The sequence below is a fragment of the Theobroma cacao genome, chromosome 2, assembly GCF_000208745.1.
Source record: "Theobroma cacao cultivar B97-61/B2 chromosome 2, Criollo_cocoa_genome_V2, whole genome shotgun sequence".
NCBI classification, from domain to species: Eukaryota; Viridiplantae; Streptophyta; class Magnoliopsida; order Malvales; family Malvaceae; genus Theobroma; species Theobroma cacao.
The window spans coordinates 3034559-3173230 of record NC_030851.1 but is presented as its reverse complement, the minus strand read 5'-3'; the positions used below and the strand labels follow the sequence as shown (position 1 = coordinate 3173230).

General features: G+C 36.1%; 21 protein-coding genes, 1 non-coding gene and 1 pseudogene across 25 annotated transcripts; 15 read left to right on the top strand and 8 right to left on the bottom strand.

The window, feature by feature from the left end:
• LOC18607579 lies at window positions 2573–5171 on the top strand. The gene has a single exon (XM_018114569.1). The coding sequence runs from the start codon at window positions 3021–3023 to the stop codon at window positions 5013–5015; it is 1995 nt and encodes a 664-aa protein (XP_017970058.1). The 5' UTR covers window positions 2573–3020; the 3' UTR covers window positions 5016–5171.
• LOC18607577 (glycine-rich protein 2) lies at window positions 8317–9325 on the top strand. The gene has a single exon (XM_018116604.1). The coding sequence runs from the start codon at window positions 8404–8406 to the stop codon at window positions 8983–8985; it is 582 nt and encodes a 193-aa protein (XP_017972093.1). The 5' UTR covers window positions 8317–8403; the 3' UTR covers window positions 8986–9325.
• Window positions 13569–17876, bottom strand: LOC18607576 (auxin transporter-like protein 5). Its single transcript, XM_007041827.2, has 8 exons — window positions 17530–17876; window positions 17243–17428; window positions 17021–17133; window positions 16690–16873; window positions 16229–16326; window positions 15325–15532; window positions 14911–15168; window positions 13569–14237 (listed from the first exon to the last, which is right to left on the bottom strand). Exons 1-8 carry the CDS (start codon window positions 17683–17685, stop codon window positions 13962–13964), a joined length of 1479 nt encoding a protein of 492 aa, XP_007041889.2. The 5' UTR covers window positions 17686–17876; the 3' UTR covers window positions 13569–13961.
• LOC18607575 (uncharacterized protein At2g29880) lies at window positions 22062–25142 on the top strand. 2 transcript variants are annotated; one of them, XM_018114729.1, is made up of 4 exons: window positions 22062–22161; window positions 23689–24028; window positions 24094–24166; window positions 24430–25142. In XM_018114729.1, exons 2-4 carry the CDS (start codon window positions 23696–23698, stop codon window positions 24915–24917), a joined length of 894 nt encoding a protein of 297 aa, XP_017970218.1. In that variant the 5' UTR covers window positions 22062–22161; window positions 23689–23695; the 3' UTR covers window positions 24918–25142. The 2 variants fall into 2 exon arrangements, with proteins under 2 accessions (XP_017970218.1, XP_017970219.1); XM_018114730.1 differs by lacking the exon at window positions 22062–22161 and adding an exon at window positions 22180–22260.
• On the top strand, window positions 25620–28936 carry LOC18607574 (thaumatin-like protein 1b). Of its 2 annotated transcripts, XM_018116382.1 has the most exons (4): window positions 25620–26017; window positions 26119–26812; window positions 28418–28521; window positions 28633–28936. In XM_018116382.1, exons 1-4 carry the CDS (start codon window positions 25957–25959, stop codon window positions 28638–28640), a joined length of 867 nt encoding a protein of 288 aa, XP_017971871.1. In that variant the 5' UTR covers window positions 25620–25956; the 3' UTR covers window positions 28641–28936. The 2 variants fall into 2 exon arrangements, with proteins under 2 accessions (XP_017971871.1, XP_007041886.2); XM_007041824.2 differs by having other exon boundaries at window positions 28418–28936.
• Window positions 35253–37825, top strand: LOC18607573 (thaumatin-like protein 1b). The gene is made up of 3 exons (XM_007041823.2): window positions 35253–35737; window positions 35864–36533; window positions 36982–37825. The coding sequence occupies exons 1-3, from the start codon at window positions 35623–35625 to the stop codon at window positions 37325–37327; spliced, it is 1131 nt and encodes a 376-aa protein (XP_007041885.2). The 5' UTR covers window positions 35253–35622; the 3' UTR covers window positions 37328–37825.
• On the bottom strand, window positions 40047–43352 carry LOC18607572 (anti-sigma-I factor RsgI6). The gene is made up of 8 exons (XM_018114642.1): window positions 43095–43352; window positions 42965–42999; window positions 42678–42837; window positions 42058–42230; window positions 41809–41910; window positions 41417–41563; window positions 40659–41297; window positions 40047–40553 (listed from the first exon to the last, which is right to left on the bottom strand). Exons 1-8 carry the CDS (start codon window positions 43195–43197, stop codon window positions 40218–40220), a joined length of 1695 nt encoding a protein of 564 aa, XP_017970131.1. The 5' UTR covers window positions 43198–43352; the 3' UTR covers window positions 40047–40217.
• LOC18607571 (protein NUCLEAR FUSION DEFECTIVE 4) lies at window positions 45218–49365 on the bottom strand. Its single transcript, XM_007041817.2, has 3 exons — window positions 48802–49365; window positions 47573–48435; window positions 45218–46017 (listed from the first exon to the last, which is right to left on the bottom strand). The coding sequence occupies exons 1-3, from the start codon at window positions 49129–49131 to the stop codon at window positions 45540–45542; spliced, it is 1671 nt and encodes a 556-aa protein (XP_007041879.1). The 5' UTR covers window positions 49132–49365; the 3' UTR covers window positions 45218–45539.
• Window positions 56209–58754, top strand: LOC18607570 (peptidyl-prolyl cis-trans isomerase CYP21-1). The gene is made up of 7 exons (XM_007041816.2): window positions 56209–56419; window positions 56927–57008; window positions 57090–57137; window positions 57389–57412; window positions 57520–57702; window positions 57881–57956; window positions 58326–58754. The coding sequence occupies exons 1-7, from the start codon at window positions 56321–56323 to the stop codon at window positions 58486–58488; spliced, it is 675 nt and encodes a 224-aa protein (XP_007041878.2). The 5' UTR covers window positions 56209–56320; the 3' UTR covers window positions 58489–58754.
• Window positions 59094–62169, top strand: LOC18607641 (CTL-like protein DDB_G0288717). The gene is made up of 3 exons (XM_018115444.1): window positions 59094–60378; window positions 61296–61641; window positions 61739–62169. The coding sequence occupies exons 1-3, from the start codon at window positions 59306–59308 to the stop codon at window positions 61997–61999; spliced, it is 1680 nt and encodes a 559-aa protein (XP_017970933.1). The 5' UTR covers window positions 59094–59305; the 3' UTR covers window positions 62000–62169.
• On the top strand, window positions 67762–70318 carry LOC108660938 (annotated as a pseudogene).
• Window positions 70654–73754, top strand: LOC18607569 (CTL-like protein DDB_G0288717). The gene is made up of 3 exons (XM_018115587.1): window positions 70654–71942; window positions 72881–73226; window positions 73324–73754. The coding sequence occupies exons 1-3, from the start codon at window positions 70870–70872 to the stop codon at window positions 73582–73584; spliced, it is 1680 nt and encodes a 559-aa protein (XP_017971076.1). The 5' UTR covers window positions 70654–70869; the 3' UTR covers window positions 73585–73754.
• Window positions 74223–77978, top strand: LOC18607568 (26S proteasome non-ATPase regulatory subunit 4 homolog). Its single transcript, XM_007041812.2, has 10 exons — window positions 74223–74332; window positions 74479–74592; window positions 74714–74819; window positions 75547–75661; window positions 75743–75952; window positions 76120–76417; window positions 76531–76654; window positions 77185–77288; window positions 77381–77449; window positions 77617–77978. Exons 1-10 carry the CDS (start codon window positions 74321–74323, stop codon window positions 77662–77664), a joined length of 1200 nt encoding a protein of 399 aa, XP_007041874.1. The 5' UTR covers window positions 74223–74320; the 3' UTR covers window positions 77665–77978.
• Window positions 80717–82006, top strand: LOC18607566 (actin-depolymerizing factor 5). Its single transcript, XM_007041810.2, has 3 exons — window positions 80717–80822; window positions 80916–81175; window positions 81649–82006. Exons 1-3 carry the CDS (start codon window positions 80802–80804, stop codon window positions 81797–81799), a joined length of 432 nt encoding a protein of 143 aa, XP_007041872.2. The 5' UTR covers window positions 80717–80801; the 3' UTR covers window positions 81800–82006.
• TRNAT-AGU lies at window positions 85389–85462 on the top strand. The gene has a single exon. It is a non-coding gene; the product is annotated as a tRNA-Thr (tRNA).
• Window positions 87615–90376, top strand: LOC18607565 (subtilisin-like protease SBT1.6). The gene has a single exon (XM_007041809.2). The coding sequence runs from the start codon at window positions 87685–87687 to the stop codon at window positions 90007–90009; it is 2325 nt and encodes a 774-aa protein (XP_007041871.2). The 5' UTR covers window positions 87615–87684; the 3' UTR covers window positions 90010–90376.
• On the bottom strand, window positions 97464–99600 carry LOC18607562 (pentatricopeptide repeat-containing protein At1g11290, chloroplastic). The gene has a single exon (XM_018114715.1). It carries the CDS (start codon window positions 99490–99492, stop codon window positions 97543–97545), a length of 1950 nt encoding a protein of 649 aa, XP_017970204.1. The 5' UTR covers window positions 99493–99600; the 3' UTR covers window positions 97464–97542.
• LOC18607561 lies at window positions 100158–103013 on the top strand. Its single transcript, XM_018115577.1, has 4 exons — window positions 100158–101144; window positions 101727–101893; window positions 102303–102387; window positions 102608–103013. The coding sequence occupies exons 1-4, from the start codon at window positions 100252–100254 to the stop codon at window positions 102795–102797; spliced, it is 1335 nt and encodes a 444-aa protein (XP_017971066.1). The 5' UTR covers window positions 100158–100251; the 3' UTR covers window positions 102798–103013.
• On the bottom strand, window positions 103143–105898 carry LOC18607560 (amino acid permease 4). The gene is made up of 8 exons (XM_007041803.2): window positions 105725–105898; window positions 105497–105632; window positions 105168–105401; window positions 104944–105037; window positions 104592–104806; window positions 104217–104374; window positions 103907–104134; window positions 103143–103769 (listed from the first exon to the last, which is right to left on the bottom strand). The coding sequence occupies exons 1-8, from the start codon at window positions 105770–105772 to the stop codon at window positions 103344–103346; spliced, it is 1539 nt and encodes a 512-aa protein (XP_007041865.2). The 5' UTR covers window positions 105773–105898; the 3' UTR covers window positions 103143–103343.
• Window positions 110240–113072, top strand: LOC18607559 (proteasome subunit alpha type-7). The gene is made up of 3 exons (XM_007041802.2): window positions 110240–110660; window positions 110922–111336; window positions 112632–113072. The coding sequence occupies exons 1-3, from the start codon at window positions 110488–110490 to the stop codon at window positions 112791–112793; spliced, it is 750 nt and encodes a 249-aa protein (XP_007041864.1). The 5' UTR covers window positions 110240–110487; the 3' UTR covers window positions 112794–113072.
• On the bottom strand, window positions 121880–123280 carry LOC18607558 (myb-related protein 308). The gene is made up of 2 exons (XM_007041801.2): window positions 122664–123280; window positions 121880–122545 (listed from the first exon to the last, which is right to left on the bottom strand). The coding sequence occupies exons 1-2, from the start codon at window positions 122924–122926 to the stop codon at window positions 122056–122058; spliced, it is 753 nt and encodes a 250-aa protein (XP_007041863.1). The 5' UTR covers window positions 122927–123280; the 3' UTR covers window positions 121880–122055.
• On the bottom strand, window positions 125307–131237 carry LOC18607557 (L-ascorbate peroxidase 3, peroxisomal). The gene is made up of 10 exons (XM_007041800.2): window positions 131170–131237; window positions 130902–131072; window positions 130575–130699; window positions 129327–129376; window positions 128389–128454; window positions 128264–128312; window positions 127080–127162; window positions 126911–126990; window positions 126705–126807; window positions 125307–125845 (listed from the first exon to the last, which is right to left on the bottom strand). The coding sequence occupies exons 2-10, from the start codon at window positions 131012–131014 to the stop codon at window positions 125648–125650; spliced, it is 867 nt and encodes a 288-aa protein (XP_007041862.1). The 5' UTR covers window positions 131015–131072; window positions 131170–131237; the 3' UTR covers window positions 125307–125647.
• Window positions 131691–137786, bottom strand: LOC18607556 (synaptotagmin-1). Of its 2 annotated transcripts, XM_007041797.2 has the most exons (13): window positions 137273–137786; window positions 136350–136448; window positions 136192–136242; window positions 135965–136088; window positions 135278–135396; window positions 135066–135167; window positions 134259–134333; window positions 133945–134021; window positions 133599–133845; window positions 133166–133516; window positions 132548–132679; window positions 132269–132367; window positions 131923–132020 (listed from the first exon to the last, which is right to left on the bottom strand). In XM_007041797.2, exons 1-12 carry the CDS (start codon window positions 137381–137383, stop codon window positions 132296–132298), a joined length of 1560 nt encoding a protein of 519 aa, XP_007041859.1. In that variant the 5' UTR covers window positions 137384–137786; the 3' UTR covers window positions 131923–132020; window positions 132269–132295. The 2 variants fall into 2 exon arrangements, with proteins under 2 accessions (XP_017971016.1, XP_007041859.1); XM_018115527.1 differs by lacking the exon at window positions 132269–132367 and having other exon boundaries at window positions 131691–132020.

Here is a 138672-nt window from a genome sequence, read left to right as displayed (position 1 = left end):
TAAAATTATTTTCAAACCCTACTTCTCCAAAACCTCACAACCACCCCTCTTGTTATCTTTTCTTTTTACCAAATACTATGGAAACAAAATTTTTTTTCTATGACACTGTTTTGCTTGTCAGCATTCTTTGTGCATGATAATTGGTAAGTTTGATTTATTTACTTATTTTATTTTCAATATTTTTAATTTTTAATTTTTTCTTTATTTAATAATTTTTTCTTGGTGATTTTGATTTAGAATTTACCGTCTTAGTAATTTTTTGTTGAAAGTAACAAAACAATGATTTGATTAAGCACCAAATGTCAATTATTACTTATTTATTTAGATATTGTTTGATTGTTTTCCTACAAATTATTTGTGTTTTTTTATTTGCTTAGATTCTTGTAAACAATTAAGTTTTTTATTTGGGATTGCTTCCTCATTGAATTGTTTATTGATATTGTATTTAATTTTTATGATTAATTTTAGGAAATTGCTTCCATTGAATTATTTATTGATAACCCTTGATATTTTTTAATTAATTGCGTTCCATTGTGATTTTTATTATTATACTTGTTAATTTTCTTTTGTTGTTAAATTTATCTGGAAATTGAGATTATTATTATTATTAAAATATTTATAATTATACTAGTTAATTCTTTAAGTAAATTATTAAGATTAATTCCTTAAATGATTGTTAAAATTTATTTGTATAATTTTTACATGAATTTTTTCCATCTAAATTGCTTTATATTGTCTTCGACTCTTCATCTTTCTAAATGCGAAATCCTGACTACGTCACCGTGTTTAGAGACAACAATGTTTACAGTAGAATGGACAAATGCAAGCAGAAACAAAACCTTTGATGAAAAACGTGGTTTGTATTTGAATTATTCCTCTTGCTTTAAGCATATCACATGGTCTGTTTCTGAAAACAAGTTGCTGTAATAAAATTCATACAGATATACCTTCTTGAGTTTGTTGTTTGCCTGCTAAATATTACTGCAATGCAGGCATAGACATGAAAATACTCCGGTTCAAGAAAAACCGAAAGAATTCCATTGCCAGGACAATCCCAAGTCTTTAATTTTTGCTGAGAGCCAAGAATCTTAACAGGCAAGACTACAAGAGAGGTCAAGATCACTTTAACCTTTTTGTTAATTCATTTGATGGACAATTTAGAACCGCAACTAGTACAGGATCAATCGTGCATGTTATGTTCATTGCCTGTAAAACAAACTATTAATTTGGGCATTGTTCGTATGCTTTATCATCACTTGGTTTCTCTTCCATGTAACATCTCTGCTCCATATCATTTATGTAAAATTGGAAGGATTTCACACCCTTTTCATGCCCAATTAGTAAATAGAAAATGAAAATTTAACCACCCTTTTTCTCGTTTAGTGGCCCAGAGCAAAAGAAACTCGGATTCTTCCAACTTTGCAAATGATGGAGATAAGTAACAGACAGAAGAATGGTGATCTGCCCTTCGTCTTTTTTTTAAAAAATTTTTGTGCTCTTTTTTGGTAACCAGAAGCCCTGGTGCCCCGCACGTAGCCCAAACCTGTCAGAAAATCGAAAGCCAGCTACCCAACATTTTACGCTTTTCTTCCTTTTATCTTTACTCGCTCGAAATGGAGAAAGAATAGATAGCTTAAAACACCTGCCTTTTTGGCCTGACAAGCTCTCAAAAATGGAACCTGAATTATGATGTTCCGTATAGTGCAACAAGAGTGAAAAGTATTGTACAAGACTTATTTACTCAGTTTGTCAAGGATCAGGGCCAGCCAAGCTGCAGAAAGAACTGCAACAGTATCCTCATCAAAGATTCTAGTTTATCAACTAGCTAAATTTTTTCGTTCGGGTGAATGATTAATTTGCTGAAGAATGTCGATGAGGTTGATCTTGGGCTTGTGACTTTCGTTTGGTGGTTTCTAAATAAGCAGGACATGAATGCCATTTTATTCCTTATTCTCTCTTCAATTAGATACAATCAAATTCGTGGGGACATTGAACCCCTCTCCATTTCTGTTCCATCCTCGTATGTTTCTCTCTTACCAGTAATGGTTGTGATGGATTTCATGAATCTCCCTGCATTTAACACGTGGATTTATAAGAAGAATTGCCTCACCTCTGCAGACACTTGGCATCTTTTAGTAATTAATTGATGAGACCCTTTGGGCTTTATTCATCCAAAGTTTGTGAAATTCAGGTTGTTGAGCATGGTAGGATTAAGTTTCAGTAGGAGTGGGTTATCCCTAGGGTGAAGCTAGGAATGGGGATCAAACAACATAATTTTGAGTTCAATGAATCATGCGGGAAACTAGTTTGGCAACGTCAATACTTGAATAGCTTGGATTGATATCCACATTCCCCGGAGGAGAGTGTATTGACTTGTAGCAAACGTTTTAGCAATGTCCTCATAATGATCGTCGAGCGTGAGAATCACGGAGAAGAAAAGAACACGCGGTGTGGACTTAAGACTTCAATCATAGCACTAGTATTTTGTAAGAATTTATGGACCAATCAATTCAATTACTATATATAACGCAGGAAGAGCGGTGGTTTTATATTAGAACATGAATTTTGGAGAAAATCTCGTTTGACCATTACAAATCTCTCTCTCTCTCTCTCTTTCCTTCCCTCTCTATTTGCGTTCACCGGCGGCGCCACCACTCCTTACCGGCTCCCGGCCACCGCCGCTGGCCCCACTGCGGAAATCCACGCAATTCTGATTCCACGACCCTTCTCCTTCACAAAAACTCCTTTGATATCTTTTACCCTGTTTCTTCTGGTTTTTACATATTCTTTTTCCAGGTCCAGTACGCAAAAACAATGCAATTTCTCCATATATAGAAACATCTCTGTCTCTCTCTTCATTCGTTAAAGCCTGGCCTTTTTTAAGAGAGCAACACAAAATTCACCGTCTGGGACCAAAACTTATTCTCTTACCTATTCTTTTTCCTCCAAAAAAGATCATTGTCACAGTTTGATTTTATCGTTTGAAAGGTCGCTGCATTGTTTCCGGGTCCGCTTAGGCCATGGCGGACATTGTGAAACAGATCCTGACAAGGCCAATACAAATGGCAGACCAGGTAACCAAGACCGCGGATGAAGCACAATCTTTCAAACAAGACTGCCAAGAGCTTAAAGCCAAGACCGAGAAGCTAGCAGGCCTCCTCCGTCAAGCTGCTCGCGCCAGCAACGACCTTTACGAACGCCCAACACGCAGAATCATTGATTGCACCGAACAAGTCCTGGACAAGGCCCTAGGTCTTGTCATCAAGTGCCGTGCAAATGGTCTCATGAAGCGAGTTTTCACCATCATCCCGGCTGCGGCCTTTAGGAAAACATCAATGCAACTCGAGAATTCTATAGGAGATGTATCCTGGCTCTTACGCGTGTCAGCCTCGGCTGATGATCGTGATGATGAATATCTCGGTCTCCCTCCCATTGCAGCAAACGAACCGATATTGTGTCTTATATGGGAACAGATTGCTATTCTTTATACAGGTTCGTTAGAAGAACGATCAGATGCTTCTGCTTCGTTGGTTTCTTTGGCTCGGGACAATGATCGATATGGTAAGCTGATCATAGAGGAAGGAGGGATCCCTCCATTATTGAAGTTGGCTAAGGAAGGGAAAATAGAGGGTCAGGAAAATGCAGCAAGGGCAATTGGATTGCTGGGACGTGACCCGGAAAGTGTTGAACAGATTGTGAATTCAGGTGTTTGCTCAGTGTTTGCGAAAATCCTCAAAGAAGGTCACATGAAGGTTCAGTCTGTTGTGGCTTGGGCTGTATCAGAATTGGCTGCACATCACCCCAAATGCCAGGATCATTTTTCACAGAATAATATAATTCGGTTTCTTGTCAGTCATCTCGCCTTTGAGACCGTTCAAGAACATAGTAAGTATGCCATTGCCAGTAAGCAAACGATGTCTATTCATTCGGTTTTTATGGCTAGTAATGCTCCAGAGCAAACCAATAGAAAGGAGCATGAAGATGATGATAAGCAAATTAATAGTAATATAGCTCACCCTATGGGCAATCAAATAACTAGCCAGATGCACAATGTAATTACTGACACTATCGCTATGAGAAGGCAGACTCCTGACAGTTCAAGGCCAACTCTACCAAAAAATAATTCTCCGAATCACCATCATGTTAACCATCCCAAAGGCAACCAGCAAAATGCCAAGCCACACCAGCATCATCATCAACACCATGCACATCATGTCTCATTATCTGGAACAAGCATTAAGGGAAGGGAATTCGAAGACCCAACCACCAAAGCACAAATGAAGGCAATGGCAGCAAGAGCTCTCTGGCAGCTTTGCAAGGGAAATCTTGGTATATGTCGTAGCATAACGGAATCAAGAGCTCTTTTGTGCTTTGCAATTTTGTTAGAGAAGGGCGCTGATGATGTACAGTCCTATTCGGCCATGGCATTGATGGAAATAACAGCTGTAGCTGAGCAAAATGCTGACCTGAGACGCTCTGCTTTCAAGCCCACTTCCCCTGCCGCCAGAGCTGTTGTGGAGCAGTTACTCAAAGTCATAGAAAAGGCAGACTCAGACCTCCTTGTGCCTTGCATCAAAGCTATTGGAAACTTGGCCAGGACTTTCCGAGCGACTGAAACAAGGATTATTGCGCCATTGGTGAAACTGCTTGATGAAAGGGAAGCAGATATTTCCATGGAGGCTGCCATTGCACTTAACAAGTTCGCCACAACTGAAAACTACCTCCACGTTAATCATTCAAAAGCCATCATCAGTGCAGGAGGCGCCAAGCATTTAATTCAACTGGTTTACTTTGGTGAACAAATGGTTCAGTTTCCTTCATTGACCCTGCTGTGTTACATTGCCTTGAATGTTCCTGACAGTGAGACACTTGCACAAGAAGAGGTGCTTATAGTACTCGAGTGGGCATCAAAGCAAGCTCATCTCTCTGAAGATCCTGACATTGATTCTCTATTACCAGAAGCCAAAAGTAGATTGGAACTCTATCAATCTAGGGGTTCAAGAGGATTCCATTAACTTTATATCTTTGTGCAGGATTGTCTGACAATATTTTCACTCTTGTAAGTTTTATTTACCCTGATGAAGTGTGTATAAATTAGTATTGATGTCGACACTGCTATGGTAGCCATGTAGGAGACAATTATTGCCTATAGTTCATGCTTCTTACCGTTACTCTTCGTTTTCTCTTTTCTTAGTCTTATACGTTATCTTAATTTGCTGGTATCGCCTGACATCATCTTGGAATTGGCTTTGAAATCTTGCTGTTAACGGTATGTGCTGCTTAGCTTTAGTAGCATTGCCCTTTAAACGGGATTGTTTGGCAAACCCTGTCTAGCTAGGTCATAACTGCGTCAATCTCAGGCCTAATTCTTAACAGCTGAGATTTGTAGAAAATATGGTCTGTAATCTCATTATTGTTACTATTTCATCCTGTTCAATGATTTCTTTGCCAAATTTGATGTTGTCAGTGAATGATTTAGAAACTAGACCATTACTGAGAGCACATTTTACATGATGGTATACTTTAATTGAAACAATTTCAACGCTGCTTTTCCTGCTCCATTTTTTCTTTCTCCTATTATTAACTTCAATCAGTGTTCATGAGCATGAGAAGAGGGCCCTTCCTTTCTATGTTTTTGAAATTGGAAATCTTTTAACAACCCCATACAGGACCTTCAATAATACAATAGGTGGCGGGTCACTGTAGAACCAGTTTTATTCTGCCATAAAAAAAGTTTCCCGTTTTGAGGAACTGCTTCTGGGTCAATGAACAGAGCATGTCAGCCAAATTTGTCAATCACTCTAATGTGGGTCATGCTGAACCAACGCTGCATTAATTATTGGTAGACATTAGTCCCTTGTACATTTTCATGCGAGACGAAAATTCATGATGATTAATGGAAAATGTACATGTGCATGATAAGAAAAGAACTTGGAACTTTTTCAAGTTCCTTATGCATATCCAAATAAAGTACTTGTTTTCTGCTTTTGGATTTTGGTTTTTGATTTAGATAGATGAAGCTGGCTTGAAGCTGGGTTGTTACATTTTGGATTAAGTCTGATTTCATAAAACATTCAAGTATCTCCTTAGGTTCCATTCTGGATTTTTTGTGACTTAACATTCTACATCAGATAGGATCGTATCAGAGCTCGGCTAGATTAGCTTAAAAAACAACACTCGGATTCCCTGGTTCGAATATCTGAAAAGATGTTCATTAAACCGCCTGAAACACGTGAAAAAGGATTGCTCAACAGCTTTGCTCCAAAAAATAAACATGTAGTATTGTTTAGAGCATTGAGCCGCCACCAAGATTCTTCATCGCAAGCTATTCACAAGTAAGAATTTCATACACATGAGGTAAGCTTTTGCCATGTTAGGTCAACCTCTCTTGGGTGCTATCTGGCACATGAAATTTTGGTTCAGCTTTACATTCTGGATGGTTTACCTGAAGGGAAAAAGGCCCAATTTGGACTCGAGTCCTTCAAAAGCCTTGAAGAAAAAAAGTGGGTTTGGGCAAAAGAATGAAACTGTGAGCTAAACCAAGAGCCTGCAAACTTTTTTACAAAATGGTTCTAAAACTTCTGGGCTTTCTGGTCCCAATGTCCATACTTGAGATCTTCGATTATACAAGCTTTCAACATATTCTGGTCACGAATTCCGTTCTATTACGACTTCTTCGTACCGCCAAGGACCTGACTGATTTTGTATGGTCTGGACATTGAAAACTTTGAATTGGCAACTGGACAGGAAAGCAGAAGGGGCCGCCCGCAAGAAACAGAAATGCTTTCTGTCAGTGTGCAGGCTGCGCATGAATGACAGGAGTACGTTTACCTAATCACTAGGTCGATGAAAGGAAGAAAAAGAGGAAGTTAGCAGAGTTGAATCAAACTTACCATCAATCCATGTTAAACACAGAAAATTCTTTTTCCTGCCATTGATAAACCTCTTTGAATACTCGTGAAGTGCTGATGGGTCAGTGCACCTCTCTCCCCCCCGCCCCGCCATTGCCAATTTTGGGAAAACTTTGTTTGCCTTGGTTGCTTATTACCGCTAGGGATAAGTTGGTTCTCTTTTTTCCCAGTTGTGGAAACTGTCATTTACTTGAAAGTATAATTTTTTTTCCTTATTTTCTACTGCTAGTTTCGTGATCTGCTACCAAACTCATTTTCTTTGGCAGATGCCACCAGCTCTGCTTCGGCATTCGAGCCTTGGACGACTCAAAACCCAAGTTTAGTATTAGTCAAAGCAAAGCATATATTAATTATAATTCTCACTTTTTATTTAAACTTTCCTCACATATAGTAATTAAAAAATAAATATTAAAACAATTGCTATACCAATCAATTGTAATCTTACCCCTATAGTTGCAAACGAATGTAACTGAGCCGGGTCGAGTCAATACTGTGTTAGGTTCGAGTTCAGTTCGATTAAGAAACTTGAAACCTGGGTTCAGTTTTATATTTTATGTTTGAGATTCATTAGGTTAGATTTGATATAATTAATTTATACAAAAAATTTCAAATTTAAATTTGAATTTGGGTTCTAAGTGAAATTCAAATATAATTTTAAATTATGTAAATAAAAAATTCTATTTATCTATCTGTAAGTATAATTTTAAAAACTTGATAAAATTCACAAAGTAATGACAAATAATATTAATATATATATATATAATATTTTATTTTATTAAAAAATAAAAAAGTTACAAATTAATCGGATTAATTAATGATGTCGTGAGAGATGCTTAGGAGCAAATTTTGCTTTTCGAGTTGAAAGGACAAATAGTCCATTGAAAAGTCCCATCCTACACATGCCTCTCAGACTGAGAGTCTTCAATCTTGACTTCCAATTTTACCCTTTGACCAGTTCTCTGGCCTTTTTTTTTCTCTCTCTTATCAAAAAATTAATTAACTTAATTAATGATCACAATTTACAAGCTCCGTGCAGTTTGCAGCAGGAGAAAGATAGGATAGTCTTTTCATCAGATTTTTTTCCTTTTCGGCGGGTCCCATCAACCTTGTCCTCTCTGGACTCTGGACTCTTTCGTAATTTGACTCCCTCCGAAAACCATTATATTCCCGAAACACCCCTCCCATCGAAATATCGGACGGTCCATATTCCACTTGACCCAAATCCCCAGCCGTCCGATCACTTCCTCCGAAACAAAGCCTTCGCTTTGATCCCCAAGATGGAAAACAGAGTAACAAACCGCTCCTCATTTTAATTAATTAAATTTTTTATATTATTAATTTCTAACGCTGACGTGGCAGTCACACCATTTGCATTGCTCTGATCTGCAATATAAAGTCCCCACCTCCCCTTCATTTCTACGCCTCTCTGTTTTTTCTGTCCTCCAAGTGTGGTGTGAGGGGTTTTGTTAGGGTTTATAGATCTGAAAAAGAGATGGGTGAGAGTAGGATGACTGGGAAAGTGAAGTGGTTCAGTGACCAAAAGGGGTTTGGGTTCATAACGCCAGATGAGGGCGGCGAGGATTTGTTTGTTCACCAGTCTTCGATCCGTTCCGAGGGTTTCCGTAGCCTCGCTGATGGTGAAGAGGTCGAGTTCGTTATCGAGTCTTCTGATGGTGGTCGTACCAAGGCTGTTGATGTTACTGGCCCCAACGGGAACCCTGTTCGTGGCACCACGAGATCCGGACGCGGTGGCGGTGGCGGCGGCGGCGGAAGTTATGGTGGTGGTGGATATGGAGGCGGTGGGTCTGGTGGTTATGGAGGCGGCGGCTACGGTGGTGGTGGTGGCGGAAGGAGAGGTGGTTATGGCGGTGGCGGTGGCGGTGGTTATGGTGGTGGCGGTGGTGGTTGCTTTAAGTGTGGGGAGATGGGACATTTGGCAAGGGATTGTGGACAAGGTGGCGGTGGTGGCGGAGGGAGATACGGTGGAGGAGGAGGCGGCGGTGGTTCAGGGGCTTGTTATAACTGTGGCGGCTCTGGGCATTTCGCAAGGGAGTGTCCGAACAATGGTCGTTAAGGCGGAGAGGGGTTTACTGTGTCTTTTCACAATTCCTCTGACCCTTCCTTTTTCCCTTCGGTACTATTTCTGTCGGTTTCGTTATTATCAAGTATGGTTGGCTTTTTTATGTCGTTTTGTTTTTTAAGAAGGATTGTTCCTAGTCAGTTTGTGGGCTCTTGCTTCCTATGTTAGGTTTTTTGGTGTTTGGAAAGATGGTTGTAATGGGAACTTTAGGGTCACAGTGGAGTGGATTTAGAATTGCTAAGTGAAAATGGTGAAGAAACAATGATGTTAAAACTCTCACTGTCAAGTGTTTATACACATATAATATAAATACAAGCTGGTTTGGTTCAATATCTTTTTCGTGTTTTCTCTTTATATTACATTTCCTATGGAAAATTTCGTTGGTTTGATTTTTAGAAGGTTGTTTTTTTTCAATAATTTGGATGTTATCTGATCAAATTACTTAGTCAAATACTTGGGACATATGTTAATATCTCTGTTCAAATATTATATTGCCTTTCTTGGAGGCAGTTGTCTGATTATGATTATTTAATTTTCTTTTTGGAGTGTGAGTACAAATTCTGAGTGAATCTTGGGGATTTACTGGCTCTGAGGGAGAAAATGAATTGAGGGGAAAGAGGGGCCATGGACTGGAAGGTGTGTTTATATGGTTGATATATTGTGTTTGTGGGAACAAGTTGATGAAAGTGACGTTTTCAGCATGATGCCCTTCTTTCTTAGGTTTCTTTTGTTTGTTTCTTTTAGATGCGTAGGGACGGACTGCAGAGGGCTCCTGCTCTTTTTCCTTTATATTTGAAAAGCTTGGGACAATGGGACTCATTGGTGAATAAAGCGCATGAATAATGCAAAATAAAGCCACCCAATTATGGGGTGCTTCCTTGCTTTTTTTCTAGTCACTTAGTGGTCCATTCCTTTCTGCTCTGACCCATTTCTGTGTTTTTGAGGGTTCAGTTAATGCTTAATTCAAGTTTAGTACTGTGTTTTACAGTCAATTAATAAAACGGTTCGCTCAGACAGGCTGGTGGTGTTTAATGCGTTCTTGGACTGTAAGAGTGATTGTGGACCTCTTTGCTACTTTTAGGATAAGAACAGGGTTGATCGGCTTTGTTGAGAAAAAGCGAGGGAAACTCAGGAACTTGTATAGCTTTTACTTGTGGGGATGCAAGACTTGGGGTTTAACCATCTTGCTTGTTTTTGACACGTGCAGTGCCAAGTTTCTTAGGTAGTGATAGCCAATGGCAGTGGGTAATGGTTTCTTATTGAGCAAATCTCACAACCCTTTTTCCAAGAGTTTTGCGCTTTGAAGTGGAAACCTCATTGTTTAACTACGGAGATAATGTCTAAGTGAACAAGCAGGTTTGCGTGTGTGCGCGTGACCGGATTGAAGTTAAGATTTTTAACCTTCGGTTTGCTTGGAGGATTGGGTTTTGGGTTGGCTTGGAAACTTATCCCCTAAATCCACCTACAGGTTCGTACTGGCCGATTATAATGACACCAATTGACCTGGAAGGTGATTGATGGTTACAAACTTGGAGTCCAATTCGCCCAAACGGGAATTTGATTTTCAAAGCACTGACAGCGTTGACTGAGCTCAATAACGAAGCGCACCAGTATGGGTGTTGGCAGTCAAGTTGTTCATTTTCGTTTTTTCCATTTCCCTTAAAAAGGCTATTTGTTTGGTGAAGCCTCTGGCCCTGTTTATTCATTTTTAGGATGCATTGCATTTCCTTTCATTTGAGAGTGGCCCATTGGCTGTTGCAACTCAACGATAGCCTTTTGTGTATGAGAATGGTCCACATCACGGATCCAACAATATGGACAAGGAACACTACGTGCGATTGAACACCAAACTTGATATGGACAAGATATTCAATCGCAACTCAAGGACTTCGATTCCTCCCATGGTGGGACACTGCTTCTTCCAAAATTTAGCTTCTCAGAGAAGATTTACAAACTCAAAAATCACCCATCCATCCTTTTAGGCAATTTTTTACCTTATATCTTGTAGTCCAAATTCATACGTCTATATATATAACCGACCATATGCTTATATTTAACATGTGAAGGCAATAAATTTACAAGAAGAAGCTCCAGTTTTGTAGTCATCGAAGATTTCTTTTGTTTCTTTTGAGCTCATCAAGTGCTGGATGCCAGCCTGCCGGTTTGTGACTATATGAACGATGACGTGCTACGTGGAACCATGGTTCCGCCGAAGAGATTTGAGTTTCACTAGCAGATTGGGCTCAGATTTCAGTTTCCCGGTGGTTTTACTCACCGTAGTGGATCATCTCAATAGCGGCAGTGTTTTGGACAAGAGAAAGATCGAGGTGTAGGCATAAAAGCCAAGAAAAAGGAATTCAATTTAAATTGGCTTAATGCATAAATTTTTTTTTGAATTATACATAATTATTTAAATAAGTTTTTAATCTTTTTTATTACATTTAAATAAAACTCTTAAATTTTTATTTTAAATAAAAATATTTCAACTAAAAAATAACAATTAATATTTCTTGCCCACGTGACTTTTGACTGGTACCTAACATGTCGTGATGGCGGATGAAGTTATTAGGTGGCAAATGACATGTCATGGTGGTGAGTCCCATGGTCACCCGACATGGAAATCACAAAATAAAGATTTTTTTTTTTAATTTCTCTCATTCTCGTCTTTCTTTTAAATAGAATAATTTTTTGAAAATATCATTTTCTCTAAATCTAAAGAAAATTGAAAATATAAAAATCTTGTACCTACAAGTTTTTCCTTTAAGATTTGAAAAAAAAAATTATTTTTTTAAATAACTACTTCGTTTGAAAGATAGTTGAGAAAGAGAGGAATCAGAATTTTTTTTTTTTATGATTCCACTACCGACTCATGATTGGCTATGGAAGATTTTACTCACCAGCATGCCACGTCAAAAATTATGTTGATAAAAAGTGACAATTGTTATATGACAATTCGAAAAAAGATTATAGTTTTGTTAATTTTAAAAATATATTTGAATTAAAATAAAATTTTAATTTTTTTAAAAAGTAATAACAAATAAAAATTTTATTTAAATAATATATAGTTCAGTAGCTTTTTTAAAATTTTATTTTTTTTCCAACTTCATTTTTTTTTTGGGTGTAAATATTTTTTATTTTTACAAATAAACCCACTCTTAAATGCATTTATTTATTTATTTTCAACCACATAAAGTATGAAGAACTATTGTAAAAATGAGAATATATTGCTCGGACACTTTTGGTTTAAGCAATACTTTCTCTTTTCCTTTCTTTAATATTTTTGAATTAATCATCATATTAATCCTGGAATGATCTCGAAATTGTTAAAATTTCCTCAAAGAATTCGAAAGCCTTGAAGCATTGTCAGATTGTCATGTCTTGAACAAATGGAGGAGACTGCGAAAAAAAAACAAAAGAAAAAGAAAATTGTGTAGCAGGAGAAGAGCATGTCTCCGAACTTGATACCGTTTGTCCTGTTGTCTAGCGAATAAAGAGAACCACTTTTTAACCGAAAAAGCCTCGAGCCTTTGGTTTTTATCCGGGGTCGCATGCTCTTGCAAAGATCATATGGTCTCTCATAAAAGGGCGCTTTGACAACTTTGTGTGACTGCTGCTACATCTCAGCTTTTCATGGCTGGAAGATTATTAAGATTCCCCACAGTGCCATTGGTGTATCCATGTCTACCAGCTTTATCGCCCAACATTTAAGCAACACCCTATCCCTTACGTCATTTTTACCTTCTTCTTTAATCATTTGGGTATGTTTGGTAAGCCATTTTATGATTTCTCATCACCTCATTTCTCATCATCATGGATAAACATAGATGGAAAAAAAGGGAAGAAAAAGAAGCTTTAGAGGTTTCAACTATACATGCTTCTCCCTATGCTGCATGAAGCTGCTTTATTGCTTGAATTATCACTTTCAAGGTCCAAGCTCCAACGCTCCTAGATATGGGGTGTGAAAGCGGGAAGAGTACTGTGGGATCAAAATCAAGATTTTCACCCTGATAAATTTGATTCCAAGGCCTGCTAATAATCTCCTTCATCAGTTCTACCAGCTGGTTGAAGTATTGTAACTCGTACTAGGTTATCCAATTGCAATTCAGTTTTTCAAATGGCAGCAATTCTGTGAATCGTTTTTGGCTGTTCTGGAACAGCTTACTGGTCCTCAAGCAAGGATACATCATGAACATTCTTATATATGCTTGACACAACAAAAGATTTCAGGTACTTCATAGTATAATCCCAAACGGAAATCTTCTAGGCTTGTATCATTTGTTTCCTATTGAACATACCTTATTTTGGCTAAGCCTTTGAACAGAGAAAAGTACAGAGTGGAGAAGAAGATAAATGAGACAAATCACTGCGAATCTATTTGCAGCAGAATCGAATAGATCCAATCTTTATCAGTAGGTTTTGGACTTCATATTCTGTCATGTTCTAGTAAAGCAGATTCCACTTTCATTTTCTCTGTAATGTTTCATGTATGCTTGTTTCCACTCGATTTGCTAAATGTGTGCCTTGGTCAATTGTCTTCACCACTTTCTAGTTTCTAAAATGAAATAAATCTCCAAATGTAGGAACAAATGTGCAAGGAAATGCTGACATTAATCTTATATCATAAGAGACTGAACCAAAGCTAGAAGTAGAGATCTTCAATTTTTTCATACAAACTTTGTTTCCTTTCTTTTTTTTTTTTTGTTTTTCTCTTGGAAATGCATTACAAACTCTCTAAGCTAAATAAAAAAGACAGAGAAAGACTCAAAAAGGGTGGCATTTGTGTGTACAGGAATTGACTGGACTAGTTAAAGATAATTAATCTGATTCATGAACTTCCATTTAACTCCCAATTTTAATCTTCTCTGTCTACAGGCTGAAGTAACAAAGATGACCAAAGTGTGCAAATGACACGATGACATATTCATGGTTGTAGTTAAGCCACGAGGGGAACCCCTGTAAGTTGAGACGAATCAAGGGCTGCGAGTGTGGTTGAAAGGGTGGTGTAGAGGAGCAGCCGCGGTGGCGTTGAGGCCGTGAGGTGGTGGTGAAGCTGGCATTGCTGGCGGTGGGCATTGGTAACATTTTGTGAAGAGCCCGAATGTGTCAATCTGGTGAATGAAATTTGTCATGCTCGCCCAACCACCGAATCCAAACCCAACAATCAGCACCCAAACCACTACAAAGATGTTGATCACGTACGTCCCCACCCATCTTCCGAAGTACTTCGGTGGTTGCTCCACTGCATTCTGCATCACAGCCGTTCAGGAAATCCCACATGTTAATAATCATAGATGGATCAATGGATCCAACGGTCAATATGAGCCCAAATCTCGTGTTTGCATCTCACTGTTTTCATGGGACTCGCATTAATTAGGGACCTACATCTTTTCCCAGAGTTATTTTTGGTACCAAAAGATGAAGCGTATCAAGAAAAGACAAGCTTTCTGCAGTACCCCCCAGATATGGGGAATCAGGTACGTACGTGAACATATTCTGGTTCACAGTTGCAGCACGAATCTCGTGCCTTTTGCAACAAAAATTAATGCCTTTTTCATGAAATAAGCAAAGGCAGATAATATTACTAACTCACAACTATCAAAATGTTGTCAAAAGATGTTCAGTGTTAAATCTAGAAGATTATCAGCTTAGGAGAAAGACCCGGGTCTGGTCTGCTAGACTGTGACCACACGCTATCACCCTGCATTTCTTATCCTTAACGCTTGGATTTTATTAAATCAACGGTTAATGACATCAATTTTTAATTCTCTCACTTCTTCAGTCAAACGTTTTGAATCTGACATAAAGCAGAACTTCTGAGATGTCTTGACATTGACATTTCTTACTCTGATTAGCTAAGCTTTGAGGTTTGTTTAATTCCTTGTTGATCGTTTTTTAGGATGATGGATGGGAGTGTAATACCTCTCGGGCAGTGGCTGATCTGAAGGTGAAGATGTGCGCCAGTGCAGGAATGATGTAGACAGTGAAGCTAACGAGGAGGGATCCTACGGTAGAGTTGATGGGTCCAAAGAATGGGAAAATGATGGCCAAGAACCAAATGGGAATGACCACTGGCAATCTTGCTGCTGCTCTCTTGCACAGGCTCTTGCACTCATGCATCCCGATTGCTTTCTCCCATACAAAATACAGTGGCGTGCTTGCAAACCCAAATGTTATGAACTGCGCAATGCCCACCAAAATTACCATCAATAAAATGAACAAGTATCAATGTAGGAAATGCATGGATGTACTAAAAATGAACATTTGTTAATATAATAATGAATGTGCACATGTATGTAGGTATGTATGATACAAATAATGAAGTCATAGGCATGCCTGGTGGATAAGCATTAAAATGACAGCCATGTCTCTGAAGGGAGTTCTTGGGAGAAGAGAAAAAGCATTTGAGTGATTGAGAAGCATGTCTCCAAATGCCCAATAAACAGCAGCAGCCGAGGGAAGTGTCAGTGTCAGCACATACAGTGTGGCTAGCAGGTATATAGCCTTGAACTTCTGAGGCTTCCACATTGCGTGCATGATCTCCCTGCAACAAAGTTAATTTCTTCATTAATTAGCAAACTACTTGGTAGTATTAACTATGTACATCATTTCTCTTGTACTACAGTATCAATATCAGGGCCTGGGAGAGGTCTGCTCGAGGCAGATTAATTTTGGGTTTTAAGGCCTCAAGCCACCGCTTTCATCTCCATAACCTTTACGGTCTTTTTCCCTGGTCTGTGGGTTGTGCTGGATTCACTGAACAAAGTGGACCCCACCCTCTTGACCTCTCCTCATGAAAAAAGCGAAAGTAAAGGAAAAAAGATCATTGGCTTTTCCACATTGAAAAGGAATACTAGGGTTTCCAAGAAGGAAGCAGCTTTTTACCTTCCACGCCTACAAAGGGCAATTTGGGGAATGAAAAGCTCCAATAATAGTTATATATATACACTTTATACTAATATGAATGATTGATATTTCAAACTTTAAAGTATTTGAGAGAATTATGTGCTTTTGGACATAAATTGGTCATTAGATCTCCAATGGTCAGATCACGTCTGAAGAAGTGAAGCGCTGGTCATTTTCACAACTGCTTTTATGTATTTATAGTTCTCCACAGCAGATTATGAGTTAAGACCCAAGGCACAAATACATTAACTACACAATTTATCGACTTGAAAAAACATGGGCAGAATTGTAGATAACGTAAAAGACACGGATTCTACATATAAACTTGTCTTACACAGTAACAGCATGTCCCCCAAATGTGTAGAGAATGTTTGTGGCCCCGGTGAAGTATAGCACCAGCTTGGTCGGACCAGAATGCCGGACTCCCTCTACCTACATTGGCAGGTTTAATATCATTGCTTATATATTATACTCATAAGGTTTATTATAATAAAACTTATATCAGTTTGCAATATTCATTCTTGACAGGAAATGGGACAACCAGGTTTTCTCTTTTGACTGATTTCAAACCCAGCACTTGTGGGCCAAGCTGGCCATATATATGTTCAAGATTTTCATGTAAAAAAACGAAGAAAAAATATTCAGGCATCAAATCTATATATCTTGGAAAAGTTGTCCAGTTGACAAGTAAATGTGCTGTCATATTGCTATTAACTTGATTTTGAATTGGCTCAACTCCTTAAAGTAGCTAAAATCTTCACGTGTTTAACTGGTAAGTGAGAGTTTGTCAATTACCTGGCCATGGAGGAGGGAGGCAATGGTGAGATACCATGCAGTGTAGGTGGTCATGACAAGGCCAAGAAAGGACCAGATTCTGTAATTGTGGAATGAAGGAATAAAGACTGTGGTGGCACAACAAGCCCCAAAGATGTAAGTCCAAGTCCGCTTGTCCAGATTATCATTTATGTAATATATGTTGCTGCAACAACAAAACAAAAGATACCCAACAGCAGGGAGATTAGTTTTGTCAGGGTGCAAGGAGATGATTCCTTATTCATTTGGAGCCAACAATTTTAAATTGTGGATACCAATAAAGCAAATATAAGAGTCAGAGATGAGTAGGTACCTTGCACAAGCTATGAGTTGAATGACAGATCCAAAGAGAAGAAAAGTGCAGTTAAATGCCAAACCCACGTTCCTCCAGTGTTTTCCAAGGAGTCCATCAAGAACCTCAAACCACTATACAATTAACAGAGAAAGTTAATATTTTGAGATTAAAAAAAGAAGAGTTGCTTTTCATCAGTTTCTTTCATGAAGTTGTTTGTATAGAGTTCAAAAGTTAATTAACCTGAATGACATGGTTCCTGAAATCAACTTTTTCTCTTTCTTTTCTTGTTCTATATTCTACATAGAGTATGCTAATGAGATAAGCTGTCCAGCTACCCAGCAACCCATAGAACAGCTGAAAGAGAATGCCAGAGAGCATCCCCAGCTGGGAAAATGAGTATGGCAATGTAAGCAACACTTGAGCCACCTGCAGAAACAAAGAAGCAACAAATTATGAATCTCTGTCACATGTGTTAAACCACTGTTTCATAGGTAACAACATAGTGGGAAAAGCAAAAGATGACAAACCTGATTAGATGCACAGCTAAACCAGGCATCATAAACAGAACCACCATGCCAAAAGATCTTAGAAATCCTGCTTTTCATACCCTTAGGCTTCCCTTCAGTTTCCATCTCCACATAATTCCCAACAATCACAGTCTCCACCACCTTATCAGTTGCCATTGATCTCCTTCCTATCCTTAAAAAATTTCCTCCCCTTTTTTCCTCTCACTTCCTCACAGCCTTCAGCTCTCTGTTTTCTGCTTACGAATTCCTTACTGTTTTCCCTCAAAAGGCTAACTGGGTAGTGTCTTTTCAATGGAAGAAGAGGATTGGTAGATAGCTGGAGTGAAGGTGAAGAAAAGAGAAGAGATATGGAGGGTATATATATAGAGAGGGGTTCTCGAATGGTGGGAAAAAGGCTGTGTTTGAAAGGTATTTTAGAGGGAGCGGTAACTTTGGGAAGCGAGTAAAATCCTCTGGTTTTTGAGCCCATTTTTCTTCTGTAATTAAAAATTTTGTTTTTTAGCTAATTATTATATTAGTCTAATCTCACTTTACTAACAAAATAAAATGAATTCATTAGAGAGCGTGAGTGGCTTGTCCGCACGAGCGGGTCTCCCCTCTTCCCGAGCTTATTATGACATTTGTCTCTCTACCTAATCTAACCTTTACTTTTCATCATAACTCTTAACATGCCATTTTCCTCCTCTTAATTTTTGGTAATTAATTAATGTAAGAGACAAAAGGTTTTTCCTAAAGAGTGGGTACTTTATAATGATTTCAATGTATCCAAAAAAAATTACTTAATATGATAATTATAAGAATTACTTTTAAAACACTCGTTAAGTTCATCATTTTTTTAAACACTAAGAGTAATAATTTCCATACATTTTGAATTTCATATTCAAATTTATATTTCAAAAAAATATTGAATAACTTTTCCCAAATTGACCAAAGATGCAAAATTTAATTACTAGTCTTGCATTTGTATTGTTTTCGTTAATTAAGAAGACAGATTATATTTTGGTATTAACTTTTATCACTAAGTATTTGAAAAAATTACTTTATTCCATAAGATTTCATACTAATTCATTTCAAGTTCATTAATATTTAAATTAAATATTTTTTTCAAAATAATATATTTTGTAACATATATAAGTATTTTACCCCCATCGTTTGCTCAAATTTTATAACTTTTTATGATTGAATATGAAAATTTGTGAAGGGTAATTATGGCCAAAAGAAGAAAGCCAAATGTGGAATAAAATTGCAGAAGAAGAAGGCACATAGGGGGGAGACAAAATAATAATAATAATAATAAAAAAAAAGGGAAATGGTATTGGCAAGGGAAGGTGTGACGGGAAATAATAACAAAGTAGACCGCATGATTGCAGCCAAACGGGCGTGGTCGCTTTACAACAAGAAGAAAGCTGCTTTTATCACATGGCCATGGCTTTGTGGACTCGAGAATGCCCCCCACCTCTAAGCCCAAACCCCAAAATTCCTTCTTCACAAATTCACATGGCAGTTATATTACCACTGTATTGTCAAGATATTCTTACCAACAAATTACTATATATTATCTATAGCTTGCACTAAGGACATGTATATATATATATATATATATATATATATATATATATATATATGAGCAATACAACAACTGTCCATCCCAGACTTGTTAGATCATGATTCATGTGCCCTTGGCAATACCATATCTTTCTTTTATTATTTGTTTTTGTTATTTAGTTCTACTTAATACCCTTTAATCTTAATTATTTTAATATAATGTGGAGTAGTTTTTATCTTTTAGCATGCTTATTTATTTATTTTGATAGGTACGGTTAAGAAGATACAAACATTCTCTCTTTTGGATTAAAGTGATTTGGAACTTAATTCCCGTCATCTTCAGCCATATCATCGTAATGTTGATGATAATGGGCATAGGGGATAGTAATGTTGTTGGGATTTTTGCTTTGAAATCATTGATGCTTGGCTTTGAACCAGACTGCTATACAAAAAGGATTGGAAACAGGGGGAAAAGGTCTGGAAGTAAACTGCTAAAAGGAAAAAACTACTGTGTGTATGATGATATTAACATGTATTTTTTGGCTTGCAAGTAATAATAACCAAGTGTGCCAATTGCCATTATACCTACAAAATATCAAACTTCAAGGTGTCAGAAGAAAAAACAAAAGGTCCCCAAGAGCAAGAATATTGAATTTTCCCTTGTGCAATTACTCTTAACAATCAGTCTTTAAACTTTTTCTTGGCCCTCGTTTTCTTCTTGTTGAATTCGAACAACTAACCCAGAGAGATTATGGATTGTCTCTCAACCTATGATGGTAAAACATAATGAGTTTGTCTTTCTATAAATTAGTAATAAAAAGAACAACCCTTCAAAGTTGTGTTGATATCATTAATGAAAACGAGAGTGTCTAGGTCTATAAAGAGGCAAAAAAAAACAAAAAAAAGAAAGCTTTTGTTTTGGTGCAGGTCAACATATTCATGGGGCCTGCTGGGCAGCACAGCTAGTCCCTGATAGATCGTGCTTTACAGCCGCAGGGACCAGAAACATTCCCTGTGGTACCCTGTCTCCTTGACCAGCTATAATGCAGTGCATAGCACCAAATTGCTGCCTGCTGCTTGCTCTTTGTAACATAATCTTTGCCCTTCATCAATTTTCCATCAGGTTTCTTTTATTTATTTATCCATTTGTACTAATAATTAGAAGAATAAAAGGTTTTTCCTTTTCCTTTTTCTTCATCTCTGATTTCAGTGTGAAGTGAACTAGTTGTTGACAAAAGGTTTTAACGAGTGGATCACTGGGTTTGCTGCGAGTATTTCTGAAAGCAAATTTCAGCGGATATTGACAGTCTCTCAGACAGTTTGATTCCTAGCACAAAATTTTGCAGACAACATTAGGGATAGTGCTAATTCATTGAAATGGTACGATAATGTTGATGAGACTCGACAGGGCATGCTAATTGTGCTAGAATTTGTCTTTTGGGTGCTGTACAAAGGTAAAATCATTCAATTCTTTGGTGATAATTCTGATTAACAAAAGGAAGAGAGACCTCCCACAAATGTTCAATTTCATGTCATCCTTGCTGTGAGCACACAGAGACAGAGGCACCATTAATAATGCAGCATGAGAATTAATTCCAGCACGCCAGGCTACAGGCAAGGGAGATCGAAATTGAATGCAACTTTAATAAAAATCATAAGTCAAAACCTATGATGAACAATAATTTCCACAAATTATTGCTGGAATTTAATTGAGGGGTGCATAGAAAAATAAAATCTGTGCTTTCTGTCTTTTACAGCAGAAGAATAACATTAAATCATGATGCTGCTCATCAATGATATGTGTTCATATGTGCCGCTCTTTCAATGATGTGAAGCCAAAATCAAGACAACGCGTCTTGCTTTAATAGAAAACACCATTCAACGTGTCGTTGACAAGACAAAATTTATACCCAAATTTAGTGAAAGATTTGATTAACGGTGTTCTAAACTTTTACTCATGGTTTTTCTTCAGCAATGATTAAGGCTCCCAATGAGTCGAACTTCAGCCATTTCCTTCTCTCCGTATGTCTCTCCCTCTCTCTCTCTCTGGGTCTTTTTGGGTGTTGATCAGAGAAGCATCTTTGCTTTTGGGTACATAAAGGAATAAATTTGGAATTGGGAACACTGCATTGACTTGGTGGTGTTGCAAAATGGATTCAATATGTATGTCAACTCCATTAAGAGAAAACTTGGGTCTGACCCTTTAGTTTTCTAAACAAGTTATAATTGTTGTGACGGCCATTTATCAACAAACAACATCATGTTGGCTTTTCCTTTATGGCCTCCACTTTGGAAACAAATTCTAGGACTAAAAGAATCCTATATACTGAAAGAGAAATTTGTCATTTCCACCTTTTTTGTTCTTGTGTTACACAACCAAAGCTGGCATTTTTGGGGTCATCTCAAAGCACAAGAAAGCATTTCAATATGTTCTTTTTGGTGTTTATTGCCATTTGAATTTGACCCTATCTGCTGCAAGACTAGTACTTAGTAAAGATGTCTCCCTGAATTCTTGTTACTAAATTTTGGGTATCCATTGCTTGGTGAGAAACCTGCAAAAATCCTAGTATTATGATACAAGAAATATGGACTCAGATCTACGACAGAAACATGGGCAAACATAAACATTTATGCAAATACCCAACATTGGCTCATAGCACTAAATTGAAAACCATTTTTATTCAGTTTATCTCAAATTGCTTTATGACAATCTTGAATTCTAGGTGTACAAATTTTGATCAACAAATAAGTGAAGAAATATTCTTTAGCTAAGGCCCAAGGTTTTCCCAGTTCACGTTATGGAGGCCCAAATTTGACAGTAATGACCAAGACCATAAAGTTTCAGAACAAAAGTCTAGCATTTGAACGGCTAAGATCAGCTGATTAACTCAACCGAATAAAACGCATTGTCTGACGTGGCTACAGTTGATTGAGTCAGAAAGCCCCTTACCATTTATAGCCATAGGTACGCGCTACATTTTGTTCAGGAGCAAACTCGGTCCTCCTTTTCTTCTCTTTCAGCAGTTCTGTCTTTAAACTCCTAACATGCGAACTCCAAGTCCCTGTCACTGAGCAGTTTGAACAAAGGTACTTCCAAAAGAAACCAACCTTTGTTCTCTGTTTGTTTGCTGAGAAAATATGCCAAGTAACCAAGAAAAAAGCTGTGCTTTACATCTTCAACTGATGGTGCTTTATTTTTCTTTTTTTGCGTGAAAATATTTCTTAGTTCTTATTTCTGGGTTTTCATAGTTAGCCTTCTGATAGCCAAATGATATACATAAGGCTTTCTGCAAATTTATGAGCAATTTGGATTGTATTGTTTCTGTTATTAAAGTCTAGTTTAGATTATATTGATTGCTGAGCTTATCTTAGAGGATGGGAGCAGACAGCCCCCATAGGATCTTATTTTTGAAGATTTTTTCAATCTTTGAGAAACTGGTGGCTGATTGGAAGATCTTGGAATTTAAGTTACAATATTGGTGGGCATATGAGAAATTAATGTAGGTTGTAATCTGTGATTCATTAACTTCTTCACTGCCTCGTTTCATGAGCTTGAAGTTGGAACTCTGTTTTGAAGTTTGTTGCTATCTTTGTCGACACTAATTTGACATTTTTTGAGTACACACATAGCACAGCTTGTAATATTAAGTTTGGATCACTTGGGAAATATTACCAAATTTTTTTAGATATGAGATCATCTAAGTTTTGGACCCTTAATGTGTATGGTTATTCCCTCAAAAGATGAATCCATTTATTACATTGAACACAGGATTTCTGGAGATAAGTCGTATTTGTCTGTTCATTCTTCCTAACACTTCTTCAAAGTTAATAGTTAGGATGTCAAGTGATTGCATGTGTTGCATATATGTTCCATTTAGTGATTACTCTGGTGCCTCACCATTTCATTACCAACTTGTTTGTTAATGACTTCAAAAAGTAAATTTTCGTGTGTGTTTATGTTGTGTTTGGCATAAAAAACTAGTTCACATTATTAGGGCAGTCAAATGCACCTATGGCAGAACCTTGAATCTACTTGCATGAAGTACATAAGCTGAACCCAACTGTCTAATTAGTATGATGATAAAAGAAAAAAAAACTGTCTAATTAGTATGAATCTGAAAGTAGAACTAGAGTACAAGTGTAAAAGAATTGAAGGTGAGGGATGAAAAATATCAGATGAAAGAAACCTTTAGCCATTGGTGATAATCACAAGTGCGGCAGTTGATGAACTTTCTAGGCAAGATGACCAGTAAAACTTAAATTCCGAGTTTGGAGAAGAAAGCCACACTATTAAAGTAATAACAACTGGGTGCGTAGAGAAATCTCTCCTTACACCATAATTTGGGTAGACATTAATTAGCAATCTAGGACCTGGGATGTGGTTAACAATCAAATGTTGACCTGTGAATTAACTATTGAATTTTTCTTTTGTGAAAATTTGAATAACTTTCTAAACTACTTCCAAAGGAGACTGTTGATTAGAAACATCACTCAGTGTAACAGCTTAATTCTGTGGATCTATCGTTTATGTTAGTATTTCTTCATATGTTTTTTTTTTCAAACATTGGTTAAAGAAATCTTCATTATCTTTACTAACCCCCTGTTACCAAACAGAGTCCAGATGTCTGCCACACAGGAAGGAGTTCTAGGTAGAGCCAAAGCAGAATGGACCCCATCTCGTGATGCTTATCTGGTTGAGATTTTAATTGAGCAGCATAATTGTGGAAGGACAGCGTATAATGAATTTAAGAATGAAGTGATTAGGTCTGTTACACGTGATTTTAACAAGAAGTTTGGCATGAATTTAGAAGAAAACCAAATAAAAAACCGTTACAATGTGATGAAGAAAGATTATGGTGTTGTTAAAACACTGCTTGCCCAGAATGGATTTGGCTGGGATGAAACTCGACAAATGGTAGTAGCTGATGATAAAGTTTGGGAGAACTATATTGCGGTATGTAACATCTTTTGAAAATTATCTTGAATTTGGTATGGGAATCTTATAATACATTGTTTTAGGTAAGAAGTGAAGCAAGACCTTTCCGACGCAAGAGCTTTCCCCTGTATAAACAAATGTCTATTATTTTTGAAGGTAAAATTTCTTTATGAGCTATGGAAAATACTATTTGGTCATAGTTGCTTTCTCATAAATCAATAAAGTATTGTTTGTTTGCTTTTATCATAGTTGAGAGATTGTCCATTTTCGTTAAAAGCATGAAACTAGCTGATACTTTTGTTGTATTTGAATTTTGCAAAGGTGGTGTGCACCAGCCTGCTTACTTTGCAGAAGTGGTGTATGAAAGTGACTATATCCAAAGAACAATATTCTTTTCTCTTTTGTTGTATCTGGTGCAGGTGAAAGAACTACCGGCAAATGCATTCCACATGGTGTTCCAATGATAACCGAAGAGGGAAATAGCAACACAGAGACAGTCCGATCTTCAGAGCCAACTAACCTACCTACACAAGTAGTTGAGGGTACCCTTGATTCTGATTCAATAATTCGTATAAGTGACAAACAAGCAAAGAAAAGAAAGTCTGTTGCTCCTAGACCTTCAGCTCGTAACAAAAGGGTCTGCTATGATGCTGGTGAGATAATAGAGAATGCAATATATGACATGTTTTCAGCAGTCAAGTTCAAAGCTTTGCAAAGAGATGCATCAAATGAGAGAACATTGTATCAGAAGTGTCTGGAGGAGTTGCAGCACTTGGAAGAATTGGACGATGATGAGTTTACAAAGTCTGTTAATGTTCTCAAAGATGATAAAAATGCAATTGCATTTATGACAATTAAGGGGCCTCGGCGTTTGATTTGGTTGAGGTCTCTATGGCAAGAATCATAACCTGAAAAATTGAAATGCATTAGGAACTTAGCTTACTTCCGTAAGCAAGTGTTGTAATTCTTTTGTTGCAGATGCACATTCATGTGCAAGTTCTGTTTCCTTGTGAGTTAAGAGATTAGTTTGCCTTTTCTATTACCACTCATCAGAACTCACAGGTACCTGTTAGGCAATTTTTTTATTTCATATGCTTCATTAGCGTTTGTCGCTTTGGTCTTTTCCGACACAGATATATCTTCCTTGCAAGTTGAACATTTAAAACATTTTAGCTTGTGGATCTGCTTTTGAGCTTTCACTTACAGTAATCTTTAGTGTATACGTATGCGTAAGTTTTAAGTAATTAAAACCAAGATTTTAGGCTTTACGTGCAACTACAGGCAGCAAATGGAGCTCTCTACTCTAGACTCCTTTAGATGCAGTATATTCATGCAATTCAGACAACATCCTTTCCCCAGTCTCTTTCTCTAATCATGTTCATGCCAATTCTGAATAAAATGCACCGCAAAAATTTACCTGGCGATTTCGTTTGGATACAAATCTAGTCAGTTTGAAACTGATAGTCGCGTTACTCGTTCCTAATAATCACTATCTTTGCTTATAATCATCCATGGCAATACCGTATGTTGCGTCCATTCTTTGGGAAAACAGGGCACTAAAATATTACCATCCGATTGTACTTTTCCAGTGAAGAACAAGGTTCGTTAACTACTAAAAGATAAGCGGAAAGGGCACCGTATAAAATATTACAGTTGTATCTCGCGGGGAAAGGAGAGAAAATTCAGGTGCAAATGCCTAAAAAACACACAAAATTAAAGAATTGATTACTTAATAAAATAACCCAAAACCAAAACCAAAACCGAAAGCCAAAAGGACAAAACCCCACAAACACACAGTCCTCAAGTCCCACTCCGACTACTCTCCCCTCTCCTCGCAAGAAAAGTAAAGTTCTTCCGTCTGTTCTATTCTTTTTCTTTTTTATTTTGTTTTTTGCCTACTCTTTAACCTCGAACTCCCACATTTTCTGATCTTTATTTCTTCAATAATGGATCGTCTTCTTCTCTCTGCCTCCTTCCTTTCTCTCCTCTTACTCTCTTTCCTCTCAGGTAAAAAAACTTCGAAGACTCCGTCTTCTCTCTCTCCAGGCCTTTTTCTTTTTCGTTATTTGGAATCTCTGCACTGACCCTTTCCTTGTTTTTCATCGCAGAAGTGAACCCAGCTTCTTTCGAGATCGTCAACAAGTGTCGCCACACTATATGGCCCGGCTTTTTATCCGGCGCCAACAGGGCTCAGCTTCCCACTACCGGCTTCGTTCTTAATACGGGCAAATCCAGAACCGTGACAATACCCATGTCCTGGTCCGGCCGACTATGGGGTCGAACCCTTTGCGGCCTCGACTCCTCCGGTAAATTCGTTTGCCTAAGCGGCGACTGCGGCTCCGGTCAAATTGAGTGTTCCGGAAGTGGCGCCAAGCCGCCTGCTACTCTCGCAGAATTCACATTAAACGGTGACGGAGGATTAGATTTTTACGACATCAGCTTAGTCGACGGCTACAATTTGCCGATGTTGGTCGTGGCAAAGGGAGGAAAAGGTGGGAATTGTAGCGCCACGGGTTGCTTATTGGACCTTAACGGAGCGTGTCCTTCGGAGTTACGTGTGGCGCGTCAGAGTGGTGGAGGGGGCATTGGGTGTAGGAGCGCGTGTGAAGCTTTCGGGGATCCTCAGTATTGTTGCAGCGGGGCGTTCGGAACGCCTGACGTGTGTCGGCCATCGACCTACTCGTTGTTTTTCAAACATGCCTGCCCACGCGCGTATAGCTACGCGTATGACGATGTTACGAGTACATACACGTGTGCTGGTGCTGATTACGTCATCATATTTTGCCCGCCTCCTTATACCAGGTGAAGTTTACCAACGAACTCCGCCACTGTTACATGTTTCTGAAACTTCAGGTTCTGGTTAGCTAACTGTTATGTTTCAGGGTGGTTTTTGTCATTTCATTATTTGCATGATTTGAGTAGCCAGCCACGCTGGCATGTTCCAGAAAATTCGGCGTTTTTTGTGGATGAAGTGCAAGCGTAGATCAATTATGTAAATAAATTGACTTGTGATACTTCCTACTGGTGCCGTAGGGTAATGGGTTGGAATGTATTTTTCTGATCATTAATTTCGATGCATTATTCACCAAAAAGACTCTTTCATGGGTGGGATTGGGAGCTCGACTCGAGTTTATTCCACAAGTCATGGTTTGGATAGGTGCATTGAAAATTATTGATTTAGAATATAATGATAAAAAGTAATCTATACCGTCTTAGTAATACTCATTCTGATTGAATTTAATCACATTAATGTGATTAGTTGCAAAGTTTTGCTTAAATTGTTCTAATAAAGGTGTGGTCAACTTTTCCGAATGTAGATGATTTGAGGGATATGACTTATTAGTGTGTAGGAGACTGCATATTTAGTTAGCTGGAGGAAACATTTTTGCTTCGAGTTGGTAACAAGCTGGTTATCAGGTTCAAGCCAAATGATGCTTTGGTTGAAACTGTAAGCTCTTGGAATGATTGTTGACACACAAAAGAATTAGAACTCCTATTGCTATTTTGGAAAGGAATCTTGGTACAGCTGGATCTTGAAACCTTTCTAGTTGTAGTTCATGTGATGTACGTTGCTGTAGATGTGCTGCAGCCCACAATATTAATGTCTTACGTTTCAGAACCATTTTTGTGAGTGCCTTCCTGCAGAATTGGCTTCTTGATGGCAATATTAGAGCTGTAATAGTTCATTCAAAATTAGAATACCATAATGATGGTGCCTTAAAAATCTGATATTAGCACCGCAGTCCATCCCTAAACGGGAGGTGGTCAGGGTTATTAGAAGTTTTTGCTAATTGTAATACATGAGGTCTGAAGTTCTGCCATTATTTATTTTGGTGGTCATCGCTGATCAAGTAAATAGCAATCTTAGGTATTAGTGGCTGAGCCAGTCTTAACAATCTGATATCATGAACTGTTTGTTTTTTATCCCAATGATTTTTATCGATTTATTTGGAAGACAATAGTAATGTGTCCCTAATCTTGGATCCTTTTTTTCTAAGATCAAAATTATTAGGAAATTTCATAACAAAATAATGATTTACGACACAATATGCTTTGTTAATTCCAAGTCCTTAAAATGCTTAAATAGAAATGAACACTATGCCTTGAGAACATTTGGTTTCTCCTTTTTCATGTCCTTTGTGCCAGCCTTTTTGTCTTTCTTATATGCTGGATATACCCTTCACAATTATCAATCAGTTATCCTTTAGAACTCTCTAATTATGAAAAAACATAAAACAAGAATGTCAGTCATGCAATGTGAAAGCAGGATGGAACGTATTGGCCATATCCAAAGGCCATATCATTGCATCCTTAGTGTAACAGTAACAAGTCTCTAATTTTACATTATTTAGTAGAAATATCTCATGATACTCGTGTATTTATTTGTATTTTATGGATAATTTGCAGCCAAAAAGTGTTTGGGGCAAGGAAAGATGGAGCACTGCTACCACTTGTGAATAAGAGTATGATATACCTATCAAGCCTGAATAGAAATGGAGCTTCATTATCAGGTCTGCTCCAAGTGCAATTTACTGCCCGTGCAGCCCCTACTATTATGGCTCTTTTCCTCATTTGGCAACTTATTTTACCTTTGTGACTAACACTAGCCTGGACACTTCCAGTCAAGTAGTAGCAAGATCTAGCTGAAGAGAGTGCGTGCCGTCCTGTGAGTTGCTGTACCAGTTTCTCTGCCTCGCCCAATGGTTGTCACTGGATTAGGAAGACAGGCAATGTAAAAAGCAGATTGCCTACAGCTATTGGGATTTCACGATTGCCGCAAGAAATATTGTACATAGCTATCTCTCTGTACCTATTTTTTTGATCTACTATACACAAGGGTTTTAAATTTTTACTGAAAGTCTAATACATGTAAGTTCTGGCAAGGTTGAAATTCTGAGTTTAAGAAATCTTTTATTTTTTGTTTCACTTTGACTACAATACTGGGCTGCCGGGCTGTTTTCGGTGAATAGAAATTTTATGCGGTCAGGTGTTTAGTTTTAGAATGCTTGGTGCCCATTCCAAAGGATTCAAGACTTAGTTGCTGCAGAGGCATTGATGGCCCAATTGGCTTAGAAGTTTGGCAGGACCAAGGGATGGGTAAGGGCTGCCCGCTTTCCAGCCTAGAGGATCAGGACCCCCGCAAAGGAGAACCTTTTGTGGAAATTTCCTTTGCGGACAGTAGGTTATTTCCCTTTTCCACCTAATATCTGCTTCGTTTTGTTTGTCCATTTGGGTTGCAGCGGAAAACGATGTTATCTCTAAGCAGAAAATATCTGTTATTCTATGATCATGTGATAGTATATCCATGTATGCTAAATGGGATGCGTAAAGAGTATGGGAGTGGGAAAGAAAATGGATGGGGTGTGGGGACTTGAGTTGCTGATCCTGAATCTGAGTATGAGAATGGGAAGTATCCGACACTCAACTATGTTCGTATTATATACTGGAAAGAGCTTCCAATCAAATCTTTTAAAGGGAGATGTAAAAATGCCATGTCTCCATCAGAAGTAGTTTCAGTGCCCAGTGACTGACTGTGAGGGGAAGAAGCTGGCCTTCACCACACATGGAGTTGGCTCCCCATGCAAATGGCTCATATGCGCTATAAGCAAGCCATGGCAAGACTGGACCAGGCCGAGTCTCGCAACTCTAATCTTCAATACTAACCACAATTGTTCCACGGGTCCACGTTATCCCTGCTTTTCATTTAACAACAAAAATTTCTAATTGTAGACACCCGATTCACCTGTCACGACACTCCATATTTTAAAAACTATTTCGATTTTCCTCTCCGTCACCTCCTGTACATCGTTTGCACTTTCCAATGCTTCCTCTCCCTATCACAAGTACCCCTCTACGCTAATATATCAGAAATTGCTAGCCTTGTTTCATGAGACACCATGCTTCTGAAAACATTATCCATAATCTTCCTCCTTTTTATTGCTAGTACGTAAAAGCAAGTGTGGGCCACACCACCCACCATCACTACCTTTTCTTTTGTTTTTCGTTGGGCGAATATTAATAAGGTTGGGTTTCACAATGGTCCCTAGAAGGGAGCTGTTCCTTTTGGCCCATTAGCCCCAACTCGTCAGTGCAATTAAGCCCCTTTCTCACACAGGAATGACTGTGTGCAAATGCAATTATGCTTAAATTAATGTTTCTCAAGGTAAAAGCAAGTTCCTAGCCCCTAAAAAACAAACTAAAAGGTTGAAGTAGCTCTCTCTCTCCGACCTCTCTGCGCATTAAATGAGTGGAAGTATTGGCATTTTGGAGCCACCAAACTGCAAAGGCACAAGGATAAAGAATTAATGAAAGACAGGAAACAATGCAATATTAAAAAGAATGCATCCATTTGGATTCAGTCACAAGTCTGCTTTAAGCATTGAATGGAAGGAAAGGAAAGAACTTGACAAATATAAACTAGAAAAAATGGAAATTATTGCAGCAAATGTTTTATATTAGTATATTATCTTAAGACACTCAGCCGTTCGCTTTAGACAAAGAAAGAGATCAAAGAGCGGCTTGTCTCATTAAACATAAAGTGGAACCTTATCTACATTTCACTTTTGACATCAGAAAATAATGGTTTCAAACTTCTCATACCAGATAAGAAGAACAAACCATCGATTTGTCTCTTTTCTCAGCTGATGAAGTGCTTTTTAGTATAATATAGAAACAAAACAAATGCCCCATTAGTTTACTCACTTATGGAACATAACAAAGGAGCTAGCAATCCTATTATTCTAAGGATATTTACACAGTAATCATGACTTTGTAATCCTGCGCACAAGCTTAGGTCAAGCATCACTGTACTTTTACTTTTGTGAAAGGAAATTTTGGTTGCCTGCAACAAATCTGTCTTTTATAAAAACCTGGGCACAGTCTTCATAGCAAATCATGAATAATTTGTTCCTGGGAATAGTAGTAGTATTCAGTTAGCGCTCAGCTGGAGAGTATCCTTTGAAGATTTTCGATTGACTATGAGAGATCTAAGTAATTACGTGTTATGCTTATGGCTTAACCAATGATGTTCTAATTTGTAGTCATCCGTTTCTGGCAAGACGAACATGCTTGACTGACGCAAAAGTACTTCAGTAATCTCCATGGGTCCATGGAGAAACGTTAAACACATTGCCTGGCACTCACAAGGGTAACAGAAGGCTAAATGACTCGAGATTGAAGTTATATATGTATTATCAAAGGAAAGATTTGTCTTTAAATAAAAAAGTCGTACACCAATTACTGAACCAAGGGTTGGAATACTTCTTTTTTTGGATAATTGAGTGCCAATATTACAGAATAGTAGGAACTCTCTCATAGAAAGGGAAGAAACAGTTGTGAACGAATACAACTGAACAAAATAAGTACAACAGTTTAGTCTAGTTAGTGTACTAGGAGGAAGGGATTGAAGTTACAATCATTCTAAATATATAATTTTAAATTTTAAAGCAATACCTCTAGGAGGAAGGGATTGAAGTTACAATCATTCTAAATATATAATTTTAAATTTTAAAGCAATACCTCAACGACCTTGTTCTTAGATTGATGCTAGAATAACTTAATTAAGAAATGAACGAGATGGAAATACATAGGATCCGTCTTTGGTTTAGAGATCAAATCTCAAAACCCTGGCTAATGTATATCCAGAATATATGTATAGCTTACAAATTCTAAACGATGGTTCCATTATCATGTGGTTTTGATCTAGTCATTATTTCTCTTCAATACGAGATTCAAATCCTCCCTTTTCTTGTCATGCGTGCTTACACCAAAAAGGAGGTTAAAGTATTCAAGCTTTAGATTTGAATATTGTTTACTCAATTTGCTTCCAAGATCTCTGAGCTCGACCGTGCAGGCATGCAGCACGATGATTGTGTTTCTGTATTTATTTAAACATAAAAAGTGAAAAGAAAAATTATAGTTCTTCAAAATCTTGTTTGCATTGTAAGAAGAATAGGAGAAAGAAATTTGTTACAAAGATTTCATGCATCGTGGAACACAACTTTTTGTTGAAATGAATTCTCTGGCCACCAAATGCCATCCGATCAATTCAAGCATAATTTTTTCAACTATAGAGTCACATGGGAGCCAGGACTGATCGACCCCATCTGTCAAGGGGAACAGCTATGATAATGCAAATTTTTACCTGGGTTCTTATTCTCTGAAAAGGTTCACTTTGTCAAAAGCAAACACGAGGGCAGCTTTACTTTTTACGAAAATCACACACAGGAAATTCAACACACTACTACCAGTTTTTCTTTTGGGGTTTAGGGTAATGTTTCTAAATCCAATTAGTTTTAGGGATTAACAACTTCCCTAACTTTCTGTAAGAAAGGCGGGTTACATTGCCTATGTAATCCTGTGTTCGTGGACCTACTTACTGCTTGAGAGGAAGTAATTAACTACATCTGATTATGTAGTAAAAGAGGACATCTCCCGGGTCAATGTCTTTGAGGAAACACCGGGCACCCAGAAGACAAAGATCCTTGTTTCCATATCAATGCCAATAATTATAGATAAAAGTGGTTTTCCATGGGAAAGTGCTTTTTTTTCTTCTGAATTTGTAGTAGTAATGTACCCTTCCTCTTCGAAAGTGGAGGGAATCAAGTTTTAAGAGTGTGAAACGTCTGTTTGGAACCTGGAAATAGATGTTTGGTTCTTAAAGTCTCTCGAAAGACAAAGGAAACTTTTGCCAATTTATTTCCCTCCTATTTCAGAAACCAGAAAGAGAAACATGCCAACTTGCCACTTACCCTTTAACAGGTTGGAATTACCTTGGCCCTGTTTCCAGCACCATCATATTTCCTCTGCATATTTACCCTTTAACGGTAAAGGAGCCTGCTGGCTAGTACAATTTTTCTCAAAGCAAAGGGTAACTCAAATATTTTTGGCACTTTTTTTATTAGTATTTCCTACTAAAGAATTTAGACAAAAATTACTATTCATTCTTTACATTGTTAAACCAAGTAATTAAGGTTCAGTCCATGTAAGAGGAAATAGAGCTTAGCAGATATCTCTTGTAACTCTTGCAAGTTACATTCAAAAATTTTTTCATTCAATCCGTGACGTTTTTGTTGCCGATCAAGTCACTCTGTCTATTCCATTCATCGAAATACTTAATATAAGATCAAAATCGAATTAATTCTGATATCACTTTATTATAAAATTAATATTTTATTTATAAAAATATACCATACCCACATTTATAAAGTTACAACTAGTCTCTTACTTACATGGATTCCGCAACGCTGGTATTTTTTAAGCGGCAAAGGGCAAAATCACAAGTGGATTAATTAAAACTTTATTTAATTTAGGGTAACGTTCTTTCCTAATCTAATTGTCTGACATTATTTTCAACATTTAAGTCAAAAATTTCCTGCTTTTCAATGAATATGTAGTGGCAATACATGAAAAGACGAGAGCATCGAATCCAATGCGTTTCCCATAATTGCGCTTGCGTATCCGACGTGGCATCCAATTCAACGGTCAGCTTAACGTGATGTGGCATGGAGCAAGCCATTAGAAAGGTGACACGTGGTTCAAATCTCGTCCATCTCAGCCATGCTTAAAACGACGACCTTTTTTTTTTGTAAACAACGTGGGTGATGACAGTACACACAAAGTGACAAGTGTCACATCAAAGGAAAGAGGTGTTGGAGGTGGGACCTATTATTTCCCAAAGCTTCATCTCTTTTTTTGACTTCCTTGTACGTATGAGGAAATCACGCTGTGTCCTACAGTTTTGTCGTGGGGATTATCGTACCAGAACATACCACTTTGTTGGAGTATAACGATTTACTTTATTATATATTCAACTCGAATGAAAATGGAATTTTTATCAACTTTATAAATTTCTATAAACGATAAAAATATATAAAATATTTATACTTTTTAAATTTTAATTTTCTCAAATGATAATACATATTTTTTTCTTAATTAGCATTTTATGATTTTTTTAATTACAACTTTGTGAAAAATTTTTGTTCTCACAATATAATAGACTGTTAATATTATTCAGCAAAATTATTAAAATATTTTTAATTCAAAATTAGCAAATTTGTTTACATTTAAGAGTGTTTTTGTAATTTAATAAAAAATTAACGGTGTAATTTTTTACAGGAACAAGAATTATCTATAAGATACTAATTAAAAATAAATTAGTTTTACTATGTGCGAATTTAAAAAAAAAGAATATCATGTGAGAAACTTATAACAAAAATGTAATAACTTTCTTTTTGATCTCATCCATATCTAAGACTAGATCACGAAACTATATGATTCTACCCTTCTTAAGATGATCATATCGAAGGTTATGGTTCAATTTTGGCAAAGTTATGAAAACATAATGCAATTATAGATTTGCATTTATCTTTCATTTTTCTGATCAATGAATAAATAAAGTGACGGTAAAACTCTGGCTCCCCAAAGGTGACATAAATTTAGTATCTTGGAAAGCATGGCCTCTTTGCCCTAAACGATGGAAACTCATTATTCTAATCCTATTGAATCCATTATTGTTGCTCGGGCAATATGAAATTCCTCGAACTTAGGTTAATCAATACCAGCACAACTGATGAAAGTACGTGCTTGACTATGCACTAACCTAGGTTATCGGATACTCCTCGTTCCTATTGTTTTCCTATAAATTCACCTCTACTCTGCACTCTAGCTCGCACAGCTAAGCCACCACCACCCTGCCGAAACAGAACACGGAGGATCTCTTGCACTCAGAACAGAGCCAATACAAACTCTTCCAAACCTTTCTTGAATTGAATTCATATCGCCAATAAGCATTGAGAGAATTTCTAGTTCATGTAAGCGTATTTATGAGGAACAAATATCCATAGACTTGGGACTTGGGTTGGATTTGGGCTAGGCTTACAAATACATACCAAATTTACTAACGAAAGTTTTTATCTGAACTCGGCTCGCAAGACTAGGCTTGAGGTTGAGCTTGGAATTCCAAACCCAAGCTTGCCCTCCCATAAGCACAAACAGTACTATATTTGGCCCTTTTTTTACAACAAAAAAGGCAGGAAGTCAAACAAGGTAGGACAAAGATATTTGTTTGGCTAATTAAAGGTTTAGTAAAACATAAATTAGTAATTAGTAATAACACTATTTTCAATCAAAGTGGAAAAATTTACGGAAAAAGGTGTTTACTTTGACAACTATCAGGAGAAGAGGACATGCATTTATGAGAGCTGTGAGACAAATGAAATACTTAAAAAATCAAGGAAAAATGCAAAAAATATGAAAGCTATGAAGTGAAACAGACAAACGCGGGGAGATTAAACAAAGCAAGATAGGAAGGAAGTGGGAACAAGTGTTATATTACAGTAGCAGCCAACACTGATCAGTCTCCTGCTCACTGACCTCTCCCTATCTCTTCTGTCATTCTTCACCAATATACTGCTTCATTTCTTACCGCTGCCACTTCTCTAAGGGGCAAAGTAAAGCCCCTACTCCCTGCATTGTCCTGTGTTCTCCCATTATTGCACCATTTGCTCATTTTCTGAAACCATAAAGCTAATACTCTCTGTTAACAAGCCATTCTGCAGTGGAAATCCTGTAGCTACCTAACTTAAAGCAAGTTGAGAGAAGGCTAGGAAGAAATGAAAGAAATTGGAAAGAGAAAAACTAGAAGAAGCAGAATCCTCATGGATCTTTCCTCCGTTAGCTCCTTAGCTCTCGTTCTCAACCTCATTGTCTTACTTGTAACCTCAAAAGGTTTAACCGAGCTCCCTCTTTTCTGGGTTTCTCTCACATTCACATTTTTAGCACGGAATTTATGTTTTTCAACATGTCAAAGTTTTAATCTTTAAACTAATTGAACCCGTCATGTTTTTTTATCAGGTGTATCAGGTGCTTCTTTCACATTTGTCAACCGATGTGCCTACACTGTCTGGCCTGGGATTTTAGCAAATGCAGGCAGTCCTAGACTGGACAGCACCGGATTCGAGCTCCCAAAAGACTCATCTCGTTCATTTCAAGCCCCAACGGGGTGGTCGGGTCGTTTCTGGGGCCGAACGGGCTGCACATTCGACGGATCCGGCTCTGGAGCTTGCCTAACAGGCGACTGCGGGGCGGGTCAGATGGAATGCAACGGACTCGGAGCTGCTCCGCCTGTAACTCTGGCTGAGTTCACCCTTGGAACAGGAGGGCAAGATTTTTATGACGTCAGCCTCGTTGATGGCTACAATCTTCCCATGATCGTTGAAGGAAGTGGCGGGTCGGGTCTTTGTGCTTCGACCGGGTGTACAAGTGACTTAAACCGGCAATGCCCCTCGGAACTCCGGGTTGGGGACGGTGATGCTTGCAAGAGCGCGTGTGAGGCGTTTGGGAGCCCCGAATATTGTTGTAGTGGCGCGTATAGCACACCCGCGACGTGTAAACCGTCGGTTTATTCGGAGATGTTCAAGGCCGCGTGTCCGAGATCTTACAGCTACGCGTACGATGATGCTACAAGCACATTCACGTGTACCGGAGCAGATTATACGGTGACATTTTGTCCCTCTTCTCCCAGGTAATTTTTCACTGCCAATTTTGCTGTTTAAACTCTTAAAATGAAATGAAAAATGTTGACACTTTAGTGTTTGTTTCCCCTTAATTTTTCTGAGCTGTTTTTGTCAGTAAGATTTTTAGTCCAAATTTCTCTATTTTATGAACTTCAGTTGGGGGTTAGTTAAGGATCTACATGGGTGGTTTTGGTAGTTCATAACAATAAAAAGTTATTCCTGCTTTTCTTTTCTTTTCTTTTCCTACCATTTTGCTTTTTGTCCCCATGTCTTGGGAAATTGATGTGGCTTAAGTGCAAATAAGATTGAGGGTGGAGTAGCGTGTTTTAATGAGGTAGGCTGCTTGAAATGTAATTTGATTTGTTTGCCGAGGATTTCATTCCATAGATGAATCTGTCTAAAATTGTATGTTTACTGGAAGCTAGTTAATGGTTTCTTCCTAATACCTTGTTGCAGTCAAAAATCTTCCAGAGATACTACACCAGTTACAGAAGCTACCCCAGTGACAGGCTCAACATCACAAGGTTCAGGGTCAGAATCTGGGGTATCATATTCGGGTAATGGTTATGGATATTCTGGTTCAGGGTATTCAAGTTCTGGTTATGGATACTCTGGAACCGGGTACTCTGGTTCAGGTTCAAGCTCTGAATCAGGATCTGGACAAACCATGTTGACAGATGGGTCATGGTTAGCTGGTTTGGCCATGGGGGATTCACCAAGAACAGCTTCTCCCTCTATTCCACAATCTGTTCTCATGGCATTAACTGCTGTCTCTCTCTTGTTTTCATTTCTTTACTTGTAGCCCTTCTCTATCTTTGTATCATGGCTTTTGTTATTTTTGTTAAATGTGAATTCTTTGCAGATTTGCAGCCTTGATGGGTAATGGGGTATGGCCTTTGTTTGAAAAGCGGACAGATTCTTGGTCCAGTTTGTAAACCATCAGCTTCAAGATTCCCCCCTTAGAAATTTCAGTGTGATATATAACATTAAAAGGTGTTTGTTTATCTAAAATTTTGGGATTTGTTGGCTCTTTTTCTTCTTTTTCACTTGAAAGGGTTTTGTGAAGTTAAAGCCAGCCCATCAGAATCTAGGGGGAATTTCTTGATTCGGTCTAGCAATTTTTGGTTCTGTCTTCTGCTAATCTTTGCTTTTCCAGTTTTGCTCCTTTGTTTCTTTTGGCTAATTGGGTTTGTAAAGAGAGCGAGAGATCTTCCTTAAAAGCTTGCTTGTAATGTGAAAATGTGAGCAGGATTTTGGCTGTTGTATGTGAAGGATGCCCAACTCGCACGTTTTCAACTCAGCTTTCGCCTTTGTCTGCCATGGATTTGGAGCATCACTATGTTCGGTGGAAGTGGAATCAATAGTAGCAAATAACACTATCAGAACGTTGGTTGAGTAATCAAGAGAATATGAGTAAATATCCAAGTGGGACCCTCCAAAAGCGAGAACAAAGTCTAAGTAGTTGGGATTGATTGTCCTTGATGCGATTATTTCCCCTTGAAAATTTTACCAAATGAAAAACCATTTGTCCAGTTGGGATGAGCCACAACTTCTACGAGGTGGTTGCAAAATTTGTTCGACGTCAATTTGGTTTTTGACCCTCTTAGCTAAAAATGATTAGCTAATGTCATCTGATGTAAGTCGGTTTGGCATATTCAAATTAACCTCTAAACGTCTTGTTTTTAAGAAATTGAACTCCTGCAACCTCAGTTACCATCTACGACAAAGGCTTATTGTTTAATGCCTGCAAGCATAAAGAAGAGGGCACTTCCAAGGCATATGGTAATGAAACCTTAATCCTCACCTCATAAAACGACCAAAACGAGGTTTGCTTAGACCTAATAATTTTGAACAAAACACGAGAAGATACGGATTAAATAAATTTTGAATTTAGTCTTAACGAGTTTCGTGTCTAATCGTGTCTTAACGTGTTTGACATGACAAACACGTTTAAATATATTTACTTAATCGTGTTATCGTGTTTAATCATGTTATCGTGTTTAAACGTGTTATCGTGACACATTTATTAACCTATTAAAAATTAATAGTTAAAAACTATTTTAATCTTATATAAATAATTTTAAATAATTATTTTAATATTTTTTTTTCATTTTATAAATGGTATAATGTAATTATACATGCTCAATCCTAATTTTTAACTTTTGGTGATTATTTGATGTTATTATTATTTTAGTTTTATTATAATATTTTTATAATTATAGATTTTAAATTTAAATAATAAAATTATATTTAATTGTAAATATTTTTATTTAATCGTGTTAAACGTGTTATTGATTGTGTTGTGTTACACGTGTATTAAACGTATATGTGTTTTAAATTTAAGATATAAATATTAAACGTGTCGTGTTCATGTTTAGCTTTAACGTGTTTAATGTTTAATCATATCTGACACATTTACGACACGTTAACACGAATTGTCAGGTCTAAACCTGCTAAAAACAAGATTTCACTTGACCAAGAATATTGTGTTCATAATTTCTTAATAATGGAGAAGCCTAGTCATCAAAGATTTCGTTGCTTCTTTATATGATGGTTTCAATCAGAGAGGAAACTTGGAGGCATTGTATCTTTAAAGCATAGACTTTGTTTCCGGCAGAGATTTGAACAAGGTAAGAAAGTTTAACCATGAATTATACTCTTGGTTTTCCTTTAACTTCATAGCAGAAACGATGAAGTATGGAATAGAACAGAACGGTTGAAAATTCACCTGGCATTGCGACATGTTCCACTTCAAGTTTGCTCCAGAGTAACGGAAGCTGATAGACTTATTTTTTCTTTCTGGTTTTGTTTGTTAAGGGAGGCAAAATCATAAACAACGCTGTCAGAATCCAGCATAAGTTAAGGAAATGGACCAAATGAACATAAATCTCGACATAATGTCACAAACGCTTCATTATTTCTATGGCGGGTCCCACGCACCCCACTTCTTCATCATGCCCCATAATTGAACTGACTACATTATCCTGTCAAGTCTCTTCCTGATTTGTTATGATATTGTTGTTGTAGCGGCCATTCACGAATCATACCAGAAAGACGGTTTTAAAAAAGAAGGCAGCTTATCAATGGGGACATATCCATGAGAATCTTATCTAATTGATTGGAGTTGCAGTTAATTGAAGAAGTGGAAGGGTTAATGGAGTTCAGAAAGAAGAAACACTAAAGATAACGTGATAAGGTTCCTTAAATACCATAGGGTGAATCTTCTTTAAATGTAAACCACAAGGGAAACAGGAGAGAGTAGAGTGATTTTGAAGAGTAACAAATGTATGATGGAAGCTGCCTGCTCAAGGCATGTTTGGAGAACATATTCTGTTGCAGTGGCTTGCTGATTGAACTCATTGAATGGACATAATCCAACCATTTGCTTGACGGAAAACAAAGAAAAAGGAGGTAGAATTCTGGCTTGCAGGATCCTAGGGCTCGAGCCCAATATCAACGGGATTGGGCTATCAGAAACTCCTCTCCCAAAAGGTAATAGACCACTGAGACACAGCCTGAGGTGACCTTAGTAAACTCGTTTATATTTGCAAAAGAGTTAGTACTCCCAAATGGACGTATTCTAGACGTGTTTAGTCAATTGTCTAGTTTAAATCGTGCAAGCAAAGATGTGTTTATATATTAAAATCTAATTTAGTTTTCCCTTGTATAAAGTGAGACTAGAATCATGGGTGTTACAACTGAATGCTGAAGTGTTTAGTTTCATCACTACGGCAGAGTGAGAAAGTAGAATTTGCTGATCTGTTGCCGCTGCTGACGTTTACTTTGTATTCACCTAAGAAACCATAAAAGCTGTATGAACCGTGTTCATCTGTTTGCCCATTAATCTCCCCGGTTTGCCATTCTTTCAAGAGGTTGTCAACCACTTCACCAGCTGGGAGGTTTTTAAAATTTTTATCAGTTAGGCACATTTCGTAGCACCCTTTAGGATGGAGAGCGGTCCAAAGCATTATCCCATTCACTGAAGGATGTGAAAAGCCTTCTCTTAGTACCTGTTCTAGGTAGATAGCCTGTTAAGGAAACAAAAGAAAGATAACATCAAAAGTTTGCCCTTGAAGTAATGCCTAAAATGTGAAATCTTTCCTCTGGTAATGTTGAGAATTCTATTTGTTCACCTGTAATTCTTCACCAACCGAGCTGCTAATATCTACTTCCGTAAGCCATATGGGTAGTCCAAGTGTAGCCAATTTGTCTAGCACAGCTCTCATTAGAGCAGGGTTTGGTACTGTAAAATGACTCTCCAAGCCAATTCCATCCATGTACATGCCGCCTTGTTTAAGATCTCTTATCCTTTCAATGTAGGTGTCAACCGTTGATTTCACATCACTGCAGGTTTCCACAACATTAAATTCATTCATGAAAAGGGTTGCTAATGGGTCTGATTGATGTGCAGTCTCATAGAAATGCAAGGTTGCATCAGGTCCAAGTCGTTGTTCATAGAAATCAAAATGGAGCATCTCATTGCTAACATCCCAGTGTATGAATTCTTCTTTGTATTTGCTCATTACGCTTTGTATCCTGGAGTTGACTGCTGATTGTAGCTCAGGACCTGCAAGGTTCCGAACCCATGCGGGCGTGTATTTAGGGTCTTCCCAGAATATGTTGTGACCTCTGGCTATTATTTGGTGGGCTCGAACAAATTCCAACATTTGGTCTGCTATGGTGTAGTTGGTCTTCCCTTGATCAGGTTCTGTTGCATACCATTTGAGTTCATTTTCAAACACTGCCGCATTGAATCGCTCAACAAACCAACTCTGGAAGATAGAATGAAAACACAATCAATTAACTAGCATTATAGTAGTTGGTGAAGTTGTGCTTAATAATACATCATATGATGGCAAAAGATACTGAGAAGTTCACAAGCTGCACATACCTGATAGGGCAAATTTCCAAGAATAGTGCTTGCTATTGCAGAACCAAATGGAAAATCTTTTGAGACTTGATCCACAGTTATTTCCGCTCCTTGCAATCTATTTCCTTGTTGGTCAGACACATGTATTGTTGCAGCGCGCTTCCTTTGCTGGAAAAAGTTCAAACAGTTCCTCCGTTAAATGTTATAAACGCAATAGCAAAGTGCAAACCTGCTTTAATGTAAGCCTTTTGAAAGATTTTGCAGTTCTGTCTTAACAAGGTTGTTAAGATTGGATGTTTCCGTTGTTGTCAAATCATTTCGCAGAGTCCGACTCTCACACTCAATTGGCAAGAGAAGCTTAAAAGCATTGAGAATCAAATATGAAATGAGAGAAAAGTGTGACCAGTAATTACAGTGTTAATTATGTATTGCTGGTTGATCCTCCATTCCTGATCAGTAAATGGCTGTAATGAGGAGCTAGCAATTGTTATATCGATATCCTTATCATCTGAATTCTGCATATCCAAAACACAAGAAACAGTTCTTAGAAGAAGCATTTGTGGGATTCAATTCATGAGTTGAAGCTCAATTTTCCACCTGCAAAAGCCTAAATAGAAACATTATACCTAAAGGAAAATGGTATTTGGAATATACATATTCACCTGAAATAGTAGTAAAGCTAAATTTGAAGGTGAATCAAGAATGAATCCACCCTTGAGAAATGACCAGCATCCACTCTTAGCTGAAACAGTCCCTATACAATCATATGTTCTGTTTTCAGTCTTCAAGCTTGCCCTAATGAGAGCTGAATTGGCGCCTTGGATCCTGACCCAAGCTGTTAAGCACCAAGATAATAAACGAACGCATAATATAATCGATTCTGTATCTCCTATAAATGTTTTAAATGAAACGTCTGAAGTTTCAGAGTACAATTCATAGTATGTTCACATGACAGGAAGTTTTCAATTTTTTTTGTCAATGCCAAAATTCAGTTGCCTCTACAATAGGGATGGTCCTTCAGCTGGGGTCAGAGCAATGTATCAAGATTCCTTTTCAAGTATGGACAACACATTGCCTTTGATTGTTGTAATGTTGAATGACCTGTCGGCTGTCACTTATGTTTCAAAAATCCAAGCCTTTAACAATGTCACTTTTTGGGGGCACGGGTGATACTGTGACAGAAAACTAAGCCACTAACAATGATACGTTGAGAGTTGAGGGCATAGTGTACTAAAAAGCATTACAAAGAAACAGAAGTGAAAGAGAAGTGGAGAAACCTAACTGGAGAAACAGTAAACGCTGCCCTGCGTGAGATTCTTCAATACAAAAGCTGGCGTGTAAAAACCAGTTGCAGTCTCGCTAATAATGCTCCGTTTCATAACTGGCTGCTGATCTTTCAGTATCCCTCCCTGGTAAAGTGGCTCCTCCGGCTGTGCTTTACACTGCAAACCAATAACATGAAGAGTCATTGACATGGTGTGAATCAAATAATTTGAGACCGATCATTTCACAATAGTCAATAGATGATGATTTCTTCAACAAACAATTTTTTCACATATCAAAATTTACCTCTGTATAAGCAGTAAAATCATATACTGGCCCATCTGCAACAACAAACAAAAACCATAAAATTAAGTTTTCTGCAAAATCCCATTAGAATTGAACAGTCATACCAATGAGAGAGAGAGAGAGAGAGAACCATAGGAAGCAGCCAAGGAAATGCTTAGAAGAAAGAAGAAAGCCAAGTAACCACCAAAAATCGGAGAATGTTTCATGTTTCCGCATTGGAGTGTGTAAAACATACTGCTAGCGGAAAAGCATTACTGTAATCGATGAACAAAATGATGAAGCTTATATAGATAGGAAGGTTATATAGAATAATGAAGATTGCAGAAGAGGGAGGGAAAGAGCTAGGGAGAGTACTTAAGGCTTGTGGTGGGGATCACAAGGAAACAGTGCGGGCCTGTGAACACCCCGTGCGCTGCTCACATGTTATACTTATAAGAAAGAGGTTCATGTGATGTGAACGTAAATTGTCAAACAGCTACTTTTGTGGTGATTAATAACTTGTCTTTGCTGCTAAATTGTACAGGCTTAGACTCAACGTTGTAATCCGTCCAGGGGAAAATTTATTCTGCAATTTGGCTTTATCGACCCTTGCTTCATCTTTAGTCTCTCTTGCTTTAATGGAGATTTGGATTGTTGCTAGGAGCTAAATGATGAGTCTAAGTTACGTATTCTTGATCTAAGATTTGGGTTTGGGTGGAAACAACTTTGCAAACACTGGTTTTTGTCGGCAAATTGATAACCCTGAACATGCACCATGCAACTCTGTTGGACGATATTCCTTTCGTTTAACCAAAATTATGGATATTACCAAAATGGAGCTCGCAAGATTAGGTCCAGTCTAGCCACATAGGGGCTTTGAACTACTTTAACAGGCAGTACCATTAATTCAGAGAGATTCCAGATCAGTTGTCCAAATAGTCTTGGCGTGGCTGTTTGCCGTTTAGTTTTAGGCTATGCCTTAATTTTTGTTTGATTATGGAGACCGCAATTTCTACAAGGATTGAAGCTAGCCAATTGATGGAGAGTGACTTGGAAATAGGTAAGGGCAGTGACATTTAAGAAGAGGAGTGATCAATGCTCAGCCTGCTTTAGTTTTAAGTCTAGTCCTCCATTGTCAGGCAAGTGATTCCAGAAGGCTTCATGGCTAGAACTTGCACGCGCGCGTGATACGGCGACCATGCATTTACATGCTCCAAAGTCAATTTAAATTGATTGCCCCTCCCCCTCCCACAACCCGAAAGGTTAATTGGATGAACAAATAAAAGAACGAAACCGATTTCACACCCGGAGAGCCTCCCAAAAGGGAAATGAAAGTTGAAAAAGACAAGGACAGGGATAATGAAGTGGAAATGTTGATTGTTGAAGTTCTCTTTTCACCAACCAGAACCTTCTACTTCAGGTTTAGGTTTAAAAACGTTGTACCATGTGATGTCATTGAAGATACCAACAGTGTGGTCATAATAGCCTGTAAATTTTCTTTTGTAATGACATCAAATTTGTTTGCAAAAGTAGGAAATGCAATGAAGAAACATTGTGTCAAATGTTTTCTACTAGTGTATAGGCAGTATATTTTTCCTTTTAAAAAGTGGCAAAGGGCTAAAAATTTATAGTCCTTTGTTCCATTGGGGTTTTAATGCGCATGAACAAATTATGGCCTCTAAAATCTTCCATTTTCAGACTGGGCCTTTACCACATGAAGACCATTTCTGTAGTCCACTGGCTTTAATCCGTCAATGCCTAAACATGAACACAAACTTGGGTCATGTGTATCAAACCAAACAGGGCCAGACAAGCCGATGACAGACTCTGTGTCTGCAAGAAAGGCATTTCCAGGTAGGACCCTTTTGTTTGGACTTTCACCTCCTCTTTATTAATATCTGATTTGGCTAGATATTGGGATTGATTTGGATGGGGGAGCAGCCACTGAATTTCAGCCTAAGCAGCAAAAGCATCATTCTCGCTTTTATCAGGTAATAAGTGGTTAAGTAACTTGTCTATTTGACAATAATTGAATTTTGTGGAACTTGCACTTAATAAAAACATCTATTAGCCAGGAGGGATGAAGTTGATTGAAAATGAAATGCACTCTCCAGAATCCTGTGGGCGATCAGTAGCTGCAAGTTTGTTTATTATAATGTTTCGTAATCGTCTTCCTCATTCTGTCGCCTAATAATCTGCCAGAGCAGATGGCCGCTAAGGCAGAGCTTGTAAGTTCTATTCTCTGAAACCTTGATAATTGACTCTAGCGGAATATCAGTGCTACCAATAAATGAGATTCCATCCGACAGATCAAACAGGGCAAGTTGGTGTTGTCCACTGAGAAAAGATTTAAACAAAATTCTGATAACATCTCATGGAACATTTTCTTTAAACCAAAAAAAAAAAAAATCCTCACATCAGACTAGTAATATAGACGTGGAAATTATATCAGACCACATAGCCTACTAATGGTTTTCTAGAATCACTGATCATCTTATAAAATGACTGAACCAGCAAATGCTATACCTAGGATATCACTGAGCAAAAAGCCCATCAATCCTCAATTCCAGCCTTGTGTTTGCTGCAGAATTGTCTATCATTGGCCACTGGATGCCGTCAAGGATTTCTTCGATTTTCGACTGGTGAATATCTTGGTATAAACGTTCTTGGTTCTAATTGCCAGCAAAACATCCAAACCAAATCCAATAACTGAGGCTATAGCCATTATGATAAACACAAGCCTATAACAATGGGCTCCCACACAGGTATTCCCACCTCCTGGTGTTGGGGTAGCCTGTGCATCATATAGATAGCCAGCAAGCAGGCCAGAGAAGAGGAAGGAACCAATGGGAAGGTTGAGGACTAAAATGTTGTAGAGCAGACCATAATATTTGAGACCAAATAGTTCTGACGCAACAGGGACTGTAACTGCTAGACGGACTCCATAGCAGATGCCAACAACAATTGAACCGATGTACAGGGAACCAGGCATAGCCAGTGCCATGAGAAGGAACCCAACTGCCATCAGGATCTGAGATGCTGCATTCCAAAGAGGCCTAGGTGTTCCAGCTTTCCTGCAGGAAGTTCATAGTGAGTGTTAGTTGAAAAACTCATTCAATTAAATATACGACACATCAATGCCCATGGAATACAGTTATTATGAAAGAAAGTCATCTATCTTACAACTAAATATATAGCAAATCAATCCACATGGATACAGTCATGAAAGAAAGTCATCTCTCTTAACAACTATGTAAGCTTGCCCAATTAATCTATCAACATTAACAACGACTGAAAGCAGTCGCTCAACCTTCAAGCTCCAATAAATGCATTCAACAAAGAGCATAGAAAAATGATTTAGAGGACGGCAAATATCAATACTGATGCGGATTACAATGCATATAGGCATCATCATCTGTGAAGTAAAGGCTCAATCCAATAACCCAATAATCCTATGAAGCTATCCAAAATGGCCAACTGAGAAAGATGGCAATGGCTTAAGATGCCTGCCAAGAGCTATGCTGTGAGCTCATCAGATGACACCCATCGTGGGCATAGTTTTAACAAGGTTATCTCTCTCTTCCATCATCCACATCGTCCATTTCTCACATTAATTCACCTACTTTGCAACCAATACAACTTTTAGTTTCAACGATTCCAAAACAAGAATCAAAAAAATTCGTGGACAAGTAAAATTGTTGTAATTAGTGAAAGAGACAGCCAATCACAATCAAGTCCACCAATTGATATTTTGTGCCAAAATTGTCAGCATCAAGGCATTAATATGGTGTAAGTGGCATGACATTGCATAGGAAAAAAGGGGCAAAATCAAGGGATTTTTCATCAATTTCATTGTCAAAAAAAATACGTTGTGGTCCTTTGTGTGTGCACTTTAGCAAAAAAATAGCAAAACAATATGCCTTGTGCTTATGGCACGGCTCTGCAAACTGAGCTCCATTTAAGCAACAAAAAACTTTGCCTGTCCCACATTAATTGACCATACAACATCCTTTGCTTCTAAAAAGCTAGAAATTTGATTAAATAATGTAAATCACAAGAAAGAGCAACAGAATTTCGGGTAAATTTCATGTTGAAATCCACCCGTACCCGGATTGAGATCAGATTTTCTTAGTTACAAAGAAACCATTATCTACACAAGATTTCCAACAAAAATACAAAATACACCATAAAAGGGAGAGAGAAAGAAACCTAGCCTGGCTCTTAAAAGCATATTATTAGGTAAGTAGTCCCTTTCTTTCTTTGAGAAATTATCTAGAATCTTTTCCCATCAAAAATTTTTTTAGTAATCCAACAAAATAAGAGAAAGGATTTGACCACACTAAAAATAGAGAATTCCTTTGACAGATCAAAAGACAATGAACAGGGCTGCATCAAAAGATATATTTTTTGTTCATTTCATGAAGGCAACAATGGATTTGGAAAATGTTAGAAAAAGCCTAAAAGGTAGTATCAAGTTGCATAGTATTATAATGGGACGACTTAGACCTAGTCTCTCCACTGCGATAAATAAAAGAATAAAAGCAATTTGAATCCAACGGAAAAGATCCTAACGGAACGAAATGTCAAAATCAAGAAAGAAAATTGAGTTTGGGCAAAGGAAAAGCTTACTTGAGAAAATACTCAGAAACTGAACCCGAAATGATCCGGCCAAAAAAGCCCCAAATGCTTGTCAGCGAGACGAACATGGAAACATCGGCGTGTCCAAGGGCCAACCCAATCTGCGCCATGTTATTCATCACCGCCATACCTGTTCCCACCCCACACAGAAACGAAACAAACAAAATCCAAAAGTCCCAGGTCGTCATCGCCTCGAACATCGTGTGGTCCTCTCCTAACTCCGGCCTACTCTTTTCCACCACTGCCACTTCTTCCTCCGCCGCCACAGCAGCAGCCTCCACTTCCTCCTCCTCCTCTGTAACAATCTCCGCTTTCCTTGCCTCCGTAGCTTCCTCTTTCAGCAACGGTTCCTGTCGCTCCATGTCAGCTTCGAACCCGACCAAACGCCAACTCTTTACAAAAGAATAAACCGGAACTGCCAACGGACTAGCTAATAAAATAAGGAGAATAACCGCAAAAACGAGCGAAAAAACTTGATTGGTCGAACCGATGAAATCGTAAGCTAAAAGATAAACAGCGACTACGACGGCTACTATGTTAAATATTGCGAAATAGCGGGTTTCTTCCTTCTCTGCCGCAACGGAGGCGGTTTGGGGGATTTCACGGAGGAAGAAGATGGCCGTGAGGCAAACGGCGAAGGGGATGACCGCGAGCATGATGAGGAATTTGGCGGGGTCGTTGGAGAAGAGTGCGGAGCAGAGGTCGGTGAAGATGGCGGTGCTGAGACCGACATAGCCTTTCAAGATGCCGGATACTGGGCCACGGTTGCGGCGGAAGTTGCGGATGCAAGTTACTAACACCGCCGTGTTCATCCATGTTGTGCTGTTGCCTCCCATGCACAGGAATATGCACATCTGTAAGTAGTAAAATCGAAAAATTAGAAATTTTTGTTGAAATTGTAGAGATTTTCAACAGTGAAAATACTCATTGTCTTGGGAATGACATGAATTTTTACTAGAAATTTTTGAAAATTCTACTACTATTGAAAGCATCTAGTCATACAGAACAATAAACAAGCTAGTCCAAAAATGGAACTTTTGAGTAAGCAGTACTTTTTTTAATTAAGTATATATAACAGTAATGTTAAAAAACCAATTCAAAGCAAGATAAATTGAACAAAGATAAAACCTGTTTTTCGTGAGTGTAATTAGCACTCTTTAGCTCAAATGCTTAAAAGGATAGTTTTCCACACTAATGCATAATTGCATTTGCTTGCATACCTGCCAGTAAGGAAGTGGTTGAATCTTATGACTGACGACGAGCCATTGAGCACCATAACCAATCAACCCTTCAATGGAACCAATAAGGAGAATAACCGGGGTGGGCAAACGATCAGAGGCAAGGCCAGCCAGGAGACCAAAAGCCTTACCAACATCTTTAGCCACAGACAAATTGTTAAGCTCGAGCTGGGTAAGGTTCATGAGCGTCTTGATAGCATCAGAGTAGTTCGAAAAAGTGTAGTTATTGCCTGAAATGGTCTGAACCCATACGGCAGACACGAAGCCTAGCCATTTCCAGGCACTGAACGTGTAAGTTTCTCGAAACCTCATCACCCTAGAAGCTGTCTAAACAAAGGCAAACCCAACAAAAACAATAAAGGTGGTTGGGGAGTGCTTGGAGTTTGAGGTTTTGGGATATGGAGCGGGTTGCCAGGCTTGGGTATTTAAAGTTTAAGATTTTTGTGAATAAAGCAAGGGGCTTGGTTGAGAACCGTAGCCACGACGTCGACGCGTACGGTGCGGCTTTTGTTTTACTTGCAGGTATAATCTACGGTATGGTGGTGGCGGTGTTGATATTTTATTTTATATTTAATCATTTTTTACGGTAATTATTTTTTGTTGACTGGACTTGGACTGGGTAAAGTTCCTCGATATACGGTTCGTTAGATTTCCATGGCTTCGTCGGAGGATCGCTGGAATTCTAGACGCGTGGCTGCAGTTGTTGACTTGTTGGGTTCCTGATTTTTTCTATGGTGGGGACAACTTCAACTTGATTCACTCACATCACATCCGTAAAAGAATGTTTTCCATCCTTTTAAGTATAATTGGTTTCCTTACCAATACATGTCTGATCACCAAAGTTACCCAAAGCTTTGTATTTAATTTTATGACATGATAATTGTAATTATATGAATTTTAAGACCAAATTTCATGCTAATAGTATACCAAATGCTCATAAGAAAAAGAAAAACATTTTGTCTTTGTAGATCAAGAAGGAAAGAAATTCGTGGGACCAAAAGGACTTTTGCAAAAAAATAAAAAAAGGCATCTTTTCCAAAGAGAGTGAGGCAAACTTGTCATGAAAATTGAATGAATGTGTCCATTCCATCTACATCATTGATATTCAATATTGACACTGAGAGGCAGGATAGAGCCCTTAATTTATGTTGAATTACACCATGCTCACGTATAATAAGATGACTATGAGTGAAAGAAATACATCCAAAGAAAAAATCCAACAAGAATTTTTTAAAAAGGGTGAAAAAGTGTGAAGGGATTTCTTTTTTGTTTTTTTGTTTTAAAGAAAAAGTTATGGGCTTAAAGTCATGGCTCATCTACCTTTCAAACTTGGAAAGAAATGGAAAGGTAAGGCCTCGGCATGTGCGGGGTGAGCGCCAGGGCATGTCGCGTGGATTAGCACCCAAGCAACAGTGTGTTGATATTCCTGGGAGTCTTTGGCAGCACACTGTATTGCGTTTTAGTCAAACGTACAAGGAAACGTTTGGTTTATCCATGGCTCTGTATTAACGCAGATTATGATTCTGTCTTGCCTTTTTCTTCAAGAAGAAAAACATAATGCGAATTGGGTGGTAGCTTAATTTCATTGTTTTGACCCGACCGATTAAAATATTATACCTGTAGATCATAAAAATACCAGTACTTAGTTTTCTTCTTTTCTAAGCATGCCATGTCCTACGGGGCATCAAAATCTTTATTTTTGGGTAATTTTTAATTATAAAATAAAGAATATGCATACCAAATTTGACAAAGAATATTAACGAATTAAACAGGAAAAAAAGAATTAAATAGGGAAGAATATGAATCAGAATATTCGCCCCTAGGTACCTAGGTATGGCTGAGTCGATATTCCTGAAAAACATAGTTGCACATTACTTTCAAAAGAGGACGAAAGAAACACTTTGGGTCAATAACCCCACAAAAGAAGATGAAGCAATTATGAAAAAATCATACTGCTTTAGTTAAAAAAAATGGTTAATAAATTTATTCTTGGATTGATCTGCAACTGTTGGGCTTTGGGTGGTGACAGAGAAGATAAGGATCCCCAGAAATCTATCATGATACGATATGTGCTTTATACAAGTGGGACTCTTATAAGCTCGTGTCCTTATTGCCTTACATAAGACAGCCACTGCTGGTTCCGTGACCATGCTTCCGACTTGATGGATTATTGTCAAGAACATTACCGTACAACAAAATTTATACACGAAACCAAATTGTTTATACCTGATTTTATTCATGATCCTGTGTGTTATTCTACTTAATTTTTTTCAAATTTCTTCTTAATTTTATTTTGTTTTTTATTTATTCTTTACATTTTATTTATTATCATCTATCACAACATATCTTATTCACTTATATATATTATTATCTCTTTTTATCATAATAATTCTAACACAAAATCATATGATGATTAAAAAATTCATTAATAGTTGTGGGTAAGTTTATTTTCAATTTTTTATGATTTTAAGCAAATATTAATCATTAAAATAACAAGATAATAATATTAAATTTAAGCTTAATATTTGATTATTTGTAGCAAGTAAGTTATTTTTTGCATGAGGTAATTGTAGATTTTAACAGTTCATTTTATGTATTTAACTTTTGTTACGTAAATAAATTTTCTCAACATCTGTATAGAACGAAAGCCAAAGGGGACAAGTGTTTCAAAATTTGGTTGTAAGTAACAATCAAAGCCATTGGGAATTCTTAACGGAGATGGAGAAAGATTGTAGGTGCAAAAATTGACTTGTAAATCTTATCTTCCGTGAACGGTGCGTATTAAATTTGGACTGCGTTGTGTGATCAGATGGGATTTGGTTGTCCGGAGCTGTTGCATTCACGAAACAGTAAACGAATCTAATTCAAAGTATTTATGGACCCGACCATGGACGGTGTCGATTCCCAGGCCAAGTTGCTTATCAGGGTCATTATTGATAAGGAGGCACCATTATGTAGGTACGGTCCGTCGTACAGCTTGCTGTCGACTGTCGTATTATTAAATTATGTAATGCCAAAGTCGTCTTTATCAAAGTTGAAAAAGAACAAACATGTGGCGTAAGTAGGCTATATATAAATAAATAAATATATATATATATATTTTTTGTTTCAATCAATCACGATTTTTTACTCTCATCTTTAACTTTTCAAAAGTGTTTCTGATCTAGCCCTGAAACGTTTACGACAACATGGGAGATCTTGAACTATTTTATTACACACTGGTGACAACTAATGGAAAGAAAAAAAAATGAAATCTATGAATGCGTTCATTCATTTTATATTATTTTTTAAAAATTTTAAAAATTTAAATTATTTAATAAATTTTTATTTTTATTATATTTAATAAAAATTTTATATTTTTATTTTAAATTAAATAAATTTTTATAATTAATGATTAATTGATTATGTTAATTAAAATATTATTTATTATTTAATATTAAGTGTCAAATCGATGATATAAAATGATTATAATATTTTGATTATCAATAATTAATTATAAAAAATTATTTAATTTAAAATAAAAAATATAAAAAATTTATTTGAATAGAATAAAATTTTTAACTTATTTTAATTTTTTAAACAATTTAGATATTTTTAAAATATTATTTTTTTTTATAATTTTATATCATATTTAATTTATGTTATAGTCAAAAAGGGTAACTCTTAATATGAATAAAATACCTGTGCTGCAAAATTATTAATAAAAAAACAAACAACCATCAAAGGGAAATCGAGATCTATTGGAAAGTTATCCTTACCATCCGAACATTTTGGTGCGTGAATCGTAGGATAATGTATCTGAACACATTGTTTTTAATTTGAGTCAGATTGGAGCATGTTCCATGCCTACTTTTCTCTACCAAGTTGATTAAAGAATTTTGTTTCGACGGTCGAGAGTGGGCTTGCTTGTTTCCGGCGCCTTGCTTACGAAGAACTTTTGATTTGATTGAGGGAATCCTCAACGGAAAAAAAGGCAAAGGGCTGAAATATTAATTCTTTTTTGTTTTCATTTAAAGATAAACGTATCGAAAAGAAAAGGAAAGTGCTGAGCCAGCTGGCTTGTTTTGGCACCATGTGCCCATGTTGTTAGCTAATTGTCCCTTGTGGGTCACCATTAATGGACATCGGTCCAGCGGCCATAACTAGCAGCCAAAGGTCATTTCCAAACAAAGCAAACCTGAGACGTTGTTTTCGTTTTTTATGCGTGAATATCTTCAACTATTTGTTCATAAAGAACAAAAAGATCCAAAAACACAAGTAGAATAGCCGTGTCGACACGGCCACAAGTTGTTTTCAATGAGGGGAAGGCAAGATCAGTTGATAATTAATTAGGGCAACCTGCTGCTGCTACCGTGCTACGATCTCTTAGGTCCAAGGATATTTTTCCTCCATTCTGAGTTTAAGCCGTCTTCATTTTGCTTTCAGCAACTGTATATGGAAACCACCATGCAAAAGAGAACCATCACTTTAATATGAAATGATATTGCATTTTGTGTAGTAATTCTCTTTCTTTGGAAATTATGTCTCTTGTTGTTGAATTGATGAGCACTACACGTTTCCTTATCGATGAAGATCTATATATTTCCCAATGAAGCGAATCTTTTACACGTCTTCCTTGTCGTTGAGATTTTTCTTGGTGTTAGAAGCAAAGACCACCTGCCCCAAAACGAAGGTCAAGCTAGCTGCAGTTATGCATGCGTAGGTTTTATTATAAAAAATCATAAGCAACCCCACCATTAAAACCGTGTTGCATCAATATTCAAGCATGTGAGGAAAATGCAGAACACGTACAAATCATGTGGCGTAAAACAAGAAGTACAGTTAGATTTTTTTTATATTTGTATTTTCAAAATTTAAAAAGATATTCGAGTATTTGATTTATTGATTGGTACATAATTTTTTATTAAAAAATAAAATTCAAAATTCCCTTCTCTCAATTCTAAAAAAATAAAATTTAAAAGACGGTCATAAGATCGCATTTACCACAAAAAGTATCATACACTTTGTAACTTTGTACTAGCATTTATTTATAAATAATTTTGAGAATAATCAAGTCGTAATAATGTTTCCGTTTTTGTGAAATAAATAAAAAATAAAAAAAATTCAATCAAACCGAACTAAACTAAATAAAAAAATGCAAGTTGCTATGGTCCTATAACATATGCTTAAAAAAATAAAATTAAACTAATGTTTCATCATGAATCATGCGTGTGTAATGACATTAAAGGATGAGTGGGTTGCCGTCATGCAAATCAACTAATTTCTTTTTACGTCATTAATTCAATTAATCTTTTTTTTTCTATAAAATAATTATAGCTAGAGGACTTGGCCTCTTTTGAATTTATAATTAAGCATGTGAGTGAGTTTTTCTTAATGACGATAGAGAACATCAGTTTTAGTTTCAAATCATGGGTGAACTGATGCTTTCAAGCCGAATTCTTTTTCAATGGACTTTGGACGTTTTTTATATGTTATTTCTATATAAACTCTTTTATTTAAAAAAAAAAAAACCACTAGTACAGCCAGACAGGAACATGTTGATCTGCAAAAATTAGGAAAAACAACTACTTGTTTTCATTTGGAAAATATAATACCAACAAGTTTATTAATCGAATCCATTTTTTTTTAATACCAACAAGTAAGTTGTACAATGCTTCTGTTTATAAACTTTTCAATATCTCTTACTTATTGGATATGGAATTAAAGTATGGACTCACTTCCTTTAATATGTTTAATGTAACATATATATATATATGTTTATCTGTGTATAAATACCTAAAATAAAATAATACATTAAATTCATAAATAGTTTTTTTTCTAAAAAAAAAACTCATAGATAAAGTCAACTTTTTTTTTCTTTTAATTATAGACAAATCAAACTTTTATCTTTATCCCTTATTTAGTCTTGGAAGTTTCCTTTATCCTACTTCAAACCAACAAACTGGTTACCTCTTTACGAATCAACTTTTATGTTATAGCTTATTTAGTCTAATCCTATTTCAAATCCACAAACTGGTGATTCGTGACTTACACTTCTGATCATACAAATACTAGATTAGTAATGATTGTTTTAGGCAAAATGACTGTCGGTACCAGTTAGCTCAGATTGCGAGCCTCAACATGTTCAGTATAAAAGACTTTGAGATGAATGTGATTCGAGGCTTCTTATATTCTAGAGAATTACAAGTTGCTGATGCAAATGAGAATTCAGATTGGCTTCGACACGGATGAAGAAAGTCACTTGTTCCAAAAAGCTATTAAGATTTGTTTCTGTAAATTTAGGCCACTATAGTTTTCTTTCTAGCATGCTATTTTTAACATTAAAATTATTCGTATTTAAAATGGAAAACGTAGGTTTGTATACGTATTACATGTAAATATAGACATCCAATTAATCATCCTGAAAAAAAAAATAAAGGCAAACCAACAAATTTAGCAAATTTAGGCAAAGAAGAAACATAGCACAACATTTTTTACTTGGATAGTTTCCATTAAAATATCATTTATTATTATTGTCCTTTCGTATCAATTGTATCCAATATGAGCAGTTGGGCTTAGTGTAGAAGCTCATTTAGCCCATTGGGTCTAATCGTAATAATATATGAATCTCAGCCCAGGCCTATCTATAAATGAGACTGGGCTCATTTCGATTCTCCTTCTCCTCTTTACACGTGCCACACGTGCTTGGCTCCGATGAAAAATGGTGATGGTCCCAACTCCTGATGGATTACGGAAGATCGTTTTACAATAATACAACCGGGAATAGTCTAAAATTTCTCATTAACTCATTTCTCAATCTCAATATTACTCTCGTAATGGCAGTAAAATTAAATAGTAACTAAATCTTGCTTTAAACACTAAAGTTTTTTTAAATTATTTAAAAAAATTAAATATTTTTTATTATTTTATTATTATTTCAATTAAATTCATATATTTTATTTTATATCAAATCAACTAATTATTGTTAATTAAAACATATTTAAATTAATAATTAATCAAAACCATAATTAAGTTATCATGAATTTCACTATTTATTATAATCTATTAACAATATAACTTGATATAAAATAATAGTAATATTTTGATTGAAGATAAATATTAAATATTAATCATAAAAATGATTTAAATNATTAATATTTTTATTTATAATTTAATATTAAATATTTTAAAATATAATTTAAAAATAAAATTAAATTTTAATGGAATTTTTTTTTTTTTTTTTTTTTTTTTTTTTTTATATATATATATATAAATTTATTTATTTATTTTCTTTGTGTATTAGTTATACAATAGTTTTCATTATTTTTTCTTAAATATATCACATGAAAATTAAAATATATATATTACAGTATGTTAAAAATCTTAATTCTTTCATTAGTTTTGTTATTTGAAAAAAAAAAAGAAAAATTGGGATTTCTTTGTTCTGTGTTTGTAATTCAAATGGAAAGTAATTTAAGGTGTTATTGTTAATCATTAGGGTAAAAGATTAACAAACAAAAAGATGCGTCGGGAGATCTCGATTTTGGTACAACCTCGATGCCTTCTGCTCTTCATCGTCCTCTCAATTTTCGTCATTTTCTCTTTATCCGGTACTAAACGGGTACGCTTCTTCTTTTCTAAATACCCAATACCTGGACATGTGTAGATATGTAGTCTTTGGATCTGAATTTGGATTATTTTATTCATTAGTAGCACTTTTTACGGTAAAACAGATTTGGGTTTTCAATATACTCTAATGGGATTGATGGGTTCCGTTTCATTTTGGTTTTTTGTTCTGTTTATTTTGTTGGATAAGATTCAAATTCAGTGATTTTCTGGATATATTTCTGAATTGGGTGGTTATGGTAAAAGCTTGTTTCTGAGATATGCTATTCATGAAAGATGCAATGAAGATATTTTGAAGTGTCCTTTTACAACCTGAGCATTTACTTTTTTTTTTAGTTTCTAGTAAAAGGATTTTATTTGGGGTTCTGAATGTGCTTTGTTGAGACAAGCATGAGATTGCAGTTTCCTTGATGTTGTTTATCTGATTTTGCCTCATTCTGTTAATTTGGATAGGTTAAGTCAACAATTTTTGGTAGTAATTGACTCTTTAATTGTTGCTCAGGAGGAAGAGAAGACTGTAGAAGAGGAGCATGAGATCACCCACAGAGTCTACTTGGATGTTGATATTGATGGCCAGCGCGTAGGTACAACTTCTTTTTCCCACATGCTCAGTGATGAGACTTGTTTCTTTTTAGCTTAAAAGTGCTACAATTTGTGCTCTGCAGGTAGAATCATCATTGGATTGTATGGCGAAGTTGTGCCAAAAACTGTTGGTATGTTTTGATTGTCTGTCTCAGTAGATTTAGTTGCTTAGAAACTTATTAGTTTCTTGAAACCATTGGCACATTAGCCATGCACAAGCTACTTTAAGCCTTGTCATATGTCATGTGTGGGAAAAGCTTACCTTTTAAGCTGATTTAGATTTATTAGTTTCTTTCTCAAATTATTTCCAATTTTTACTGTATTCTAACTTGTTCCATTAATTGTTGAATGGCTGGCTAATGCTATCAGTTGTTGTTTGCAGAAAATTTCAGGGCTTTGTGTACAGGTACTTCAGTCTTAGCTTTTTGTTAGTTTTGTACCTACCAGTACTATTGATAGCCAGTTTAAAATTTCATGGTAAAATATGCTTAAGTTTTTGCTTCCCATCTGCAGGAGAGAAAGGCAAGGGTGCCAGTGGGAAAGCCCTTCGTTATAAGGGAATACCATTCCATCGTATAATATCCGGATTTGTGATTCAAGGTGGTGATATAGTTCATGGTGATGGAAGGGGAAGTGAGTCTATATATGGTGGCACCTTTCCTGATGAGAACTTTAAGATAAAAAATTCACATGCAGGTGTTCTTATATGTATTATTTAGCTGTCTGTCTTGTTTTAATTAGATATGATCTATAGACACAAATGCTTTCTGAACTTAAAAGCTTTAATGTTTTTGCTCTTGTCTAGTTTCTTCCTTTTTATTGTCAATTTTTCTTCAAATATTCAGTTGTTTCTCTCTTTAATATTTTATTGCAGGTGTAGTTTCCATGGCTAATACAGGACCTGATTCTAATGGCTCCCAGTTTTTTATCACCACTGTCAAAGCCAGCTGGTAAGCTATATGGTAATGGCGTGTTGAAACTTAGGTGGAGGGATGAAGAATCTTTCTGTAAAACAAAAAAAAAAATGTTGGGTTTTGGAGACCTAATTCATGGACCGTTTTCAACCTCCTGGATGTCATGCTTTTTCTATGTTTTTAATCATCTGACAAAGCTGGCTTTCTCGATGCTAATGTAAATATGTTTTTTCAGCTATGCCCATCATCTGGACGATTAATGTGAAATACGTTGCCTGTAAAAGATTAGTCACCATGTTTCCGTGTCTGTTTATCCAGTGATAATGGGAGATAGAACATCTCAAATTCCTCATTATGAAAATAAGTTGTTGATCAAACTTTTAATCATTTTACGTTCTTTTTCAGGTTGGATGGAGAGCATGTTGTTTTCGGTAAGGTTATTCAAGGCATGGACATTGTGTATATGATCGAAGGTGGAGCTGGAACTTACAGCGGGAAACCTAGAAAGAAGGTCATAATTGCTGACTCTGGAGAGATACCAAAGAGCAAATGGGATGAGGAAAATTGAAGCTCCTGGTTTCTATTAACAACAGAAAGTTTTGTGTTTTGACTCTGCTGATTTTGTTCTCTATATAATTGATTTATACTTTGCTCCACTTGTATCATTGCCACCATAAATTACTGGCACGAATTAGATCAATGAGTCACAGGCTTCACTTTGAAAATATTGTAGCTTGCCCTTTTCTTGCCCTTCCTTCAGCTATCATATCTGGCTACTGTTATTAACGCTAACAATTTTTTAAGTAATCGCAAGGAATGTATTCCTTTCTATTATGCTTGTCTTTCTTGGGTTTTATTTACTTGATGTTTTGGTTATTTATTATTTATTTTCAACTATAATTTTCATGCTTGTTAATGTGCTACAAAATCATTTTCCAAACTCATCATCATTCATTAATATTGCCAAATCAATCTCAATACAATGAAAAGGGCCTTTAAATTCAGAATTTGGAATGATAAATGAGCATTTGCGTAATATCAAATTCCTCTGTCATCGAACTTATCCTAATCTCCGAAAACAGAGAAGAAGAACAACTGTTTCACCGGCTTTTTTTTTTATTTGAGAAATTTAAATAATTCCCACGTGGCATTCCTATCTTCCCACCCATCTTCTTCTCCAGCTCTCTCAATTTGGTTTAACTGAACAAACAGTCAACAAAGCAAAAACACACCCAAACAAAAATAACAAAAAATTATATCAAAAAAAGTAAAACAAACAAAAGCAAAAGTCCCGAAAGTCCCTCTATCAAATCAGAATTCTCGGTCTACAGACGTTTCTTTGATTCTTTCTCCATAGCTCTTTCTCTCTTTGAGTTGTTGCTGCAATGGGCAGCACAGAAGAAGAAACCAACACCTCCAAACCCGTATCTCTTTATGACGCCGCTTTACCAACCACTCCTCTCCTCTCCAAGCCCACGACCAGCTCCACCTACTTATCTCCTCCAATCGAAGAACCAGCTCAACCCGACCCTTCTGAGCCCGACCCCACCCAATTCCTCCAGATCTCTTTCAATTACGGACCCAGACCTTTCAAAGACCTTCCTTTTCTCATCCTCTTCGTTCTCTTAGTCGTCTGCACGTTCGCTTTTGGTATTTTCTCAATCTTCCATCGGAACACCAATTACTCCAACGTTTCGAGTTTCACCTACGATTCTAATTCCACTTCTTGCGTTCAAGACTCTTCCTTTTTATCAAATTCTGATTGGGTTTTTGAAATTTCACTTGTTTCGTTGTCAAGTTCGAGTCTTTGGACTTATTTAGTATGGACCCTTGTTATAACTTTGATTTTAAGTGTACCAATTTGGTTTCTTTTGCTTTTTTTACTCAAACATTACACAAAGCAGATCGTTTATGCCTTGATTCCTTTCTTTATAATCATGCCAATTTTCTTCGATGTTTATTGGTTCGTTGCTTGTACTTTGACTTCTTCTTGTAGTGATGCTTTCCCTTTGGTTTATAGAATTTTGGTGCTTGTTTTTGTTCTTTTAGTAGTTGGGATTATTGTTTGGATCATTGTGTCTAATTGGCAGCGAATCGAGTTGACTGTGAGGATTATTGCGGTTGCTTCTGATGCGCTTTCGAGGAATTTAGGATTGTTTTTGGTGATACCGTTGTTGACAGTTGGATTGGTGATCTATTATGCGCCAATTGTTGTGTTCTTGGTGTTTGCTAGATTTAATGGGAAAATTGTGGCTAAAGAATCGAATGGGGGGTATACTTGTGTTTGGAAACAAGATAGCTGGGTGCCTGCTTATTACACATTGGCGATTTTGACAATGTTGTGGTCTTTGACTGCAATGGTGGAAGCTCAGGTTTATGTGATCAGTGGCACTATTGCACAGTGGTACTTCTCCAAGGATGATTCCAAACCTAAGCGGAGTATAAGAAGTTCTTTGAGGTAACTTCCTACTGTTTTCAGTTTTTCTTCATAACAATCTATGCATTTTAGTGTACTAATATATACAGTTTTCTACTTTTGGGTGATGGTAGCTGAAACTAAGTTTGAGTTGGATTTTATTTGTGATTTTGATTGGCTGTTTTGGATACATGCTTAACGTATGAACACTAGATTGTATTGATTCATTATCAAAGATTATGATCTTGGTGATCAGCTTAGTGTGATAGTAATGGTACATAGTTGATAACATAGATTTAGATATGGTTTTTAGATGCATTGATGTATTCTAGTCAAGTATTTGTACTTGAGTATTGAAGATGACAGCCCTGGCAATTTACTGTGGTTTAGATTATCAATTTAACTCAACATGGTTTTTGTATTTACTAGCATGGACAGAAGAGTGTCTAACAATATGTAGGAGAGCATGCTCCTCCACCAGTGTTTCTTTTTTGTGTTTTATGCTGACCAACTTTCCTTGGTATATTATAACCGTTTAGTTCCTTTGTGCATCCCTTTGTTGTGTTAGATTGGCATGAAAAAAGGGCAACTTCTCCAGTTTTTGCGCCGAACTTGCCGTGTCAGAAGGCAGCATGTTAAGTTCTTTTATAGAATATTTAAATTGCTGTCTATTAGGTTTTTTTTGGTTGAGATTAGGAAACATATTAGCTTCTTGTCTACTAGACAGCATGTTAACTTCTTGAATCATATCCTCACCTGCTTTAACAAGTATTATATATTGTTAAGATGTTTTCCGAAGGATAATTTGATGAAATGTCTGCGATAGTGAAAGCCAAACTAGACATCCTTCTAAGGCATCACTAATGTATGTTGGTTTTTAAATAGTTAGCTTTCTGACTAGAAAATTAATGGTTATAACATGTTAATCCTTTTAATCTTTGGATTCTAAACACTTGCAGAAATGCATTTGGTCCTTCTTCTGGCACTGTCTGTCTATCTGGACTACTTATTTGTGCTGTTCGACTGGTGCGTGCTGCTGTTGATAGTGCTAGAGAAGAAGATGTTCCTGGGATAGTCAACCTTGTCCTGCGGTGTTGTGTTAATGCCCTACTGTCAGCAATAGACTTTCTTAACAAGTTCACCATCAACTTTGCAGCAATAACTGGTGAAGCTTACTGCACATCTGCAAGGATGACGTATGAGCTTCTAAAGCGAAACCTACTCTCTGCTGTTTTTGTGGAGACTGTATCAACTCGTTTGTTAGCAGGAGTAATTTTTGTCCTCTCAGCAGTTTATGCCATTGTGGTGAGTCTCTCATCACTAAATAGAATAATTTGCTGGGCTTGTTATTGTTTTCTTTCTTCTTATATTTATATTACCTGTATTGAATACGTATATGCAGGTATGTGCTATCTTACATGGCGTTAGCGATCTAGGGGTTAATGCATACATCGTTGCTGTTCTTGCATGGGTGCTACTAATCATAGTGCTGGGTTTCTTTGTCCATGTGTTGGACAATGTAATCGACACTGTTTACATCTGCTATGCAATTGATAGAGATAGAGGAGAAGTCTACAAGCAGGAGGTTCATGAGGTCTATGTTCATTTACCAATCAGTAGGAACAGTAGATCATCCTTCCCTACTAGAACTTTTGGTGTATAGAGACATCCCTGTAACTCAAAAATAATGTCGTTGTTGTTGATTTGTCATTTGATATCTGTACGAGGTTGTTACTACTGCCTATTGGCAAATTGTGCATACCATCAGATTCGATCGTTGCATTGTACAGTATTTGAGGCTTGTTCAATAAAGAGCTCAATTGTTTTCAGTAATGGGAAAAACCCCTTTTATTATTTACTTATATTTTCACTCCTTTTAACTTACTAGGTAAGGATCCTATACTCAAGAGGTCGAATTTGCCTTTGTTAGCAAATGATGCACGCAAGAGTTGGCTTGTACTTAAATTCACACCAATGGTTCTTATCCAAAAGTTATAATTGTGCGTAACAAAGCCAAAAGGGCACTTTACCCTGCTAATATTTGATATTTTTGGGGTAGGTCCATATATATATATATATCCGTCAAATCTCATTTCTGACTTACTTTCATGGCCATGTACCTAGTTACAAAGAACAAATTATGAAGCTGCTTTTATTATTTCTCACCAACTCTATTGCACGTTTAGACGCGGATTCCCACTTTGAGGGGTCACTGCTGCACTTGGAGAATTAAAGGAGGAGAGACCAAGTTGGATTCAGTGAAAGTGCTCTTTGCGGATCATCATATTCTGGTCCTACTATGTGAAATTGGAAATCGTGACACATTCATGGCGTTTCTTCAACGTATATCAGAAGCCATAGTAAAACTCAAAACTTTAAATGCTAATTAATTTCTTTTTCTTGAATCCCTTGCTTAAAAGTGGAATGTCGACAGGAATTAATTATTTGGTATATAGAATCTTTCACGCAGCAGAAGTTTATATAACGAGTGGATAATGCCTTTAAAATATTAATTTAAAATCCTACTCTTTTCCACCACTGCCACCTCTACCTCGGCCGCCACAGCAGCAGCCGCCACTTCCTCCTCCTCCTCTGCAACAATCTCCGCTTTCCTTGCCTCCGTAGCTTCCTCTTTCAGCAACGGTTCCTGTCGCTCCTTGTCAGCTTCGAACCCGACCAAACGCCAACTCTTTACAAAAGAATAAACCGAAACTGCCAACGGACTAGCTAATAAAATAAGGAGAATAACCGCAAAAACGAACGAAAAAACTTGATTGGTCTAACCGATGAAATCGTAAGCCAAAAGATAAACAGCGACTACGACTGCTACTATGTTAAATATTGCGAAATAGCGGGTTTCTTCCTTCTCTGCCGCAACGGAGGCGGTTTGGGGGATTTCACGGAGGAAGAAGATGGCCGTGAGGCAAACGGCGAAGGGGATGACCGCGAGCATGATGAGGTCGTTGGAGAAGAGTGCGGAGCAGAGGTCGGTGAAGATGGCGGTGCTGAGACCGACATAGCCTTTCAAGATGCCGGATACTGGGCCACGGTTGCGGCGGAAGTTGCGGATGCAAGTTACTAACACCGCCGTGTTCATCCATGTTGTGCTGTTGCCTCCCATGCACAGGAATATGCACATCTGTAAGTAGTAAAATCGAAAAATTAGAAATTTTTGTTGAAATTGTAGAGATTTTCAACAGTGAAAATACTCATTGTCTTGGGAATGACATGAATTTTTACTAGAAATTTTTGAAAATTCTACTACTATTGAAAGCATCTAGTCATACAGAACAATAAACAAGCTAGTCCAAAAATGGAACTTTTGAGTAAGCAGTACTTTTTTTAATTAAGTATATATAACAGTAATGTTAAAAAACCAATTCAAAGCAAGATAAATTGAACAAAGATAAAACCTGTTTTTCGTGAGTGTAATTAGCACTCTTTAGCTCAAATGCTTAAAAGGATAGTTTTCCACACTAATGCATAATTGCATTTGCGTGCAGCAACAAACCAGAGAAGGAATTTTAAAGAAGAACAGAAATTGTTCTGATGAAGGCACACTTTATTTATACTAAACACCCCTATTTATACATAAAAAAGATAGTTACATACATAACACTTGTCAAGACGTGGATTCAAGTATTAAGGCATGGATTACAAGTGTTAAAAGGAAGTTTAAAAACAATTTACTACAAGTAACTGCATGTCTAAATCCAAATAACCAGCAACTGCATGTCTTTATCCAAGTAATCAGCAACTGCACATACACGGACACCAAGCCATGCAAGTATTATTCTTAACACCCTTCCTTAATGCTTGCATTCTTTACCATAAGTATTTCTTGATTATGTTCAAACTTAACCTTAGAAAGAGGCTTAGTCATAATATCAGCAGCTTGATCATCAGATGAGCAATATTGTACAAGAATTTCACTTTTCTTTTGTGCATCCCTCAAGGCATGATATTTTACATGAATGTGTTTAGTTCTCCCATGGAAAACTGGATTTTGAGCTATTGATATTGCAGATTTGTTGTCAACAAACACCTTGGTAGGATTCATCAACGGCATTCCAAGATCAAGTAGAATTTTTCTCAACCATATCCCTTGATTTGCGGCTGCAGCAGCTGCTACGTACTCTGCTTCTGCTGAGGATTGTGCCACTGATTCTTGCTTGTGTGAATTCCATGAAAACACTCCATTCCCAAGAGTAAATACATATCCAGAGGTACTTTTGACATCATCAATGCTACCTCCCCAATTACTATCAGAAAATCCTACAAGTTCAATGGTTTTAGCTTGTATGAATGCAACACCATAGCTTGCTGTACCTTTTAGATACCTCAAAATCCTTTTGGTTGTTGTAAGATGTGATTGACATGGTTGTTGCATGAATCTTGACAAGTGACTGACAGCAAACATTAGTTCTGATCGAGTTGAACATATATAGAGAAGGCAACCAATTAAACTTCTATATTCACTGGAATTGTAGAGCTTGTTACTTGAGTCAATTGACAATTTCTCTTTTGCATTCAAAGGAGTTTCAGTTGTCTTGCAATTGTTCATGTTGAATCGTTTCAACACCTTTGTTATGTAGTTTTATTGAGTCAGGTGAATACCACTCCTTGTTTGTGACACTTCAATATATGAAATATGAAACTTTCCCAATGAAGCGAATCTTTTACACGTCTTCCTCGTCGTTGAGATTTTTCTTGGTGTTAGAAGCAAAAACCACCTGCCCCAAAACAAAGGTCAAGCTAGCTGCAGTTATGCATTTGTAGGCTTTATTATAAAAAATCATAAGCAACCCCACCATTAAAACTGTGTTGCATCAATATTCAAGCATGTGAGGAAAATGCAGAACAAGTACAAATCGTGTGGCCTAAAACAAGAAGTACAGTTGGATTTTTTTTATTATATTTTCGAAGTTCAAAAATACATTTGAATATTTAATTTATTGATTGATACATAATTTTTTTATTAAAAAGTAAGATTCAAAATCTCTTTTTTCCAAATTAAAAAAAACAAAATTTAAAAGACGTAATAAGATTGCATTAACCACAAAAAGTATCATACACTTTGTACTAGCATTTATTTATAAATAATTTTGAGAATAATTAAGTCTTAATAATGTTTCCGTTTTTGTGAAATAAATAAAAAATTCAATTAAACCGAACTTAACTAAATAAAAAAATGCAAGTTGCTATGGTCCTTGAATTTTTGAATCCCTTTTTGCTATAATATATGCTTAAAAAAATAAAATTAAACTAATGTTTCATCATGAATCATGTTGATTTGCAAAAATTAGGAAAAACATCTACTCGTTTTCATTTGGAAAACATTACACCAACAAGTTTATAAATCGAATCCATTTTTTTTAATACCAACAAGTAAGTTGTACAAGGCTTCCGTTTATAAACTTTTCAAGATCTCTTACTTATTGGATATGGAATGAAAATATGGACTCACTTTCTTTAATGTGTTTAATGTAACATATATGTATATATGTTTATCTGTGTATAAATACTTAAAATAAAATAATACATTAAATTCATAAAAAAAAACTATAGATAAAGTCAACTTTTTTTTTTCTTTTAACTATAGACAAATCAAACTTTTATCTTTTATCACTTATTTAGTCTTGGAAGTTTCCTTTATCCTACTTCAAACCAACAAACTGGTTACCTCTTTATGAATAAACTTTTATGTTATAGCTTATTCAGTCTAATCCTATTTCAAATCAACAAACTGGTGATCGGTGACTTACACTTCTGATCATACAAGTACTAGATTAGTAATGATTCTTTTAGGCAAAATAACTGTCGGTACCAGTTAGCTCAAATTGCGAGCCTCAACATGTTCATTATAAAAGACTTTGAGATGAATGTGATTCGAGGCTTCTTATATTATAGAGAATTACAAGTTGCTGATGCAAATGAGAATTCAGATTGGCCTCGACATGGATGAAGAAAGTCACTTGTTCCAAAAAGCTATTAAGATTTGTTTATGTAAATTTAGGCCACTATAGTTTTCTTTCTAGCATGCAATTTTTAACATTAAAATTATTTGTATTTAAAATGGAAAATATAGGTTTGTATATGTATTATATGTAAATATAGACATCCAATTAATCATCCTGAAAAAAAAATAAAGGCAAACCAACAAATTTAGCAAATTTAGGCAAAGAAGAAACATAGCACAACATTTTTTACTTGGATAGTTTCCATTAAAATATCATTTGTTATTATTATCCTTTCGAATCAATTGTATCCAATACGAGCAGTTGGGCTTACTGTAGAAGCTCATTTAGCCCATTGGGTCTAATCGTAATAATATATGAATCTCAGCCCAGGCCTATCTATAAATGAGACTGGGCTCATTTAGATTCTCCTTCTCTTCTTTACAAGTGCCACACGTGCTTGGCTCCGATGAAAAATGGTGATGGTCCCAACTCCTGATGGATTGCGGAAGATCGTTTTACAATAATACAACCGGGAATAGTCTAAAATTTCTCATTAACTCATTTCTCAATCTCAATATTACTCTAGTAATGGCAGTAAAATTAAATAGTAAATAAATCTTGGTTTAAACAGTAAAGTTTTTTTTAATTATTTAAAAAAATTTAAATATATTTTTATTATTTTATTATTACTCCAATTAAATTCATATAATTTATTTTATATCAAATCAATTAATTATTATTAATTAAAACATAATTAAACTAATAATTAATCAAAACATAATAAAGTTATCATGAATTTCACTATTTATTATAATATATTAACAATATAACTTGATATAAAATTANTTGGCTCCGATGAAAAATGGTGATGGTCCCAACTCCTGATGGATTGCGGAAGATCGTTTTACAATAATACAACCGGGAATAGTCTAAAATTTCTCATTAACTCATTTCTCAATCTCAATATTACTCTAGTAATGGCAGTAAAATTAAATAGTAAATAAATCTTGGTTTAAACAGTAAAGTTTTTTTTAATTATTTAAAAAAATTTAAATATATTTTTATTATTTTATTATTACTCCAATTAAATTCATATAATTTATTTTATATCAAATCAATTAATTATTATTAATTAAAACATAATTAAACTAATAATTAATCAAAACATAATAAAGTTATCATGAATTTTATTATTTATTATAATATATTAACAATATAACTTGATATAAAATTAGTAATATTTTGATTGAAGATAAATATTAAATATTAATCATAAAAATGATTAAATTAAAATAAATATAAAAATTTTAATGATTTTTTTTTTTCTTAATAGTTGAACGTTTATTTAGTTATTATGTGGTAAATAAAGTGTTTTCCTTTGATTAATAAAATAAGGCCCGGTGCGCAAACTCTCCAGGCTTCTACCCTTCTTGCTAGGTAACTGAGAGTGATTATATTTGAAAAAAAAAAAGAAAAATTGGGATTTCTTTGTTCTGTGTTTGTAATTCAAATGGAAAGTAATTTAAGGTGTTATTGTTAATCATTAGGGTAAAAGATTAACAAACAAAAAGATGCGTCGGGAGATCTCGATTTTGGTACAACCTCGATGCCTTCTGCTCTTCATCGTCCTCTCAATTTTCGTCATTTTCTCTTTATCCGGTACTAAACGGGTACGCTTCTTCTTTTCTAAATACCCCATACCTGGACATGTGTAGATATGTAGTCTTTGGATCTGAATTTGGATTATTTTATTCATTAGTAGCACTTTTTACGGTAAAACAGATTTGGGTTTTCAATATACTCTAATGGGATTGATGGGTTCCGTTTCATTTTGGTTTTTTGTTCTGTTTATTTTGTTGGATATGATTCAAATTCAGTGATTTTTCTGGATATATTTCTGAATTGGGTGGTTATGGTAAAAGCTTGTTTCTGAGATATGCTATTCATGAAAGATGCAATGAAGATATTTTGAAGTGTCCTCTTACAACCTGAGCATTTACTCTTTTTTTTAGTTTCTAGTAAAAGGGTTTTATTTGGGGTTCTGAATGTGCTTTGTTGAGACAAGCATGAGATTGCAGTTTCCTTGATGTTGTTTATCTGATTTTGCCTCATTCTGTTAATTTGGATAGGTTAAGTCAACAATTTTTAGTAGTAATTGACCCTTTAATTGTTTCTCAGGAGGAAGAGGCGACTGTAGAAGAGGAGCATGAAATCACCCACAGAGTCTACTTGGATGTTGATATTGATGGCCAGCGCGTTGGTACAACTTCTTTTTCCCACATGATCAGTGATGAGACTTGTTTCTTTTTAGCTTAAAAGTGCTACAATTTGTGCTCTGCAGGTAGAATCATCATTGGATTGTATGGCGAAGTTGTGCCAAAAACTGTTGGTATGTTTTGATCGTCTGTCTCAATAGATTTAGTTGCTTAGAAACTTATTAGTTTTTTGAAACCATTGGCACATTAGCCATGCACAAGCTACTTTAAGCCTTGTCATATGTCATGTGTGAGAAAAGCTCACCTTTTAAGCTGATTTAGATTTATTAGTTTCTTTCTCCAATTATTTCCAATTTTTACTATATTCTAACTTGTTCCATTAATTGTTGAATGGCTGGCTAATGCTATCAGTTGTTGTTTGCAGAAAATTTCAGGGCTTTGTGTACAGGTACTTCAGTCTTAGCTTTTTGTTAGTTTTGTACCTACCAGTACTATTGATAGCCAGTTTAAAATTTTATGGTAAAATATGCTTAAGTTTTTGCTTCCCATCTGCAGGAGAGAAAGGCAAGGGTGCCAGTGGGAAAGCCCTTCGTTATAAGGGAATACCATTCCATCGTATAATATCTGGATTTGTGATTCAAGGTGGTGATATATTTCATGGTGATGGAAGGGGAAGTGAGTCTATATATGGTGGCACCTTTCCTGATGAGAACTTTTAAGATAAAAAATTCACATGCAGGTATTCTTATATGTATTATTTAGCTGTCTGTCTTGTTTTAATTAGATATGATCTATGGACACAAATGCTTTCTGAGCTTAAAAGCTTTAATGTTTTCTCTGTTGTCTAGTTTCTTCCTTTTTATTGTCAATTTTTCTTCAAACATTCAGTTGTTTCTCTCTTTAATATTTTATTGCAGGTGTAGTTTCCATGGCTAATACAGGACCTGATTCTAATGGCTCCCAGTTTTTTATCACCACTGTCAAAGCCAGCTGGTAAGCTATATGGTAATGGCATGTTCAAATTTAGGTGGAGGGATGAAGAATCTTTCTGTAAAACAAAAAAAAAAAAAAAAAAAAAAAAATGTTTTGGGTTTAGAGACCTAATTCATAGACCGTTTTCAACCTCCTGGATGTCATGCTTTTTCTATGTTTTTAATCATCCGGCAAAGCTGGCTTTCTCGATACTAATGTAAATATGTTTTTGTAGCTATGCCCATCATCTGGACAATTAATGTGAAATACATTGCCTGTAAAAGATTAGTCACCATGTTTCCGTGTCTGTTTATCCAGTGATAATGGGAGATAGAACATCTCAAATTCCTCATTATGAAAATAAGTTGTTGATCAAACTTTTAATCATTTTGCGTTCTTTTTCAGGTTGGATGGAGAGCATGTTGTTTTCGGTAAGGTTATTCAAGGCATGGACATTGTGTATATGATCGAAGGTGGAGCTGGAACTTACAGCGGGAAACCTAGAAAGAAGGTCATAATTGCTGACTCTGGAGAGATGCCAAAGAGCAAATGGGATGAGGAAAATTGAAGGTCCTGGTTTATATTAACAACAGAAAGTTTTGCGTTTTGACTCTGCTGATTTTGTTCTCTATATAATTGATTTATACTTTGCTCCCCTTGTATCATTGCCACCATAAATTTCTGGCACGAATTAGATCAATGAGTCACAGGCTTCAGTTTGAAAATATTGTAGCTTGCCCTTTTCTTGCCCTTCCTTCAGCTATCATATCTGGCTACTGTTATTAACGCTAACAATTTTTTAAGTAATCGCAAGGAATGTATTCCTTTCTATTATGCTTGTCTTTCTTGGGTTTTATTTACTTGATGTTTTGGTTATTTATTATTTATTTTCAACTATAATTTTCATGCTTGTTAATGTGCTACAAAATCATTTTCCAAACTCATCATCATTCATTAATATTGCCAAATCAATCTCAATACAATGAAAAGGGCCTTTAAATTCAGAATTTGGAATGATAAATGAGCATTTGCGTAATATCAAATTCCTCTGTCATCGAACTTATCCTAATCTCCGAAAACAGAGAAGAAGAACAACTGTTTCACCGGCTTTTTTTTTTATTTGAGAAATTTAAATAATTCCCACGTGGCATTCCTATCTTCCCACCCATCTTCTTCTCCAGCTCTCTCAATTTGGTTTAACTGAACAAACAGTCAACAAAGCAAAAACACACCCAAACAAAAATAACAAAAAATTATATCAAAAAAAGTAAAACAAACAAAAGCAAAAGTCCCGAAAGTCCCTCTATCAAATCAGAATTCTCGGTCTACAGACGTTTCTTTGATTCTTTCTCCATAGCTCTTTCTCTCTTTGAGTTGTTGCTGCAATGGGCAGCACAGAAGAAGAAACCAACACCTCCAAACCCGTATCTCTTTATGACGCCGCTTTACCAACCACTCCTCTCCTCTCCAAGCCCACGACCAGCTCCACCTACTCATCTCCTCCAATCGAAGAACTAGCTCAACCCGACCCTTCTGAACCCGACCCCACCCAATTCCTCCAGATCTCTTTCAATTACGGACCCAGACCTTTCAAAGACCTTCCTTTTCTCATCCTCTTCGTTCTCTTAGTCGTCTGCACGTTCGCTTTTGGTATTTTCTCAATCTTCCATCGGAACACCAATTACTCCAACGTTTCGAGTTTCACCTACGATTCTAATTCCACTTCTTGCGTTCAAGACTCTTCCTTTTTATCAAATTCTGATTGGGTTTTTGAAATTTCACTTGTTTCGTTGTCAAGTTCGAGTCTTTGGACTTATTTAGTATGGACCCTTGTTATAACTTTGATTTTAAGTGTACCAATTTGGTTTCTTTTGCTTTTTTTACTCAAACATTACACAAAGCAGATCGTTTATGCCTTGCTTCCTTTCTTTATAATCATGCCAATTTTCTTCGATGTTTATTGGTTCGTTGCTTGTACTTTGACTTCTTCTTGTAGTGATGCTTTCCCTTTGGTTTATAGAATTTTGGTGCTTGTTTTTGTTCTTTTAGTAGTTGGGATTATTGTTTGGATCATTGTGTCTAATTGGCAGCGAATCGAGTTGACTGTGAGGATTATTGCGGTTGCTTCTGATGCGCTTTCGAGGAATTTAGGATTGTTTTTGGTGATACCGTTGTTGACAGTTGGATTGGCGATCTATTATGCGCCAATTGTTGTGTTCTTGGTGTTTGCTAGATTTAATGGGAAAATTGTGGCTAAAGAATCGAATGGGGAGTATACTTGTGTTTGGAAACAAGATAGCTGGGTGCCTGCTTATTACACATTGGCGATTTTGACAATGTTGTGGTCTTTGACTGCAATGGTGGAAGCTCAGGTTTATGTGATCAGTGGCACTATTGCACAGTGGTACTTCTCCAAGGATGATTCGAAACCTAAGCGGAGCATAAGAAGTTCTTTGAGGTTACTTCCTACTGTTTTCAGTTTTTCTTCATAACAATCTATGCATTTTAGTGTACATGCTTAACGTTTGGGTGTGCATGCATATACAGTTTTCTACTTTTGGGTGATGGTAGCTGAAACTAAGTTTGAGTTGGATTTTATCTGTGATTTTGATTGGCTGTTTTGGATACATGCTTAACGTATGAACACTAGATTGTATTGATTCATTATCAAAGATTATGATCTTGGTGATCAGCTTAGTGTGATAGTAATGGTACATAGTTGATAACATAGATTTAGATATGGTTTTTAGATGCATTGATGTATTCTAGTCAAGTATTTGTACTTGAGTGTTGAAGATGACAGCCCTGGCAATTTGCTGTGGTTTGGATTATCAATTTAACTCAACATGGTTTTTGTATTTACTAGCATGGACAGAAGAGTGTCTAACAAAATGTAGGAGAGCATGCTCCTCCACCAGTGTTTCTTTTTTGTGTTTTATGCTGACCAACTTTCCTTGGTATATTATAATCGTTTAGTTCCTTTGTGCATTCCTTTATTGTGTTAGATTGGCATGAAAAAAGGGCAACTTCTCCAGTTTTTGCGCCGAACTTGCCGTGTCAGAAGGCAGCATGTTAACTTCTTTTATAGAATATTTAAATTGCTGTCTATTAGGTTTTTTTTGGTTGAGATTAGGAAACATATTAGCTTCTTGTCTACTAGACAGCATGTTAACTTCTTGAATCATATCCTCACCTGCTTTAACAAGTATTATATATTGTTAAGATGTTTTCTGAAGGATAATTTGATGAAATGTCTGCGATAGTGAAAGCCAAACTAGACATCCTTCTAAGGCATCACTAATGTATGTTGGTTTTTAAATAGTTAGCTTTCTGACTAGAAAATTAATGGTTATAACATGTTAATCCTTTTAATCTTTGGATTCTAAACACTTGCAGAAATGCATTTGGTCCTTCTTCTGGCACTGTCTGTCTATCTGGACTACTTATTTGTGCTGTTCGACTGGTGCGTGCTGCTGTTGATAGTGCAAGAGAAGAAGATGTTCCTAGGATAGTCAAGCTTGTCCTGCGGTGTTGTGTTAATACCCTACTGTCAGCAATAGACTTTCTTAACAAGTTCACCATCAACTTTGCAGCAATAACTGGTGAGGCTTACTGCACATCTGCAAGGATGACGTATGAGCTTCTAAAGCGAAACCTACTCTCTGCTGTTTTTGTGGAGACTGTATCAACTCGTTTGTTAGCAGGAGTAATTTTTGTCCTCTCAGCAGTTTATGCCATTGTGGTGAGTCTCTCATCACTAAATAGAATGATTTGCTGGGCTTGTTATTGTTTTCTTTCTTCTTATATTTATATTACCTGTATTGAATACGTATATGCAGGTATGTGCTATCTTACATGGCGTTAGCAATCTAGGGGTTAATGCATACATAGTTGCTGTTCTTGCATGGGTGCTGCTAATCATAGTGCTGGGTTTCTTTGTCCATGTGTTGGACAATGTAATCGACACTGTTGACATCTGCTATGCAATTGATAGAGATAGAGGAGAAGTCTACAAGCAGGAGGTTCATGAGGTCTATGTGCATTTACCAATCAGTAGGAACAGTAGATCATCCTTCCCTACTAGAACTCTTGGTGTATAGAGACATCCCTGTAACTCAAAAATAATGTCGTTGTTGTTGATTTGTCATTTGATATCTGTACGAGGTTGTTACTACTGCCTATTGGCAAATTGTGCATACCATCAGATTCGATCGTTGCATTGTACAGTATTTGAGGCTTGTTCAATAAAGAGCTCAATTGTTTTCAGTAATGGGGAAAACCCCTTTTATTATTTACTTATATTTTCACTCCTTTTAACTTACTAGGTAAGGATCCTATACTCAAGAGGTCGAATTGGCCTTTATTAGCAAATGATGCACGCAAGAGTTGGCTTGTACTTAAATTCGCTGCTAAGGACCTGAAATAAAGATAAATTTAAATTTAAGAGATGATTTATCGTGGTATGTTATATAATTGTATGATATTTTTTAATTTTTATGTTAATATTATATGAATATAAAAAAAATAAATAATATTTTATTAATGATAATTAAATAAATATTAATTATAATCATTTATTTGATTTAAAATAAAAGTATAAAAATTTAATTAAAAATAATGAAAAATATTTACTAAAATTTTTAAATAATTCGAAAATTTGGCAATTGAAAATAAGAAGTGAAGGAGGGGCATATTGGTAAAAGCGAAAAGTTAAACGCCCGATATTTAAATTTCCCTGGGTGAACAGCAAAAACCGACAAGGCAAAGCAAACATTTGATTTCTACTAGATTTCTTTTCTTCGCTTCCAAGCCTACTCTCTCTTAGCATTTGCAACCATGGTTCTCGAGGTAAGCAATGCGAAAGATTCCTCCTTAATCTCCTTCTTTAATCATCATTTACTTTTCTCTTTTTCTTCATTTTGTTTTCCAAATTAGGGTTTATTGGATTTAAATTTTAATCAAATCCTTTTTTTTTGTTTGAATCAAACAATCAGGCGACTATGATATGCATTGATAACTCGGAATGGATGCGAAACGGCGATTATTCGCCCTCTCGATTTCAAGCTCAATCTGACGCCGTTAGTCTTATCTGTGGAGCTAAAACCCAGGTCATTACTGCTTTACCTTTCGCTCTTCGGTTCATCTTGTTTATTTATGAATTTAGTTACGCTAGGTTTTCTTTCTTAAAGAGACATGGGAAATTGAATTTTTTTTTAATAAATTATGCAGTCTAATCCGGAGAACACGGTCGGGATTTTGACGATGGCGGGCAAAGGAGTGCGTGTAGTGGCTACTCCTACCAGTGATCTCGGCAAAATCTTGTCTTGCATGCACGGTAATTTACCTATTTTCTTTCTCTTTTAGATTCATTTATTTTGAGTCTTATTTAGAGATTAAGTTTATTTAAGCTAGGATTTCATAAATAAATATGGGTTCTTGAACTATATGTGCCAACAGACATACCATGGTGAATGAAATCCGTGTGTTTGTGTTTTGATTTACTGTTATATGGGAAGATAAAGGTTATTCAAGTTGGATCTTGATTTGGTTTATTTTTACTGTGTTGTTAGCAAAATAAACTAAAATTTCAGTGTACACTTTTATGTGTAGTCTTGGTTGATGTAAAGCTTGACATTTAGTTGGGTGTGACAGTTTGTTGGAAATGAACAGGAAAAACATTAGATATGTTGAACAAAAAACCAGCATTAATTGTTTTGTGGCTTTCTAATTGGATCATATAAGTACATAAGCTTAGCAATTTGAAATTATGATCTATGTAAGCATGCAGTTCAGCATGAGAGACATGCATGCTGACCTCTAGAAGTTGAGAGCATCTTTTTCACTTACCTTACAAATGGAGAACTTGTCTTTGCTGATGGATCTCAGCAGTTACATTTAGTATAGTTTGTCATTGCAAAAGCAGCATATGAGTAATGATTAATCTCTAATTTTATAGTAAGTATTTCTGAATTGAAGGTCATCTTCCGTCCCCCTCTATTATTCTTTTCCCATCATCATCACCTTGCTCTTCATCTTTATGTATTTTTTAATGTTTTACACAGGTCTTGAAATGGGGGGAGAGATGAACCTAGCAGCTGGAATTCAGATTGCTCAGCTGGCTCTAAAGCATCGCCAAAACAAAAATCAGCAGCAAAGGATTATAGTTTTTGCTGGAAGGTAAACATGTTGGCCTTTCAATTTGCGTGTTCACCTTAATTCAGATATATAACTTTTTGTCCTTATGCTTTATCCTGTCAGTCCTGTTAAGTACGAAAAAAAGTCACTGGAGATGATAGGAAAGAAGCTGAAAAAGAATAGCGTAGCTCTTGATATTGTCGATTTTGGTGAGGATGAAGATGGAAAGCCAGAAAAGTTGGAGGCTCTTCTTGCAGCTGTTAATAATAATGACAGTAGTCACATTGTTCATGTTCCTCCTGGTCAAAATGCACTTTCTGATGTGCTTATCAGGTTTTACTTATCTCCTCCTTCTGATTCTTTGTTTTCCTTAAAGTATTGGGTTTCTTGTGAAAAAATGTACATTTGAGTAAGATGCTGTTGGCTCATGTCTTTTTAGATTATATTGCTTATTTACTAGTGATTGTGCAAATGGTATAATTTTTTGATTCCTATGCCAGCACACCTGTGTTCACTGGGGATGGGGAAGGAGGAAGTGGCTTTGCTGCTGCAGCAGCAGCAGCAGCTGCTGTAGCTGGTGGTGTTTCTGACTTTGATTTTGGCGTGGATCCAAATATCGATCCAGAGCTGGCTCTTGCTTTAAGGGTTTCCATGGAAGAGGAGAGAGCAAGGCAAGAAGCTGCTGCCAAGAGGGCTGCTGAGGAAGCCACTAGACAAGAAAAAGGAGAGGAAGCGCAACCACAGTCCGATTCACAGAATGCAACTACAACTGCAACTGAAAAAGTTACTGATCCAATGGTTGGTATTACTTTGAAGTCATTATATTTACCATTCCAGTAATTACCATCTGTTAACACTGGATAGTACAACTTAAGTTTCAAATTGGCTTTGGCTAACTGATGTTGTGGCAGGATGAGGATGATGCTTTGCTGAAGCAGGCCCTTGCATTGTCAATGAATATCCCAGGATCTGATTCTTCTGCGGGTGATGCTGAGATGTCTGAGGCAACTAATGATGATAAGGAATTGGCCTTGGGTATGTTCTGTTGTTTTGTTTCTTATCTTAACATATCAGGGTGTATGCTGTATCAAGCTACTTGACTGCCTTTTCTTTTCTAAGGAGAAAATATTATACTAATTCCTTTACTTCTGGAGGATTACAAAATGCTTCCATAGATTCTGATTAACATAGATGGTCCAAATGAGTGCAACATCCATACTGGTGTCCAGCTAGTCCACAATCTATATATCTTTTGCTAAACACTACCAATCAAATCTCACCAAAGGACTAAATCATACTAGGTTTCCTTCATATGCTAAGCGCAATCTTTTAGCTTTATTATAAGGGTGATAATGATGTATGCCTTTCAGTTTGCAGCCATCTTAATGTATATACAATTTAGTGTGTCAGGATTTTGCTTTATATTGGTGTGCATTGGATGTTTTACTGGTTTAAGATGCTTGACTCCAAAGTCCAACTTGTAGATATATAAATGTAGCCAAATGCATGCATCAATATCATCCACATCTAAACTAATGCAAAATGGTCTCGTTTCTTGCATGCAGCACTTCAGATGTCAATGCAAGAAAGTTCAAAAGATTCATCAGCGCAGTCAGATGTCAGCAAGGTGTTGGGAGATCAGTCTTTTATGTCATCCATCCTTTCATCAGTAAGTCTAGTAGAATCTTGCCTTTTCTAAACCCATATGTAACCAGTTTCTGCTTATGTTGCCTGCATTCTGATGTGTTATGGCTTTTACAGCTTCCAGGAGTTGACCCAAATGATCCAAATGTGAAAGATTTGCTAGCATCTTTGCCAGGCCAATCTGAGGTATGTTCATTGAGCTTATCATAACCTGATATGAACTACAAACTCAATTTTCTGTTCACGGTGGCATGGCTTCTACCACACGTCCATTGAATGCTGACCAATTAGACATTTTAGGCTGCTACACAAGTGGGGACTGATCTGTTTTTGTAATTTTTACTTGCTCCTAGTCACAAGAAAAGAAGAATGAAGATGAGCAGCCAAAAGATGACAACTGAAGATCCATTGAACTGGCGCTGAAGGCAAAGACTTAACATTGCGGAATCCTATTGTACCTTCCTATAGTGGTTGAAGTGTCGGCTCATTTCTAACTGAGTAAAAGATTTCTGTTTCTCCTGACACAAATGAGACACTAGAGGAGTTTGTCAAAACTGTACTGTGGACTTAGTTGAACATTTTCTATTTTTCTGTTCTAAAGCGCCCGAAGATCTATCATATTTATATGTTAGAATGGGATTAAAGTGTCAACATTCAGTTCTCAATTTTTATTTGATTCAAAGGGAAAAGCAGGATTTGTTGGTGTTTGATGACAGATTAATTCCAATTTGCCCCTTCTCACCTGCCTTTAGCTAAATTTATTCATATCTGTGGGGAGCAAACTAGCAAATCAGAACCCCGAATGATATTACCAACTGCTCTGACCTATTAGATGTGTAGCTTTTTAAAAAAAAAACAAAAAACGAGCTTAGGCCAAGAGGCAAGCCCAACAAGTTTGTTCTTGACGCAAAAATAAGAAAAGCCCAACAGTTTGTTCGGAACTTCCCTTTGTAGCTCCAGGCGAAATTTGTGAAGTTTTAAGCTTGTCGGCCGAGGTGCCAGGTGCTGATGAGACAGGAACTCCATGGGATAAATGCAAGAAGAGCCGACACCTATCAGAAATTGCTTCGTAGTAATTACTGAAGAATCGTTTTAGAAGACATGAGAGCAATCTTTCTGGTCCTCAGTTTTAGTTACAAAAATGTTACGGTAGATCAGGTCCAAACTCTCCAAAGATTTTCTAGACAAAGATGGGTGCCTATTGCTAACTGCATAGTCATCTGTGACTATCCTCAGACGTAGTCCAGTCCACCAGGGCTGGGCCAGCATTTTCTTTTCAAGAGTGGGTACAAATCACTCAGCCAGACAAGCACTTCCCTGACTAGTCTGAGGTAGATTAGGCTGCACCATCCAAACCGAGTACTTCCATTAAGAAGAAGCTGGTCACATAACCAGCGAGATTCGTGGGGTCGAACCCTCCCAAAAACAAGCCACTCCACAAACCATTCCATGCACGTTTAATCAGACGTTGATTCGCGTTATTAAAAATGAAAATAAAGGTAGCCGGACCCCTCTGGTGGGCCTAACAGAGAATACCTCTCTGTTTTCAACAGTGGAGACCCACCCACATGGTGGTTATGTCTCCCCATCCACGTCCATTTCTTCCCCAGAGAAAAATTCTTCTGGGTGGTAGCGTTTGTACTGCATCCAACTTCGTATCAATCATCTCTTTATCTCTTATCAAACTGTTTTATGGAAAATGATTGTTGGGCTGTTGCCCCAGCGGCCTACACATCCTTAGACAAGTTTGTGGAAGAACTCGAGCCTAGGGATGTGAAATCTTGGATTGGTAGGCGCCAAAAATCTGTTTAATGAATATAAAAACAACGTTATGATAACCAAGTTGTGCGGGTAAGGGGGTAGAGAACCAGCACGGATTAGCGGTGATTGGGAGGTACATGCATGGCAATCGCAATGGCCAGAGGATGATGGATTATTCATTTATACCAAGGAAAAAAAAAAAGCTTTAGTTTTCTTTCACCATTTTTAACTTTGTCTTAATCCATTCTTCACTGTGGGTTTTCACGTAAGGTGATGGACTTTCCTTTACTTTCACGCAAAGAACCCTTTTGAGGAACACAGAGATAGAGAAGATGGGGATGTGGGTGTGCGATCCGAGATGGGACCACCGTATTTTTCTACCTAGGTTTTGTTTCATTCCTAGACTTTTCTCGGTTAGCAGAACATGCTTTTTCTTTTCAATATAAACCAAAGCAACTTTTGCAATTAACCTTCTGTTCATACGTTGAACTGGTACTTATACACCCCCTTTTTACAGTTTGATGATTGATAAATGTTGCATCAACTTGCTCTTTTGCAGCCCACAGATTTGTTTTATGTATGTTACTCGTGCCATTGTCAGATATGTATATTTGTTCATAGATTATGGTAAACTTAACTAATTGCACACTCCATTGAAACTTGGAGAGGTATTTTTAATCTATTTTTGTCTTTGGGGTTTTAGTTCCCAACAATTCAATAGCGGTGATTAATTTACATGGGTCAACAGTGAGCTTGTTTTTGCCATATGGCAGTGGTTAATTAATGTAGGAACAGGACATGGGGTAAATTTGAACCAAAGGTACAGTTTTGTTTCCAAGTTTTGGAAGAAGCTGAAATGACAAAAAACTGGTCATGTTGTTTGGAAAGCAAGGAAAAATCATTACAATGGAATAAGCCTAAATGAGACTTATTGGATGGTTTAAGTTATTAATTACACATTAATCATGTGAGAAACAAAAATTTAAGGTACACCTTAATCACTCTCATCTTATCTTGTCGTCTTTATTATGAAAGTAAAACTAAAAATATATATAGATAAGATATTCGATGTTATTGAAATATTAGTTAAGTAGGGCCATAACCCTCTTTATTCATTGATGAAGAAAGATGGTTCAAAATTTATGGCTGATGAGTTTAATGGGTTGGGATGTTCTATATATATACTTTCTTGATGGACCTCACACCTCATTAGCTAAATAATTCCATCTCCTGTTTTGATAATCATTGAATTTTCTTTTCAATATTTTAGTACTGTCTCCATGAACTCTTTTCTTGTCTAACCAAATTATTGACCTTTTTCATTTGATTAAATAATTACTTACGGCATTTATATAATACTAAATTGCTAAGTATTATTATCGAGTTCGTATTTTTAATTTTTATTTTTACGTTTGAATTTATATAAATATAAATATCGAATTTTCGTTCGAATTTAAATTTTTTAATAATTTAACCGTATTTATTTATATATGTCGTTATTATATAATAAGATGAATTATTACATATCTTAATTGGATAATATTAATAAGTTACAGTAAAAAAACCAGAAGGGCAATTTGGCCATCCAAAACAAAGATGTTTGCAATACAGAGCATATCTAGTACACATTGAGTTGTAATTATTAATGAACTTTAATGGCATTTCCAAACTTATTTCTTTATATAAAGCCCATTGCCACACTCAATTTTCATCACCTTCAGTTTCAAGTTTCAGCAACCCAAAAAAGAACTGGGCTCACCCCAGCAATTCAACAACAATGGCAATGGCTTTCAAGATGGTACATCCCAATTTTATTTTTTATTTTAATTTCTTTTTTTTTTAATCTTTGATTATACATAATTCAGTGTGTATTTGGGTGTACGAACAACAGGCTACGACCGGGATGTGGGTCACCGATGAGTGCAAGAACTCATTCATGGAGATGAAATGGAAGAAAGTGCACAGATACATAGTGTTCAAAATCGATGAGAAATCAAGGCTGGTGACCGTTGATAAGGTCGGCGGGCCCGGCGAAAGCTACGATGATCTGGCTGCATCGTTGCCTACCGACGATTGTCGATATGCAGTGTTCGATTTCGATTTCGTCACCGTTGATAATTGCCGGAAAAGCAAGATCTTCTTCATTGCATGGTCCGTCTTCTTTTATACTTCGCTCAGTACCACTTTACTATTCTTAAAAATGATGTCTACTACATTAATTGACCATTTCGTCCTTTTCTAAGATGGGAACTTCATTTATATATATAAGATATATATATTTATAATAATAATAATTAGTGTATAATTTCCTCTACTGGGTTAATAATAGGCAAATAATTGAGATTAATTATATATTTTTTTGGGGTGGGGAGGGCAGGGATCAATAATTGTACATTTCATGAATTGGAATCTAAGCATCTCTATGCTTTAGGAATATATTTTATGTCTAATATTAATATAGTGATTTGGTAGCTTAGTCTATATGCAAGTGAGGTTGATCACCAAACTTTTGCTAATCCAAGAACAAATTTGCATGACAGCCACTGGATTGGATTGGATTGAATTGAATCAGATGTTCCAGAGATAATAAAATTCATGGTTGATGTTGCATTTTTTGGTTTTAGGTCCCCAACAGCATCAAGAATTAGAGCCAAAATGCTGTACGCAACATCCAAAGATGGGCTGCGGAGAGTGCTAGATGGCATCCACTATGAAGTTCAAGCAACAGACCCAACTGAGATGGGGATTGATGTGATTAAGGACAAAGCCAACTAGCAAAGTGCTTAGGGTTTTTCAGATTAAAAAAAATCATGTCTATGAGCATCTTACTTTTTATTTAATAACTCCAACAAGATGTGCTTTCTTTTCTTCTTGTTTTTACTTCTTTTGCTAGATTTTTAGCACTAATGTAAGTTAATCTTCTAATTTGTAATAATATTTTGATGTTCCATGTGTGCTAATTTGAGGACAAAGCACCTATCAGTTCCACCTTTTTTTTTTTTATCATAAAAAGGTAAAAAAAAAAATGATGGGTTTTCTTCCCCTTTTCACTTTCACTAATGGGAATACTAAGCTAGGCTGTAAGAATCGCTTGTTGGGCAATCAAGTCCTAGGTTGGGCTGATCCCCTTTAGCAAAATTTGTTCATTTATGGGGGTAATCATCCTTTTGTGAACTCTGTGTCATCTTACTTTTCCATCTTTGACCTTTTCTTTTCAATTATAAAATGCAATGCTTCCCTGCAAGATTTGCTAAATATTAGAAAATGGGATTCCAGAAATGTAAGAAACATCAACTTTTGTGCTGATAGGTAACCCTCAGTGCAGTAATTGTGAGCATGCTATTCCGTCCAAAAGGGGGAAAAAAAAAAAGGCGATTAAAGCAGTCTGGTGCTAAAAGAAAGATGGCAGTGACATGAGAAAATGAAATGATTTTAGGTACCATTGTGAGTTTTTATCTTCCTTTTTTTTTCTCTGGTTTTTAGTAGACCCCAAATTGCCCTGCTCATGACACCCAAACCATAATGGAATGAATTGGTGACTGGTCCTTATCTGAATATGATTTCAAGTCTCCCCTGACTAGGAAACTAAAGAATTTAACTCAGATTGGCAAAATATCCAAAGTAGAATAAGTTGTTTATAGTAGCAGCTTTCACTGGACTTGAATCTATCTATAATAAGTAATGCCGGATAACTGTATTTTTTTATTCTTAAACATGAAGAGTCAATCCACACAAGAGCAGTGAATTAATCGTTAGAAATCAAGTCATATGTTCTTCATTCACAATTGGAGAGTTCCCAGTTAAAAGAAGCATGAAGAATCCATTGTTGATGGGCAGTAGGTTTGCTGAAATAGCCCAATCCAAAAACCAAAAATGGGAAAACAAGAACATAAACATGACTTCAACCCTCCTTAGAATCAAATCAGCGTTTAGTCCATTTGATTTCTGAGCTTGCAGCAACAGTCCAAAGAACTAGATGCTATAAATAGAACAGTGACTGAGAAGATGGCAGAACAGAAAACATCCTGCATCTTACAAACAAAGAGATAGGTTAAGAAATCTGTGAGGAAGGAAATCGAAGCCATGGGCCACAATTAGCACACGAAATCATGGTTGGGCACCTAACTCCTAGAGAACATTGTTCATACCTGGTGTTTTCATTCTGATCTCCTGTTCGTTTTACCTTTTTGTCTTATCAAACTCATGAGCTAGCAGTTAGGTAACCCTTGATTTTTGGCAACTAATCATGGATAAAGTTTGTGAATTCAATGATAAGAGCGTCTTTTGCCCCTTGCTTTTATCTCAATTGTACTAATCATTCTCTTCTTTCATTGAGGAGCAGATGCTTGTCATCGATATTGCTTTAAATGAGAGAACGATTTTTAGGGGTGATTCTTTTGTTACCCTATGCTCTTTTTTAAGCTTATGTTGCCACAATTATACTTAATTATTATAGCGATAATGATTCTGAGAATTTATAGGTGAGGGCTTCTAAGAGTGTTGACATTTTAAAAAATGAAAATGATGACTAAGACGTGATGCAGATGATAAACATGTTCAACTTCATTGGAAACCAATGCTGGCAGTGAAGCTAATTCTATTCACATCGTGGAGCAAGATGGATGCATTTTCCTTTTTGCCACGAATCAGCTGAGAAACTGCCATTGCTCTCTCAGAAAACAAAGCTTAATTGTCGTTCCAGGCTAGAACCAGGCCCAGTAACAAACCAAACCAAATTGGAAGCTATGCAACATATTGGGCCTTAAGGACCGGACCAGCTAGCTAAACTTGCCTGTGGATACTATCCAGAATCCAGGGACTTTAATCTCAAGTATAGCTAGAAAATATGAATTATGCTGAATAGCAAATTAAAATCATGAAATTGGCACCATTATTGATATCAACATAAGTTACCAACTTGTGAAGGGAAAACCCTTTTCTTTTCCTGGCTTGTAACAGGCAAAACTTGAATTGCCACCCGACAAAAGCGTTTACTGTTGCTATCATAATTATTCAGACTTTACAGTAATATGGTACTGAATCGATCTTTTCAACACATGATTTACTCAACATCAACATGAAAATATAAACAAGACAAATCCATCTAAGTTGCTCAGCCGATAAGGTGGACTGATGTTGTATGGATCTTTTTCAGAACTGTGACTTGCTCAAGCTGCATTAACTAGAAACCTTAGCTTCCAACTATACAACTAGAAAACCCTTTTTACTATAGAGATATATAACTGCCAAAAAAGAATTACTGGCAACATGAAAAAGAGCAATGTCTTCCTTTTTTTCTTTATGTGTGTGTCTGGCATCCACAACTCCAAATCCAATTATTTATGACTTTGAGCAATTGAGCATGTGAAGCAGTGAAGTGTAATCCATTGAAACAGTGTGTCTCAAGGGGCCCAAAGAGGGTGTAACATGGAGCTTCAACCTTAGCCCAGTTTTCAGGTCTCCCATCTCTGGTACTTCTGCTCGCATGTGATCTGCCACAGCCTGAACGGACATCCCAACAAACAAATGCCCACTTTTCAGCATCAGCAGACAACACCTTTAGCTTATGTATCTCCCATTTTCCTTTTTTGGGCTAAATATTTCGATAAAGTTTCTGTTGAAGTAAATTTTGATAAAGTTTGTACTAAGGAAATAAGGTGTTATCTTTGGGTTTTTATGTGGGAAGATAAAGAATTGAAGTTATCCTTGATATTGTGTTTGGACAGGTAAAAATAAATAAAAATTTTCCTTGATTTTTGTTGGAAAACAAAACTTAAAAAATTTACACACCAAACTCACAAAAACACCAAAACTTGTTGAGAAACAAAAAAAAAAAATAGAAAAGACCAGAAATTTTCCATTCCTCCCTTTTCTTTTCTTTCTACTAATATAAGTGTTGACAATGTCAATGTTAAGCCTTTTGGTAATTATAATGAGCTATAGTCACGGGGTTTTGTTCCAATAAATCGTGCAACTTTAGCCACGTCTGCCTGCAGCCCCCTTGGTGACTAAGTTAGCCTCGATCCTCCCGTGTATAGGAAACGGATCACGCTAGTGCAACAAAAGTGCATACTCATAATCAGTATAAAAAGATAAAAATAACTGAGAAAAGGGAACTAAAGACAGCAAAGAGAGAGTTTATTAAGTTAGTATTCAGAGAAAGAGAGAGTTTATTAAGTGAATTCATGTGAAAGGTCAGAGTTGTGTGCCTCTGACTCATCAACAATGACCATGCGGGCCTGGATAACTAGTGTACGCTGCGTCCCACTCCGTGCGCCACTTTGCCTACGTTGTGACACTCCTGTGCTCTAGCTCGCGCTTTTTTACACGTCGTGACATGAAACAAGATGGGCATGACAGGCAAGCTCTCGTAGCTCAGTTGGTTAGAGCACCCGTTTAGTAAGCGGGAGGTCTTGAGTTCGACTCTCAACGAGAGCAATTGTTGAGATATTTTCTTTTGAAATTTTTTCCATCTTAAACCTACTTAGTCAGATGCTGAGTCAGCAACCCAGTGGCCAACAACAAACACTTCATACAGCTCAAAAGGTCAGATTATGTCCGCTCAAAGCCGGAGCTGAAGGGACCCACTTCATTGATGATCAAAATGATCACATGTCCGCCACGCGACAAACTTTCACGCACTGTGTATCCAATCTATGCCGTCCATTTCGACGAATCGGGTGGGTCAGTCAAATGATGGCTTTGCATCCTTTATGTTCGATATCAGCCGTTGGATATTTGCCAATATTGCCAATCCATCTACCTACATTGCCTAAAACAGAAGCTCTCATTTGATCTTGTCTGTGGCCTTCCTGTCATGTATGTTCCCCTACTTTTGGTTTAAAAACGTAAGTCACGTACATTTAATTCGATGCTTTTTCTTCTTTTGCTCTCTTTGAAAAGAAATTAGATGCCCTCCACGCGCGCCCACCGCCCACGAACCCAACAATTGGTCATCAAGATTCTTTTTCCAGCTAAATAGTAGTCAATAGCTTTAAATACCCTTTGGAAATATGTATTTAGAGCTTTAAAAAGCAAATAGGCATTGTAATTCTTAAGTATGGACTTCGGTATTAAATATGCTAGTAATTATATGCACCTTTAATTAAAGAGTTAAGTTTAAGTAATTTCAATCCTATTTGCTTTTGACATAAAAAAGATAAAAATTTTATTTATGTATCAATGTCGATAATGAATTTGAGTAATTACACAATTAATTAATTTTAATAGAATTATACTTTTAGTTTTTGTACTTTATAAAAAATGTGAATTTAGTTATTATATAATAATTTGTTTAAATTGAATCATTTTATTTTTTAAATTTGTCAACATCAATCTAACTTTTAATATTGTCAAAATTTCACTATTAAATGCATTGACATGACATTTGATCAAATTAATATATTATTTAATTATATTAATGTGATGTTGATTATAAATTAACATGACATTGACGATATTGATATGATATTAATTGAACTAATAACATATTTATTCTTGATGTAATGTTATACTCGTACCTCTTATATCTTATATCATCAATGTTAGTGTAAAATTTTCATTAATTTCTTTTTTTTTTACAAAGTTTTGTTAAGTACCCAATCAAAATTAATTTCTTCTTTAAAATCCAATACATTTAGTTGAATATTACTCGAAAATTTCTATATCATCTTTTACATGTGCTATTGATCAAATAACATGAAAAAGAGAAAAAAAATGAAATGCAACATCCTTTTTTAGCCATACCCCTAGTTCGATTCTTGAAACTGTATTCATTCCCGAAGTGACACTTAATTCCACGTTAGCCATGTAAGTTAAAGAGTTGATATTTTGCATGAAAGTTCTTCTTCCAACAGTCCAAATCAGTTTGGTATGCCTCTCATAAAATGTGTATAAACAAAAATGCAGTGATCAAACGGAAGGATCTGCCTCATCCAACTTACGTGACTCTCCGACACTTCCATGTCCTAAAACCAAAATGGTGACACCTGTCCCCAACATTATCACTTAAACCCATATATTACCGAGAAAATCACGGGACCAAAAGATTTTTTTCTCGATGTTTACAGTTTAACTACCAGTTTAGTTCGTTACTGTTGTTAAACACATTAAGAAGGTTTGTTAAAGGCGCGTGGGTCTATATCTTTGACGTTTGTTTTTCGGGTAGGGAATGAAAAGCCTGTTTCTTTTGCACTTTTTTTAATTTGCAGGCAGTTGGGGAATTATTAGATTCTTATGCTAATATTATCCATCAGATCAGAATACCTCGTGCAGGGTCTGCTTATCATCTGAGAAGTCATGACCCCCCACTAATCCAACGGCTATCATTAAACACCATGTGCCATAATCGGCGAAGAGTTATTTTGTTAGATTATGATACCACAATCCCTGACCTAACCCCATTCCTTCCCTAGATGTCATAGACGGGGACTCGCACCATTCCCACAACCATCGCTTTTAGTTGCTTAAACTTTAAAATCTCACTGATTTTAAAATGGTCAAAACGGAGTCGTTTCTGGTTGATTTATTGGACTCGAGGATTAATTAATGTTCTGAGATTAGAGAAAATAAAGACAATAATAATCAATAACCTCTTATATCATCTCTGTCGGTAAGCGAACACTCACTCACTTCACTCTTTCACTGCGCTCTTGCTTCCAATGGCTAATTTTCTCTCCAGTTTTCTTCCTTTACTGTTCCTTCTTTTCATTTCCTCTGATTTTCCGAAATCATTTTCCTCTTATCAAACTGTTAAAACCTTCATCTTCCGTGTAGACTCTGAATCGAAGCCGTCCATTTTCCCCACTCATTATCACTGGTACACTTCCGAGTTCGCGGAACCAACGCGAATCCTTCATGTGTACGACACCGTTTTCCACGGCTTCTCAGCCGTTGTAACTGAAACCCACGCCGCTTCACTCAGTAACCACCCTTCAGTCCTTGCTGTTTTTGAAGACCGCCGCCGGGAGCTTCACACGACTCGCTCCCCTCAGTTCCTCGGGCTAAGAAACCAACACGGACTTTGGTCCGACTCAGACTACGGATCCGATGTCATAATAGGAGTATTCGACACCGGAATCTGGCCCGAACGACGTAGCTTCTCAGACACGAATCTTGGACCGATTCCGGCTCGGTGGAAAGGAGTTTGCCAAACCGGAGCCAAATTCGTTGCTAAAAACTGCAACCGTAAATTAATTGGAGCGAGATTCTTCTCTAAAGGTCATGAAGCGGCTGCGGGACTGGGTGGTCCGATCGCAGGAATCAACGAAACGATCGAATTCATGTCGCCGAGAGATGCTGATGGTCACGGGACTCACACGGCCTCAACCGCCGCCGGAAGACACTCATTCCGCGCCAGCATGGAAGGTTACGCTGCCGGGATCGCGAAAGGCGTGGCGCCGAAAGCCAGACTGGCGGTTTACAAGGTTTGTTGGAAGAATTCAGGTTGTTTCGATTCCGACATTTTAGCCGCTTTCGATGGAGCCGTTAATGATGGCGTCGATGTTATTTCGATTTCGATCGGGGGCGGAGACGGAATCTCTTCTCCTTACTATCTCGACCCGATAGCAATCGGAGCATACGGTGCGGTCTCGCGAGGGGTATTTGTGTCATCTTCGGCTGGAAACGATGGGCCTAATCTAATGTCGGTTACCAACCTTGCTCCTTGGTTGGTTACTGTTGGAGCGGGAACAATCGACCGGAACTTCCCTGCTGACGTCATCCTTGGTGATGGGAGGAGGTTAAACGGCGTCTCGTTGTACTCCGGTGAGCAGTTGAAAGGCAAGATGTATCCGTTGGTTTATCCTGGTAAATCAGGGGTACTCTCGGCTTCTCTATGTATGGAGAATTCGCTTGATCCTAGCGTTGTTAAGGGAAAGATCGTAATTTGTGATCGTGGGAGTAGTCCGAGGGTGGCCAAAGGTTTGGTTGTGCAGAAAGCTGGAGGAGTCGGCATGATTCTTGCTAATGGGGTTTCAAATGGTGAAGGATTGGTGGGCGATGCTCATATTTTGCCCGCTTGTGCTCTTGGGTCAGATGAAGGGGATGCGGTCAAATCATATGTTTCATCATCAGCAAATCCGACGGCTACCATTGATTTTAAGGGCACTGTCATTGGTATCAAGCCCGCGCCTGTTGTGGCTTCGTTTACCGGGAGAGGACCCAATGGGTTGAACCCTGAAATTCTCAAGCCGGATTTGATTGCTCCGGGGGTTAACATTTTGGCTGCTTGGACTGATGCTGTTGGACCAACAGGGTTAGACTCTGATCAACGGAAAACAGAGTTTAATATTCTATCAGGAACCTCGATGGCTTGTCCTCATGTTAGTGGTGCAGCGGCTTTGCTTAAGTCTGCACACCCTGATTGGAGCCCAGCGGCAATTCGATCCGCTATGATGACTACTGCGAGTATAACTGATAACAAGAATCAGCCTATGATTGATGAGGCAACTGGGAAGCAGTCGACTCCTTATGATTTTGGTGCTGGGCATCTTAATCTTGATCGCGCAATGGATCCAGGACTTATTTATGATATTACTAACAATGATTATGAAAACTTCTTGTGTGCTATTGGTTATAATCCGAAGTTAGTACAAGTAGTTACGCGATCGCCGGCGGTTTGTCCAATGAAGAAGCCGTTGCCTGAGAATCTTAACTACCCTTCGATCGCTGCATTATTTTCAACCACATCAAGGGGTCCAACAAGTAAGACTTTTATTAGGACGGTGACCAATGTGGGTCAGGCAAATGCGGTTTATGTAGCGAAGATAGAGGCACCGAAAGGGGTGAGAGTGACCGTGAAGCCGGTGGAGTTGGTGTTCACGCCAGCGGTGAAGAAGAGGAGCTTTTTCGTGACCATAACGGCGGATAGCAAGCATCTGGTGGTGGATGATTCAGGAGCTGTGTTTGGATCACTGTCTTGGACAGATGGGAATAAGCATGTGGTGAGGAGCCCAATCGTGGTCACACAACTCGATCCCTTGTAAAAACTACTGGTAACTTTGGGATTCGATCAATGTAGGTTTTGATCGATGAAAAGAGTTTGGTAGACTTTGGTAGGTGGGACTTACGATATTTAATCAGGGGAGAAATCAGTATAAGGTAGCATGAGTGTAGAACTTGCTACGCATAGTGAAGCACTCTTGTGCCTTTTTGTGTGTTTCGTTTCTTCTTCGGCGGGGTAGAAATTAGGGAGGCCTTTCAAACTCCGGATTTGAGGGTGGCTAAGTGTGACTTCTTTCCCTTGTTTTCTCTTTCTTAATCTTGTGTATTTATAAACTTGAGAAGTTTATCTATATACAGAATAGTGCTAAGAAATTATCAGACAATGAAATCTCCATCTTTGCCGGGCAATGATAGACCTTAACCTTCCTGTCTAATATGCTAATAATAATATTACTGTTCATTGTCCCATCAAAATGAGGTTAACTGGACTGATTAATCTTGCTTTGTCGACGAGACAATCTGCCGGATCAATAAAGCCACTCCATCGCCTATGCCGCTGGTAAGAAAGTCAAGAAATGCGATTGCCTTAAATTTCAAGCAGTACCCCCCACAATTTGAGCTTTCAGTGAACTGCATGATCGTCATCCTCGCAGTAAAACATGGCAGTGTCACTATTTCTTTTCCAAGGTGTTGGCCCTTGGTTGGTGATTTCACCCGATAACTAACAATTGCTGTTTGAATTTTGTAAGCCCTGCTGACTTTTCTTCTTTTTCGCCCATGGCTAGGAGTCATGCTCAGTGAAAATCTAGCTGTAAGTTGTTTCATTCACTCCGCTGATTGGGGAGGCAAGATTGTCCCATTTCACTACACAATAATTTCTCCTGATAAATTATCTATCTGAGGAACATAATCTGATAAGAGAACAAACATTACTGATATAGAAAGAACATTACTAGATTATATTTTTATTGGTATCTCTAACGGATAGTGTAATAATATAAGTTTTGGTATTAGAGTATTCATGGGCTTGAATCTAAATATTCCCATTGGTATAAATGTTTTACATTTTTCAGTCGTGAATTACTATTACTAAAGAATTGCATGTGCTTTTGCCTCTAAAAGTTCCCATTAACATAAAGAAGATAAACTAGCCGTTCGGAATCTTGATTTTGTCTCGATTGAAGCAGCACCCTGCTTTTTTTCTTTTACCAATAAAAAACAAATATTGTCTTCCACTAACGGCAAACGGCATTCTTCCTTCGAAACTCAACAAATTGTCACCGTTTCTTTCCTGGAGTTTCTTGAGTAAGCATCGGACACTTTTGGTCAATGTGAACCAACCGGCAACCGCCCCTTAATTTCTATTCAAACAAGAAAAAGAAAAAAAGATGAATGAAAGCCTAAAGAGATAAAGGAAATTAAAGATGAAAACAAGTAACCCTTTTCCTCTTTTGCGAGAACACAGTTTCTATCATTGAGTTTCTTTTGGCGTTGTGCTTGGGGCACCCGGCAGGGCCATTTGGGCCTCCTTGATTCACATGGAATAGAATTACACCCCATCACATTTCCATGATCTTTGCTTTCAATCTAATTTTCTGTCAGCTAGCCGCATATGTACCCCAACTTTATCCTTAAAATTGATAGAGGAGAGGGTCCAATATGAGCAACTTTTAATTTCTTTGTATGATCAGGCAGAGGATGGTGGGCTATAATCTTCATGGTGGAAGGCGACATTTCGAGTGCACTAAAAAGAAACAAAGATGGTGGGTCGAGCACATTAAATTTGCACTCACCAAGTCACTATTCTGCCATGTTTGTGACCTCTTGGGTCGGCCTATACCATGAAATAATGTCTATGGAGTACTTGATTTATGCGGGGCAAAATTGCAGGTGCTGTATACTCGCTCCAATTAATTGCCGGGGACATCTTTTTCCTTTTTCTTTTCCTATTGCTGGGATAGCAAGGCAGAAAAGCCATGGATTGGGGCAACTTCCAAACTCTTGTTTGGCAAGGGGAAGAGAGACCCTACACAAATTTGGACTGAAGTTCCATGCTAAAAACAAAGAATTTGTGAGCAAGGGATTTGCTTGCAAGTCACTTTTTAAGTATTCGATTTAGTAATCACATTGAGAAGGGTGAATTTCAGCTGATTGAGGCACAATAATTCAAAATCTTCTTTAACAATTAACTTGAGTCTATACTTTATAGAATTAACTGGCCGAAATTAAAACCAAAACAAAAAGGAACAAAGATTTTCGTGTAGTATTATTGAAGATCAAAGAGATTGGAAGCCCATGAAAAGTAGGATTCTTACTTTTGACATGATCTTACCTACTACAACCTGCTAAAAAGTGTGGTTGTGAGGAGGTTATTTTATTGTATCCTCAAGTTTTTAAAACCCTTGCAAATCCTTGGCTATACAGCATTTTTGGACTTACTCGAATTTCAACATATTCGGATTGAGCCTGCATTGGAAGTGGATGCCACTCACATAGAAGTGATCGCATTATTCTTTCAACTAAAACAAAAATGATTCCCTACCCTTTGTTCCTTCAAACATAATAATTTTATAGCCTGTGTATCAAGTTCATTAGAAACAATTTGGCAACTCAAAAAATTGTGCCAACATATGCCTCCTTTGCAGGGTTTTGGGCTAACAGGACCTGAGTTGGAATGAAGAATAGCTGCTATATGTCGACGAGAAGCAGAGCTGATAGAAGGGTGATGGAAAAAGTAGTAGACAGAATAGAAAGAGTAATGGTAGCGTAACTCCCTCGTATGTAAAAAACTCGACCGAGCTCTAGGAACTTGAAGAACAAGATACTAGCGGCCCAGACGTAGTTCTAATTGGCTGCAAGAGAATCTGATATCCTCATGCTTGAAATCCTTGCCAAAAATATAAGTAGCAATGTCAGCAGAAAAGGAGATGGTTTACCCCATTATATATAAGACATGTAGCATTAATGAGAAGATTCAACAAGTTACGAGGGAGAAGTTGGAAAAGCTCTGGAACACTCCAGAACTCCAGACATGGGAGATTCGTATGGATGAGGTTGCTGGGTGTTTAAGATTTTGGTGTCAAGTGCGCCTGGCATTTGAGGGGAATGTGAAGGCATGTGAAACTAAGGCATCTTCACAATTTAATAAACATAAAAGAGATTTAACAAGGAATAAAAATCCTCTACCAAATAATGAAAATTTTCTTTATATTTGAAAGTAATTAATACACATTTAAAATAAATTTATGGTTTTGCAGCAGCTGGTAAAGTGCCATATTTCTAATTCTTCTCGACTTTGGTTTTTACCACATCCATGATTATGTTAAAGATAATCTGTAGTTTTATAGTTTTTTAATTTTGTTGTTAAGATTAGTAGTTTTGTAATCTTTTAATCTTATATATAGGTGGGTCACTCGATCTTATATAGTCTTTTGATCTGATAATAATAATAATAACTAGCACATCAATTCTGTGAAAAACCTAAAATTTCCTCACAAAAATATAAAATGACAATCGCACGTGTCACGATTTAAGTAGACTTTGTCTGCTAGAATCATATAATGTAAGATAATAAACTCTATATACCATGATAAAAATGCTAAAGAGGATGATTCTTATTAAGAAAAAGGGTCAATTAAAATGTATATATACATAAGTATGTGGCTAATGAAGTAATAAGAGAGAAAATATTACTTAATTAAGGAACTAATAATGAACTAACTAACATTCAAAAACAGAAAAGTAAAATGTAAAACATTTAAACCAGGTAGTAAGTACAAGTGAAACGGTGCACTCCATCGCTTCTTTATTTTTCTTGTTTCATGAAATGGAGCGTACTGCACTTTCAAGCTTCTTAAACTAAATTTAGTTAATATGCACCTTCAACTATTTGTACTATATGCTATATCTATATTAACTAATAATTATTATTTAAGATAGATAAAAAAACATTATAACTTTATGTTCAATATATAATTATTATTTATATATACAAAGGATATTAAATCAAATAATTACTAGTTGTCTAAGATTTTGGTTTTAGGGGATCGACATTTGACTTTAAATGAAAATTTAAATGCACGTAAAATCAACGTATCTCCGCAATTTAATAACCATATGTACAATAGAGATTTAACTAAGGGTAAAAATCCTTTAAAATGTAATGAAAATTTATTTGAACTTGTATTAATAATTCTAGAATTCTTACCCATTATGATTTATATGTTTTTCTTTTTTAAATTTAATGAAAACAGTGCATTAAATGTAATATGCCTCATTTATTATCGATAATTACATTTTTATTATGCTGATATTAAAATATTCTAAAAGATAGTAATGAAAAATTTACTTAATTTCCTTTATAGTCTTAATATCTCAAATAATTATTATGGACACTTGGCAAATTAGCTCTTCAGTTGATTGCAAAGTATCCTTGATTTAGGATAATTTGAGGTCTTATTTAGTAGATTAAAGAAATTTGAGAAATTAAATAAGTGGATTATGTTTCACTTTAGGGTGTTGAGTTTAAATATTAGTTATTTGGTTTAAGGGTAAAAGTTTGGGTTGAAGAGAAAAAATCAATAGATTTTGGTTTAAACATTGTTTGGTAGTTTGGTTATTTTAATTTTATTATATATTATATATATTAATATTTATCTAAAATATTTATAAATATTAATAGAAGTTTTGATTTGATAAAAATAAAATATTTTTATTTATTATTCTTTAAATTGTTATTTTCAATATATTTTTAATAAATATTAATAAAATTTATAAAATTAAATTTTAGACTCATCTAATAAGTTAGAAATATATACAACTATGGTTAGGTTTAAAGAATAAAAAGAATTGTTAAGATTTGAAATTGTGATATGCCCATCGATTTAGCAAAAATTTGTTTTATAGCAACTACCTACATTATAAAAAAATATTTTTTAAACATGAAATTAAAGAGTTATTGTTTTTGTAACTTTGATAGGTGAATTAAATGTAGGTTAAAGACTATCACATCGCATGATGTCAATGAATGTAATTAATAGTTTATTTTTATAATATTATTAAAGCAAACTTTTCTTATTTGACCTACTAGATTTAAGAGTTCGTAACTAAATTTATTTTAAATTAAAGGCTAAAGTTGAAATTATTTACTTGTCATACTAAGAGAATGTGATTTTATAAATAATTAGTATAAATATATAATTATAGATATATAATAATCTATTTATATAAATAATTAGTATAATTATTTATGTTTATATGCATAAATTATGCACGAAACACGTAGAAATTATGTACGAATTTAAAACTTTTATTAATATATTTTAACTTTAAAAAGAATTTTAATTTAGTAAGTTATAATTTAAAGAGATTTTATACAAATTACAAAGAAGTTAATGGTTATACTGGGGACTATTGGGGTTATAGCTTTTTTTGAAGAAAATAGAAGGTATAATGGCTATGATATCTTAGTAGTGGCAAGCTTAAATTTGATTGTTTAAATTGTGATTAACTTAAACTGCTATTGCATGCATGACTCAACTAAGGATTTGTAGTTTTTTTATTTTTTCACGTATCTTTATGAGTAGGTCTTTTAATTTTATTGTTGTATTGTTAACTAATGATGTGATTATTATAATCCTATATATGAATGTCTTTTTATTTATTTATTTAGTTTAAGAAAGTTATGAAAAAGTATTTAAAATTATGTATTTCACTCTGAATTAATGATTATATGTTTTCAGTTTTTGTTTCCTTATTTGACCTACTAGATTTAAGAGTTCGCGACTAAATTTATTTTAAATTAAAGTATAAAGTTGAAGATTATTTACTTGTCATATTAAGAGGATGTGATTTTATAAATATTTAGTATAAATAAATAATTATAGCTATATAATAATTTATTTATATAAATAATTAGTATAATTATTTATATTTACATGCATAAATTATGCACGAAAGTTAGAATTTGAAGATATTTTGTACAAATAACAAAGGAGTTAATGGTGATACTAGGGACTATTGGGGTTATAGCTTTTTTTAAAAAAAATAGAAGGTATAATGGCTATAGTATTTTAGCAGTTTTAGGCTTAAATTTGATTGTTTAGATTGTGGTTAACTTCGACTGTTATCGCAAGCATGACTCAAATAAGGATTTGTAGTTATTTTATTTTTTCATGTATCTTTGTGAGTATGTCTTTTTATTTTATTGATGTATTATTAACTAATGGTGTGATTATTATTATCTTATATACAAATATCTTTTTATTTATTTATTTAGTTTAAAATTCTGTATTTCACTCTAAATTAATGATCATATTCTTTTAGTTTTTGTTTCTTTATTTGACCTACTAGATTTAAGATTTTGCGATCAAATTTATTTTAAATTAAAGTTTAAAGTTGAAGATTATTTACTTGTCATATTAAGAGGATGTGATTTTATAAATAATTAGTATAAATAAATAATTATAGATATATAATAATTTATTTATATAAATAATTAGTATAATTATTTATATTTACATGCATAAATTATGCATGAAACACGTACAAATTTTGCACGAATTTAGAACTTCTACTAATATATTTTAACTTTAAAAAGAATTTTAATTTAGTAAGTTAGAATTTAAAGAGATTTTGTATAAATTACAAAGGAGTTAATGGTGATAGTAGGGAATATTGGAGTTATAGCTCTTTTTAAAAAAAATTGAAGGTATAATGGATATGGTATTTTAGCAATGGGAAGCTTAAATTTGATTGTTCAGATTGTGGTTAACTTCCACTGTTATCACATGAATGACTCAACTAAGGATTTGTAGTTTTTTTATTTCTTCACGTATCTTTGTGCGTAGGTCTTTTTATTTTATTGTTCTAGTGTTAACTAATGGTGTGACCATCATTATCCTATATATGAATGTCTTTTTTTTTTATTTATTTAGTGAAGGATAGGTGTGAAAAAGTATTTAAAATTCTATATTTCATTTTGAATTAATGATCATATGCTTTCAATTTTTGTTTCCTTATTTAACCTACTAGATTTAAGAGTTCGTGACTAAATTTATTTTAAATTAAAGTATAAAATTGAAGATTATTTACTTGTCATATTAAGAGAATGTGATTTTATAAATAATTAATATAAATATATAATTATAACTATATAATAATCTATTTATATAAATAATTAGTATAATTATTTATGTTTATATGAATAAATTATGCACGAAATACGTACAAATTATGCACGAATTTAAAACTTCTATTAATATATTTTAACTTTAAAAAGAATTTTAATTTAAAATTCTACGTAAAATAGTATAGAAGTTGTTGCTTGTAGCAACTCCTTAACAAACCACTTACTGCAAGAATCTGCAAAGCCATCAAATTCCACCTGTGCCAGTATCAGGACTCTTCTCCCCAACATTCATAATTAGACATGGGTGATCTAACCAGAATTTGAAAATTTTCTGTTATGATAAGCTAAAAAATTTAATAATAGTCAGACTCAAAGTTATACTTTTTGCACATTGACAAATACCAAGTACAGTTATTTTTCTCTATCCTTTGGAAATTAAGGATCTTCAGCCTCCGTCATATGGAATCCTACAGAGCAAGCTAACTCCCGGATTTTTAATCAACGCCTTCTTCTGCATGTCTAATCTCAATGCTTCCGCATCCTGAAACCTGCCGACTGATGCATAAACATTAGAAAGGAGCACAACTTCATCTGATTCCCTTGGCTCCAGTTTAAGAACCTTCCTTGCTGCAAATTCAGCTACCTCCACATTACCATGAAGCATGCAGCCACTAAGCAAAGCCCTCCAAGCATTAGGACCAATCCCTATTTGACTAACAATCCCGCTTGCATCAGATAAGCAGCCTGCTCGTGCAAGCAAGTCAATGATACAGCCATAATGTTCTTGGCTAGGCCTTATTTTATGATCTTCCACCATCTTATTGAAAATCATCAGGCCATCATTTATCAGTCCTGCATGACTACATGCATTTAATATGGACAAATAAGTAGCACTATCAGCATCTTCCATGCCTTCCCTCATTTCATGGTATAGAGCAAGGGCAGTTTCTCCTTGGCCATTGATACCATACCCATTTATAATTGCATTCCAAGAGACTACATCTTTAAGATAGCCCATCTCCTTGAGGACAAGGTAAGCAAGTTTCATGTTGCCGCATTTTGAATATGCTGATATCAGAGTATTTTGAACTGATCTATAAGAGAAGAATCCAGCTTCAAAAGCACAACAATGAAGCTGCTGGCAGAGCTCAAAATCAGCCATATCAGAGGAAGCTGTTAATGCACCCATCAGCATTACTGAATCTGGGAGATAGTATTCTTCCAGTCTAAATTTAATAAAGAGATTCAGAGCCTCTCTTGAGAAACCATTTTGTACATATCCTGAAACTATTGCTGCCCATGAAACTAAACTCTTCTGAGTTGATTGATCAAACAAAATTCTTGAAGAATCTACATCACCACATTTAGAATACATTGCCATAATTGAGTTCACAAGCGGAAGCTCTGATACAAATCCACAAACAACAGCTTGAGCATGGGTTTGTTTTCCTTTCCTCAAATCTCCTAAGATTGCACAAGCAGAAACAAGATTCATAAAAACTATAGCATCATAACTGACCCCACTATCCTTCATTTTGCAGAAAAGCTCTAGAGCAGCAGTTGCATACTCAAGATTTACCAATAAACCAATCATTGTTGTCCAACTGATGACATCTTTGAGTTCCATCCCATCAAAAATTGTTGTAGCAGCATCCAAATCCATCAAACAAGAGTACATGTCAAGTACGGAATTATTAACTCTTATATCTGAGCCAAGACCAAACTTAACTATCAAACCATGGATCAATTTGCATATATTTCTCAAGCCTAAACCAACACCACCCTGAATGATAGATAATGCAGTCGCCACATTAGGAACCAAACCACACTTCCTTAGCTTCTTAAACAGCAAAACAGCCTCTTCAAACAGCTCGTTGTTTACAAAGCCTGCAATCATAGCATTGCAAGAAACCAAACCCGGGTTCTGCAGTCCCTCAAATAATTTATATGAATCGGTTATATTTCCACATTTCGCATAAGCATTAAGCATTGCGGTGCAGACAACTAAGTCAAAATCTAATCCACATTTCAAAATTAGTCCATGAATCGATTGCCCCAATTGCAAGTCTTGAATGCCAACAAGAAGACCAACAACGGTGAAAGAATTTGGAAATAAACGCGAGTTTCGCATATGTAAATAGGATTCCATGGATTTCATGTGATGCCCATTTATTGAATACCCGTGAATCACAACGGACCATAAAACTACGTTTCTTTGGGGAATTTGACCGAACAATTTCTCTGCTTCTTGCATTCTCCCAGCTTTAAAGTGCTTGCTCAAGAGTTTGGAGGCATTATATGAATTAACGCATGGAGAAGAAGGTTTGAAAGAAGTGGAGAAGCTATTGAAATGAAGAAAAGCAGATGGGTTTCGCCGGATTTTGCTTAAAATCATGGAAATCCTAGGCGTTGAATTTGAAGATTTGGACTACAGTAGTGAAACCCGTTTAAAAACTTATTTATCAAAGTATTTTACTGCTATTACTTTCCTTTAAGAAGGCTTAAGTCTTTTATAGCTATCCATTTATATTTATCATTATCTATTTTATCTATAATATTTAAAACATTATACGTTTATCAGATATTCATATAATATCTATGGATATAACGTGGCCACTATCTGGACCTGTTGGGCCTTTGACTAGTATTGCTTTCGTTTTAACCAAGCCTTAAGTCTCAACTATCGGTAACCCGAGACAATTGTTTTTCGCTTTGCACTTTCGAAGATAGTTGAATAATGTACAAGTCTGTGGAGCCCGACCCGAGTGACCATGGACCCTTCTATCTGTCTCTGGTAAGCTTTAAATGTGGACGCAGATAGACAAGTCAAAGTAACCGAAACACTGCCGCTTGTCCGTTTGTCAATAAATAAAATCCCTCTTCCTTACAAATGACACCTAACTAGAAACTGGGGACAGTTAAGCTGCCACGGTGGTGACGCGGCTTCTCCTAGTAACGCCACGTGCTGCAAGTCTATCCAGGACCAGGACCAAACGTACACGTCTTTGTGTAGTTTTTGTTTTTACTTCATTCTTAAGGCTGTCCCACCTTAAATTCTCTCCATTTGCAAAGCCAAATCCAAGAAACTGAATATACGAAACAGAACTCAGAAATCCCAAACTTATCAAAGTCAAGTAACCAAAGAAAGAGATCTATGTCTTCTTCTTCTTCTCCAACACCTTCTCAAAACCCTTCCTCTCTTTACCCACAAGTCGATCTGTCGAACCCAGATGCCACTTCATTCTCCACTTCTCCTTCTTCTACCTCTTTATACCCTTCCATTGACGTGAAAGATTTAGCAGAAAACCTCTTTCCGGAAGACGACACTGTTTTACACACCCACCAAGATTCTCAAGAACAACTCCTCCTCAAAATCCCCGGCGCCATAGTTCACCTTATTGAACGAGAAACGAGCGTAGAGCTCGCATGCGGTGAGTTCTGTCTTGTTAGTCTCCTTCAAGGTGATAACGTTGTTGCTGTTTTTGCTCGTGTTGGTGATGATATTCAATGGCCTTTGGCTAAAGATGAGCCTGTAGTTAAGCTCGATACGTCCCACTATTTCTTTACCCTTCGAGTACCGTCAAATGGATCGTTTGAAGATGGTAAAGATTTTAAAGAAAGCGAGGAGGTTTTGAACTATGGCTTGACAATAGCTGCAAAAGGGCAAGAGGGGTTGTTGAAGGAACTGGATAGAGTCTTGGAAACTTACAGCTGTTTTTCGGTTCAAGAAGTGAAAGGTATAGGGAATTGGAATGTTGTGGATACGAGAAATGTGGCGCCCGAGGAGTTGGACAGAGAGGACAAGAGGGAGTTGATAGTTGGGAGTTCAATGGCGTATTGGACTACTTTGGCGCCTAATGTTGAAGATTATAGCGGATCTATAGCGAGGGCGATTGCGTCAGGGTCAGGGTACGTTGTAAAGGGGATTTTGTGGTGCGGTGATGTTACTGTGGATAGGTTGAAGTGGAGCAATGAGTTCTTGAAAATTAGAATGAAGCCAGGTTCAACATCAGAGATTAGTCCTGGGGCCTTGAGACGGATGAAAAGGTTTGTTTCTTGGTCATATCACTATAAGGCTTTTTTTGGTTTTAGCCTTCCTGGTAGACACTCTGTCCATTTCTGTCATTCTTTGTCTAGCTGGTAGTGATGATTTGGGTAACTGCTTGAGCTGATTAATTTTTTTTTTATCTTTTTTAGAAAGGTTAGGAGCTCCTGAAACAGAATTATAGTTTGGCTAAATTAATGATTAATAATGAACTGCATAACCATCTGTAATGTTCTCAAGTATCTCTGGGAGCATTGAAGAAAGTTTGCAACAAGGGTGTGGTATGATCACTGCCGTTGCAAGAAATTAAAGGACTAACTATAATTAAGTATCATGGGAGTTTTATGTAATTGTCTGATGCCATACCAATTCTGGCATGTCTTTAATTGTTGAGTTAAATTTTAGAGGGATATCTTATTCTGTCTGTGGAGGACAAATGTCAGTACATTCCTCTGTAATTCTTTGACTGAATGAGTTTAAGTGATGAGGGATAGGATTCTGCTATATATCTTGATAATGTTGTTGTCGACTCTATAGTTCTTTGTGGCCTATGCAGCATCTAATGGATATTGTGAACATTTCAGGGTTAAGAAATTAACAAAGATGTCTGAGAAAGTGGCCACTGGAATTCTTTCTGGAGTGGTTAAGGTGTCTGGATTCTTCACAAGTTCAATTATCAACTCCAAAGTTGGCAAGAAATTTTTCAACCTGCTACCTGGAGAAATTGTTCTTGCTTCCTTGGATGGATTTAGTAAGTTCTTTCTTCCCAAAAACTTTATCTTATTTGTTATGACTCTGATGATGCTTTTCTCTGCTAGGATGCCAATTCCATGCCTGCTATTTCTCTGCATCTCAATGGGGATAGCAATTATATTTTATAACTTAGTAACTATAACTACATGTCTGACCTTTCTCTAATTGCAATATGCTTGTCGTTTATTGGTATTTCTCTGTTATGTTTATTCCATATAAAATTGCAACATGGTATCTGCTTATAATAGTATTCTTACTATCTTCTCCTTGTATGTCCATTTAGATAAGGTTTGTGATACTGTTTTCGTTTATTGGTATTTCTCTGTTATGTTTATTCATATAAAATTGCAACATGGTATCTGCTTATAATAGTATTCTTACCATCTTCTCCTTGTATGTCCATTTAGATAAGGTTTGTGATGCTGTTGAAGTAGCTGGAAGGAATGTCATGTCTACCACATCGGTTGTGACAACTGGACTTGTTTCACAGAGGTATGTTCCTAAAAATAAAAGTTGATGATTTGAATTCCACTTGTCATCATTATGATCATCATGTTTATGCCACGGATAAGGTTATTCATCCAAAGTTGAGTGCAAGACAGAAGGGCTTAGATATGGACGTAGATTGGCTAATATGTAGTATCTAATCCAAATACGTATCCCACATAACTTGGAGAAACAAGACATGTTGATTGTGGTTTTGTTGTTGTAGGTATGGAGAAAAGGCAGGACAGGTGACAAATGAAGGGCTTGATGCCGCAGGACATGCTATTGGAACTGCTTGGGCCGTCTTCAAGATAAGAAAGGCTCTTAACCCGAAGAGTGTTCTCAAACCCACAGCCCTTGCAAAAGCTGCTGCACAAGCAAATGCTGCTGAATTGAAGGCCAAAAATAAGGAGTAAAACTCTGTAATATAGGAGACAGTTAGGAATTTATGGAGAGATGTTTTTAGCACTGCAGTTTCTTAATGGTTGAGCTTTTCTTGAAATTCAAAAAGGCGATTGTATTTAAATATTGTTTGTTTCTTTATTCTTTGCTGTAAATGTTATGAGTTCGTCAATGTTAAGAGGCAAGCTCCTTTGCCCTGATTTAAATTCTCACGATTGTTATTCTGTGCTTGACTTCATACAGTTATTGAAGGGTTATATACCAAAGGATAAATGTCAATGTGATATAAAGCAATAATATAGCTCAAATAAAGAATTCTTAGAATCTGGCAATTTAGCCTAAGCCTATAGCAGCAGAGGTGATGAAGAAACTTCTTTGTTCTTGATAATTGATATCTGCAGGGAACTATTCCTTGCAGAATTTGTTTTTGATTACATTTGGCACCTCACAGGGTTATTAATTTGTTGTTCTTGCTCACAAGTCACAAAACATGGATTGAGTACATACTATATCTATATTCCTACTATACTGACTTATAATTTCTTGGACCATCATGACTCTTAGTAACTAGTTTTAAATGGCTTGTAAGTCTTGAGATCCAGAACAACTCCAGCCACAGATCCAACTGCAGCAGCCACTGTTACAAAGAAACAAGCTACACTAATTATTTGAAGGGCAAGCCACCTGGTTGTTCCTCGCCCAATCTTCTTCTGAGATATATACATCTCAACGGGGAAATAAACAGTTAATGGCCAGAATCCCATTGCCCCAAGGAATCCAACGACATCATTAAAAAATGGCATGAGCATGGCTATAACAGTTGTCATCACAACAAATATTGTCCTCCATGCTAGGCGGAAGAGGTTGAGCTGGTACACACCGCCAAAAGGAATAGGTATGTCATATTCTGCTGTCACCAAGTCACTCTTTGGCCACTTTTGAGCACACCATTTTTCTACAAATGCAAACAAGGGCTGGCAAAAGACCTACATTTCATGTTTATAGAACTCAGTTCTGATGAAAAGCTAAAACAGAAATTCCAGGAGGTCATATTAGCTAATCAAAGCTAAATTTATTGGTGAACTTGGTAACTCTCTTTAGTATGTGTTTTGACAGAGCATACCTGATATGCGCCAACAAGGTGGACAACAATCGCTAGATTAGCAATGTCTAGCAACCAGTAAGGGTTGTAAAATCCAAACCCAGTCAAAAGATTTCCAGGGGCGAGATCACCAATGGCTGCATATCCCATGCAACCACAGAATAAGTAAAACACTGTTGTTACAGTGATGCTGAATAAAGTAGCCTTCTTCATTGTCTTGTACTCCGCTGGAGGAGATTTTACTGTATCCTGAAGATGCGCAGGCCATATTATAACGATCGGCAACATTTCTATGTTATACACTACTTAATATTATCCTCCACATATATACCTGAATTTCAATAAGGATTATAGAATAGGAGTATGCAAAAGCAATAGCTCCCAGAGCTTGCAAAGTCCTCCATATCTTCTGCATGCCAGTAACTGTGCCAGCATGTGTTACCGTACCTATGCTTATTCCCAGCAGGCTTCCATCAATTTTCCCGTGTTCTGCAGAAAAGAATTTGAAACTCGTTTCTATTCATATAAATGAATGCTAGATGCATGATGACAACGAAAAGCTTTTCATGTACTTTGTTTTCAATTCTGGTTATTAATGAAGGAAAAATAAAGTAAACCATTTTCCGAACTTTTTCAACTCTTCAAAAGTGGGGTTAACAGCTGCTGTTGCAGTCAAGGGAGCATAAATTATTATCCATGTTTGTACCTGCAACTTTTCCAATGCCAAGAGCAAGACCAACGGCAGAATATGTAAATGACATAATAGCTGCAACTATGGATAGCCACCATACATGACTAAAGTCCGGTATCTGAGAAAAAATTACTTCCGCAATTCCAAATGATATCATATACCCGTTACTTGACATATGACATGGATCTGTCCCGCCACTCTTGTGCAAACAGTTTGCTCTCTTGATCGCCCTAAACAAGCACAGTTACATACACTCGATTTTAGTTCATAGTATGTAACCATCTAAATAGGATTATATACAAGCATTTCAAACTAGTGAAACTCCCAAAGCAGAAAAGAGTTGATGATGTTAGTCAAGATAACTCACATCATACTGACTGATGCAGCAATTGTATACCCAACTGCGACACCAAACAAATTCAGGTATTGGATCCATCCACATAACTTGACCTTCCATCCTCCTGCAATATCAAAATATATCAATAATATTGGCATGATAACTTTTATAATGTCATGATTTTATCATGATAACAATGCTGTGAAAACTATTAGTTGCCTGATAATGATATACAGTAGCATTAATTCTGTTACCTAAGTGTGCCTTGACAGCCTCCATGTAGGTATAGTTTCTTTGTCCCGTGATAGGGTCACCAGACCTATAACACTCTGTTAGGAGGTTGGAAGTATAGAGATTGACGAAGGCGAAAAGTACCAGGACAGTTGGCCCTGCAACCCAACCAAGTTGCGCTATGGCCCATGCCAATGATAGAACTCCCGATCCTATAACAGCAGTTATAATATGGGATGTTGCAGTCCAAAAAGTACCTGCATCCGCGTAATTTTTATTGTTTCAAGGACTTGAAAGAAACATAAGGTAATAAGCATACTAGAGCTCCATATCAAGTATGTGATAATGTTACCCGTTCTCTTCAAGCGGCCATCATCATCAAAACACTTGGCATGGTTGGCTTGAGGGTCCATTGCTTCACTCTCATTCTGAGCTTTAGGCTGAACTTCCACTTGCAAGTAGTGCCTGATATCATGCCTTTCTTCGATCTAAAAGAGAACATAATGTTAGAAGAGGTGAAGAACAACAAAATGAAAAAGTAAGTGTTTTCGATGAAGAAGGAAATGGGGCAGCATCTTACAACGCCATGGTTGATCCTGCTAGGCATAGTCCGACTCCTCGGCAACATGGTTGTGCAGATTAATGGGAAGATAAAAATATTGCACGGTGAGAGAGGGAAGGAGAGGGGTAGCTAGGGAAACCTAAGAAGAAGCAGAAGATGGTGGATGTTTCATCGGATTTGTATAAAGGGCCCTTTATAGGAGAGAAGATAGCGAATACAGTCAGCTGTTACTATAGGTCCAAAGGTATCGATGAACAATCGTGCATGTAACACGTTTTCCCCTCTCTGTCCATATCTTAAAATCTCATCAGTTTTAAACCAAAGTACTTAAACAAATTAGTTAACTCAGGAAGTTATCATTACGCATTCAAGTCACAATTCTTACCTTTCTACCATTAAAATTAAAGTTTCAGCAGTCTTAATTAGTGGTCTAAATTGTCTCTTTGATATTGTTGTCTTTTAAGAGATTAGTACGACTCTGCTGTTAAATATATTGACTTATGGAATCATAAGGCTGAACATTAGTGCATGATATCTTTAATTAGCCCCAACAAAAAATAAGTGCATGATATACTGGCAAAAAATGGCCAAAATCTATAGAAAATATCTATGAACATCTATACAAAAAGTTTAATCATAAGCCTGGTTTGTCTTGGTGACACCACCTGTTTCTAGGACAAGTGTTAACAGGAAAGAATTTTCCTTTATTTAAGTTTTGGGACAATCTGTTGTATTTTCCTTTTCTTCTCTCCAGCCTTTAGATCATTGTCAGGAATATGCGGGGCAGAAGGTGCAAGACTGTTTAATAATCAATGAAGCAGATAACCGACGGGGACAACTTAGCTTGAGAAACTGGAAATAATCAATGAACTACATAGGAGAGGTTGACAATCGAACCAATGGGACAACTCTTCTCTTAGCACGGCTTTCTAGTTTCTAGGAAAGATTAGTGTTGTCCTGACTGCTCCAAGACTGTTGCTTTACACTAAATGTACTTTATTTCTAACTACGTAATGTGAGTTTTCTTATTTGATCCAGTTGGTGAGCTGTTGCAATGGCTTTGGATGCTAATAACTTCCCAAATCAATTCTTTATGGTATCCAAAAATTACAGATCACCTCTTTTTCATTGTCTCTCTTTCTTTCTTTCTTTCATTATTGTCGCTGACTCATCGATGTTTATTGCTCTCCCATGTTGTACAACTCCAAGAAGTTAATGTGAGTGTCAGGACACATGATCACCAGCATGCCACGATTGGATTCTGCTCCACAGGAAAGTTGCTGGCCTTGGCTCAGGCCATTGCATCTCTTTTCTCGATCCGTTTGTTTTTGGCAGGTTATTGCTTTCAGTTTTCCAAAGTCTAAGAATAATATTCCTAAGTTCAATCTTTTCTACTTTGTCGGTCTTAAACAATACTTCATTCTCTTTTGTCACAAATTGAAGAATCTGAGTGGCTGTCGAAAGAACATTTTAGCCAAGGATTTGATTCAGCAAGATCTCTTTGTTAATTAGCTGTTACATCCAGAGAATTCCAGTTGACTCATGATTATTCAGGCTTAAGCCTAACTCAGTTATTTTTAGGCACATGAATCTCCATTTTGGTTAAATGCTTGTGGGAACAATATTCCTCCTTGTATCTGGCTATACCTACCCCTAGCTCATTCTCCATTGTTATGGTATCTGTTTCTTTCCCCTAGTGGATGGTGGTTAGGGTTCATTTTCATTTGATCTGATTGAAGTGGTAGGATGTCAACTTTCCACTATGGGGAAATGACTAGCATAAAAGCATACTAATCCTTTAGCCACCCCTTTGTCTTTTCTTGTTTTCCATTACAGGGAGATTGGTATTTAGATATTAGATAACTTGAACTGAATTAAACCTTTCGAAGACTTGGTTCGAATGGAACGTGGAGTGCCTTTCGTTTTGGGCAGTCCCCCTTCCTTTATCAAAGACTAATCATGTAAAAAAGAATCTTCTCCTTCCCAAAAATGCTTGCTGACACCCCCACCACAAGCTACAGCTCCCACAACCTGATCATTCCTAATTTCTCTTGCATCCTGGCATGTCGCTCCTTAATACCCTTCTCTTTTCTTGCTGGGATATTTAAATATTTATGCAAAGTTGGATTGATATTTAATTCTGATAACAGAGCTCCCACATTTTGTTTCTGATTATCAAGGCGAGATCAATTATTACATATAAAAGAAGAGCTTTCTTTTAACCATTTGGTAATCATCTTAGCTACTTAATGTGTGCATTTAACATTAATCTTCCTATGGATTGACATTTGACTCCTTCACAAGAACCGCCATGGCCTGATGATGACATAGCTTCTCAACTTGCAGGTCAACTTAAAGAAGTCAGAACTCAGAACAGAGTGAGAGCACTTCTCAATTTACTCGGCCTCTTGACTTAGACCACTCAATCCACGGCTTCACATACATAATTAACGTTTGATGAAATGAAACCAATTTAAGTAAAAACTTTTTGACATATACAATTTCCTGCTTACTCATCTATTTAAAACAAAACTACAAGAATTGAGCAGTGCTTTTCAGAATGTCTGTTGCAGAAGTAAGAAATAAAGCATATATACAGGCAAAACATCAACTCAAGATTAGTGGGTGTTGAGAGTCTCGATGCCGCCCAAGGGGAATCAGCGGTGGAGGAGGATTCATGGTAGGCACTAGGCATCATTTTGTTTTGGGCCATTGAAACTTGAAATGAATCAACTAGAACTGGTCTGGGTATTGGTTCCAAACGTGATTTCTCTATCGCACTAAACTTTGAAAGAGAGCTGACCCAAGTCCACGCTCCCACCGTACTATCCCCGACCGGTATTTCGTGCGAAAATTGATGTACCCTTCATCTCCAAGTGTTTTTCTTATTCTTTTGTTGATCATTGTCGTTAAGATTTTTAAGTGCTATCCACTTTATTTTTTTTTTCAACCAAAAGTGGTTTTTAATTTATTAAAACCACTAAAATACAGTGAAAAATGAGCCAAATGATCATCCATTTTAATAACAGACGCCTATAAAAGTCTGGTGGAAAATCAGAAAAACAAAAAATACTGCATCGTAGTCCATCAATGAAGTCAAATAGTGCCCATGACTATACATTAGACAGGATTAGAGATAAAACATAAATGGGTGCTATCATCATGCATCTAGACCCGTGCAGCACTGCTAAAGATGTTGTGCTCCTGGAGATTGTCAAAGGGACTATCCACAAGGCATTGGTTAATTTGAAGACCATTGTTAACATGTTAAAAAAAGATTAAAGCAATCACTTCTTCTAGGATTGGATACTGTGACATGTGATCGGCTTGCAGCTCTCGCCTGCCTCCAACAGAAGCGAAGTACCACAATCATGTACACCACAGTATAACACAGCTCCTCATCTGGCATCCCCAATCACAAGAAACATTAACATACAAAATCAGACAAGCAATTTACAAAACAAGTATCGAGTACCGAAATGCCCAGCACAAAGTGATATAAAGCATAGTACCAATTGTGAAGATCACTAACAAAGGTAGAGCATATCCACTTCATCTTGCATTTTGTTTTTTAGCTAACGACAGGTAATGCTGCTATAGGAATAGTTGATCAAATTATTTTCCCATTCTATTCAATATAACATTTTTCCACCACAAAATAACAAATTTTACAATTATGAATAATGGTTCTTTAACTTCTTATAACAAAAAAAAAACCATATATATATATATTTAAATTTTTTCCTTTTAATTTCGGTCAACTTCAATGATTTTTTTTTTCATAAACAATATTTTTAAATAAGAGTATTATTTTATACATTTACAATAAAAAAACGTTATTACTTCTTAATAATGATTTCTTTTACACGCATAAGGAAATAATATTTAATTGATATATGCGTGGATCAGTGACAATTTTTTCACCCAATTATATAATGTTTTCATTGCACTAATTTTTTTACTCACAAAAAAAAAATTCACCATAATTCAAATTATCTCGATCTTATATATTTTTTATATGTGGGATTCATGACATTTTTTCTTATTCAATTGCTCAAGATTCTACATTACTAAAGAATTGTATAAACTCTCATACCACTTATCACAAATCCAACTTCAATTCAAAAGATATATCTATTAAGTGAAAAAAATCTTTATTTATAAACCAAAATCCATTCCATTTCTTTTTAATTGTAAGATTTGTGACATATAAATATATATATATATATATATATATATATATGTGCATTTATATTTGACGTTTAAAATATATATTTGTTTGAAAGAAATACATATATATTGTAAGTATCTAAAATCTAATCTTTTTATACCAAAATGATATTAACTCAAATTTCAAAATTTTTTAAAATTAATATCTTAAACCACTAAACTAAATGAGTTTGTGTTCGTAATGTATCTTATTTCATTCATTTTGCAATAAATTGAAATATTGAAACGTAAATTTCTTTTATATTTTTAATACCCATGCAATTATGGGTATTAAAAATTTATTGTATGAAATTAAAAAAAAACGCAAACTGAGAAAACGACGACGCTTCAAGGATTACACAGCGCAGTGTGTTCTTGGGCTCTTGGCTTGTCCCCCAAGTTCTTTCACTCAAAAACACTGCGTCTTACTCTTGGAATTCAGATCGCAAAGCAAAAGCAAAGGCAGATCCTTCGACGCAGTATTTTTTCCTTTTGGTAAGAAAAGAGAACAAACAAGAGAGAAGAAAAATAAAGAAACAAGGCGTGATTATATAGAAAAAGCGTAGACAAAAATGGCGAGATATGATCGAGCAATTACAGTTTTCTCCCCCGACGGGCATTTATTCCAGGTGGAGTACGCTCTCGAAGCCGTCCGCAAAGGTAACGCCGCCGTCGGAGTTCGCGGAGCCGACATCGTCGTCCTCGGCGTCGAGAAAAAGTCCACGGCCAAGCTCCAAGACTCCAGGTACGAATTTCCATTTACACCGATCATATTTTCTCTTATTTTTCAAGGTCATTTAGGACTTAAAATTTATGTTAATTTGTTGAAATGTTGTCCTTTTGTTCATTTTGTGGTTTTTTTCCCTAATTAGATTAATTATGGAATCCTCTAATTATCGTAGCTTCGAAGGAAAATCACCGTTTTTTTAATTTTGAATGCTTGTAAAAATAGGATTTTCTAACTTATATATGCTCACTATAATTTGTTTATTACTTTTACTTGCAGAACTGTTAGAAAGATTGTGTCTTTGGATGATCATATTGCTCTGGCTTGCGCGGGTTTAAAAGCAGACGCTCGCGTCTTGATTAATAGGGCTCGAATTGAATGTCAGAGTCATAGGCTCACAGTTGAGGATCCTGTAACTGTCGAATATATAACACGGTACATTGCTGGTCTTCAACAGAAATATACGCAAAGCGGTGGTGTGAGACCCTTTGGTCTTTCTACCTTGATTGTTGGTTTTGATCCGTACACCGGTGTTCCTTCTCTTTACCAGACTGATCCATCGGGAACATTTTCTGCTTGGAAGGCTAATGCAACTGGGAGAAACTCTAACTCAATGAGGGAGTTTCTGGAGAAAAATTATAAGGAGACTTCTGGGCAAGAAACAGTAAAGTTAGCCATTCGTGCTTTGCTTGAAGTAAGTTTTGCTTTTCACATGTGCATGAATACCTTGGACTTAGTCATTTTATTTAATGTTCCAAATGTGACTGCTTGAACTATTTTCTAAGTTGGATTTACCTATCTAGAATGGATGGCATGTTCTATTTGCTTCAGTTTTTTATGTTGGTAATTTGTAGATATGAGATGCTCTTTTAGGCAAGGCTGCGTGCAGGGTGTTTAATAAGCATTCTTTAGTTATACTTATGATTAAAAAATGCATGTGAAACCATTTCTTTTTATCAAATACATTGTTTTATGTTAGAAATTATTACACTAACTGCGAGATTCTCAGATTGAGTTGTCTCCTAATTTCTCAGCTTAAGGCCAAATACTTTGTTCAAATTACCAATATTTGGCCAAATTATCTCTGCTAATTAGTTTGTCTTAAGTGATACACTTATTTGCCTATTGAATAAGGTTTTGTGGACTTAGGGACATACACACTTGATGTTTAGATTATTATCTGGTTATGCCTAAGTAAAAGGGTTTTGTGGCATTTTAGGTTGTTTGCATGTAACTGCAATATATAGTGTTATAACTGTTTGTTCTTTTAATGGGATAACATTCTAGCTTGGCTACACATGACATGTGGCTTGAGTAGTTGAGTTGACCCTTAAATTCTAATTGGTTCTTTTGGAACCATCTACTTGATGTAGGATGGAGTCACCAGTAGTTCTAATTTGAGGTTTAACTACTATAATGATTTACAGAGGATTTCAGGATTTCTTTTTATGAGTTGTTGAATAAGTGTTGCAAGGAAATTCCATGGACCTAAAGAAAGAGAGGATGATCATTTTCTTTCGGGAGTCCATGGGATTACAGTAATGGATATAACTTGATGTAGAGACATGCATAAGAAAGCTCGAAAGCTACCAGAGAACATAATCTTGTACTAAGATACAATTTAGTGCCTAGATTGCAATCATGATTCATCTAGAGATGCAGTTAGATTTCACATAAAATACTGCCCATTGAGTTGGTTACTGATGTATAATTGCTCCGCATGCACCTGTTGTGCAGTCTGTAAAACAAATTGGTTCAGCCCCAATGGTGAATTGTCTGCTAATGGTTGATGATCATGTTTGCAAGAATCTTGGGGCAAAATAAATTGCCAGGCATAATCTCATTAATGCATTAATTCTTCTGTTTTGATATGTCTTTAATGGTAGCATGGTGTGAGAACATTTGTATTTCTAGTTTACCTGTATTAACCTGTGATTTATGCTTTTGGTTTCCTTTCTCTTTCTTCCTTTATTTGTTTTTTACAATTAGGTTGTTGAGAGTGGGGGAAAGAACATAGAAGTTGCCATGATGACAAAAGAACATGGACTGCGGCAACTAGAAGAAGCTGAAATCGATGCCATTGTTGCTGAGATCGAAGCAGAGAAAGCAGCTGCAGAGGCTGCAAAGAAGGCCCCACCTAAAGAACCCTAGTTCAATTAGAATCCTCATAAATCCTTGGCCACGCCTCAGTTTGACCTTCATAAGGTCTCCCTTGAAACGTTATTCAGTTATGTCGATTGGTTGGACATGTTGAATGTTGATACGTGCAAAACCTTACATGTATTTTGAGCATCATGCTTTTGCTGATGGTACTTGATTGTGTCACAAATAGAGTAATATCCAACTCTTTCTACGTTTTCCTTTTTCGTTGCACCCAAGAAAGACAAAATGACATTTCTTATCAATTAAAAACCTACTCTTTTTGAGTTTTGGGTGCTATCTATGACTAGTTTTAGAATCCAAGCAACATACGGACCTAAGGCTGGCGTATTCGCCTGTCCTATTCCAAACTTGGAGGCTTCTAGCAAAACTTCATATTTGGTTCTAGAAGTCAGATAAATCATGCGCGTCTCCTGAAGGTTCTCTTGGAAAGACGTCCTTTTCCTAAATCTCAACTACCATCACTTGCTAGTCCGGTCTTGGTCCCTCAATTTCAAAGTGTAGTTTCTCTCATTGCCATAACCTTTTTCATGTATTCTCTTGAAAACATTGACTAAAATAAATTGCCAACTGTTCCAGGTTAACGTTTCTGTCGTGCCAACATTAGGAAAGGCATATAAAACGTTGGTGGCATGGAGCTTCCCCGCTGGCTTCTTGAGTCTTTTGTATGTTCATTTTGCAGCTCTTCCTCACTTTTGTCTATATTGGAATGATGGCTGGCCCATAAAGATACATAGGTGCTATGTTTCAGGCCCAATGATGGAAAATGGAGGAAGGAGTAGCTGCCAAAGTACTTTTCGGCTTTACTGGTCTAAAAAATGCAAGATATTTTTCAGGCTCAGAGAAGATGGTATTCTAAGTTGTCAAGATTCAAAAGAAAAATCATCATTGTGACCCAAATTAATAGGTAAGGTGGGCAATAAATCGGCATCCACTGCTTCAAAATTTAGACACAGCAGTAGTTCTGGTTTCCACTCACAAGACCGCCAACATCAGTTAAACATGACAACAATAATTTTCCGTGGAAAAGGAATTTATCCTTTGCAGGGCTCAAAAAGGCGTTTGGGCATTTTCCCGTGCAAATTCAAACCTTAGTGGATGAGAATCTGGGTGCAAGATCTTGTCAGTTTGGCCTTGTTACATTAAAGTATGCAACAGGAACCCTAAGATTTGGCAATCATGTTATCACTTTAATCCCAGTTGGCACATAGCTCATATTTAGCTGTGCAAAGTCTAATGCACCATAATAACAAACGTGATATTCATCAAGAAAAGCAAAAAATTAATGAGATGAAATTTGAAACAAATTTGATTGACTTAATTTAACCAGTTGAATACGTTGGAAGAGCAAACGTAATTAAATAAAAATCATGAATAAATCAAGGATGGTCCTTCTTTGGTAAGGTTGCGGGATTTGTTGCCTTTTTCCATAGACTTGGAGCTTGGCCTACGGGCTACATCAAAAGTAGGAGGATTAGCCTTTTTCTCTTCGTCTACTAACCTTATTTATTAGTGGGGGATGCCCATGTACGAAATGGGCGGGTGTTGTAGGAAGTTGGAGGGGGCTTTGAATGTTAATGTCTAGTCGCAGTGGGTCAATTAAAAGCTTTGCCTTAGTACTGAAAAGACCTCATATCAAGCCAGTGATGGTCCCCTGGCGAGCAAACTTCAGTTTGTGCCGAAAATGACCAAATTTAGCATGAATCCCAATCCATCTTTAGGGTGGAAATGTGGGAAGCTTTACCTACGAATCCAAAGGTCCCCTTCTAGGAACCTGTTAGTTGTGAGAAGCCCTACCATATTTAATTCCTCTGCTAGAAAAAGGTTGTAGAAAAGCATATCAGATTCATTAACCAAAACTTATAAAGGGACTCTTAATAAATTAATCTTCATCTTATGGTAGACACATTGCAATGTCTAAGGTTCTAGTTAGTGCTTTTTTTGTAGTCAAACCATGCAATGAGGAGTGATTTGGTGGATGATGTGCCTGACTGGGTTACAGGTCCCTCTTCTCTCTTTGCATAAATTTAGGAAGATAATGTTGCAAGATGTTGGGCAGGTAGGGAGATTTATGTGGACAACAAAGTGGAAGATATAACATAGATATGATTCGAACGAGAGGAGGGCCCAAGACATTTAATGCCAAAACCCAAAAAAAAAATGAAAAATATATACATATGAGAAGGTAGAGCTAAGTTCAGTGAAGAGGACAGATAGTTGACCCATACATTGTTGTAAGGAGGAGTCTTTCGCCTTTGGGATCCATCACCCTCAGACAAAGGGGGACTTCCACCTAACCAATTTGAACTCTATATATCTCAGCCACACACTGTCACGTCTTTAATCTCTCCCCCTCCCTTCCTCTCTCTCTCTCTCTNCCCTCCCTCCTCCTCTCTCTCTCTCTCTCTCTCTCTCTCTCTCTTGCTTATCCTCTCTGATCAGTATTTGGGGCATCTCACCAAACTCTGTTAACTTTTCCCACCAGCTAGGGTTTTGCTATCTTAAGCCTGTGTGTAACATGCGCATCCTCCTCTTTTCTTTCTTTCTTTTTATTTTCTCTTACATTACTATCATCAACTACAACTAGGATGGTTTTAGTATTACGTATCTTTATAATACAACGGGAAATCCCTCTCTTATGGCACCTTACCATACTAATAAGCACGTCCAAATTAATATTTATGTGTCTTGATATTCAAACATTCAATATATCAAATAAAATTCGTAAAAGACGAGAAATATATTGACTTTATTAAGTTTATAATAATATGAGAAAATGAAAAGTTAATTATCAAAATTTTATTAAGTTATGGACTTGTATGATTCCATTGCCAATTGGCATTGCCGTGAGGCTTTTGGTGTTTATTGTTCAATTACGAATGTTCCAATGAAATCTTAAGTCTTAACCATATGGAATGTCTAAAAATACTTGTAAGCATTAGTTTATTTTTTAACTTGGAATATAATATTTGCGGTGTAATTGACCAAATATAAAAAAAAAAAAATTAACGTTCACATATACAATTAATTCTATGTATGAATCCATGTTAAAAGGACCCATTCTTGGGTTGAAAATCAGTTCATAAATTTGACCTTAACAACAAACAATGTGGATGTATAACTTTAAATAAACCCAATGCTAGCTGATTTTATGGTTTTAATTAAAAGTTTATTATAAGATATTTCAACGAATTTAGAATTTAATAAATTCTTACAAATTCAGAATTTTGACATGTTTTTTCTATGGATGATAAAAGTGAATACCGTAATTATGTCTAATTACTTATTCAAATGGATTAAGTACAATGAACGTGGAATTAGTTTGAACAAATGAAAATTGTTAATTATAGCCCTAATTGACTGGATCAACAATTAAATAACTAAATAAATATATCAAAGTCATATACTTTTGCGAAATGGCCAAATGGAACAAATTAAAGTTAAAACTGATTGTATAAAACTTAAGCCACAAATTATCTATGTTAACATTTTAATGGAAAGAATTCTAGCTTGATTTCTTCAAACAAAATAAACAATTAAGTTAGTGAAGGTACAATACATAAGTATTTGACTCATTGATTAGTACATGATCTTTTTATTTAAAAAATAGAGTTCGATTATCCTTTTCTCAATAATAAAAAAAAAAAGTACAAAAATAAATTACTCCAAAGACTACCAATGAAAAAATTTGAGTTTAATTTGAGATTAAAACACCCAATCATAACAAATTGTTAAAGTACAAATTGAATCTTCTTACCCTTTTTCAACAAAATTGGAACATTTTTTTTATACTAACACTATTACAAGAAGAAAAGAAATTTTATATTTTGAAATTATGTGTATATTATTAAAATGAGTGATATATATATATATATAATTAATTTTATTCATAATTTAATATTAATTAATAAAGAGTCAATTAACTATATCATTAATACGTCATCTTTCAAGACACGTTTTACTTGTCAACTGGAACAATACAATAAATAAATTAAAAAGGGAGGTTTATGAGTCTCATCAAAAGTTTTTAAAATTTGATTGAAGTCCCATCAATATTTTTAGCATTAGATTTTTTATTTTGACTAATTAATTGTAATATGATAATAATAATAATAAAAGCAGAGAAAAGGACGAAAAGGGCCAGGGAAAAAGGGGAGAAAAGGATATGAGGGGGGTGGGGCAGCTGAGCTGGAGATAAGAAAGAGGAGGAGGGTGTTGGATTGGGGCCCACAAGTGGTGTGCGAGTGGGTCCCAACGCCGCAACCGCGCACATGAGCCTACGTCGGACGGCTTCCAACCACCGCCCAAAAAGAGAGGAGTTGGTACCGTGTGGGATACAGACGTTTTCCATCCTTTTACCATTTTCCCCCTTCTTTTCGCCCTAACCACAACTCTGCCATCCCATTTTCCCAAATTTTTCTACTTATATAACAATAATTATTATAAATCACGTAATCAATTTTCTTTATATTTTATTACTTTTTTCCCCCCTTGAGATACATGCATATATTATCATAGCACAATAAATAACATATTTATTATAATTAGCATAATAATTGAATATAGATGAAGTTACAATATGATTCAATTATGCAATTACAGTTCTTTTGATAAAACTTTCAAAATTTAAAATTTAATTATTTTCATCTCCTTTTTTTACCTATAGTTTAAAAAAAAGGAAAAAAAGAAATTGCGTACCATATCAGTCAACTAGATAACACCTTCTTCAATTTTATAGTAATTTAAAAAGTTTTTGAATATGTTATATTTGATATATGAGATTATGAAACCAAAAGTTAGATCAAATTCATAACTTGGATTGAATGAGCATAAATTGCTTTCAAAAGCAAAAGGTAGTTCTTAAGAAAGGAAGCCAAACCTACCTTTTAGAAGTGGTACCATCTTTATGGAGCACAATCTTCTGTTGCTTCCATTCATCAGTCCACCATGTACTTTTAACTAATCTCATAATGTCCACCCATAGGGGAAAAAATAAAGAAAAATAAATTTTAATTATAGTCTTATGATTGTTGAATTTGTGTTTAATTAGCCTAAAATGATCATGATCATTTTGAAATATATATATATATATATAAAATAATTTTTTTGCATCTTTCTTCATCAAATTCCTCCATTAGAATGTTGCAAAAAAGAAAAGAGGATGAAATGATTTGAATTTAAATTATAGAAGCTAACTAACCCAATCTAGGATTTATCACCTAACTTTAGTATTGAGCATTGGAATGATATAGATAAATGCATTTATTCTCATGAACTAACTATTTACAGTTTTAATGATTAGTAATAAGAATATAGATATAATAATATTTTAGTAGGTTCTTTAAGTAAGGATTTTAACGAGTAGAGTAACTATTTTTTCAAAATACTTTAATTCCAAATTTATTATTTAATAGGTACCAAACCCTATAAATATTTGATTAAACTTTTGAATTGTTATCCAAACTCGTACTCGAATATCTTAGACACTACCTGTTAAATACTTGTACACATTAAATACCGGATTAACATAAATTTAAAAACAATTTTTATGCATATTATTAATAAAAATTAAATTTAGTTTATAAAAAATAATTTAAAATTTAAAATCATATTTAGAACAAATAATGAGTTTTAGTAAGAATTACATTAATTATAAAAAAAATTATAAATAAAAAACAATATATAAAAAACTAAAATTTAATATTAAAAATCATTATTTATAATCAAAATTGGGACACTGCATATTCTTAAAATACTATTCAAATCTGATTAAAAATACCATAATCTTATTTATTCGGATAATGCAGAATATTCAATTATAAATTCCATTAACACTTCTAGTTTTAAGTATAAAAACAATTGAAACAAATACGATAGCAAGATTCTCAATATAATTTAGTTTCCATCAAATTTAATATTTCAAATTCAAAACTTTAGAAAAAAAAAGATAGTACAACAATATTCATAAAACAAAAAGTATGTTTTAAATTAAAATTAAAATATAATAAAAAAAAGACCCATTACGGAGCCTGGTATTTATAATTGGAAGTATATGTATGAAGAATAAGGCGTTCTTGTAATTAACTTGATAAATTAAAGATAGAAGGGGTGAAATGGGTAAGACAAGAAAAATCCAAAGGTCCCACCCCAAGGGTCATGCATGTGATGTTGGTGGGAGTTGAAGTATTAAAAATGAAGATGGAACAATTATTACCCTATTGATAGAGAGAGCAGCTATAATTATTAATAACTGGAGACTTGTTAAATAATTTTCTTTCAGAGCAAGTGAGGAAAAGGGGGGGATGAGAAAAAATATCCCATGGAAGCTTCCAATGTCTCTACCTAACACCTTTGAAAAAGGCCAAAACCCAAAAGAAAAAAAAGAGAAAAAGAAAGAAAGAGAGAGAGAGAGAGAGAGAGGAAGTGGTGAATTGTGGAAAAGTGACCCCCTTTTCTGTTTGTGAAGGGCCACTGTTTTTTGGATTTTGTTCCAAACAAGCTAACACCCATGTGTCTTTTTCTTGCTCTTTGCTTGATCTTTTGTCTTTGCCCTTGCTTTGCAGGCTATGGGGCTTCTTCCATCTTCATCCCTCTCTCTCTCTCTCTCTCTCTTTTTTCATTCTTATAATAATGTTCATTTCTCTTCTCTTTTTTCATTTTGGGGACATTTATTTATCATATTCTCTCTTCATTATTTATAGATGATTCTAATGAAATGTGATTTAATAATTGGTTGGTACAACATCCATAATAGATAGAATGATTGCTATTCTTATATTTGTTATGTTATCCGGTTGTTCGTGAAGCTAGCCATCCTATTTATACTGATGAAAGGCCAAGTTTAACGACCTTAGTGACTCGACCATGTATTGATTCTTGCAGCTTTGCCAATTTTCAATTTTGGGTCTTTGATAAATTATCACCTTGACCTCTTAACTTAATCAAGTTATATTAGGGTTAATAAAGCACTGAAAAATTCGAGTATCAAACAAGTGTATTTCTAATCAAGTTTGGGTACCAAATAAAATAAGTCCGTGAAGTAGTTAATTACGTTACCTCGGGCATAATCACAATTCATTAACTGCTAAATATACAAATATATAAACCCTAGACATGTCATCCAAAAGGATTATACAATTGGTTAAAAAAACTGTAACCAAACTCCTAAAGTCGATTGCTATTGGCCCACTACAATGACATGGGTACAATTTAGGTATTGTATTCATGTATATTTTTATATATGCATATAAAACTTAAAAAACTAAGAATAACAAATAAATGTACGATTGTTTGTGATATCCGTTTTATTTGAAAATAATTGTAAAAAAAAAAATTTTAACATGCACTCGAACATTTGACTCTCTGGTTAAAAAGTAGAGTTCGAATATACTTTCTTCAAATTATAAAAAAAAAATTAAAATCCTAATTTTAAATCGAAAATACATGAATTTATCATTAAATTAAACATTTAAATATAATTATTTGTAATTGACGGTCAAAAGAAAATGGCAATAAGCATTAAATAATAATTTTTTGGTGTAGCTTAATTTGTCTTTAATAGTTGGATTGAAAGTTGAAACGTGGAAGATTCAAAGCTAAATCTCCTTTTAGAGAAGTAGGATGTCGATACCTTAATACATAGTCCAACATATAATATAGTCATAGCCACGATAATTTGACTTGATTCGAGGAACTTAATCACACTCTGGAGTCCCTCACCTAACATTGTTTCTAGAACAACTGAAGTAGTTAACTGATTTTATTTATTTTTAGTTTTAAATTATCACATTAAGCTTTACATAAAGTCAACATTCGAACCTCCTGGCTTCACCAACGGGCCATGTTCTCCCTACCAACTTCATCAGTTTCACTTTCCCATATCCACATTTTTCTATTCCCTACTTTCCATGTCAGGTTTGACACTCTTCACTGCAATTCTTGTCATCGTTCTTCTCTCTTTTGAACCTCTGAAAATGGGCTCTAATTTCCTGACAATAATTGGGACGGCAACACGCCTTTTGTCAAACGTTGTAATGACATATAAATAATTGTAAAATGCAACCACTGAAGCTTCAACTGATTTAATCATATATACCAATAAAAGATTTTGTACTAGTAAGAAAGTGTGGAGCATGTTATTCTGTTCTGCGAGACTATTAAGTATATTTCGTTGATAATTAGCTAGCCAAGCTCCAAAACAATAAATAGCAAAGATGATATAATTACAGTGGGATGAGGGCGGAGATGGGAAATGAATTGAAAGGTGGAACTTGGGTACAAGCTAAAGGCAGGCTAGCTAGTTAGAGGAGGGAGGGGGTTTGATATCTGAACTTAGTTCGGTTGGTTGGCTCATGGCCGAGATGATTAATGCTAGGTTGGTAGAAGGATGGTACTACGGATAGTTGTTAGTTTCTTCACGCCTTTTATTTTAGCGAATGGAGCTTTTATTATAGTGGAAGAGATGGGTTACCCACCACTCCCATGTTCTCGATTTCTCCTCCTCTCACAGCTTATCCATTGCTTCCAAATGAAAATCAAGCCCTTTAGGTTTATTTTTTCCCAGAAAAGACAAACCCAACGAAAAGAATCTAAAATGGGAAAAAGAGGTTACAAAATCCTCTCCTTGTCACATGAATCAACATACATCACAATAGTTTGGAAAAGAAAACAAAAGAAAGAGAAGGGGAAATATGCTTTTGAAAGATCTTCTTTTAGAGGGTAGGAGAGAGGACCTTCTTGTGTCCATGCAAATGAATTCCAAATTACTTCATTATTCCTGTGTGGAAAATAAGAAAAAAGGGTCATCATTTGTTTTTGAAAGAAATGTAAGAAAAGGATCTCCCTCACTCTCTTTCTCCCTCTCTGGGAGAAGTAGTAAACACTAGAATAACAACAGCAAGACCGGAGCCATGACCCTTTCGAAGATCTGATCATAGAGATCTGACAAAGCTCAACTTTTTGTTGGAAAAGAGCGGTAAAAACAAATTTGTGAAGAGGCTTCCCTGATCTCTTGAAAGTTCAAAAACAATTTACATTAAAGAAAAGAAAGTATACATAATCCAATAAATGCAAAAACATTCACCAATAATGATCACCTGTAATATTACTATATAGATGCTAATACTAGATATAGTTATAATAATCATACAAATTAGAGATAAAGAGCAAATTAGAGGGGATTTTAAACTAATAACAATCTCCTTGTCATTTCTCTCCATTTCTGTAGAGCTACATAATTAAAAATTCCAATCTCTTATTTCATTTCCAAACTTCTATAATCCAAGAAGCCAGTTTTCAAGCCTAAGAAATCATATCCACTGTTGCTGTTGCTACTGCTGCTACCAGCAGTAGCGATGCTGCAAGTGCAGTCTTTGCTGTTTTTCACTCCCAAACTGCAAACAAAACAAAGGTTCCTCCCTCCGGTTCTCAATGGCTCTGGCTGGCTTTGATGGTAAGGAGGGCTGATTCTGAGGTCCAAATTCAAGTCTGGACACCTTTCTTGAACTGGGTTTTTCTTCTCATCTATGTTGGCAAATCCACTAGGGTTATTCATCTTCTCTTTCTCTTCTTTAGCCCCACTGAAAGATATTGTTGTTACATCTTGAGCAGCTGGCTCATTGAGTGGCCGGTGCGTCGCAGGATCAATACCTCTGTTCAAAAGCTTCCTTCTTATATGTGTGTTCCAGTAATTCTTTATCTCATTATCTGTTCTTCCTGGTAATCTCCCAGCTATAAGAGACCACCTATAAAAGAATCCCCAAAAAAAAAAAATTAAGACCAACAAAAACGAATCAATATATTCAAGGTAGCATATATATGCAATTGCAGTACACAGCCAAAGTTGAATTAATGGATACTTACTTGTTACCAAGAAGGCTATGCAGCTTGATTATGAGCTCATCTTCCTCTTCAGTGAAATTGCCACGTTTAAGGTCAGGCCTCAAGTAGTTGATCCAGCGAAGTCTGCAACTTTTGCCACAACGGAGAAGGCCCGCAGCTTTAGGGAGGGAGCGCCAGCAACCTTCACCATGGGCTCGGATGTAAGCGATGAGGCGATCATCCTCTTCCTTGGTCCATGCACCTTTGTTTGTGTGAGCTTTCTCACAGCAAGGAGACCTTCCCATTTGAGTACTAGAAACTTTTCCAAGTTGTGGAAACTAGCAGTAGTAGCTACGTTGCTGTGTTATTTTTTTTAATAGTAGTAGCAGTAAGTAGTATAAATTTATATGTTTAGAATTTAGAAGAAGTAGAATAGTGGTGGTGGAAAATGGAATGGAGGCCTTGTTTTTTGCGTTGCTGGAACATTGAGGCCGGCCCTTTGAGAGAACTTTAGATGCGGTTATATAGCCTTTTGACTATTACTCTCACACACAGGGAGGGAAAGAGAGAGAAAAGGGGTGGTGACCCTAATTTTCTTCTAGATGTGAGTTGGTGAGACAGGTTTGAGGGAGTGGCTGGTGGCCTGTGTCTTGATGATATTAGCATCAATCATATATATATATATATATATAAATAAAGGGGTTATGTATATTAAACTGTAGGTAACCCTCAGGTAGGTGTAAAGTAAGGTATTAAAGTATAGGCAGGACAAAGTGTGATCTCTGCCCTTACCTTTTCTTTTCCTTCCTTCCTTCCTTCCTTTCCTTGGCCCCTGCCTAAACCTGTACTGCTTTAGATTAGTAATTTTAGTTAGCTTTCATAATCTTTCCCCAACTCACTAGACAACATGTACCAGAATACATGTACAACTTGAATATTTTATCATGTTGTTGGAACTAACATGCTGAGCCAAAGGTTTTCGGAAAGCTGCATCTGTTTCCCCTAATACCGGCCTAGTTTCCAGCTAAAGTGCATTTCTTATTTGTTTGCCAGTTGAAAGGAGGGGAGTGCTATGACTCCAATATAAGATTTTTGTTCTTTTGATCATATTTGAAGTGCTTATTTGTATCCTGACAGTCTTCATTGCTTAAGTGGGTTTCTGATAATATAGCTAAATCAAATCTTGAAGCAAAGTTAAAGATGGAAATATATATATATGGGAGTGGCGTTTTTTTCGTGGTAAAAATATAAAAATCTTGCCATATTAGTTAGTTGTGGTGGTCAGATGGGAAAGAAAATGTAAAAGTGGATTGGCTATTCTCGTGCATAAATCATAAAATAGAGATGGTGGTTGCGGTTCTTTATTCTATTGATGTACTATCATGCATGAGAGAGAGAGAGAGAGAGTGGGTTTCTAGAAGACTTGGGAGGTTGGGTTCAGGGCAGGATGATGAAAGAAAAGTGGAGAATAGGAAAAGATTTGAGTGTGGTTGTGGTTGTATGTGGGCTTTGGTTCACCTTCCACTTTTCCTTTTTTTTTTTTTTTATATATATATCATCTTTCCCCCAAACCGTGTGGTGCAAGTTTAGGCAACAAGGGGCAGAGGGAGCAAGGGTTAGGGATGGGAAAGCTTGATTCATTTCACCTTTTTGTTGTTATCTTCTATCCTTCCCTCCCAATTTGCATATTATTTGTTACCCACCACCACACATAAGACTTTCTTTCTCTCTGTCTCTCTCTCATCATGAAATTCAAGTGGATGGTAAGAGCTAAGGATCAGGTTGACATGAGGGGAGGGAGGGAGAGAGAGAGAGAGAGAGGTCCACCTTTGTAATAATCTGTATGTATTTTCACCTACTTTTTCACCTTTCTGACTGTCCTTGCACCTAGTCCAAGGCTGGCCACACTTTGATGTTGAACCATATGGGCACCCATATAAGATTTTATTCTTCTCCCTCAGAACTTTTTATCTTTTTTAACAAAAACCCACCTAAGCCTATCCATTTCCCTTTTTTGGCTTTCAAAATTCGAACGAACAACAAATTAAATCTTAACATCAACTCTGCTCAACAGAAGCAATTAGATGGAGAGCAAAGGGTGAGGAGAAAGACAAGAAAACCAACTTGCAATTACTCCTAAAAATGATGGATCAAACATATACCTAAACGCATTAATTCATGATGCCTCACCTGTTTCAATCAGACGGCGCTCATCATCGCAGTCAGTTAGGTTGGCTTTTTAACACGTCTCTTTCCCAACCAGCCTTCCCCCAGCACAACCACATGACTGCCCTAAAAGATTATTAACAACTGCTTTTGATTGACCCAAAAAAACCCAAAACGACGGACTCTTATAATGACGCGGTTGGTTTAGGTCCTAAGAGGGAGGGTTTGAGCCCTAGGATTGTCAGTAATCAGATTGTGGTGACAGCCAGCGCAGCAGCACGTGGATGTCATGTGCTTAGGTATTGAGCATGACTTGAGGAATAAGGGGAGGGGAGAGCTACCAACCTCTTTCTATTTTGGCTGTCCCTCCTCCCCTACCCTGTGGGACACATTATCCTTAGCGGAAGGTCAGTATTTTGTTTGGTTGCATTACCCGTGGCTTCAACGAGGTCGGCTCAGTTAGAAATAATCAAAAGGAGTCAGCATCGAAAAGCAATGCCATGAACAATAACATGAAAATACAGCATTAAAAACTAAAACATGTACTAATAGAGCAATCTCCAACTTCATTATGCCAAAGTACAAGAGAAAGGATTTTTGTATCAGAAAATGTCATAGATTTAAGTTGCTCTGAAGCATTATCCATGTGTTTGTTATTCACTTCGGATGGGAGGACCTCGGTGTGTTCATCTTTTTCTAATTACCAATATGTCTAGATGGCAATGAATGCGGCCTGCAGGAGGGGATATCATGTCAGAGAAACAACTACTACATAGCTAGCCAGATGAGCGGACCAAGTTGTGCTAATTAATAAGGGAGAATCCATGTTTTGTTCTACAAAGACCCCGAGTAATCTAGCTTCACTTCATTCTTTTGCGGACTTCATAAAAGTAGCTGAGGATCACCACGGCAGCAGCAACTGCAACCCCAACAGCACTCTGTGCCAATACGGTGCTGTCCTTCACAATTAGCTTGGAGCGAGAGGAACTAGGAGTGAACCCAAGTTCTGAAAGTTTCTTATGTGATTCTACATAATCTCTGAAGAATGCATCCTCATCCTGCCAAATGCAAGAAATGGGAGGGAATGATGTGAAAAATCATACGTGTCAGCTATAGGATTGGCCAATATACCTAAAAAATTAACATGACAAGATGAAGTTCAAAAGAAATAGAATGGCATTGATAGCTTAATTAAAGACAATATCATGACAGAGCATTGGAGGATGCCAACCAACAACTTCAATCATTTTAACCGAATACCAACCTAGGAGTTAGGTAATTTCTAGTCCAGTAATCATAGAAGAATAGATATTTATTTGCATAATGTCTCAGTCCAAGATTGGTCTGTATTACCTAATGGGATGCTTCTTGCGATATAGTTGATAGTAGTTGGCATTAGCCAGTGTTTGATCCAGTTTGGGTAAACATTAGGCTAGGATCACACAGAAAAATCATAGGCAGAAGTAATTCCTAATTTTGAAGAAGCACAGGCCGGACTCAGGTTGGTAAGTAAAGCGTCTTTACAACATCACAAACCCACTTGAAGATAAGGTTGAATTCAGTGAGATGAGGACAAATGAATTACCTGCTCAAATATTGGTTCAACCAGCATCTAATTATTTCAAGTAGGTTTACAGGATAGGCTCTAGGTAAGATTCTGACACTTATAACAGTGCACAAGTGGCCCAAAAAGAAACAGTAAAGGCAACAACAAGATCTACCAAGAACAAGGTCTACCAAAAACAGGCATTAAACCATATTAAATACTCAGGCAATTACATTATAAATTTAGCAACATCAGAAAGTAACAACAAAGAAGATAAATCTGCATACAAAGTTTTGGATAAATGTCTTTAAGAGGCCCCATAAAATGATGTACAAATAACACAAATGGCAGCCATTCATTGGTACCATTACCTTTGCATAGAGCTCTACATAATGGCAGAACTCAGGGTCATCCAACAAAGCCTTGTCTGTTGGAAGTTTCAATAGCCCTTCTGATTCCCCTTTTAGCAGCTCCCTGGTACCATAATAGTAAATGGCTTCACATGAATTCTAAGGATCTATATATTTCTGAGTCAGAAAGAAACATAATAGCTTGCCAATCACAGATTTGATCTTACACAAAGTATGAGTTATCGAACTTCAGTGGTTCATTGGTCCAAGGGCCATCAAAACCTGATCTCTCTGGATGAGCCCTTCCCTATAACACCAAATCCAACACAAAAAGTCTGATGTTGAACCTATAATCAACAAATGCAGACCTTCACAAAAGCATGTAAAGAAAAGTACCAGAGTGTGACCACCAGATAATGCCACAATATCCTTGTCAGATAGACCCATTCGATAAAAGATATCCCTCAGATGAGGTGCACCTATCACAAGGATTCAAAAAAAAAAATGCAACATTTAGCACCATATAACTTATCTCAATGGAAACATAAGATACTCAAAAATGTTTGCTGAACTCATGGATTAATGAATTGTATTTGGTTTCTACTGATACCATATTAGGTGCAACAATTGATTGCACAATTACTCCAGAACTCATTACCAAGGAAAAAAACAACAAAAATTTGTTGAAATTTTGTCTATTTTAGTTTCTAGAAACAACAGAATGATTGGTCAATGAATAAAATGATATGTACGAAGACAATTTCCTTTTGTATAGCATACTAATCAGATGTAACTATTATTAACTAATCGAGCTGGTGTCACTTGACCGGTATAGAAGAGGCTCATAGGGAACAGCTTGCTGCTGTCATGAAGACCTCCAGTCGCTATGGTACCTTACTCCCATTCCTGGCTCTAGACAGAAAAACCACACCAGTAACTTGTGGACTTGTTTCACTTGGTGGAGTCTAAAACCACCAAAAGAAAGCGGTGAATGTCTGGTCAAGACTCCCAATCCAGACATTTGTTTGCCAATATACCAATAATTTTAAGAGCAAGATCCAAGCTGAACTAGGGAAATAGAAGGTCACAGGGATAACCTTTTGATCCGTTAAGAGTAACCTATGCTCCATCCAAAATAAGCATTCTTCAAGAGAATATTTACTCTGACCAAGTGACAGCAATAAATGCCTAAAGTACATAATTTTTTTTATCATAATGGGTTATGACAACACTACAGTCATAATATATTCTACGAAGCTCATATTTAGTTCATTAGAACTGCAAAAAACAGGGTAATTACAACACTACAGCCATTAAGTCACACAAATATTAGCCATGAGGCAATGGTAACATGGTGCCAAATGCCCTCATCTCTATCTCTTCATCTGGTTTGAGGAAACAAATAACAAAGAATGCTAAAAGTAGTGAAAGCAATGACTGGATAATTAGATAGATCATCTGACTATCAAAATATACAAATCTTCGAAGTGCCCAATTACCCAGATTTTACAAATTCCAGTGTGTTGAAATCAGAAATTCAAGTTCTCAATTTCATAAATGGCTTCAGAAATTTATATTACCTTTTTTAGCATCTGGAAGTCGCCCTTCCCTGGGACAACTGTTTGAATCCTATTAAACAGAACATAGTCAATCAAATGAATTAAATAGGAAACTACATTTGCAAGAATACACCACTATAACATACCTTTCTGCCCGGTACAAAGTCAATAGTCGGACCTCCAGTGACTTCAACCGCAACAACACCCGCAAGCTAAAAATGAAAATGATACAATATGGTTCACTCATCATGCATCACATAGTCAACAACTTTGGTTTTAATCTAAGTGCAGTAATTCATGTAAGGACAATGGTGTGGCACATGAAGAACACATTCGTTAAGAAACAGAGAGTTGCTTCCATAAATGCAACAAACACTCTCAAATTCCACAATACCTCTGAACTAATTTCTTATTTGGTTCTGGTTTCAATGTTTCTACCACTTAATATATAACCTTTTTCTTTTTTTGCCATTTTAACACCATATTACAGTTCCTAGCTTCGTCTATCTTTTCAAGCACCACCAATCATCTCAACATCTAACTCTCCAAGATCTTTCATAATAGAATTCTATTAGGACAATCATTTATCCTAGGTAAGAAATAGTTTTACATAATAGTGAATTAGCCCACATATGCTATTATAGAGAGAATCTAGTTAATTTAATTAAATAAACCATATGCCTTCCTCTGAGGAATCTAAACCGCAGACCTTTGCCTCAAACACCAGCATGGATTCTAGATTCATTTTTTGGATCTAATCATCAAGTAAATGTTTCTTTATTTCTGTGATGAATTTGCGCTTATAACAGAAAAGAAACAAATTCTTTCTCATATAAGTCCAGTAGCGGGAAGCATGCAAGATATCCTTTAAAAGGAAAAAGACTTAAATAAATTTAGTTTGAGAATAATTTTCTCAAGCAACATAATCATGATTTCTTAATGCTATATGTTTGTCTTTTAATTTCCTCATCACAGAATTCTTCATATAAAATCAAATAGAATATACTGTATACTTTTTGATTCCCCAATGAAGAAAGTAAATCTCAAATAAAATGCATGCTAACTCTTTCAACTCCATAATCACCTGATATAGGTCTGCATACGTGATCTTAGGATGTTTAGCCTTCACTTCCTCTGAAATGTGAAAAAGAAAATACTCTTTGGTCAAAATAAATAAATATATAAATAAAAACTTGTTTTAATTTTGAGATTATTCTAACATGAACTAACATACAATACATATGAAGATAAGTTACATGCATGAAAATACAAAAATGTAGTAATATATCCTCAAACGCTTGCTAGCAATTCAGACTCAGACAGAAGCTGGGACAAAATTTGCACCGATGAATTGCGAAGATTGATATATTTCTACCACCTTCTTCTGATGGAGGAGACAACCGACTACCAGACAATAAAAGTTCACCTTCAAACCTAATGGAACCACACAAGTTCAACCTTATATAGTGCAATCAAAATAAGATCACCCAATCACTTTGAGCCTACAATATCTTCCATTTTTTGCAAAACGAGCATACAAATTACAGTACCCTCAACTAATTTTTTACTAAGCAATTGGTGCAGATCTGCCGTACTCCCTGTCTAACAATCATGTAAAGCTCGTATTTGAGATTTTGGAACAAATGATTCTGTTGTTAAACCCAAAGTCAACACCACTCACCAACATACCTGCCACTCCTGCTTCCACCCCTAAGATTTCTAACCTTTAAAACAAGGAAAAGAAAGTACCCTCTCTAGTAAGTGAAAAATTAACAATTATTCAAGCATTCTAGATTCTAAAACCTCTTGATCAACATGATGACTTGAAGCCATAGAAACGCTGCTCATACTTCTCATACCTTTAAAATGAGAATCATTACCATATCTAGGGTAGTGGAATCTAAAAACTCAACAAATGATTTTAAATGTTTGTCACATATCCGTTTAATTAAATATGTTAACTCCATCATTCAAAATTGATTAAATTATTTATAGTTAAATAGACAAATGAAAACATAAAAGTCACTCATGGAATTTGCAAACCCCACTGCTGCGGATAGGATAAAAATCTTTAAGATTATGTTGAACTAATTGATCTAGAATCTTCCAATCTTGAAATGCTCGCTACCTAATTAATAGTTAAAGCAACGTTTCCACTTAAGAGTCGTTCATGGTAAACGTGATTCTACTATGGCATTTGATATTAATTACAATTAACAAAATTAATCCATAAACATTAACGCAATTTTATACTGGTAATAATAGTGCGATGGTTAGCTTAAGGAACTAGGATATTTTTTAAAGAAAATAAAAAGAAAAAACTGAATCTGACCACAAAAATCAATAGCGATTTTCAAGCCGCTATTGGAGCCATGAGTGTACTCTTCTTCATTCCTTATGGAGCCATTTGGTCCACCGGTCTTGGTGTTGACATCGTACGTCCCCGCGTCGTGCCACCTTCAAGAAAACAAGACGGAAAACAGAAAATCAATCAATTCAAAAGTAGAATTTATCATTAACAATATTTCTTTGCTTCTATTTTCCCGTGTATTTCTTCTTTCTTGATTACTACTAAAGTCGATTTTCTTCTCTTATTTCTTGCGTCTTTACTAGAAACAAACGAAGTAGAAGAAGAAGAAGAAGAAGAAATAAGAAATACGCTAAGCGAAGCATGATAGGAGCGCAGTTCTTGGAGGCGATAAGAGCGCGTAGGTCGCGACGAGCTTTCTCGATCTCCTTAAGGTACTCTGTATTGACTGCAGGAAACGCCATTGAAATCTTTCTCTCTCTTTTCAGAGTATCAACTATCAACTGATTTTGCTAGCCTTTCCTAAGGATAGTGAGGAAACCAAATGGTCAATACTGGTTAAAACTGTGTAATAGAAATAGAAATAGAAAACAGGAGAGGGCCGAGGAACTCTTTTCACCTTTTGGTTTGTTTTCTTGGATTTCGAAAAAGAAGGTAAGCCAATGAAACGGGATTAGATATGGTCTGACGTCTGAGAGCAGCAATCACGTGTGGTCAAGCTCATTCTAAGACGAGTGAGCACAGAGATTTTTTTATTTTTTATTTTGTCCATTAACTTTCAAATGTTAATTTAATTTTCTCAAAATATTCTTCTTATATGACCATTATTACCTTAAAAATACAACTAATTGAATTTCTAAAACAGAAGGCCACTTTGGGCCACTCCTGCTTCCAAGCATAGCAGGATAAGACTGCTTAACATTTGTGCCTCCCACTCCATGACAGAAGATCAGCAAGCTAGGCCGTGGTGCGGGCTAGTCGCCGGGGGCTTACCCAGGTCCACCTGCCAATGTCGGCCCAAAACCGTGTGTGCTTTGAACTGTTTAATGGTGCCCAAGCATAACGTTTCATTTCTTTCTTGCAACAACTGCATGGAAGTTCAAGGCTATAAGTTGCGGGACACGTGAAGTAAAACGTAAGAAGACAAAGCGAGCTCAAAAATAGAAAGGGTCGTCCTCGGTAGTTGGTGCTATTATTACAATCATGTACAGAAACAAACAAATAAAATGACCTATAATGTTGAAGACAGATTAAGAAATGGCTTGCTGTGGTGCAGTAAATCCTCAAATTCAGAAAAATCCAACAATATTCAAGGGTATAAACGAAAGAGATACACCAAGCTCATTTAGTTCTCCATTGCAACTCTATCTGGATCCGTCCATTCTTTGAGTCTATAAGATGGTATCTCTCATTGATTCTTCTGTTGCTAACAACATCTGAAAGATTGATGTCGATATAACCTAATGATTCCTGTTTGCAGGAAGAAAATCGGTCAACAGGTAATAGCAAACTGGGAAATCAGTATACTTATATATCCAAATACACTATCAACCAACCATATCACAGAATTCAACCAGGCCCCAATAAAGAGAGGTGCCAGCTTACCATTTTTCCTTGTGAAAATAAAACAGTAAAAACTTCCTGACAACCCATGCTATTCAAAACATTTTAAAGTTCAAACACAGAAAAGAACCACAACGATTTTTACAATCTAATACCTATAAAGACTTGAACTCTTCATGCATTCAAAGCGCACCCCTCGAAATAAACAGTAGTATTCGGGTACAATCCTCCAAGTCCAAATACAAGGAAGAGCACTATGAAATATTTAGCACTTAAGAGTCAAACATTAGTCCATGTCCAACACCCAAATCCAAGTCCAAGCAACATAGTTTAATGCAAGTATGCCTGTAAAATGACATACTGAAATCTGGCAAGTATACTGAGTTGAAAGAGATAATTACTACACAGCATGCAAGCAACGTTGCAACCAGTACCTTAGGGTGCAGCAGGCCTATCCTTGATGAACTGCTGAGAACTTCCATATGCAATTTATCATTAGTGGGAGGTTCATCTAACATAAATGCAAATTCCTCTTCCCATCTTGGATCTCTGTTTTTCTTTACATGCTGCACCAATAAAATTACAAAACATGTCATTTATAGGAAATACAAACAACTGACAAACTCTCAATAACCCAATTATTCAACATAAAAGAAAACATGAATCACTAAAAGGATTCCCTCCACAAATGTTGCCTTGCTGTTCAATATTTCTTCATCCAGTTGAGTTGATTATTTCTCGACAAAAGAGAGTTACCACCCACCATCATTGATTCTTTTCCGTAAAAGATAAAATTAGTAACAGAAAACAGAATGTATGAATTTGGAAGGACTCAGCATGCTCCCTAGTGCAAACTACAAAGACCAAATTAATATGGAAGGAGCAAAATAAATACAGGCAAAAGTTAAAACAGTTTAACAAGAGGTTTTACAGGTATGAAGTCTTTCAAAAAATAAAACCTAGAAACTTCACAAATCAAATTAACAACCAAAAAGGGAGATACTAATTTCTTAAAAGAAAAAATAAATTTAAATGCTAATGCCATAATATACCTTAGTCTTTTTCTCCTCGCCTCTAAAAAGAACCCGCACATATGGATTAGTGTGGTGCTTTCCTTCAACATCTTGTGCCTCATGGACTATGACTACAAGCACACCTCCACCATCAGGTGTATCCTCAGGAGCCTTCTGCACTGTTTTTGACTCCTCAAAAGTTTTTGGTATTTCATCATCTTTTAAGGGCTTATATGTTAGTTCCATCACAAGCTGCCCACGTGACTTCTCATTTTGAGGATCATTTAAGTCCATATTTTTAAGGAGTTCAAGGGTCATAACTTTTGGCTCCTCAGGAGTAAGTTCTTTCAAAGGAACCACATTCATACCCATCTTGTCGTGCTTGCCAACCTGAGAAAGAGAACACACTTTTGAGGTAACAATACAAGCAAAACACTAAACTTCAAATCAATAAAAAGTTTGGAATACTTACCTGCTCCCAGTCAAAAACATTAAACTCTAAGGCCTGGGTCTCAGGATCTTTAACAAGCATATCAAATTCCTCATTCCATCCGGGGTTTAAGTTCTTGTGCTTCACAGTGGTTTTCTTAGATGAAAGCTTATCCTCAGTTAGCTTTAGTTTAACATAAGGGTCTGATGCACCCAAAAGATCTTTCTTTCTGAGCTTCATTGCCCTTACAACTTTCACATGGAGAATTCCTACAGGTCTCTTAAAAGCTCTGTAAGTTCAAATGGATTGATTAGCCAAGACCAAAAAGGTGAAAGTTAAAAATGACAACATAACTCATAATAATATATGAGAACATCTTGGAGCATACTTTGCCGGATCCAGAATTGGTACTTGCAGGGTTTTAGGCCAAAGATACATGTTTGCAACCTGATCTTTGATGAGCTCCTGCATTACATCCCTTTATTAACATTCAAAGCTATGAACTACAGAATTCATATAGACAAAGCTTGCTGGGGCATTAATGAGAAATTTTTTCCTATGTCTGCAAAATATATGATCTCATCCTTCAAGAAGCCTAAAACAGATTGCATTTTTGGTAAAAGAAATGCAATTTCAAACATTTAATAAAGCGTCATATAGCAACTACCCAGATGAGAAAGAAAACATTATATGGAATTTTACCTGGACAAACCTGTAGAGACCAGGTATTGACATGAGATCAGCCCCTATAAGCTTCAATCCAAAGTCAATATGGGGCTGCAGATTAGAAGACATATGATTAAGAAACAAGAGAACTAATCACCAAACATCCAAAAGTGTGAGAGAGAGAAAGCGAGAGAGGCAATACAACCAAAAGAGAGAAAGATAACTAATATATATAGGGTAATAAAACAGAGGCAATGAGATGGTTCTCCCATTTCCTGAATATAATTTGCGCACTTGAATACTTTAGTCCTTCATCAAAGGTGGTCTAATGGTTTTACAAGAATACCTGAACATATGAACTGTGTACGTTACCTCAACATCCCTATTAGATAAGATAGTGTTGAAAGCATTCCCAGGGGAAGCTATGATTTTTTTTTTTAAGGCTAATTTGGTTTGTCACAAATTCAGAACTATCTAGTGCTTAATACCAAAAGTGCAAGGGAAATAAATTATTTGATAAATTTTGGAGATTCAAATATCATTCCAAAACTCAATAACACTTCCATCGTGAAATATGAAAAACATGATATCCTAAAGTGGAAACCTGGCACTAGTGTATAAAAGTTCCCATTTGATACTAAATGAGAGTACTCTGGCTTCCTTTGTAGCATATTGAAAACCATTCCATTTTCCATTTATTTATTTACCTAATAAATACATGTCTAACAACGGGCACATTTGGCACATACTTTATTTGGATACCCATGCATTTTGTAATTATAATGTTGATGCATCAAAGATCTAAATAAAAGAAAGAATGTAATTTCATCCATAATCTCAAACCTTCTCCATCAAGGACACGTAGATATTTGCAAAACACGGAAAGCTTGGGACCAAAGGCTTCAAGGTAATGCGTGGTAGAGCAAACACTTGCAAATCCACTACCTGAAATAACCAAGCAACACACATTTAACAAACAACCTCCTCTTAGTTCTCCAGCACAAGTAGTTCAGTGTCAAAAGATATTCCTTGATGTTGTAGGAGAAAATAACAACCTGAACAGTTGCCTTCAGTCCAAATGCCTTTACAGCAACAGTAACATTAGGATTTCCAGCCCACTTTATTAAAGGTTCCATGATTAACTCCTTCTCATCCGTGACATAAACCTTCATACCTGTCAAGGAGAAGAGGAGCAACAAGATCAGTGCAAAATCTGAAGGAAAAAAAGAAAAGAAAAGAAATCAACTAGGTCAAAACAGCACAAATATAGCTTTTGATCTGAATATCTAGGCTTGTCTAATGACTTAAGCACCAATCCTTTGTGGTGGGAATATGTTGTTTCCACATCTAAAAATCCAGAACCTACTCCTCTAGTTTGGGGGTAAGGTAAAGAGGACAGCTACCTTTTATTTTGTGGCCCAAAATTTATCTCGGAATGCAGAGCAAATTATTTGAACTAACATAGATAACTACATTATCTTTGTCTTTTATGTGACAAGCTGACTTCTCCAATAATTTAGCATATATCATAGCAGTAATTCCTAGAAAGTGGCATTCGAAAATAATTATTCATGCCGAATACAATACAATTTATGCCATCTCCAATACCTATTTGACATTAACAAGCAGAGTTCTCAAATCTTATCCAGCTTCTCCTGGCAATGCCTTTCTAAATAAAAAGAAAAGTAGCATAGCATTTGCAGGTGGTAGAACAACCATTCAAGAGTAATTGATTGACTAACCTTGGAAAGTCGGTGGCAGAGATCCTAATGTAAGTGTTTCAAATTCAACGGCGTCAATTTTATATTTAGGAATTTGCTCCTCAATTATGGGTTTGGCAATATTCTTGGCAGTTGCACAAATGGCCTTAAAAAAATTGAGTAAATGAAGAAAGAGCTCAGAACAAACATATTAAGAAGCAAGAATATACCAAGAAAAGACAACTGTTAGTGGGGGATAGAAGAGAAACCTTGTCAAGATAAGGCCACATATACTCCAAAAACTTGTTTATCCAGTCAACCTTCACATACAACACAACAGAAAAAAGGCAGTTTTCAGAATACAAGCAGTAAACACATGTAGAAGGACATGGGAAGAATGTGACAGATACTAATGGCATTGACTTACACGATCATAGTCTGGGTTTTTAACCCAGAGTGGTATCTCAGGAAGCATCCTTTGTAAAGTCTCTGAATCTTGCTCAACCAATGGACGGATTTCAGGATCCTGATAAACCAAGCATGAACCTAAATAAACTCCAGGAAATGCAAACAAAGGTGACAGATATTCAAATATTCACAGGATGCAGAACATACAACATTATTTCCTTCAGCTCTCCTTCTATGTTCCTTTTTCCCCATTTATCATGAACAAATAACAAACATTTTATTCTTTTCTTTAGCATCAAGAAAATGAGGGAGGTACCCTGATTTCAAGTTACCCCAATTGTGGCTTATTTTTTTCTTAAACCCAGCTCTCGGACCCTGCTACTAGAATCATAACTAAACCCTGAAATTCATACACGCATGCAAAATTTCAAATAATAAAAGTGTATGCATGTGATTAATCCAATATGATTCACTTGCATTTGATCACTACAACTCCCACCAGTTAACAGAGTGAAAAATTTAACTAGTTAATTCATTCATCAGGTGGATGCAGAATGAATAAAGAAACAAATTCCTGCACTGTCAACCAGCAACAACACTAACAGCATCAGATATCCAACGTAAATCATATCCTTTAGTCAAATGATTTGGCATGCTATTTTCTTATGCAATCTTAAAATTTTCAAAAGCCGTTTCTCCCTAATGAGTAACTATTAATCGTCTAATAAACTAATTATCCAACAGAAAACATCAAAGCGATGCACATATTTAACCAGCAATTTCTGCATAACATCAAACTATGGTTCGCTTGATTGCCAAAAAAATGATTGAAACAAGCATAAAAAAAAAATTCAATCCCATGAGAAAACTCTAAGCTTAAAATAAGCTTTCTAGTACATTTTTAACACAAAAAGAACATAGAAAAAAAAAACCAAAGATTACCTTGACATCGCTAGGCTGGAAGTAGATGAAGAAATAATAACCGATCACAAGACCCGCCGAAATCCCAACTCCAAATCCACAAAATCCCAACACAGTACTAAAAAACCCCATCAATTCAAAAAACCAATAATCCTTTTTCTTTTTTTTTTTTGTTTGAAGTTTCCCTGTGTACCAAACAATCCCTAAAATCAAGAAGTTTCTGGAACTTTCTTCGGATCAATCACTCTCTTCAAAGAAAACTCCTCGTGTTCCCCAGAATATACTGTTTACGCCGGCAAATCAAATGAAAAAAAAATGGAAAATGAAAATGGAGATACTATGCAGTTAAAATATTACAACACCGATGGAAAAAATGGAATGACGGTATTGTCCTTCACCGATCTATGTGTCTTTCATTTCGTAACGAAATTTTGTACGTTTATTGACCAAAAAAACAAATCTGAAGGGAAGATCTGAAGGAAGGGAAGGCGAACAGGTCACCGACCTCTTCTGACAGGTGTTTCTTGGACACTGGAGAGTGGCGGATAATCAAAGCTAAGTATAATTATTTTCTCAATTAATCTTCACTTGGTTTTTCTCTCTTTGGGGCACCGCCTGTGGGGCCATACTACGTGGCGAGAAATCATTGGATGCGTTTTGAGTTTGGGGAATGATTTCGTGATCGGGTCAGGTCAGGTCCATGGTTGAAATGACTACATTGTTTGACACGTGGGTTGAACCTTTCTAATCAAGGGGGTTCGGTTAGCTAGCTGTATTAAATAACGTGCACACGAGTTGCCGACTGCGGAAACTAAGGTACCGATATTACCCATGTGATTTAATAAATAATATAAAATTGGAATGGGTATTAAGGTCTTTTGCGTCCGAATCGTGGCTACGTCCCAACAAAAAGTCAGCAAATAATTGAATGGGTCCGAAGGGCAAAGGATGATAAAGGAAATAGAGTAACCCTCTCCATATCTACATTTGGATGCTTCATCGCTTTGACGTATCCACCCTATCTAGTTTGTCTCCGTCAATTTCTTTTTCCACGTCCAGGTGTCCTTATCAACCTTCTTCAAATGGTGTTTGTCGTAAACAAAGACAAGATCCTCTCTTTGCTCCATTTTCCAATTATTTAAAAAAAAAAAAAAGTCGCATATTTTCAAAGTAAAAGGATACACTTTTCCACGTAATTAATGGTTTAAAAAATATGACACATGTCCAGTCCAAAAAAAAAATATGACACATGTCCAAAGGGCTAAAAAGCCTACTCTTTGCACGTTTGATCATTAAAAGCTTAAATAGCAAAAAAAATTATTAATTATAGTTTTTATTAATTAAATTTTTTATTTTTAAAATTTTATCACACTCAAATAAGTTATTTTTTTAATTTGTGTCTAAATAAATTAAAAATTTAA

Excerpts from the sequence above, each read along its gene's own strand:
- LOC18607579 (XM_018114569.1), top strand. The coding sequence starts at position 3,021 with ATGGCGGACATTGTGAAACAGATCCTGACAAGGCCAATACAAATGGCA.
- LOC18607577 (XM_018116604.1), top strand. The coding sequence starts at position 8,404 with ATGGGTGAGAGTAGGATGACTGGGAAAGTGAAGTGGTTCAGTGACCAA.
- LOC18607576 (XM_007041827.2), bottom strand. The coding sequence starts at position 17,685 with ATGGCAACTGATAAGGTGGTGGAGACTGTGATTGTTGGGAATTATGTG. Across the intron at positions 17,429-17,529 it reads TTAGCTGTGCATCTAATCAG|GTGGCTCAAGTGTTGCTTAC; the intron begins GTTTGTCATCTT and ends TTGTTTCTGCAG. Across the intron at positions 15,169-15,324 it reads TTTTAATGCTTATCCACCAG|TTCATAACATTTGGGTTTGC; the intron begins GCATGCCTATGA and ends GGCATTGCGCAG.
- LOC18607575 (XM_018114729.1), top strand. The coding sequence starts at position 23,696 with ATGTCTGCCACACAGGAAGGAGTTCTAGGTAGAGCCAAAGCAGAATGG. Across the intron at positions 24,029-24,093 it reads TTTGGGAGAACTATATTGCG|GTAAGAAGTGAAGCAAGACC; the intron begins GTATGTAACATC and ends ACATTGTTTTAG. Across the intron at positions 24,167-24,429 it reads AATGTCTATTATTTTTGAAG|GTGAAAGAACTACCGGCAAA; the intron begins GTAAAATTTCTT and ends TATCTGGTGCAG.
- LOC18607574 (XM_007041824.2), top strand. The coding sequence starts at position 25,957 with ATGGATCGTCTTCTTCTCTCTGCCTCCTTCCTTTCTCTCCTCTTACTC. Across the intron at positions 26,018-26,118 it reads CTTACTCTCTTTCCTCTCAG|AAGTGAACCCAGCTTCTTTC; the intron begins GTAAAAAAACTT and ends TTTTCATCGCAG. Across the intron at positions 26,813-28,417 it reads TGCCCGCCTCCTTATACCAG|CCAAAAAGTGTTTGGGGCAA; the intron begins GTGAAGTTTACC and ends GATAATTTGCAG.
- LOC18607573 (XM_007041823.2), top strand. The coding sequence starts at position 35,623 with ATGAAAGAAATTGGAAAGAGAAAAACTAGAAGAAGCAGAATCCTCATG. Across the intron at positions 35,738-35,863 it reads CTTACTTGTAACCTCAAAAG|GTGTATCAGGTGCTTCTTTC; the intron begins GTTTAACCGAGC and ends TTTTTTTATCAG. Across the intron at positions 36,534-36,981 it reads TTTTGTCCCTCTTCTCCCAG|TCAAAAATCTTCCAGAGATA; the intron begins GTAATTTTTCAC and ends ACCTTGTTGCAG.
- LOC18607572 (XM_018114642.1), bottom strand. The coding sequence starts at position 43,197 with ATGTTTTACACACTCCAATGCGGAAACATGAAACATTCTCCGATTTTT. Across the intron at positions 43,000-43,094 it reads TTCCTTGGCTGCTTCCTATG|ATGGGCCAGTATATGATTTT; the intron begins GTTCTCTCTCTC and ends TTGTTGTTGCAG. Across the intron at positions 41,911-42,057 it reads TAGCTTTACTACTATTTCAG|AATTCAGATGATAAGGATAT; the intron begins GTGAATATGTAT and ends TTGGATATGCAG.
- LOC18607571 (XM_007041817.2), bottom strand. The coding sequence starts at position 49,131 with ATGAGGTTTCGAGAAACTTACACGTTCAGTGCCTGGAAATGGCTAGGC. Across the intron at positions 48,436-48,801 it reads AACCACTTCCTTACTGGCAG|ATGTGCATATTCCTGTGCAT; the intron begins GTATGCAAGCAA and ends TACTACTTACAG. Across the intron at positions 46,018-47,572 it reads GTTTCTGAGTATTTTCTCAA|GAAAGCTGGAACACCTAGGC; the intron begins GTAAGCTTTTCC and ends AACTTCCTGCAG.
- LOC18607570 (XM_007041816.2), top strand. The coding sequence starts at position 56,321 with ATGCGTCGGGAGATCTCGATTTTGGTACAACCTCGATGCCTTCTGCTC. Across the intron at positions 57,009-57,089 it reads TATTGATGGCCAGCGCGTAG|GTAGAATCATCATTGGATTG; the intron begins GTACAACTTCTT and ends TGTGCTCTGCAG. Across the intron at positions 57,413-57,519 it reads TTTCAGGGCTTTGTGTACAG|GAGAGAAAGGCAAGGGTGCC; the intron begins GTACTTCAGTCT and ends TCCCATCTGCAG.
- LOC18607641 (XM_018115444.1), top strand. The coding sequence starts at position 59,306 with ATGGGCAGCACAGAAGAAGAAACCAACACCTCCAAACCCGTATCTCTT. Across the intron at positions 60,379-61,295 it reads AGTATAAGAAGTTCTTTGAG|AAATGCATTTGGTCCTTCTT; the intron begins GTAACTTCCTAC and ends AAACACTTGCAG. Across the intron at positions 61,642-61,738 it reads CAGCAGTTTATGCCATTGTG|GTATGTGCTATCTTACATGG; the intron begins GTGAGTCTCTCA and ends ACGTATATGCAG.
- LOC18607569 (XM_018115587.1), top strand. The coding sequence starts at position 70,870 with ATGGGCAGCACAGAAGAAGAAACCAACACCTCCAAACCCGTATCTCTT. Across the intron at positions 71,943-72,880 it reads AGCATAAGAAGTTCTTTGAG|AAATGCATTTGGTCCTTCTT; the intron begins GTTACTTCCTAC and ends AAACACTTGCAG. Across the intron at positions 73,227-73,323 it reads CAGCAGTTTATGCCATTGTG|GTATGTGCTATCTTACATGG; the intron begins GTGAGTCTCTCA and ends ACGTATATGCAG.
- LOC18607568 (XM_007041812.2), top strand. Across the intron at positions 74,593-74,713 it reads TCTGTGGAGCTAAAACCCAG|TCTAATCCGGAGAACACGGT; the intron begins GTCATTACTGCT and ends TAAATTATGCAG. Across the intron at positions 77,450-77,616 it reads CTTTGCCAGGCCAATCTGAG|TCACAAGAAAAGAAGAATGA; the intron begins GTATGTTCATTG and ends ACTTGCTCCTAG.
- LOC18607566 (XM_007041810.2), top strand. The coding sequence starts at position 80,802 with ATGGCAATGGCTTTCAAGATG. Across the intron at positions 80,823-80,915 it reads TGGCAATGGCTTTCAAGATG|GCTACGACCGGGATGTGGGT; the intron begins GTACATCCCAAT and ends TACGAACAACAG. Across the intron at positions 81,176-81,648 it reads AAGATCTTCTTCATTGCATG|GTCCCCAACAGCATCAAGAA; the intron begins GTCCGTCTTCTT and ends TTTTGGTTTTAG.
- LOC18607565 (XM_007041809.2), top strand. The coding sequence starts at position 87,685 with ATGGCTAATTTTCTCTCCAGTTTTCTTCCTTTACTGTTCCTTCTTTTC.
- LOC18607562 (XM_018114715.1), bottom strand. The coding sequence starts at position 99,492 with ATGATTTTAAGCAAAATCCGGCGAAACCCATCTGCTTTTCTTCATTTC.
- LOC18607561 (XM_018115577.1), top strand. The coding sequence starts at position 100,252 with ATGTCTTCTTCTTCTTCTCCAACACCTTCTCAAAACCCTTCCTCTCTT. Across the intron at positions 101,894-102,302 it reads TGCTTCCTTGGATGGATTTA|ATAAGGTTTGTGATGCTGTT; the intron begins GTAAGTTCTTTC and ends ATGTCCATTTAG. Across the intron at positions 102,388-102,607 it reads ACTGGACTTGTTTCACAGAG|GTATGGAGAAAAGGCAGGAC; the intron begins GTATGTTCCTAA and ends TTGTTGTTGTAG.
- LOC18607560 (XM_007041803.2), bottom strand. The coding sequence starts at position 105,772 with ATGTTGCCGAGGAGTCGGACTATGCCTAGCAGGATCAACCATGGCGTT. Across the intron at positions 104,807-104,943 it reads GCTGCATCAGTCAGTATGAT|GGCGATCAAGAGAGCAAACT; the intron begins GTGAGTTATCTT and ends GTGCTTGTTTAG. Across the intron at positions 104,135-104,216 it reads TAATCCTTATTGAAATTCAG|GATACAGTAAAATCTCCTCC; the intron begins GTATATATGTGG and ends GCGCATCTTCAG.
- LOC18607559 (XM_007041802.2), top strand. The coding sequence starts at position 110,488 with ATGGCGAGATATGATCGAGCAATTACAGTTTTCTCCCCCGACGGGCAT. Across the intron at positions 110,661-110,921 it reads GCCAAGCTCCAAGACTCCAG|AACTGTTAGAAAGATTGTGT; the intron begins GTACGAATTTCC and ends TTTTACTTGCAG. Across the intron at positions 111,337-112,631 it reads CCATTCGTGCTTTGCTTGAA|GTTGTTGAGAGTGGGGGAAA; the intron begins GTAAGTTTTGCT and ends TTTTACAATTAG.
- LOC18607558 (XM_007041801.2), bottom strand. The coding sequence starts at position 122,926 with ATGGGAAGGTCTCCTTGCTGTGAGAAAGCTCACACAAACAAAGGTGCA. Across the intron at positions 122,546-122,663 it reads CATAGCCTTCTTGGTAACAA|GTGGTCTCTTATAGCTGGGA; the intron begins GTAAGTATCCAT and ends ATTCTTTTATAG.
- LOC18607557 (XM_007041800.2), bottom strand. The coding sequence starts at position 131,014 with ATGGCGTTTCCTGCAGTCAATACAGAGTACCTTAAGGAGATCGAGAAA. Across the intron at positions 130,700-130,901 it reads CCTATCATGCTTCGCTTAGC|GTGGCACGACGCGGGGACGT; the intron begins GTATTTCTTATT and ends GTTTTCTTGAAG. Across the intron at positions 127,163-128,263 it reads ACTTCCAGATGCTAAAAAAG|GTGCACCTCATCTGAGGGAT; the intron begins GTAATATAAATT and ends TCCTTGTGATAG.
- LOC18607556 (XM_018115527.1), bottom strand. The coding sequence starts at position 137,383 with ATGGGGTTTTTTAGTACTGTGTTGGGATTTTGTGGATTTGGAGTTGGG. Across the intron at positions 136,089-136,191 it reads TGTGGCCTTATCTTGACAAG|GCCATTTGTGCAACTGCCAA; the intron begins GTTTCTCTTCTA and ends AATTTTTTTAAG. Across the intron at positions 133,846-133,944 it reads CCAATTCTGGATCCGGCAAA|AGCTTTTAAGAGACCTGTAG; the intron begins GTATGCTCCAAG and ends TTGAACTTACAG.